We start from the raw sequence: 144,179 nt of genomic DNA, 5'->3' as shown, positions 1-144,179 counted from the left end.
CTAGATTTGCTGTACTGGAAGCAGTATTTTGGTTGATTGGTCTGAGAATTGGACCTCTATCCTCTTGTTTTTTGGATCTGCTGCCTCCAAGCTTGAGGTGTTTCTGCTTCTCTCTCTCTGTCATGGAAGGAGCAGCCCATACTCTTAGAGTGACTTTCTACTATATTTGCTTTTCCTTATTAAAAAATTCTCATTTATTCAATTCCGTCTGTTTTCAGTCTTTGAGTCATGCTATCCCTTCTTGTTTTCTACTTTATATGGAATTTATTCTACGGAAATGTGCTGAAGATGATGTATCTGCTCAGTTTGCCATTTTAGGCCACTTTTTGTTGTTTCGGTGATTTTGACTCATGGCAGCTCCACGTGTGGCAGGGTAGAACTGTGCTCCACAGGGTTTTCAATGGCTGCGATATTTTGGAAGTAGATAGCCAGGTCTTTCTTCCACCTTTGGTGGAATTCGATCTACCAACTTTCATTAGTATCAAGTGCTTAACTGTTTGTACCACCCAGGGACTCCTTTTCAACGATTAGTCCTAGTAAATTAATGTTGTCATTACCGAGGATGATACCTATTAGGCCTAGTAAGAGTCAATTCTTCCATCCATATTAGGATGTTCTTTTTTTTTTAATAATACATGTTGTAATATGCAAGCACTTGACCCCTTTTTTCTCTTTAATCTGGAAATCTTAAACATATAGTATTCTTTATTTCCCTGTTTTCCCAAATAAAAGTCTCAATCAAAGTTTTCTTTCTTCCTTTCTAAGCCAGTGAATTTAAATTGGGTATTTTAAGAAAGCAATGGCCAGTTATACCAAGACACTTTTAAGAGAGTCTGACTTTGGTTATAAAGAGATTTAATGCAAGCCTCTCGTTTAACTTAGAGGCCTGAGTCATCCCTGTAATGACATGTTTCCCTGAACCGTGACAGGGCATCCTTTGCCACTCAACCTCTACTTTCCATCAGGTGACTAAAGGACCAGCACCAAACAAAAGCAAAGGTAAAATATACTTTTTGTTCTGCTTGAAAAATTCTAAGGACTGTTTTTAGAAATATGCTTTCTTAGGGGCATTAGAGGAAAACAAATTTTGGCTAACTTCTTGGAGTCCCGCAATTTCTTTTCTAGCATAAATTGCTTGACTGCATTTACTTGCCAAATGTCCTACCTTTCAAAATGTGAACTTGTTTTTAGGAACCTAACATGTTAAAAAATACGTTTTTCACTGATAGTTATAAGTTGATTTTCAGTTAATTTTCTAAATATAAATTTGTATTTGAAAATGAGTCTACTTTAATGACGACTCAAGCCTTGCTTCATTTCTTCTCTTCATGTGCAATCTCCTGAAAAGCAGCTTCTTGCAATATGTTGGATTATCATAACCTAATACTTGCCTGGTAATAACTTCAAAGTATATTTCCCAAAGCAGGCTAATAAACTAACTGTAATTAAGCAGTCGAACATATGGCTTTGTGCGCGAGGCACATGTTTTAAATTTTTCATAACTGATGGCAGTGAAGGATTCCTCAGACTAATTTTGTGGACATCAATAACTTCCATTAGACTATAAGCGTATTTCTTTATTTGATCAAGATTTTTGCATAATGTGTTTTAAAAGATGTGTTCTATAGTTATTATACCGCTACGGGCAGTACTAGAGGACTGTTATTTGGAAAAAGTATTGCAATTTTAAGGAGACATATGACATTTAAAAAGGGTTCAGAGAATAGCTGTTTATTGGCCATAAAAATAAGCTTTAAAATACCTTTCCACATAATAATAAAGGGACTGAACATATAGAGATAGTAATCAACAGGCACTTCAAAACAGAAAATCTCTTAGGAATTGGGAAGACAATATCTATCTGTCTATCTATCTATCTATCTATCTATCTATCTACCTATCACCTATCTACCCATCTATCCACCTATCCATCTATCCATCTACCTACCTACCTACCTATCTGGAAAGAGTAAGAGAGAGAGAGGGAAAGAAATTTAGAATTTTTCCAGAAAATTAAGAACAAGTGCTTAAATATATGAAAAAGATAAATCTTAAATAATTTAATCTATTGAAGGAGAAAATTTTAAAGCCAAGACAACTTCCTAATAATGGGGAAAAAAGCTTGTCTCCTTCAAAGATGAAGTGAAAAATTTGAGAAATTATTAATTGAATAAGATACTTTAGGCAATCAAACTTGATATCTCTAAGTCCATTTGTTAGCTATTGAGTAACTGATTTTGATCTAAACCAAAAGAACCAAACCTGATGCCATCAAGTCAATTTCAACTCATAACAACCCTATAGGACAGAGTAGAACTGCCTCATAGGGTTTCCAAGGCTGAACTCTTTGTGGAAGCAGACTGCCACATCATTCTCCTGTGGAGCAGCTGGTGGGTTTGAACCACCAACCCTTTAGTTAGCAGCTGAGTGCTTAGCCACTGCACCACCAGGGCTCCTGACTCTGATCTGTAGACTCTTTTTTCTCCCCTAAACACCTCACATTAAAACTAAGCCAAAAAAGAAGCCTCACAGGACAAAACTTTTATCTCTTCATTGGCATATTTTGACTCCAATTATTGTAATGTTTGATTCTCTATTTTCCTGTTTACACAAAACCTCCCTTCCAATGTTTCTCATGTGTTTTCTCTTTCACAGTAGCCTGTGACCCTCATACAGTTCAGTCAAGTAGATTAGAATGACCCAGGGTTGAGCTATTTGTTTCAGGGCTTTCTGAATTCCCAGAATAAATGTAACATTAACACCATTATTACTTGAGATATATATCTTACGGCTATAACACTATGTTATTTAGAAATATCCAGGAAAGCATAGTTACATGATCTATTTCAGTCTTCTTTGCAAATTAGATTTCATTTTGAAGGTGGCAGGAAGATCTCTTGTTGAAGTATTCAAATTTTTTAATCAATGTAAGTACAGTCATAAGCAAAGAGTTGAAAAGGTGTTTGTCTTAGGCCAGGTTCCTTAGAGGAACAAAACCAGGGAAGTATACACACCCACCCACCCACCAACACACACACATATATATAAACAGGTAAAATAGAGAGAGAGATTTAGTTCAAGGAAATGGCTCATTCACTCAGTTGTGGAGTCTGGCAGGTCCCAAATCACTGGGTCAGGTGTCAGGCTGGAGGCTTCTCCTGACTCACATGGTTGCAGGGGCTGAGGAACCAAAACTGGCAGGTCAGACTGCAGGCTTCTGGCTCACAGGCTGCAGGAGCACTGAATCCCAAAATCTGCAGATCGGGTGGTAGGCTGCTGGCTTACATCCTAAGAACCAGAGGTGAGAGAATGACGAGTCGAATGCAGGATCCAGAGAGAGAGAGCTTTGCCAAAACATCCATATATATTGGATGCAGGCCACACTCCAAGGAAACTCTCCTTTCAGCTGATTGGCCGATCACATCAGGTCATAAAATGTAGGATGATTACATAATATCTGCCAAACCACTGAGAATCATGGCCCAGCCAAATTGACACATAGTCTTAACCATCACACTGTTAAATGGAGGAAGTTAAGAAAACTATAAAAAAGAAATAATCAGTGGTAAAAATTCATGTGCAGAGACACAGGATTCATACCCTTTATGATTTTTTTTTTTTTTTGAGAGTCATAATATGTAGTGTATTCCTTAGCAAGTAAACTTCTGTGTGAACCTGATTCTCTCTTGGAAAGAGCTTTAGCAAATTCAGTAATTAAAATTTTATTTACACTTAGGCCGTCATCTATATTTACTTGTTAATTGAAATCTTAGTCTCCTTAGCTTAGCACATTCCTTGAGTTTTTCTATGCACGATAGGATTGCAGATCCTGTGAATTTCTAACGGGAACTATTTGCAGTTGTTTTCTTCATAGAAAAAAGCTTCTCACTTAAAGTTCCCATGTTCATAGTAGACCCAAATAAATGAAGCCCATTTCTCTTTTATCGTGTGTATTAAAAAAAAAAAAAAATCCTATTATTCAGGGAACAATATTCCATAGATATATTGGGTGTTACAAAGATTGACTCTTGTCCTAGGGTGGGATTGTTTGTCCCTTTGTCATAGGCATTTCTGGCCAACCTTTATCACATTCTTAGTCCAACTAAGTGATGGGAAAATCATTGAATCTCCTTATTGTATTAGGAGATCCTCTCAAGGGTTACATTTGGCAATTAAAATCTATTTCAAATATTACCAAATTATATGGTTTGTACCATGGTTTTGGGGGACATCTAGGTGAATTTGCATCGCATAATTCATAAAGGAAATGTTCTGTATCCTACTTAGATGAGTAGCGTCTGGGGTCTTAAAAGCTTGTGAGTGGCCATCTAAGATACATTTATTAGTCCCATCATGTTCAGAGCAAAACAGATTGAAGAAGATCAAAGACACAAGGGAAATACTAGTCCAAAGGACTAATGGACCTTATGAACCACAGTCTCCACCAGCCTGAGCCCAGAAGAACTAGATGGTGCCCTGCTACCACCACAGACTGCTCTGACAGGGATCATAATAGATAGTCCCCGACAGAGCGGGACAAAAATGTAGAACAAGATTCAAATTCACAAAAAAAAGACCAGACTTATTGATCTGACAGAGACTGGAGGAGCCCCCAAGATTGTGGCACCCAGACACCCTGCTAACTCAGAACTGAAGAAACTCTCGAAGTCCACCTTTCAGCCAAAGATTAGGCAGGTCTATAAAACAAACAATAATACTCTTCAGGAACATGCTTCTTAGTTCAACCAAGTATACGAGACCAAATGAGCAGCGCCTAGCCAGAAGCAAATACAAGAAGGCAGGAAGGGACAGGAAAACTGGACAAATGAAAACGGAGAACCCAGGGTGGAAAGCAAAAGAAGAGTGCTGACTTATTGTGGGGATTGCAACCAATGTCACAAAACAATTTGGGTATAAATTTTTTTGAATGAAAAACTAATTTGCACTGTAAACTTTCACCTAAAACACAATAAAAAAATTAAATGATTTGTGAGAATAATTTACCTTAACTAGTAAAGAATATCTGCCTTAAGCATTGTGTTCTTTTAAGATCTATATATATCAGATCAAATCGACAAGAGCAACTTGAAGGATTAGATAGGAAATTTAGGGAACAGTAAGTTTATGTAGGAGTCCTGATGGTGCAGTGGTAAAGAGCTCAGCTACTAACCAAAATGTTGGCAATTTGAATCCACCAGTTGCTCTTTGGAACCCTATGGGGCAGTTCTACTCTGTCCTATAGGGTTGCTGTAGGTTAGAATCAACTCTACGGCTATGGATTTGGTGGGTTTTGAGTTTATTTTAATAGGGTAGGAACAACTCAGAAAAGGAAGGTAAGAATGGTTGTATGACTTGAAGAATGTAATCAATGTCACTGAATTGTACATGTAGAAACATGTACATGAATTGGTGTATGTTCTGATGTGTATATTCTTAACAACAATGACACAAATTATAATAAAAAATGATATGGTTTGTGTAATTAGACTACATGCAATCAGCAGTCTTGAAAAAGTCTTGAACAGACATTAAGATTTAATTGTGTTTATTGCACACTTATGGCTAGCATATGTTATTATAATTAATGCAGAAACTCAATTTTCTCTACTAATATCCAAATTGGAAACCCTGGTGGCATAGTGGTTAAGAGGTCATGTGCAAACCAAGAGGGCAGCAGTTCAAATTTTGCTCCTTGGAAACCCTATGGGGCAGTTCAACTCCGCCCTGCAGGGACGCTATGAGTAAATTGACTTGATGGCAACAGCTTTGGTGTTTTGGTTTTAATACCCAAATGTAGCACAGTTCTCATATAATGTGAATGGGCAACTGAAGTAGAGTTCTCTAATGATCTTTTTAAAAACTCATGCAAACTAATGATTAGTTGATATTTGGTGCTTCAAAAAATTATTATTAGTTTTTGGTTTATTAAATAGAAACAAAGCATAATTCACTGGGTACACATTAACTACTTGCTTTTGAAACCTGGAGGAAATCAGGCTGACGTACATTTAACTGCAGCATCTGGAGCTTCACCATTTGCTCGGTTGGTGAACCTGAAGTGGAAGCCTACTGCCTTTGAAGGAGATTTGGGATACCTATGTAGCTAGTCATACAAAATCCAAACCTTAGAAGTGAAGGAAAGTACAGGAAAACACAATTTCACCAGCTCTTTCTTTGTGTGCTACGTCTGTTTAGATTGCTTAATTTTGACAGGCTTGACAGTTTACAGTCAAGTTTACCGAAGGTTGATAGGGATATTTCAGGTTGAAGCTGTTTAAAGGTATTTGCTTCATGATTGTGGACTAAGTGGGTATGTAAGATTGGTTGTCAACCCTGGCTATACATTAGAATCACCTGGGAAGCTTTTTAAATAGTGCTGATGCATAGGGATTAGGGTGTGGTGATTTGTTGCAAAGAATTGGCTTATGTGTAGGGCGTTGGCTAGGCAAGTCCAAGATCTGTAGGACAGGCCATAAGGAAGGGCAGGCTGGAAATTCTTGGTCAGGAGATGACATTGCATTCCACAGGTGGAATTTCTTCCTCAAGGAAACCTCAGTTCCACTCTGAGATCCTTTCAACTGATGGAATCAGGCCCTCCCAATTATTGAGGACTATCTCCTTTACTTAATGTTGCCTGCATGTAGATGTTAACCACATCTAAAAATACCTTCACAGTAACATCTAGATTAATGTTTGATTGAATAACTGGGTACTACAGCCTAGCCAGGTGCCCTGGTGACACAGTGGTTAAGAGCTTTTGGCTGTTAACCAAAAGGTCAGTAATTTGAACCCACTAGCCACTCCTTGGAAACCCTATGGGGCAGTTCTACTCTGTTCTATAGGGTGGCTATGAGTTGGAATCGGCTTGACAGCAAGGGTTTGGTTCTAGTTTTGGTATAGCTCCAGTGGTGCAATGGTTCAGTAGTTGGCTGCTAACAAAAAGGTCAGGGGTTTGAACACATTAGCTGCTCCACAGGATACTACATGAAGATTACAGTCTAGAAAGCCCTATGGGGCAGCTCTACTCTGTCACGTGGGGTTGACTCAAAGACACACAATGGCAATATAGCCTAGCCATGTTGACACATAGAACCATTGCACATATATAGAAGCATTTCTTTGGTAAGTATTTTGATTATGAATACTGCTTGTACCCAGGGAAATATTCATTAGCTCTCCAATCAATTCAACTCATTTCAACAAGCACTTATAGTATGCTAACTGCACTTAAAGCACTATATTGTTCACAACAAGATAAAAACATGAGTAAATTCCCCTTACTTTTAGCGAGTTCATAGTCTAACAGAGGGTGCATGCCATAAAGTGTGGCTGGCCAAACCACAAGGCATTCTGGGATCTCAGAATCTTGGCCAGTGAGAGAAGGAAGTGAGAACTGGACACAGAGAGGTTCAAGAGAGATGACCTGATGAGAAACAAGAATAAATCAAGCATCTGAAACTGACACTGGAATGAACAGCCAGGAAATTCAAGGTGCAGTGTCCAAAGGGCATTGCAAACTCAGTGTCATAATTCTCTAGTAATACCACAAGTGGATGCCTTTAACAAACAGACATTTATTCTCTCACAGTCTAAGAGACTAGAAGCCCAAATTCAGGGCACCAGCTCCAGGGGAAGGCTTTCTCTCTCTGTTGGCTCTCGGGGAAGGTCCTTGTCATCACTCTTCCCCTGGTCTAGGAGCTTCTAAGCACAGGGAACCTAGGTCCAAAGGACACATTCTGCTCCTATCTCTTTTTGCTTGGTAGTAATGAGGTACTTCTCTTTTCTGCTTGCTTCTCTTTTTATACGTCAAAGGAGATTGACTGAAGATACAACTTTATCTTATAGATTGAGTCCTGTCTCATTAACATCACAGAGATTAGAATTTATAACACACAGGAAAATCACATCAGATCACAAAATGGTAGATAACCACACAATACTGGGAATCATGGCCTAGCCAAGTTGACATATTTTGGGGGGATACAATTCAATCCGTAGCACTCAGGCATGAATCAATTAAATACCAGAAGGTTTGACCATAGTGGTGAGATGTTCAAACAGCAATCTAATTCAGATGAATTCTCATTCAGGTGAGAAAAATCTGTTTTATATGAAAATGTCAGCCAGAGGGCTACCAGGTTGCACAGGTGTGCAGGTAGGGATGGTGGGCAAGATTCCATTCCATATTCATACAATAGAAAATTAGAATTTAAGTTCTAGTTCAAAATTATTATCTTCAAAAGCCGAGCTGAGAGCAGAGAACAGAAGTCAATACTATGCACATATAAAACACTATCATGTCTAATCATCATACCCTTAGCCTCACAAAAAGACAGGCTTATGATAAGAAGGTAAGGCAAGCTAACACAATAAAAATAAAAATAGAATGGGTGAGACAATGAAGCTTTATCTAGTGTGCTGATAATGGTAACTGGCTGCAAAGTATAAGATCTTAACCTCTATAAAGGCTACCATCATATTGTACTGAGATGCTTTTATTCTGTGTTGTAAACACACGAGGGTAGTTGGACAGAACTTTAAAAAATGAATCAGCTTTGAAAAGGGATTTTCAAATGGAAAGTTTGAGGAAGAATAAAAAGCAATTAAAAATTAAAGAGTAACCACTGAAGAATAAAAGACAAGGTCAGAAGTTAGTCTTCGTCAAAAGGGTATAATTGGATGAAATACAATGAAATTGAAATGCTTAAAAAAAAATCCAAATAAAAACTATCTGAATTTGAACAGGTAGATTCCAACTTCCTGAGTTATTTAAAAAGTAGGTTGGCTAAATCACAGTCAAGGAAATAAGAACAACCAAAGCATCTTTTTCATATCCAAATCCTGCAAACAGTTTCATCTGTTGTAACTAGAGTTTTGCCATGTTTACAATCAGATAAGGCCTATTACTCTGCAGAACATTTTCCTTTGTAATAAATAATGTACTGATAATATGCACTCCAATTTGTGAGGCTTAATAACACTAATAAACTTCTTCAAACCTATAGTTAGTGTTCCTGCTAAGTTACTACTAAACCATTAGCCACAGTTAGTTTTTCTTTATCATAGATAATCAACCAACCTGTAATAATTAGCTGCTAATACCCACCTGTCAGAATACACCCCTAACTTAAAGCTCCAGCTGGTGGTGTTCAATTCCAAAAAGGAAACAAAGACAAAACAAACCACTTTCTTATTCCCTGAAGAAGGCTTTTTCTTGCCAGATTACAGAAATGTGTACCATTTTCTCAAGTAACGTTATAAAACATGATCTTTGTAACAAAAATCTAAACTTCTCTACGAAGCTGTGCCTCTATACCAAACCAAGCCCACTGTCATCAAGTTGATTCAATTCCAACTCATAGCGACCCTGTAGGACAGAGTAGAGCCGTCCAAAGTATGTGACATGAAGTCTCACCATCCTTGCTTCTAAGGCATATTCTAGATGTATTTCTTCCAAGACAGATTTGTTTGTTCTTTTGGCAGTCCATGGTACATTCAATATTCTTTGCTAATACCATAATTCACAGGCCTCAATTCTTCTTCTTCCTTCTTCCTCATCCATTGTATGTTCCATAATTAGTTTATCCATTCATCTGTTGATGGGCAATTAGGTTGTTTCCATCTTTGTGCATTGTGAATAATTCTGCAATGAATGTGGGTGTGCATATATGTCTATTTTTGTGATGACTCTTATTTCTCTAGGGTATAAGGGTATAGGAGTAGAATTATTGGATCATATGTTATTTCTATTTCTAGCTTTTTTAAAGAAGCACTGTATTGTTTTTCATAGTGGTTGTACCATTTTATGTTCCCACCAGTAATGTATAAGAGTTCCAATCTTACCACAACTTCTCCAACATTTGTTATTTCCTGTTTTTTTTTCTTTTATTCATGCCAGTAATGTTGGGGTGTGATGGTATCCCATAGTAGTTTTGATTTGCATTTCTGTAATGGGTAATGATGGTGAGCATTTCCTCATGTGTCTGTTAGCCACCTGAATGGCTTCTTTGGTGAACTGTCTGTTCATACCCTTCGCCTATTTTTCAATTGGATTGTCTTTTTGTTGTTGAATTGCTGAAGTATTTTATAGATTTTAGAGATTAAATATACCCTTATAGATTTTAGAGATTAGACACTTGTTGGATATGTCATAGACAAATTTTTTTTTTCCCAGTCTGTAGGTTCTCGTTTTACTTTTTTTGTAAAGTCTTTTGATGAGCGTGTTTGATTTTTAGGAACTCCTGGTTATCTAGATTATCTTCAGGTGTTTGTGTATTGCTAGTTATGGTTTATATTGTATTCATGCCATGTATTAGGGCCTCTAGCATTGTCCCTATTTTTTCTTCCATGGTCTTTATTGTTTTAGGTTTTATATTTAGGTCTTTGATCCATTCTGAGTTAGTTTTAGTGTACAGTATGAGATACGGGCCTTTCATTTTTTTACAGATGAACATCCAGTTTTGCCAGCACGATTTGTTGAAAAGACTGTCTTCTGGGGAAGCCAGCACAACCTGTACAAGGCAAGGTCATAATAGCTCCATAGAAACATCCAAACTCCCTGAGGAACTGAATTGCTGGGCTGAGGGCTGTGGGGACCATGACCTCGGGGAACATCTAGCTCAATTGGCATAACATAATTTATAAAAAATATGTTCTACATTATACTTTGGTGAGTAGTGTCTGGGGTCTTAAAAGCCTGTGAGTGGCCATCTAGGTTACTCCACTGGTCTCACCCCTTCAGGAGCAAGGAATAATGAAGAAAACTAAAAATACAAGGGAAAGATTAGTGCAAAATACTAATGGACCACATCTACCACAGCTTCCACCAGACTGAGCCCAGAACAATGAGATGGTGTCCAGCTACCACCATTGACTGCTCCGACAGGTATCACAATAGAGGGTCCCAGACAGAGCTGGAGAAAAATGCTGAACAAAATTCTAACTCAAAAGGAAAGACCAGACTTGCTGGCCTGACAGAGACTGGAGAAACCCTGAGAGCATGGCCCATGAACACCCTTTCAGCTCAGTAACAAGGTCCTCCTGAGGTTCACCCTTCAGCCAAAGACTGGACAGGCCTATGGAACAAAACAAGACTAAAGGGGCGCACTAGCCCTGGGGCAGGGACTGGAAAGCAGAAGGGAGTAGGAAAGCTGGTAATAGGGAACCTAGGGTTGAGAAGGGAGAGTGTTGACATGTAGCAGTGTGGTTAACCAATGTCATAGAACAATGTGTATACTAACCGTCTGATGAGTAACTAGTTTTTTCTGTAAACCTTCATCTAAAGTACAATGAAAAAAAAAAAAAAACTATCTTTTCCCCCATTTAACGAACATTGGTCCTTTGTCAAAGATCAGCTGACCGTAGGTTGATAGATTTACACCTGGGTTCTTTATTCTGTTCCATTGGTCTATGTGCCTGTCATTGTGTCACTATCAAGGTGTTTTGACTACTATGGTTGTATAGTAGGTTCTGAGATCAGATAGTGTGAAGTCTCCTACTTTGTTCTTTTTCTTTAATAATGCTTTGCTTATCTGGGGCCTCTTTCCTTTCCACATAAAGTTAATACTTAGTTTTTCCACCTGGTTAAAGAATCCTATTGGTATTTGGATCGAGATTGTGTTATATCTGTAGACCATTTTGGGGTAGGATTGACATTTTCACGATGATGAGTCTTCAAATCCATGAGTATGGTATGTTTTTTCATTTATGTAGGTCTCTTTTGATTTCTTGCAATAGTGTTTTGTAGTTTCATTTATATAGGTCTTTTACATCCCTGGTTAGATTCATTCCCAGGTATTTTATCTTTTTAGGGGCTATTATAAATGGTTGTTTTCCTGATTTCCTTTTTGAAGTTCTCTTTGTTGCTGTATAGGACTCCAACTGATTTTTGTATGTTGATCTTTTATCCTGCTACTCTGCTAAATCTTTCTATTAGTTCTAGCAGTTTTCTGGTGGACTCTTTCGGGTTCTCTATGTATAGGATCATAACATCTGCAAATAGGGGTAGTTTTACTTCTTCTTTTCCAGTTTGGATGGCCTTTCTTTTCTTTTTTTTTTTTTTTTTTTTTTGCCCTATTGCTCTAGCTAGGACTTCCAGAACAATATTAAACAGGAGTGGTGATAAACGGCATCCTCGTCTTATTCCCATTCTCAGGGGGAATGGTTTAATCTCTCTCTATTGAGAATAATTTTGGCTGTTGGTTTTGTATAGATGCCATTTATTATGTTAAGGAATTTCCCTTCTGTTCTTATTTTATTGAGAGTTTTTTATCAGGAAAGGGTGTTGGACTTTATCAAATGCTTAAGTTAAAATTTTGAAGATGGACATTGAAAGTGTTTAAGTAATTTTTCAAGGAGACCTAGTGGTGCAGTGGTTAAGCACTCAGTTGCTAACCAAAAGGTAAGTGGCTCAAACCCACTAGCTACTCCATGGCGGGAGGTAGATGTGGCAATCTGCTTCCGTAAAGATTACAGCCTTGGATATCCTATGGGACAATTTAACTCTGTCCTGGATGGTTGTTATGAGTAGAATTGAAACAATGGTACACAACAACAGGCAGTCCCCAGGTTACTAATGAATTTCATTCCAGAGTCTGTCGTTAAGTCAAATTTGTATGTAAGTTGGAACAGGTTCATATGGTTCTTATTTAACATCAGTTAGTCAAATGTTTGTTTTAGTGAATAGTACATATTCTGTCTTTCTATGCATATAAAACACTTAACAAACACTTCCAAACTATGCAATGTTTTCATGAGTGCCACAAAGTAGTGTGTGCGTTTGTTATTATGAACCATTGTATTTAACTCAAATTTTAATGTGATAGTCTTTATGGAAGACCATTCTTAAGTACAAGATGTCCATAAGTTGGACATTCATAACCCAGGGACTGCCCATAATCAATAAAGTCCCAATATAATGAACATAACTAATGTCACTGAATTGTATATGTAAAAAATGTTGTAACAGCAAGTATTTTGTTTTATATAGAGCTTTGAACTGTTTAAACTGGTTCTTTGTCGGTCATGACTATGGCCAACAAAGCAAAACCAGCACATATCCAAATTTTTTTCAATTTGGGTGCTCTGGACTGGTAACTGGAATGGGAAAAATTACAGGTCAAAGCCCTGGAATAGAAGACGCAGAAGAGGCGTTGTGACCCCTTTCAGGAACCTGATGTGTGACATTGGTTTATTGATAGGACTGCAGAGAGCTACACACATTCAAAGCAGTGTGGTAGGCTTTCATCTTTGAGCCAGGCACTGCTGCTTCCATCTCTGCTCAAAAACCAATGGACGAGAGATTTATTTGCTATATAGTGTGTGTCCTGTCCTTGTTTTCTAAGAGGGAGATTAGCTTTTCAGCAAGGCTTTGACCTGTAATTTTTCCTGTTCTGGTTACCAGTTCGGAGCACCCAAATTTTTTTAAAAATTAAAGAAACATAGGTCTGTGCCAGTTTTGCTTTGTTGGCTATGATTGAATTGGGAAGAACTGGCTCGAAGCCCTTGTTATATACATATATATATATATATTTAACACAATAAAAAAGAAAGTCACTTTATTTTTGCATTTCCTATTCAAAATATGCAAACTTTAACTTTATCATATGAATTTTCAAACATTCAAACATATTAAAAAAAAGAAAAAAAAATTTTTTTTAAGGAGATAAAAAAGCATATGTATTATGGTGCATGTGAGTTAAGATTAATATTCACTGCAAGTGACAGAAAGCCTAAAATAAGTGACTTAAGCATGACAGAAATTAAGTTCATACTCAGGTAAATGAAATCCTATAGAAGCAATCCAAGGATGGTATGCTGGCTCCACAGGAGAACGATGTGGCAGTCTGCTTCCTTAAAGGTCACAGCCCTGGAAACACTATGGAGCAGTTCTACTCTGTCCTGTAGGGTCACTATGAGTTAGAACTGACTCCATAGCAATGTTTTTTTTTTTTTTTAAGCAACTTTTCACAGCCACTAGATTGCTTCATAGATTAACGACTCTCATTAGAAAGCTGAAGATTTAAATCAACTTAAAGTTATTTTGTGCTCTGTCTTAGGCTAGGTTCTCCAGAGAAGCAAAATCAGTAAAGCGTATAAATGTAAATATAGAGAGATTTACATCAAGGAAGCAACTTACTCAGTTGTAGAGGCTGGAATGTCTCAAGTCCATGGATCAGGATAGAGGCTTCTTCTGATTCACGTAGCTGCAGAGGGCGGCGAACCCAACTTTGGCAGGTCAGAGAGTAGGGCTCCAGCTCACAGGCTGTGAAGATCCATGAATCCCAATATCAGCAGATAAACTGATATCTCAACTCCCAAGAACTGGAGGTCAGAGGAATAGGAGGCAGACTCAGGATCGAGAGCAAGCAAAAAGCCAGAATATCTGCTTATATTCAGATGTAGATCACACATCCAAGGAAAGTCCCTTTCAACTGATTGGCTTCTCAGAGAAGATTCCATCACGGGAGTGATCACATATAAACACAGAGAATCATGGCCCAGCCAACGTGACATACAATTTTAACCATCACAGGCTCACACATACCTACTATTGTGACGATGGCACAGGACTGGGTAACGTTTCCTTCTGTTATACATGGGGTCACCATGTGTTAGAACCAACACAATGGTACCTAATAACAACAACAATGTTTCTTTAAGGAGGTAACGAACAGGATGACAGTTTATTTAAAATATGGTTCATAGACTTTGTGTGCTTTTCCAAGAAAGATGTTGATCTTGGTTGCAAGAAATTTCAAGTACTAACAGAGGTGTAATACTTTTCGATAAAGACTAAGTATATACTCTTACATAAAGAAAATTGTCTTTTGGATTGTATTTCTTGAAAATGCTTCCGTTCTTGCTTCATAAAAAATGTAGCCTTTCACATCGAATAATAGTGAATTTTGGATTAGCACCAGTAACACTGAATAGCTGTTTCCAGAAGCTTACAAAATTTAAGTTGTTCTTAAGAACGTGGGAAGGGAGCAGTTTTATACAATCAAGATACCACAGTAATTCTAGAATTTGTTCAGATGGAGGGACAACAATGTTCTTTCATAAAGACAGGAAATAGAGCTATGATAAAATTCAGTAGGTAAGGCTGAAGTATGGGGTTTAAAGAGATTTTCAGATGGATTATACTGCGTATTAATAGGCACTGAGATTTTAAGAAGAAAATTATGGGAAAAACTTAATTGAGAAACATTTATCCATTAATTTTTTTTTCCTTCCTTCTGGCACTTAGATCCAGTTTGCAAAACATTGGTATTTCAAGAGAGAAGAATTTGAGAACCATCACTAACAATCAGATTAAGGTAGTAACATCCATCAGAGAGAGAGAGAGAGAGAAAAAAAAAGGGATGTCCATTATTGGTTGTTCTTCTAGTAAGTTTTTATTAGAACCAAAAACCCAAAATCCATTGCCGTCAAGTTGATTCCAACTCATAGCGACCCTATAGGACAGAGTAGAACTGTCCTATAAGGCTTCCAAAGAGCAGCTGGTGGATTCAAACTGTCGACCTTTTGGTTAGCAGCCAAATGCTTAAATACTATGCCACCAGGGCTCCATGATTAACAACTAGTTCTGAAGAATCGAGGACAAAGCTTTGAACCCTGTGGCCCTGTTTTGTTTTCCATTCTGATAAATATTTATGCATACTTTTTTTTATTGGCAACAGTGATCAGTTCGATCAGTTTTTTCCTTGAAGGATTGGAAACAAAAGATTATAATTAATGGGTTTCTTGGGAAATCGTGATTTTCATGATACCTTCATGATAAACCTTTATGGATTTAGGGGCAGACGTGTGCCATCTTAAAAGTTTTGAAACAAAATGCCAATATCATGAAAAAATAAACAAAAGAGTTGTAGACTTGGAAAATCAAATCCCTCTGTTAATACATTAATATTAAGAGAGAGATGCCTAGAGTATTCCCTATAATCTTAAAGATGAGTATGGAACACTGCAACGTTTGAGGGAGCACGGTCCATAAGACCAACCTTACTTTTGTCAATAATCGCCAAGTCCAAGGGTCCCCCAAACCACTGTTAATTTGATAATTTGCTAGAAGGATTCCCAGAACTCACTAAAAGCTGTTATGCTTACGGTTATGGTTTATTGCAGCTAAATCAGCCAAGGGAAGGACACAGGGCAGAGTCCAGAGAAGTTCTAGATGTGGAGCATCCAGAGTCCCCTCTCCATGAAGCTGTGGACAGAATTAGTTCCCTGGCAGCGATGTGTGATGATACGCACGGAATACTGCCAACAAGAGACGCTCACCTGAGCCTTGGTGTCAGAGTTTTCACTGGAACTTCATCATCTAGTCATTGCTGACTGCCCATCTGAAGGCTAAGCTGGTATCATGTACCCTAAAGCTCCCTTCTTAAATTCTTAGGCTACCAGGTGTGACCCAAGTCACCTCAGACAAAAAGACATAGCATTGCTTTGTTAATTCGTTGATTTGTTTTTACAGCAACATGTAAAAAAAAAAATCGGCAAAGTGTTGCTTATGAAAATACCTCGGTGAGGGGCATGTGGCTAAGCAAACAAATGTAGAAGCCATATGTTATTTGCATAAAAATACAGTAAATGAATATCACTTAGAATGGGGGCCAAACATATGAGGTTCTTAATAAACATTTCCTGAACTCAGCTATGAATGAACACTAAGTGCCACTGAGGTTGCACAGGTGTCAATGTCCTTCAGCCAAAGACCACCAGGAACACAGCTGTATTTAAACATGTCGGGCATATTACTTGTTACATCGATGGAGAACACACACTATGGTGGAACTGTGGGATTTCTCAGTAACAGTGTGTTAAAAATAGCTTACTATAGGATTTTGAGAGAAGCCCTGGTCATGCAGTGGTTAAACACTTGGCTACGAGTAGGTTGATGGTTCGAATCCACCAGCTGCTCCATGGGAGGAAGATGTAGCAGTCTGCTTCCGTAGTGATTACAGCCTTGGAAACCTTGTGGGGCAATTCTTTCTGACAGAATCAACTCAGTGGCAATGGGTTTGGGTTTTGGGGGTTTCACTATAGAATTTGGGCTTTGGGGGGATTATTTGGTCTAAGAAAGTGGGGGCCTGCTCTAAATTAGATGCTATCAGAAAGCAGGGTGATTATGTGATTCGATAAAGAACTAGCAGCCACTCATTAGCAAGAGAGAGGATGTTTGGTATTTATCATGGTCTCAGGGTGACTTTGTGTGAGGTTGGTAAACTGTGAGATTGTTTATGTCTAGTAGGAAAATGGAGCCCTGGTGGCATAGTGGTTAAAACTTGGCTGCTAACCAAAAGGTTGGCAGTTCAAATCTACCAGCCGCTCCTCGGAAACATTATGGGGCAGCTCTACTCTGTCCTGTAGGGTTGCTATGAGTGGGAAATGACTCAACAGGACCTAACAACAACAGAAGAACAACATGGCCTATGAGTGCCAGGCCAGCTTCTGAAGGGCAAGGACTACTCTCTCTCTTTTTTTTTTTTTTTTAGTTTCTCACAAGCAACAAAGATTTTGTGGGGAAGGTACGAGAGGGGGACTAGGAATAAGTAGGGCGTAGAAACTTCTTTGCTGACTTATATATTCACAGGTGACCTGCCTGCCTCCACCAGGGGAACCCCCCTACCCACCTAACCATCTCCTTCACCACCAGGACAAGGTATTGAGGTGAGGCCCTGGGCCTGTTTGAAACAAGGTAGTGCCCACCTTGGTTGCTTTTTGTCACATTCCCTTCTCAGTGGGGCCAGAAGGTCAGAATAGGTGAGGCCAAGGTCAATGTTGTTGCCGCCAAGTCAATTCCAACTCATGGTGATCCCATGGGTGCAGAGTAGAACTGCTCAATAGGGTTTTCAAGGCTGTGATCTTTGGGAAGCAGATCTCTAGGTCTTTCTTCTCAGGCGCCTCTAGGTGAGTTTGAACCGTCAACCTTTTGGTTAGTACTGGAGCACTTAACTGTTTGCACTGCCCAGGGACTCCCCAAGGTAAACACAGCAGCAGCTAAGCCTTTTTCACTGTGCTCTTCCTTCTACCTGGAGAGGAGTCTGAGGAGAAAGCTACCTCCCTTTACTCTTTGGCTTTCACAGACGTGTGTCATTTTGCTGGCAAACTTTTGTCCAAACCAAAAATCAAACCAGTTGATTTTTTAATTTTTGATTCTGACTCCTAGCTCCCCTATAGGACAGAGTGGAACAGTACCCCAGGGTTTCCAAGGAGTGGCTGGTGGATTCAAACTGCTGACCTTTTGGTTAGCAGATGAGCCCTTAACCATTACGCCACCAGAAGAGTCCTTCAAAGTGTTCTCACAGAAGTTTCCCTGTTGAGGGAAGGGAACTGGTCCTTCATACATGCTCTCAGAACAAACCTTACTCCTAAGAAGAGAAAACTGGGTGACAAAATTTAGGGGACAAGCCCAGGTTAAACACCTTACTCCTCCCCACTCCCAGTATCTTCCCAACTCATTCTAAAACTTACCAAGTAGGTGGTTGTTATGGATTGAATCGTGTCCCCCCAAAACGTGTGTCAACTTGGCTAGGCCATGATTCCCAGTATTGTGTGATTGCCCACCATTTTGTTATCTCATGTAGTTTTCCTGTGTGTTGTAAATCCTACCTCTATGATGTTAATGAGGCAGGATTATAGGCAGTCATATTAATGAGCCAGGACTCAATCAACCTACAAGATTAGATTGTATTTTGAGTCAATCTCTTTTGAGATATAAAAGACAGAAGTGATCAGAGAGACATGGGGACCTGATGCCACCAAGAAAGAAGCACTGGGGGCATAGCATATCCTTTGGACCTGGGGTCCCTGCTCTGAGAAGATCTTCGACCAGGATGAGAGTGATGACAAGGACCTTCCCCCAGAGCCCACAGAGAGAAAGCCTTCCCCTGGAGCTGTACCCTGAATTCAGACTTCTAGCCTCCTAGACTGTGAAAGAGTAAATTTCTCTTTGTTAAAACCATCCACTTGTGGTATTTCTGTTACAGCAGCACTAAATAACTAAGACAGTGGTGCAAATGGGTAACGTGCTTGGTTGCCAACTGAAATGTTAGAGGTTCGAGAGTCCACTCGGAGGTGCCTCAGAAGTCCTGACAATCTACGTCCAAAAAAACTAACCACTGAAAACCCTATGGCGCACAGTTCTACTCTGACACACAAGGGGTCACCAAGAGTCAGAATCAACTTCTCAGTAACTGGTTAGAGAGCTGTTAAAAGTGCAAACCTTCCTGGAAGGATTACCAGAGGGGTGAGGGGGGAAGGTGCTCTGATGACTCACTGTGAAGTGTGGGTAATTACACACATGGCTATGCTACAACAACTAGTCAAGATCCAGGTAGAGCTGAGCAGTGGGGATTTTGATGGTGTGTGTGGGGTGAGGAAAAGGGGTTCAGGAGAAATGCTGGAGGTACTTTTGGAAGGGCAGGTCTGGAGAAGTTCCCTGGTGAAGGAAGGAAGGGAGGAGAAGCAGCCAACCAGATTGCATGGGGTAGCGCGGCTTTGAGGAGGCCGAAGAAGTGTCTGGGAGGCGCGGAGTGAAGGCCCTGGCAGCAAGCCGAGGAGTTTAACCTGGAGAGCGAAGGGCGGGTGGTGGTGGTGGGGAGCGGGGGGGGAGGGGCAGCGGCAGTGGCCTGACTGCCTGGGAAGCAGAAACACAGGATACAGCAAACACAAGACCGTAGGCGTGAACTTGACTTATTTATTTCGCCAGTATTTACTGTGCCCCGCTCATTATTTATCAGCAGCTATGCCTGCCACCTGGCATGTAACATGCACCTCCAGGTAACCAGAATAGGAGAATAATAATGTCCCTGGGTCAGAGAATAGAATCACTTGGTAACTGTGTAATAAAGGAAGACTTTCTGTGGTAGTGACGGGCCGGCATGGCCAAAGGGGAAACATTCATCAGTGGAAAGCTATGTTTTGATTAAAACAAAAAGCAGAGAGTATCCCGCTAGAATAGATTTTTGTGCACGTGCATGACTTTCTCTAACAAGGACTGAGATTTAGGTTTAAAGAAAAGCCCCCCCCCATTAATCCATCCATATGCAAATTCATTTTTCTTACCCTGAGGCAGAGTATAATTGATAAAGATTAGGAGCAGATTTGAGGACCGTTATTTTACACTCATAAAATTAGATTTCATTGAAAACACTCTTCTCTTCAAACCATAATGTATACCTTCAGTATAATATATTTCATGTCGTTGTTATTTGTTGCTGTTGAGACAATTCTGACGGTGACTCCATGTGTGCAGAGAACTGCTCCATAGGGTTTTTTCCAAGGTTGTGACCTTTTGGCAGCAGGTTGCCAGGCCTGTCTCTCAAGGTGCTTCTGGGTGGGTTCAAACCGCCAACCTTTCAGCTAGTAGTTGAGGGCTTAGCCGTTTGCAGTACCCAGGGACGCCTTATTTTATGTTACTAAGTGGGATTATTTTACTCATCTTTGTGTTGCGGAGGATAAAGGTATTTACTGAATGAATGAATAAAGAAAATACCTCTATCCATAGCTCTTAAAAACTAATATTTAGCATGTATCCATTTAGTTAGGACTCGTTAAATATTTTTAATAAGGTTTTCTAAATTCTTTAAAATTTTTATTTACCTCAGTGTCTTAGACTCGGGAAGCGCTATCAAGTTAGGCTGGTGACACCTGGTGGTGAGGCATCGTAATTACATATTATAGATAACTGCTCGAGGACATAATCACAACCCACAGAGTGCATGGCAAGAGCCTGTTTCCCTCAGAGTTTCTGGTTGTAAGCAACTGAGACAAAACTTTACTGACTTGAGCAGAAAAGTGCTGTCCCACGAGGACAATGCTGCCACTTAACATTAGCACCGGGGACACCAGGTTCTGAATGTCCCCACAGGCACTGCTGCTCCTGCGCCCTGGAATTACTGTCACTACTGACTCCAACACCAATCTTTTTAATTCCCAAGACCCCTATTCAAAGTCTGGAGTGGGTTGCATAGAACTGGCTTGGCCCAGGTCACGTGCCAGCACCCTAGCTTCAAGGAAGGCTGAGAAAGTACTTGGACGTTTTGACTTATTTGATGAAATATGGCTCATTGTCGACCCTATTTGTGACACAGTAAAACTGTTCCATAGGGTTTTCTTGGCTGTATACTTTATGGAAGCAGATTTCTACAACTTTTCTTCTGAGGTACCACTGGGTGGGTTTGAACCACCAACCTTTTGGAATCGACTCGAGGACACAAGGCAACAACAATGAAATCTGGACTCTGCCTTCCATCAAGACTCACATGGTGGAGAAGTCACTACAGATGGAGGGGTCTGTGTGCTGGGCACTCAGCCAAAGGACAAAGGTTTTTGATATACCCTATCCTCGCTGTGCTAGGCATAAGCAGAATGCATTTCACTTTACTGATACGGTCCAGGTCCAGTTGTCATCGAGTCGATTCTGACTCATGGCGATCCCATGTGTGTCAGAGTAGAACTATGCTCCGTAGGGTTTTCGATAGCTGATTTTTCAGAAGCAGATCATCAGGCCTTTTTCCTAGGCACCTCTGGGTGGACTCGAACCTCCAATCTTTCTGTTAACAGCCACGTTAACAATTTGCACCAGCCAAGGACAATGATACAGAAGACATCAAATGTTTTATGCCATTAAACCTACTTGGGTGAGCTTATAAAAAATATTTTACAGTAGTTTGACAGATAACTAGAAAGGAAACTTGACAAAGTAGTCACGGCTCTCTTCCTTCTCTTACCTTCCGAGCTCCTACCTGTCTTCTTGGCTCAATTCGGGTGTCCCATCTTCTCTGCAGGATTTCTTGACCACTTTCTCTTCCTACCTACACCCTGCCCCCAGGAGAAGTAATTGCTTTAATAAATTGTTCCATAGTATTTGTTATGCATTTTGATCATAACAATTTCCCATTACCTTGCCTTCTATCCAATGTGACCTCAGACAAGCCTCTTCATCTTGCTAAGCCTCAGCTTCCTTATTTGTAAATTGGAGATGTAATTTTAATGGTCTTACACAGTTATTACCAGACTAAATGAGATAAATGCTTATGAAGGACTTCAGCACAGTACTTGGGAATTATGAAATTTTTGAAATGATAGTGCATATTATTTTACCTTTTGATTTAACCAGGAGCACTTTGGGGGCAAGGACCACGTCTTATTCCTTTTGTATTCCTGGGCACAAGAACTAGATCTCCATGAATGTTTGTTGAATTACATTGGTTGCCCCCAAATAGAAGCTAGGTCAGTTCTTTTGCTTCCATGCCTTGATTGGTAAGTAAAATATAATTTATAAAATATAAATGTATAATAATACCTATTCAATATTGGAGTCTTTGTCCTCAAAATTATCACTAACAGAAAATTAAATCTCTCCACAGGTCTTCCAGAGTGCGTTAAAGCAGAAGATAACATACAATTCTTATCTTACCATGAAAATATTACCGGAAGGACAAGTAAGGTTTTGTGTGGTTCAGCCAGTCCATTTCTCCTTATGGCTGCTCATCTTCTTTATTCTGAAATCTATCTCTTCTCTAAAACCTGCTCGGCTTCCAATTTACCAAAGGAAACCTTTTATAGCTGCTTGGAACGCCCCAACAGATCAGTGCTTAATAAAATACAATATAAGACTAAATCTGAAAATGTTTCAGGTGGTTGGAAGCCCACTGGCCAAGGCCAGGGGGCAAAATGTCACTATATTCTATGTCAACAGACTGGGATACTATCCATGGTATACATCGCAGGGCGTTCCCATTAATGGAGGTCTGCCTCAGAACATAAGTTTGCAAGTACACCTGGAAAAAGCTGACCAAGACATTAATTATTACATCCCTGCTGAAGATTTCAGCGGACTTGCTGTGATAGACTGGGAATATTGGAGACCCCAGTGGGCCCGGAACTGGAACGCAAAAAATGTTTACAGACAGAAGTCAAGAAAGCTTATTTCTGAAACGCAAGAGAATGTATCAGCTACTGATATTGAGTATTTAGCCAAAGCAACCTTTGAAGAAAGTGCAAAAGCTTTCATGAAGGAAACCATCAAATTGGGGATCAAGAGTCGACCCAAGGGCCTTTGGGGTTATTATTTATATCCTGATTGCCACAATTATAATGTTTATGCCCCAAACTACACTGGGTCATGCCCAGAAGAGGAAGTTCTGAGGAACAATGAGCTTTCTTGGCTCTGGAACAGCAGTGCTGCTTTATATCCTTCTATTGGGGTCAGGAAATCCCTTGGGGACAGTGAAAACATTCTGCACTTCTCACAATTTCGGGTGCACGAATCCATGAGGGTCTCCGCCATGACATCCCATGATTATACCCTGCCTGTATTTGTCTACACCAGGCTGGGCTACAGAGACCAACCTTTATTTTTTCTTTCTAAGGTAAGAATTCTTTGCCTGATGGAGGGGGTTTCCACTCTATCCCAAAAGTGATATTCCTTTGTTAATTATGCTAGTTGAAGAATTCCCAATTAATAGTCTGTTACATGGGGACATAATTCCACGTAGACTCTTCATTTATGCAATCCCAATTCTGATTATCTCATTTATTATTATTCCTTTAAGGAAGCAAGTAAGGAGGGAAGGGGTTGAAGTACAAAATAGAAAATGGCTACACTTTCTGCTCCCCAACTTTGTGTTCCCTGACAATTGACCGCTTTTAGAGACTTTCAAAATGATGGCGGAGGACAGGTTAGAAAGTCAGAGAGCACGTTCTGAGACAGAGTAGTTTGCATTTGCTCCTATGTGTGGAAGTGGAATTGAAGACATTTCTGCATCTGGTCTTACCATATCAAATATCATTTTTTTTTAAATAAAAAATAGAGTGTTTTCCTTCTAATGCATAATATCAGCTTGGGGAAAAGGTATAAGGGAAGGAGAAGTTACAAATCTGCTAAAAGTAGGTGGTTGGCTTAATCTAGGTCACCTGGGCCTCTATGACCACAACTAATGGAAAGTTGGTGGTAATGATGTAATTTAATGCTTACATTACTAGTAGGTGATTTTGTAACCCCAGGTTAAAACTTACAAATAAAGTTTTATTTTGTCTGATAATTCTTAGTCAAGTCAATGCTGCCACAGCCCTCACACAAAGCATGAGAGTTGTTTTTAAGAAGTGGACTTTCAGACACATTTTCTCTCCCTTCCTGCCTCTTCAATACTCTAACCACTTAGAAGGGAACTTCTTGGGAAAGGAGTTGATATCTAGTGTTTGGACGTGGATAATTATGGGTAAACCGTTCTACGTCCAGAAGACTTGAGAACTGTAAGCCTTCCCATGTATAACGTGGTGGTGTTTTAAGGTATTACTGGACACAAAAGGTTTAATGCTCTTCAGTTGAGGCATTCCTTCTTTTTTCCATCATTACAAATTTCATCTCCTCAGCGCATGTTAACATACAAAGATGTTCTGAGCATTAGGCCTCCTACGGAGCAGGCTCAGGAAACACGAAGGTGAGGGATCTACCCTGCACGATGGTATCCGTGGAACATGCATGGCGTGGAGCTTACTCATCAGGGGGAGAAATGGCACCCATGTATCAGCTCTGTTTTTATAGAGTATGGTAAATGCTATGCCTTTACACTGTTAATAAAACGAGTAGGCGGGAAATACCTCTATTGTAAACTGATACAACACCCAGAAAAACCAGCAACAAGAAATTCTGTGGAGAATGACAGGAAATCAATACTTTCTAGAAGATTAAAAGAGGTTATCTAAATCTTTCCAAGGTATTCTTGACTCGGAAATTGGAAGTTAAATACCACCTTCTAGGAAACTGCTTCTCTTCTATATTTGGCTCAAACAAGTTCTTTTCTTTAGTGATAAGAAATTTACATTTGGAAGAAATAACAAACTCTAAGGGACAAGGCATTCATTTCAAAAGATCACACTACTGGTACGTTCTGCACATTGGGCAAAAGTAGGGTAAGCTTCCGTCTTTAGGAGCTATAGCCTCAGAAATGCTTCTGTTCCCTCTGAGGAAAGAACGAACAACACTTGGGGTCTTATCTAGAGTGAATTCCTGTGTCAGTCCCAAGATGTCATTCTGTACCCTCTTCCATTCTGAATGGTAAGCTCTTTCCACATCTTTTAAATGATCAGTGTATCCACCGTCATACTCTATCCTCCATAGAAATCTGCCCACAAATGTTTAAAAACCTGGAATTCATTCATACTAAACTCTGACTAGTAATGGCATCCATTTCTGACTTTCCCAAAGATATCTGCATCTTAGAATTAATTCATACTACCCTCACTACGGAAACCCTGGTGGCGTAGTGGTTAAGTGCTACGGCTTCTAACCAAAGGGTTGGCAGTTCAAATCCACCAGGCACTCCTTGGAAACTCTTTGGAGCAGTTCTGCTCTGTCCTGTAGGGTAGCTATGAGTCAGAATCAACTCAACAGCACTGGGTTTTTTGGACCCTCACTACCTAGTCCGGTCCTGCAACCACTTGAGAGAGAGAATGTATGTGTGTGTGTACAGTATACAGTTAGGACTAGGAGAAAAAAAATTACCAATAAGCAGCAAATATCTTAACCTGCCTGGACCTGAGTGTATTAATCTATGAAATGGGGTAGAGAACTACCTGCCCTAATTACCTAGCCCTGGTTTGCAATGGTTTAAATGCTCCTCTGCTAACCAAAAGGTCGCGATTCAAGCCCACCAGCAGCTCTGTGGGAGAAAAGACCTGGTGCTCCCATAAAGATTTCAGCCTAGGAAACCCTGTGGGGCATTTCTATCCTGACATTTAGGGTCGCTAACAATGATTATCAGGATGGAGCAGGACTAGGCAGTGTTTTGTTCTGTGGTACATAGGGTCGGTACGAGTCAGAACCAACTGGGCAGCACGTAACAACGACAACAAGAAGTCGGAATCAAGTCAACAGCACACAACAATTTACTTAGCCAGAGTATATGTGAAAATCAAGTGAAAAAATACAAATGAAAATTTGAAGCACTACAGAAATTTATGAGGTCTGAGTATGGTTTTTTAAAGGGTATCAGAGCCTTAAAGGAGCACAGGTGGTGCAGTGGGTAAGAGTTTGGCTGCTAACCAAAAGGTCGGTGGTGTGAACCCACCAGCTACTCCGAGGGAGGAAGATGTGGCAGTCAGCTTCTATAAAGATTTACAGCCTTGGAAATGCTATGGGGCAGTTCTACTCTGTCCTAGAGGGTAGCTAAGATTTGGAATCAACTCAACAGCGATGGGTTTTATCAAAGCCTTAAACCTGGAATACCCAAGAACGGACTCTCAGGCAGCAGCCGTAGCTCCCGGGGATGATTTGGAACGAGTGCTATCTCATCTTACACAGAAGATTGCCCACACCACCTAGAAACACACCCAAGATAGAACCCGACTATGCTTTAAAAAAAATCATGAAAGGCATTTTCTTGGCTGAAGATTTAAAGATGGTTATCCTTGTAGTTAACTAAGGCTCCCTGTGGTGTCACGGAGGCAGCTGGTTAGTGAGGCTCCAGCTCCCTCAGTGGGCAGTTTCGTGATAAGCACTGTGCTGAGCTCCAGGGACTCTGCCTAGAGTGTGGAGAGTGAGTCCTCAGGGTGTCCCTGCGCTCTTACTTCTGAAAGCTTGGTTCAAGCCTCAGGATTTGGGGTAGGCAGACATCACACTGGGACCTAGGAGGTTTCTCTACAGCTGCTTTGTTTCTTCATTTCCCTTTCCCTGTGACACTACCCATGTGGGTCATGCTCTCAGGTGGTCCCGGTTCACTCTCAATGGCATCTCAGCTGCAGCCTTCCCTCACTAGCAGTGCCCTTGCTTTTCTGACCCAATAAACAACTGGACCAACAAGGAACATCATGATAAACAGAGAAAATACTGAAGTTGTCAAGGATCTCATTTCACTTGGATCCATAATCAAGCCCATGTAAGCAGTAGTCAAGAAATCAAACGACACACTGTATTGGGCAAATCTGATACAAGCGATCTCTTTAAAGTGTTAAAAAGCAAAGCTGTCACTTTGAGGTCTAAGGTGCACCCAACCCAAGCCATGGTATTTTCAATTGCCTCATATGCATGCAAAAACTGGAAAATGAATAAGGAAGACCAAAGAAGAATTGATGCCTTTGAATTAGGGTGTTGGTGAAGAATATTGACTGCCAGAAGAACAAACAAATTTGTCTTGGAAGAAGTACAGCCAGAATGCTCCTTAGAAGCAAGGGTGGTGAGTCTTCATCTCACATGCTTTGGACAGGTTATCAGGAGGATTCAGTCCCTGGAGAAGGAAATTATGCTTGGTAATTAAAGGGCCAGCAGAAAATAGGAAGACCCTCAAGGAGATGGATCGACACAGTGGTTGCAGCTGTAGGCTCAAACGTAACAACGATTTTGAGGGTGGTGCACGGCTGGACAGTGTTTCGTTCTTTTGTACATAGGGTGGCTATGAGTCAAAACTGACTCGACAGTACTTAACAATGACAAACACAGCTGTTCTGTAACACAGTCAGCCGCTGCTTTCTGCTAGGTGACAGCTAATTTGGTAGAGAAATTTACTTAATATCTGCTCCTGTCTTTCTACCTCCAGTCAACATGTAAAATGACTTATTTGAATCAGTTCCAATGAATTCCGTTTAATAATGGCATTGCGGGGTCACTGGTAGTTCAATGGTAGAATTCTTACCTTCCATGTAGGAGACCTCAGTTTGATTCCTGGTCAATGCACCTGTCAGTGGAAGCTTTTGTACTGCTCTGATGCCGAACAGGTTTCAGCTGAGCTTCCAGACTAAGACTAGGAAGAAAGACCCGGCAATCTACTTCTGAAAATCAGCCAAAGCAAACCAAATGGATCACAACAGTCCAATCCCCAACTGATCATGGGGATGGCAAAGGACTGGATAGCATTTCATTACATTGTGTATGGCGTTACCATGAGCCAGAGGCCTGACTTGATGGCAGCTAACAACAATTATGATAGTAAAGGACACATTGAGAAGAAACTAACATTCCCTCCTGATATCTACCTCAGAAGGTGTGGCTTCACCACAAATATCTTTAGCTTCCCTCCTTATTAAATATGGGTCAATAATCTATACATACAAAAAGTAAATGCTACGTCTCCCTCCCCTCTGTGATGACAAAGCCTTAACCCAAAGAAATTTGTGGGAGGCCGTTGGGGGTTTTTGACCCCTTGGATCACGCCACGTGAATGTCACCTTAATGTATTCAGGGAAGCTTCAGAGTGAGTGCAGCAAGGAGCTTTGCTCCATTAGGTCTTTTTCAATTCAGCCCAGAGAGGCCTTGGACATGGACTCAGCAGTCTGCAGCCTGGGTGCTGCAGGGACAGCTCCTGGCCTGTCCCTTCTTCACCACACCATGGATCATTTTCAAAGCCTTTCACTTTTTTTTTTTTTTTTTTCACTTACGCTGTCTCATGTGAGCCTCACAGAGCCTCCTCCCCTTCCTTCATGTCAGCTCTCATCTACTCTCACGGGACACGGAAGTGAGCGTCTACCCAAAAGGGAAATTAGTTTAAATCCAAATCTCTTCCCTTTTGAAAATTACCAGAAATGGCCCAGAAAAACACTTGAAAAAGTGAGATTGTAGTGCCTTTGAGTGGACTATAAAAGTGTCAGATAAAGAGCTTTATCTATCAAGTATTAATATAAAGTGTCCAAGGTAAAATACAGCTTAGAGTTCTGCTTTTCTTTCCTACCAAGTCACCCAATTATATTTCCCAGTGTATAACTGATGGAGATTTATCCTTGGAGCAAAGGGTGAATGTTTAGACTCCTAAGGAGTGGGGGGATATATTATAATTTAACAAACTAGGAAATCAACTGCATACATTCAGCTTTTAATTTCCCTCTGAATAAACCCTATAGCACAGAGTAGAGCTGTCCCATAGGGTTTCCTAGGCTGTAATCTTTGAATATACCATGGGCTGGCAGAAGAACAAACAAATCTGTCTTGGAAGAAGTACAGCCAGAATGCTCCTTAGAAGTGAGAGGAGCAAGACTTTGTCTCACGTACTATGGACATGTTATTAGGAGGGACCAGTCCCTGGAGAAGGACATCATGCTTGGTAAAGCAGATGGTCAGGGAAAAAGAGGAAGACCCTCGAAGAGATGGCTGCAACAATGGGCTCAAACATAGCAATGATTGTGAGGATGGCGCAGGACCAAGCAGTGTTTCATTCCGTTGTACATAGGTCGATGGTACCTGACAACAACAATCTTTGCAGGAGAAGATCACCAGGTCTTTTCGTGGCAGAATGGTAGATGGGTTCAAACTGCTGGCCCTTCAGTTAGCAGCCGAGTGTTTAACCATAGCTCTATGTTAATCTTTAAACAGTAAAAACTGTAATCCTTCATGATTACAAAACCAAAGCTCCTCGTATTGAAATCTAGTTTTCATTTATCTTAACCATTCATACTGTTGGAAATCCTGGCGGCCTTACCACGACCGGATGAGACATAAATAAAGCCCATCAATATGAGTCCTTTGAAATTAAACACAAACCATTTCAGGGACCAGATAGAAATGTTGGACGAAGTCAGAGCTGCAGGTCCTTTACACTGAGCTCCTTCGCCTGGCCTTGGAATCCCAAAGACACATCTGTCTGAGTCACTGTTGTTAGGTGCCATCGAGTCAGTCCCGATTCATAGCAACCCTATGTACAACAGAAGGAAACACTGTCTGGTCTTGTGCCATTCTCACAATCATTGTTTTGTTTGAGCCCATTGTTGCAGCCATCTTGTCTAGAGTCTTCCTCTGTTTTGCTGACCCTCTACCTTACCAAGCATGATGACCCTCTCCAGGGACTGATCCCTCCTGACAAGTTCAAAGTATGTGAGACAAAGTCTTGTTATCCTTACTTCTAAGGAGCACTCTCGCTGTACTTCTTCCAAGATAGACTTGTTCTTCCGCAATTCACGGTATAGTCAATATTCTTTGCCAACACCATAATTCAAATGCATCAGTTCTTCTTCAGTCTTCATTATTCATCGTCTAGCGTTCACATGCATACGAGGTGATTGAAAATATCAGGGACACTTTAGTCCTCAAAGCGACATCTTTGCTTTTCATCATTTTAAAGAGGTCTTTAAAGAGGTCTGAGTCACTGCAGAGACAAAATTCCACAGGGAAATGTTACAAAATGAAAAGGGAACCGGGCTAAGAGGAATGCGAGGCATTTGAAGAGGGAAAACTTTGGCATTCTGTTTCTGCATCATATACATATAACTGATTTGTGTGTAGGTATATACCACCAAATCAAATTTAATCAAACTTTTGGTGATGATTTACAATACAACATCCTACTTGCCAAAATGTAAGTTTTCCTTTAAAAAATACTTAACATGTTTTTTGCATATGATTATAGATGATGATTTTTGAGCCTTGGCTTATTCAACATTCATGTTATTACTAGGAAGTGGATCACAGCTTCTCTGTGGAGTAGATGAGCTCTGGCCCAGTTCTACTATATTGAAGGCAGCCGCTACTCCCTGGAGGGTTGTTTTCTATTCAAATTGACGATGAACTCTACTCTCTTAACTCTAGCAAGACCTTATCAGCACCATAGGAGAAAGTGCGGCCTTGGGAGCTGCAGGCATTGTGATTTGGGGAGACCTGAATTTAACTTCATCTGAGGTAAGTCGGCACCTTGAAGGTATATCTATTTTTTTTTTTTTAAAGGTTTGCTGTCTTCCCGTAGAGCTCACTCTCATTGCAGTCCTGGTAGCCTCAACGATAAACCAGCTTTAGAATGAAAACCCAGATCAGTGCCTGGTACATAGAAGGGATTCAATAAGTATTAATTTTGTTCAGATAATAATCATAATACTGACATTTGTTGACCATTCACTTTATGGTGGGATTATGCTAAGTGTTTTGGGGGGGATTTCCTCACTTACTGGTCATAATAACCCTATGAAGTAACAGCTATCATCCTCGTTGGTAGATTAGGCAATGGAGAGAATACCCAGGAAGATGGCTAGTTAGGCTAGTTAGCGGTGAAGCTGGCATTAGCCACAGGCAGTTTGACTCTACCCGCACATTTAACCACACATGCAATGAGTTGTATCTTATTTTGAGAAGTAGAAGCAGATGGTAACTTTTCAACCTCCTCTGAGGAGAAATCAGCTGAAAATCAATTGTTGGTGTTGTTAGGTGCCGTCGAGTCGGTTCTGACTCATAGCGACCCTATGCACAACAGAAAGAAAATTAGTAGTATTTACAAAAAGATTTATATATCTCTTCAGACATCTCCCAGCCCAGCTATTCTTTACTCCAAGAACTCTTCCTAGATTTCTCCCATCCAAATTAATCACGATTTCCTGTTTTTCCATATGTCATTTGCGTACATCTCTGTGGTTTAACACATTTTGCTTGGAATTATAAGACGTATATCCTTAATAGTTTTTGTTAATTGGATTTTTTGAAAGTTCATGATAATCTGATATTTGTCATAGAATTTCACAGGCTCAATTTGTTGCTGTGGAGATACCGGCAGTCCCCAGGTTAGGAACGAGATCTGCTCCTGTCTTAAGTCGAATTTGTGAGTCCAACAGAGGCATACGGTTCTTGTTTAGCCTTCCTTTAGCTCAAGGAAAGGCTTGAAGCCTTTTCAGTGATTTAAAAGCTGCACTTGCAGCAAGTGAAGGTGATTGCGATGAAGAATTTGTGCCACTAGCGGTTGTTTCAGTCATTTCGAATTGAGGGCAAATTTACATAACATTAAAAGGCAAGTTTGACTTGTCTGTAAGTCGGATGTTCATAACCTGGGGCCTTACTGCATAGCTCACGAAACTATTTATGAGCATTGTCAGGTTAAAGTGGGGCCCAGTTGGTGCAACGGTGAAACACTTGGCTGCTAACCAAACCCACCAGCAGCTCCACAGGAGGGAAGGCCTGGCGATCTGCTCCCATAAAAATTACAGCTTAGGAAACCCTATGGGGCAGTTCTACTCTGTCCTATAGGGTTGCTATGAGTACAGAATCGACTCAACAGCACACAAAAACAACAACATATCAGGTTAAAATCTTCTCTGTCCGTGTATGAGAATTAGGTAGAAACTGAGAAGATCAATTCCTGTCTTTCCACTCCAGTCCACATAGCTCATGAGAAGACCTTCATCAGGGAGCCTACTGGCCTCTGTTAAGATAAAAAAAACAGTTGTCTTTGAGTGGATTCTGACTTATGGTGACCTCATGTGTGTCAGAGTAGAACTATGCTCCATATGGTTTTCAATGGCTGACTTTGCAGAAGCAGATTGCCAGGCCTTTCTTTTGAGGCACCTCTTGGTGTACTCGAACCTCCAACCTTTCCATTAGCAGCCAAGAGCGTAAACTGTTTGCACCACCCGAGAACTCCAATGGCCCCTGTTAGGAATGCGTACTAGGAAGCCTCCCACCGCAAATGACCTAGACAGCCTTCCAGGCATTCCTGCCTTTCAATTCTACACAAGATCCAGATGGTTTCATATTGGTGATTTGACAGTAAATCTGTGGAATGTGAAAACTCAGGTTCTGACTCCACCATGAAAGGCACCACATATCTGAAAGGTGGCTGGAGGACAGCAGGTAAATCCTGGCTCTTAACTTCATTTCTAATTTGGGGTTTTGTCCTCTCCCCTTCATACCCATTAACATAGGGCCTGGAAGGATTAAAAATGGCATATATTGGAAGAAGGCAAGATCTCATGCTGGATCTGGGGCCCATTTGATTTGCAAGTTCAATGACTGAGCTGACTAACGTTCTCCACCTCCTGTCCCTCAGATCTCCCACCCTTTCTGATCTGAGACCCCTGTGCTGTAGCTTCCAGGAGCCTAAGCCTTCACTAACTAGAACCAAGCCATCCACTGTCAATCAAGTCCAAAGAACTGCTTGTGGGCCTAAAAGCTGTAATCTTGTGTGTTTCTACATTTCCAGGGCAACTGTACGAAGGTGAAGCAGTTTGTGAGCTCTGATTTAGGGTACTACATAGTCAACGTGACCGGAGCCGCTGAGGTGTGCAGCCGACACCTGTGTGGGAACAACGGCAGGTGCGTTCGGAGGAGGTGGAAAGCTCCCGATTACCTTCACCTGAACCCTGCAAGCTACCACATCAGAGCCTCCGAGGACGGAGACATTACTGTGACAGGAGCAGCATCTGATACAGACCTGGAAGTCATGGCGGAGAAATTTTCCTGTCATTGTTATCAGGGCTACGAAGGTGCTGATTGCAGGGCGATGAAGGCGCCTGATGGCAGGGCCGGGGCTTCCCCTGTCTCTGGCTCACTAATAAGCCTGCGTCTGCTGGTTCTGACCTGTTATTGGAGCACTCAGCTGTGAGATAATTGAGTCTGAAGGGAAGCGAGTCTTCTGTAGTTACTTAGGGAAGAGATGAAAATTATGAGAAGTTTTTCACTCATGAATCCACTGAGAGGTATTATAGGTAGACATTATGTATGTCACTGAACAGAAACAAACCTTTCACTTATTCAGCTCCAAGCTGGCTAAGAAACCAGATGCGGGAGTCAAAACAATGCACTCTTCTTTCTTACTGGAATGTTTAAGTTCTGTTCCAACCTGTTGTTAGTTGCTGTCCAGTCCACTCTGACTCATGGCGATTCCATGTACAACAGAATGAAACGTTGCCTGGTCCTACACCACTCTGGGTATGCTCTAGTCCATTGTTGTGACCACTGTGCCTTTTGAGTGCCTTCCAACCTAAGGGGCTCATCTTCAGCACTAGCACAATATTCTGTGAGATCTGTTGGGTTTTCATTGGCTATAGTGACCCTATAGGACAGAGTAGAATTGCCCCACAGAGTTTCCAAGGAGTGGCTGGTAGATCTGAACTGCCGACCTCTTGGTTAGCAGCCATAGCACTTAACCACTACACCACCAGGGTGTCCTGAATTGTACAAATAAATGTTAAATTATTAATTTCAAAGACCAGTTTTCTAGCTAGCAACTTGCATAATTATGGATAGATTAATTATCTAACAAAAAAACAAACCCATTGCCATCGAGTCAATTCTGGCTCATAGAGGCTCTATAGGCCAGAGTAGAACTGCCCCATAGGGTTTCCAAGGAGTGCCCGGTGGATTCAAACTGTCAACCTTTTGATTAGCAGCCATGGCTCTTAACTAGTATGCCACCAGGATTTCCATCTGACTAAGGGGTCAACTCAGAAATCACAGAGGGCCAGATGAGGAGGTCCTGTTTCAGCCTTAGGTTCAAGCCAGGCCTCTGCTCTCAGCCCAACCAGGCTCACTGCGTATAGAACCTGTTCCTGACATGGCTTCTCAAGAGGGGGCAGGAACTGAGGCAAGGGGAGCTGTTCCCAACTTGTTGCAAATGCAGTTATTCTAATATGGCGCCTTTCCCACGTGTCATGAGTCCTTCCTTCACAGATTCTGGTAATATGTGAGGGCCTTAAGATAATATGCATGCTTGCCTGGGCTGACACCTCTTTAGAATCTGGCAGAAGCTGGGGCAATGGCTAATAAAAATGGCTTGGTGTCTTTTGTAAGCAAAAATCCTTATTAAAAAATATTTAATAAATGACATTTAAGGGACCCAGAAGTGCTCTCAGGAAGGGGGTCCTAGCAAGAAATATTAGCTTTGCATCAATCTTAAATAGTAGCTTTAGAGTCCATTTGAATACATTTTGAAGCTATCCACCTGGCTGTATAATACTAGGAAAGTCACTTATATTATTCATTTTCTTGTCTGAAAAATTGGGACTATAATTCACACTTCAGTGAATTGTTCTTAGGAGTAAATGGCATAACACATCCCTGGCTCTTAATAACATGTTGCTGATCCTCACCCACCTTCCCTTGATCACTAAATAAAGGAAAAGCTTAGGATAAAAGCTTAAGTCTTGGGCAATTTCCTCCTTCCGATGCTATGTCCCATTTATAATCACTTACACATTGTGTTGTTCCCTTGAGAGGTATGTGCTGTTGACAGGATTTTCTTCCTTTGGAGACAATTTGCTTGAAAGCTAAACTCGAGAGAGGTGTGCTGCTATTACAGAAGGGATGATAGTTGATTTCACTTCCTCTTCACCTCTTTCATCTTTCTAGAAAATGTTTGTAATCTAGGTGTGCTCTTTGCTTCACTCTGGGTCCCTGCTTGCCAGGTGACCGATACTTTCAGAGGTAACTGACATTGTTAATGTCTACTTTCTAAATGTAAAAACCAAAATGAAAATGAAATATTTTATAATACTATGAATGAGTATTGTAAAAGGAGATCAGTATTCTTCTGGTTGATCTACAATTATTTTTCTTCCTCTGCATATGAAAAGAGCAGAGACATAGTCCATATCAATCGTTTATGCGATAGGCCTCTTTAGTATAGGCCTGTTTAGGATCCACTCTTATTTTCAAGTCTTGATGTTGTTCCAAATTTAACAGACTTACAGAAATAATTAATTTCTATATCTAGGTTATATGAGTGTTATTTTTTGTGTATGTGCATGCCTGGGAATGAACAGGGGACAGGGCAGCCCTAAATTGAGAAATGTTCTGTGCTGGAAAGCGCCCTGGGTGGTGCAGTGAAGCATTCACCTGCTAACCAAAAGGCTGGCAGTTTGAATCTACCCAGGGTGCCTCAGAAGAAAGGCCTGGCCATCTACTTCTGAAAAATCAGCTACTGAAAACACTGTGGAGCACAGTTCTGTTCTGACGCGCACGGGGTCTCCATGAGGTTGAAATTACTCTATAGCAACTGGTTGGTTTGATTTTTTTTTGTTTTGCCTTTTTTGTTGTTGTTGTTTTTTAAATTCTGAGCTGGAGAACTATTTGTCATTGAAAGAGTCATAAGATCCTTTCAAATGTGTTTTTTTATCCTTTTTCTTGAAAGTCTGATTTAACCTTTATACCACTGAACACATCATCAATTCTCTGATTTTATTTCAAGTAACTTTGAATAGGGAGATAGAACTTCTCATGACTCAGAATGTGTATTTTCTAAAATGATTTATAAGTGTGACCTTCATTATTAAAATGTGTGTAGGGGTTGGAAAAACTGGATAATTGACTTGGGTGATATATCAAGCATCTACTTTTGTCCCCTTACGTAACAGACCGTTCCGGTCAACATGATGTGTTATTTTCTCAAAGTAGAAATTCTTACCTAATGGCATCACATCAGCAGAGGCTTTCTGCTTCTATTTTTTCCTAAATAAAGTCATGGATGTTATTCACCAGCACTTTGAGTTGATTCTTCCAGCCAATAAGATATTAATATATCCCTAATCCACTACAGAAAATTTGTCTCATTTATTATTAAAAAGATTGCAATAAGTGGACCAAATGAACTGGTTTCAGTGCTTTCCATATTTAAGATCAAAGTGTTAGTTTATTTGTGGGTTTACTCTGAGGAGTTAAAATGTTCATTTCCCATAATGCTTTTAGTTCCAAAGGAGGTTTCATTTGTGCAAACAAAAACGGGGTGGCAGAGCCATAGCTGGTTGCTGGTTCTGAAGGGAATCTGTCCTACAACTGCTGCAGAATATAAGTCAAAAAACCCTTCTGCTATGTTTGGTACAGGAGTGTGACTTACTAACTCATCCTGGTAGACCATGCATTTTATGTTACATGCTTAAGAGTAGGTTTGTACTGCTTCTGAGGAATTAAATAAGAAAAAAAAAAAAAAAAGCTACATCAGAGGATATTTGCTTAATGTGAAAGAAAATAATAAAGTAGAAAGACAAGAACAAAAAGACATTAGACATAAAACCAAAAGGAAAATGGCAGACATAAATCCAACTATATCAATAATAACATTAAATGTGACTAGATTAAAAAATTCGGTCAAAAGGCAGATGTCATCAGACTGGATAAAAAAAAAGAAAAAGAAAAAACAAGGTCCATATGGTTTGCAAGAGGGATTTTTGATTAAAAAATACAAATAGATTGTAAGTAAAAGGATAAACCCCTTGCCGTCAAATCAATTCCGACTCATAGTGACCCTATAGAACAGAGTAGAACTGCCCCAGAGGGTTTCCAAGGAGCAGCTGGTGGATTTGAACTGTTGACCTTTTTGGTTAACAGTCAAGCTCTTTAACCACTGCACCACCAGGGCTCCAAGTAAAAGGACTCTGTTGCTATCATGCAGCAGCAGCCACGACAAAGCTGGAGTGGCTATATTAACATAATATTGAGAGAAAATAGGCTTTAAAACAAAAAATGTTACTAGAGATAAAGGGAGACATTTGTAATGATAAGTGTCAGTGTCAAAGGATATATCATGAAAATATAATAATTATAAACATATACACACCAACAGTGCACTAAAGTACGCGAAGCAAAACAGACAAATATGGAGAAACTGAACTCAACAATAATAGTTGGAGACTTCAGTATCCCACACTCAAAAATGGGTGGAACAACTAGGCAGAAGCTCAACAAAGAAACAAGATTTGAACAACAGCCCTGGTGTCACACTGGTTGAGCACTACAACTGCTAATAAAAAAATCAGTGTTCAACTTCACCAGCCACTCCTTGGAAACCCTATGGGACAGTTCTACCCCGTCCTATAGGTTCACTATGAGTTGGAAATGACTTGATGGCAACAGGTTTGTTTTTTTTTTATAAACCAACTAGACCTGGCAACTAGAACACTCCACCTAATGAAAGTAGAATATACATTCTTCTCAAGTGCACAAGAAACATTACCCAGGAGAGACCATACGCTAGACTATAAAACAAACTTGAATAAATTTAAAATGATAGAAATAATATAAAAGTATAGTATCTGATACAATCAAATGAAATTATAAATTGGTAACAGGAAGAAATTTGGAAAAGTAAAAAACGTTGAAATTAAAACAAAAAACAAACCCATTGTTGTTGATGGTGACTCATAGCAACCTCATAGGACGGAGCAGAATTGCCCATAGAGTCTCCAAAGAGTAGCTGGTGGATTTGAACTGCCAACCTTTTGGTTAGCAGCCAAGCAGTTAATCAGTGCGCCACCAAGGCTCCATGCTGAAAACACTCTTAAATAACCAATGGGTCAAAAAGAAATCAAACAAGAAATAGAAAATACTTTGAGATAAGTGAGCTAATGACAAGCATTGATGAGAAATCAGGACCCTCTACACTGAAAATAGGAATATAAAATGGTGCAGGCACTTGGGAAACAGTCTAGTAGTTTCTCACACAGTTAAAGAGTTACCGTATGTCTCAGCAACTCCACTCCTAAGTATACACACAAGAAAAATGGAAATACGTGTTTATACAAAAGCAGCATTATTCACAGTCAACAAAAGGTGGAAGCAACCCAGGTGTCCACCAAGCAATGAACGGATAAACAAAATGTGGTATACCCACACGGAGGAATAGTAGTCACAGCATATATGAATGTGGATGAACCTTGAAAACATTACGCTAAGTCAAAGAAGCCAGTTGCAAAAAAATCACATACTGTATGATTCCATTTATATGAAATGCCCAGAATAGGCAATCCATAGAGACAGAGAGTGGATTAGTGGTTGCTGAGGGCTTGGTGGGATGTGGGCATAAAGAGGGGACAGATAGCTAGAGTTCAGGGTCCCTTTTTATGGTGATGAAAATGTTCTAAAATTGGCTATGGTGATAGTTGCACATATCTGTGAATATGCTTAAAAATCATTAAATTTTACACTTTGAATGGATGAATTTTATGGTACGTAAATTGTATCTCAATAAAGCTGTTAAAAAAGAAAAAGAAAGAAACCAATACCTAAGCTTCACCTCTGGAATTTCTGATTTAATAGATCTGGAGTGGGGCAAGGGAATTGGTATGTGTGTTGTTGTTTTTTTAATATTTTATTGCATTTTTGGTGAAAGATTACACAGCTAATTAGGTTACATATTGTTCAGAGACACTGGTTACATTTTTCACAATGTGTCAGCATTCTCATTATTTTCATTGTGGTTGTTCTGTTTTAGTTAATCTGGCTTTGCTGCCACCACCCCTTACCTTCTTCTCATCTTTGCTTTAGGGTAAATGTTGACCGTTTGGTCTCATGAAAGGAGTTCCGTACTCACTGGTGATACTGTTTATTTTATGAGCCAATCTGTTATTTAACTGAAAGGTGATCTCCAGGAGTGGTTTCAGTTCCTTGACATGTTTTCGATTTTTTGTTTGTTTAAAGTTCCCCCATGAATTCTAGGGTTAAGAAATACTGCTCTACAATTTCACTTTGCTGGGTAATCTAACTTACTGGCTACATTACATCATGAGTCATATAGCTTTAAATAGGCCATTATCAGGAAACAGGAAAGGGGCAGAAAAATAGCAAACCATATGCTTCCCGAAGTGGTTGATGCACCCTTAAAGTTTACTCTCGCCTGGAGCCTTGCTTGATCCTCAGAGTGTGTTCCTTAGACACCAGCACCGACATCATCAGGAAGCTTGTTAGAAATGCAGACTCTCGGGTCTGCTCCAGACCTCCCTGAATCAGAATCTGCAATGATTTGTCAGCACTTTAAAGTTTGAAAAGCTCTGGCCTAGAGGATCCTCCAGCAAACAGAACAATCATTCCTTCCCAAACTGGAGTGCTGCGTGCAACAGGACCTCAGAACTGCCCACAAGATTCTACCATTGCCAACAGGTGAACTGAGAGCTCCATACTTGTCACTGTCACCATAAAGGGTATGCTTGTTTCCTTTGACCTCAACTTTGGGACTGTTGTCTTGATGCCCACATTGCTCTTAAATTTATCATTGAGAGGGGAGTGTCCAGATGGCCACAGAAGGAGTTTTCAGTGAAGACTATCCCAGGTTCATAGTACATTTAGGCAATTTCTGTCAACTTAACACATGCATCCTCTTTCTCTGGAACTCTGTCCAGCTTCACTCCTAGGTCAGCTGTGTTCTCTATTCTTGAAAAAGTAAGTCCTATTCTGAATGAAGTTCAGGTACAATTTCAGAAGTCAAGAGAAACCACCTTTCCTAAAGTCACCTCACCCTGGAACCATTTGTGAGATCTCTCTCCCTGCTCAATTCTACATCAAAGATTCTTAACCATTTTTCTGCCACCAAAACCCTCTGTTGTTGAGTCGATTCCAGCTCATAGCTACCCTATAGGACAGAGTAGAACTGCCCCATAGGGTTTCCAAGGAGCCGATGGTGGATTTAAACTGCTGACTCTCTGGTTACTAGTCAAGCTCTTAAGCACTGCACCACCAGAGTGCCTTTTTTCTGCCACAGACACCTGTAAACTAAACTAAAAACAGTTGCTGTTGAATCAATTCCGACTCATGGTGACCCCACGTGCGCAGAGTAGGGTTTTCGAGGCTGTGAACTTTTGGAAGCAGATCACCAAGACCTTCTTCCATGGCACCTCAGGGCGGGGGTTGGTTCCCAACTGCCAACCTTCTGAAAAGTAGTTGAGCACTTAGTTTGTGCCATCCAGGGGACTCCTTACTGACACCCCTAGAATATGGTAAAAACCCTGGTGGCATAGTGGCTAAGAGCTAGAGCTGCTAACCAAAAGATAGGCAGTTTGAATCCACCGGGCGCTCCTTGGAAACTCTATGGGGGCAGTTCTACTCTGTCCTGTGGGGGGGCAGTTCTACTCTGTCCTATAGGGTCGCTGTGAGTCAGAATGGACTCCACCGCAACGGGTTTGGCTTGGTTTGTTTTTATGGCACTTTTTTAAAAAAGAAAAATGCACATCTTTGTGTATAATTTAAGAAAATCATGGACTCCCTGCAGCCCATGCAGTTGGAGATGTCATACCAGACTAAACAAGCCCTTTTTTTTTTTTTTTTTTGCGGGGGTGCGGGGCCAATTTGAACGAGTGACTGGGTAAAGAGCCCAATTTATCCACATCGCCTTCACTGATTCAGACCAACATCACGATAAGCCCCAATTTGAAGTTTGAATTTTTGAGTTGACTAATTACCTTGGAGCCTGTTTATAGCTGTGAGTGATATCACCCATAAATAACCACGTTACAAATAATGTAATATGAAAAATGCTGTAAATCTTTATGGAAGCAGACTGCCACGTTTTTCTCCCACGGAGAGACTGGTGGGTTTGAACCACGGACCTTTTGGTTAGCAGCCGAGTGTTTAACCACTACACCACCAGGGTTCCATGAAAAATGTACTTTGTATAAAAATTAAACTAAACGTTTTTTGATACTTCCCCCCCACCCCGCCAAACAAAACAAAACAAAACAAAAAACCATTAGGCTTTCACAGCTTCTTGGAGTCAGCATGAACTACAACTTTCATTGTTTTGTAATTTTATTTCATTGTTTAGGTGAGTCTGTGTGGATCCCATAACTCTTATTTTAATAAATTAGGATCATTTGTTTTCTTGTCATTGGCTTCTTCTTCATAAAAACAGAATCTACCTTCTGGGAAGTACAATGTGACTCCTTTTATTAAAATATGAAGCAGGTTTTTTTTTTTTTTTCCTTGTTCCTGCTCACAGCCCATTCTTTCCTTTCCTGCTTTCAATTCTTTGTCACCGTCTTTATCAGTATTTCGTTTTTATAGTGTAAAACTGTCCCTATTTCAGTCAATACAGGAAAGTCTCTCTTTATAGACAACAAGAATGGGCTCCCACCCAAGCATCTGGGCTATCTCTTGTTTATGCCACCACTTATTTTTTGAAGGACAAGGACCCTAATCTCTGTTGAGGAGGACTGGCATTTGACTGCATCAATGACACTATAGTTGCTATTATCAAATTAGAAAAACAAAGCAAAACAAAAGCCTTTGCCATAGAGTCAATTCCCACCAGTTGTTGTCAAGTCATTTCCGACTCATATCGAGTGTTACAGAGTAGAACTGCTCCATAGTCTTCTTGGTTGTAATCTCAATGGAAGGGGTCACCAGGCCTTTCTTCCAAGGTGCCACTGTACGAGTTTGAACTGCCAACCTTTAGGTCGGCAGTTGAGCACAAACCGTTTGCACTACCCAGGAACCTAATATCAAATGAGTTTTTCTAAAGGTTAATTTCAGTCAGTGCCACTCACCTGTTTATAATGCTACTTGCATACCAGAAAAAGTAAAAAATCTTTCTCTTATTGTCCACAGCCTCCATGATTTGATTCTAGCCTGTTTCCAGCCTTATCTTTCCTTCACTACTCCAATACTACACTATTTTCCTGGACTCTGGTAAAATGTTTCCCCGACCACACCATCCCCCATATGGCTTCCATCTTGGTCTGTTGAGATAAAAATTGTTAACTTCTTTTTTTTTCCCTGAAATATTTTTAATGGTTTAATTTGTATGCCATCTCTCTGACTTTGAACTTATTTAAAAATTTGTTTGCTTTTTTTTAAAAGAATAGATTCTTAGAAAACCATATTCTACCTTGTTCCATAGTTACTTGTATATGTGTCTTAGCAACCCAGCAATACTCTAAGTGTGGAAAGAATTTCTTTCACCTTGTTTGCCCCCAGATACTGCCCAAAGAGTTGCACTTCACCAAAGCTCTGATAAATATCTGTTTAATAATTCAACACACATTGTTAAGGATCTACTTTGTATATGCATTACTGTGAAGGTTACAGAGCTCTGGTGGAGTAGTGGTTAAAGCACTGAGCTGCTAATCCAGACGTCAGCAGTTCAAACCCACCAGCCACCCTGAGGGAGAAATACGTGGCAGTCTGCTTCCATAAAGATTCACAGCCTTGGAAACTCCATGGGGCTGTTCTACCCTGTCCTATGGGGTTGCTATGAGTTGGAATCGACTCGATAGCAATGGGTTTGTTTTTGGTGGCGCTTACAAAGCTTAATGTGATCTCATTTCTACGCTGAAGGAATCTGCCATTACAAGACACAGAGGTAATACAAAATAGACTACGGAAAGTTCTGTAAAAGAAGTAAATCAAAATGCTATGTGAGCAGAGGTGGGAGAGTAATTAAATGAAAAACACACACACACACATTTAGGAATTGATTTATAGGAAATGAAATGGAAAACCCAGGGCAGCTCATGCTGTTCTTTGTATCTAAATGGTTACATGGTTGTCTTTTTTGTTATGATGATTAAAGCATCGCATATTATATTGTCATTCCTTTTGGATATTCTCAATATTTGGCTATATCCTCTGAAAGAAGAGATAGTGGACAGGCTCATGACAGTTACATAGAGAAATATATAGCCATAGAATATACTCAGTATATTTATATATCTATATAAAGAGCCCTGGTGGCACAGTGGTTAAGAGCTATGGCTGCTAACCAAAAGGTCAGTAGTTCAAATTCACCAGCCACTCCTTGGAAATCCAATGGGGCAGCCGTAGCCTGTCCTCTAGGGTCAGAATTGACTTAATGGCAATGGTTTTTTGTTTTTTCTTTTTTGTATATCTATATATATCACCTCAAATGTTAGAACATCTATCTGCCTACAAGTATAATTCTGTGCTTTATAATCATATGCTGTATAATCACATTTTTTAGTGTAGAATTATATAATCATTTATGCCATAAGTCTGCCCATAGGTCTCATCCTAAATATTTTGATTTTTTTATTATCAGCCTTGGTCCTTGATGGCAATGTCCAGTTCTAATCTATTGTTTGTATTTGTGTACCATCTAGTATGGTGATAGCTAACGTTCTCTAAATATTTGTTGAATTCAAATGAAGTGATAAGCATCAGCAAATCACTGACCACAAGGTGTTTCTTGCTTTGTGTGGTGTGTTGTGAATTAAATTGTGTCCCCTCAAAATATGTGTTGAAGTCCTGGTCCCTGTACCTGTGGATGTGATCCTGTTTGGAAATATGATTTTTCTTTTTTTTGTTAATGAGGTCAGACCAGAGTACAGCGGGTCCTAAACCTAATCACTTCTGTGTTATAGAAAGAGCAGAATAGATACAAAGACACACACAGGGTGAAGATAGGTGCCATGTAAGTATTATCTGTAAGCAAGGCTCACCAAAGATTGCAGGCAATTACCAGAAATTAGGGGAGAAGCCCACAGAAGGAATCAACACGGCCAAGTCCCTGATTGGGACTTTTAGCCTCTCGAACTGTAAGAAAATTAATTTCTGTTCTTTAAAGCCATCCACTTTGTGGTGTTTCTGTTACAGTAGCACTAGTAACTAAGACATGATGACCCCCCCCCAAAAAAAAAAACCCACTGCCATCGAGTCAATTCCAACTTATAGTGACCCTATAGGACAGAGTAGAACTACCCCGTAGAGTTTCCAAGGAGCACTTGGCAGATTCAAACTGCCTACCTTTTGGTTAGCAGCTGTAGCACTTAACCACTACTCCACTAGGGTTTCCAGACATGATGACAGGCCATTAAATCATTTATTGTTTAATAAAGGAGTCCTAGTAGTGCAATAGTTAAGTGTTTACCTGCTAACCGAAAGGTCAGCGGTTTGAACCCACCAGCTACTCCAAGGGAGAAAGATGTGGCAGCCTACTCTTGTAAAGATTATAGCCTTGGAAACCCTGTGGGGGTACTTCTGTTCTATACAGTGGCTATGAGTCAGAATTGACTCGATAGCAATGGGTTTATTGTTTAATAAATTGTGACTTCTCAGAAAGTAGCATAGACATGGCATGAACTTTTAAAATGTCCAACAGGAAGATATTAGGGGACATAGGTAGTAATCTCCAAGTGATGTGAGCAAATAGTTCAACCATATGTCTTGCGGTTGACTTACATTTTCAAACCTAGGGAATCAGCACTTCGATGTAACTGCACTTAGAAAGGATCCTTGCCATTTACCAAGGCATTTCTGAAACCTTCTCTACAAGAAGGTCCTCATTCTGAGAACAAAATCTGGGTTAAAATGAAGCACACATATATAAGTTTTGTTTAAGAAAAGCAACAATCAAAACATCATGGAGATAAACTACCTTTCACACTGAACAAACCTCGGCCATTGGACACTGTTCTGACCTATACTGTTTGTGCTGGTGGTAGAAATGTGCACTGCCATGGGCAGTGACCAGTTCTAGCAGCCCTGGTCCCAAGCCAGATAAATTCCATGTAACTTCATAGAAGGTTCTAGAAATCCACGGCCTGTGTAAAGTATTTCTTCAAATTTGAGGAAACGTGTGTATTGAACTGATTTCTCAGCCTGATTCTTACCTGACAAGATAAAATCTTATTTTACAAGAGGATTAACAAAGACATTTATCATAGTAGAGACTATGGCTCCTCTAAGATGTTAACAAGAGTCAGTTTCAGGGAATATTTTCCAGTTATTCCAGAAATATAAGAAAGATGTCCTTTATTAGTTACAGTTGTTGTTAGGTGCCGGCGAGTCGGTTCCGGCTCATAGCAACCCTATGTACAACAGAACAAAACACTGCCTGGTTGTCCTCCATCCTCACGATCGTTGTTATGCTTGAACCCTTTGTTGCAGCCACTGTGTCAATCTGTTTCATTGAAGGTCTTCCTCTTTTTTGCTGACCCTCTACTTTACCAAGTATGATTTCCTTCTCTAGGAACTGATCCCTCCTGATAACATATCCAAAGTACGTGAGACGAAGTTTCACCAACCTCTCTTCTAAGCAGCATTCTGGCTGTACTTCTTCCAAGACAGATTTGTTCACGCTTTTGGCATTCCATGGTATATTCAATATTCTTTGCCAACACCACAATTCAAAGGTGTCAGTTCTTCTTCCGTCTTCCTCATTCATTGTCCAGCTTTCGCACGCATATGAGGTGATTGAAAACACCATGGCTTGGGTCCTCAAAGTGACACCTTGGCTTTTTTTTTTTTTAAACACTTTAAAGAGGTCCTTCATAACTGGCAAATCATGGTTCAAGGCTAAATTCTGGGTCCTTTAACCAATACCAAGTGTCCTCCTTTCAATCCATTACCTCTTTTCATAGACTCCAAAGATCGATACGTACAGTTACTTGGGTTTCAACTCATTGAAAACAATGGCATTTCCCAATAACTTTGGCACCTTCAGGCCTGACTATGAGAATCCAGGAAGAGGGGAGGGAGAGGACCAAACAAATTATCCATGAGTAAATCATCAGCGACTAGTTCAGGGTACACTGAATTATCTGACTGGGTGGGTCCCTTGTGTTATCTAGTTTAATAATTAACCTCAGATAAATAATAAGAAATTTCCACACTAAAATAATATGCTGTGTTTGAAAATTTCACTATTCTTTCCTTTCTTTGACCCTTGACAGTGCTCTGTACAGATCCCCTAAGGTTACTTTTACTGTTTTTTGTGCATCACTTTCCCTAGATTCAGAGTGTTCCCTCTCTCCGACCCCCCAATGAATGTGGTTTTGCCTCTCCATTGCCTTCGAGTAGATTACAACTCATAGCGACCCTATAGGACAGAGTAGAACAGCCCCATAGGGTTTCCAAGACTGTAAATCTTTACAGAGGCAGACAGTCACACCTTTCTCCCATGGAGCAGCTGGTGGGTTCAAACTGCCAACCTTTCCTTTAGCAGATGAGTGCTTAACCACCGTGCCACCAGGGCTCCTGGTTTTGCCTCCAACAGCCCTTAATTTGATCCTCTTATTTTATGATCAGAATAAGGAGCGTTGGTGATGAAATAGTTAAGCGCTTGGCTGCTAACCAAAAGATGGTGGTTTGGACCCACCAGCAGCTCTATGAGAGAAAAGATCTGGTGATCTGCTCCCGTAAATATTACAGCCTAGGAAACCCTCTGGGGCGGTTCTACACTGTCCTATTGGGTCACTATGAGTTGGAATCAACTCAATGGTACACAACAACATGATCAGAATAAACCTTCCTGCCCTCTGCAGGACTTTACATGGGGTTGCACCCTTCCTTGGCTCCTTCCCCTTCTCTGTGCTGTTCCTCCCATTCTCCTAGGAGAAACATTCTTAATAAAGCTCTCACACATGAAACCTCACCTTAGTGTCTGCTACTGGAGAATCTGACCTAAGTCTCATTTAATCTCCAAGCATTTAGAGACAAACTACCTAGGAGCTTACCTTTAACACGGAAACAAACATGGACAAGTCAAAAGACAAATTAAAAAAACGGAATTGGAACTTGCGCCAAAATGTTAATGCCTCTAATATGTAAAGAGCTCTTAAGCAAATCATTTCAAAAGGCCCAAACCTAACAAGGGAAAACGACATGAACAGACAAATCACAGCAAAGAAAATATGAATGACTCAACTTCTCAAAATAAAGGATATAATGATTAAAATGACAATGAGATACAACTTTACATTACTCGGATTTTGCATAGATTTACTAGGTATGCTAATACAGTGTTAGCTTGGGTCTGGGGAAATAAGCACTTTGGAAGAAATGTCGACTGATACAACCTTTGTGAAGAGCCAGCATTATCTATTTAAAATGGATATGCTTTGGCAAAGCAATTCCTGTTTAAGGAGTATCATACACATAGGTATGCCAAGATATATGTAAAGAAGATTCAGGACAAAATTATTTCACAATCAAAAACATGGAAATAACCTGAGTGTCCATTCATAAAGAACAAGTTAAATACATGATGATACGTTTGTACAATGGAACACTGTGCAGTTACTAAAAAGTATGAAGTAATTTACTAATAAAGAACTATTTCTGATATATTATTAAATAAAGAAAGCAAATTATAGAATAGTTTGTGCAGTAGAATATCATGTATTTTAAAAACAAATACAAATTGTACGTTTGCCTGTGTTTTATCGACTATGCAAAGTCATTTGACTCTGTGGATCATAACAAATTATGGATAACATTGGAAAGAGTCGGAATTCCAGAACACTTACTTTTGCTCATGAGGAACCTGTACATAGATCAAAGAGGCAGTCATTCCAACAAAACAAGGGATACTGTGTGCTTTAAAGTTAGGAAAGGTGTGCGTCAGGGCTGTATTCTTTCACCATACCTATTCAATCTGTATGTTGAGCAAATAATATGAGAAGCTGGACTATATGAAGAAGAATGAATCATCAGGACTGGAGGAAGACTCACTGACAACTTGGTTATGCAGATGACACAACCTTGCTTCCTGAAAGTGGAGAGGACTTGAAGCACTTACTGATGAAGATCAAAGACCACAGCCTTCAGTATGGAATATACCTCAACAAAAAGAAAACAAAAATCCTCACAGCTGGACCAATGAGCAACATCATGATAAACTGAGAAAAGATTGATGTTGTCAAGGATTTCATGTCACTTGGACCTACAATCAACACCCATGGCAGCAGCAGTCAAGAAATCAAACAAAGTATTACATTGGGCAAATCTGCTGCAAAGGACCTCTTTAAAGTGTTAAAAAAAAGCAAAGATGTCGTCTTGACTACTAGGGTGCACCTGACCCGAGCCATGGTGTTTTCAGTCTTCTCATAGACATGCGAAAGCTGGACAATGAATAAGGAACACTGAAGAAGAACTGACGCCTTTGAATTGTAGTGAAGAGTATTGAATATACCATGGACTGCCAAAAAAATGAAGAAATCTGTCTCGAAAGAAGTACAACCAGAATGCTCCTTAGAAGCGAGGATGGCAAAACTTTGTCTCACATACTTTGAGCATGTTATCAGGAAGGATAAGTCCCTGGAGAAGGACATCATGCTTTGTAAAGCAGAGGGTCAGCAAAAAAGAGGAAGACCCTCAACGGCAGTGTTTTGTTCTATTGTACATAGGGTCGCTGTCATGGATTGAATTATGTCCCCCCAAAAATGTGTGTATCAATATGGCTGGGGCATGATTCCCAGTATTGCGTGGTTGTTCTCCATTTTGTGATTGTAATTTTATGTTAAAGAGGGTTAGGGTGAGATTATAACACCCTTGCTAAGGTCACATCCCTGATCCAATGTAAACAGAGTTTCCCTGGGGCATGGCCTGCACCACATTCCATCTTACAAGAGATCAAAGGAAAGGGAAGCAAGCAGAGAGTTGGAGACCTCGTACCACCAAGAAAGCAATGCCAGGAGCAGAGCTTGTCCTTTGGACCCAGAGTTCCTTTTCAGAGAAGCTCCTAGTCTGGGGGAAGATTGATAAGAAGGCCCACAGAAAGAGAAAGCCTTTCCCTGGAGCTGACACTCAGAATTTGGACTTTTAGCCTACTTTACTGTGAAGAAATAGATTTCTCTTTGTTAAAGCCACCCACTTGTGGTATTTCTGTTAGAGCAGCACTGGATAACTAAGACAGTCTCTCTGAGTCAGAACTGACTCCACAGACCTAACAACAACAACAATGCGCTATACTGAAAGAATATCATAAGACGCTGATTTCAGTGGTTGCTTCTAGAAGGGGAGCTAAGGTGGGGAGACCAGGCAGGTGAGGGAAACTTAAACACTTTACTATAGACCTTATTGTACTGTTTGATTCTTAACCTGTGTGTTTATTATTTTATCGAAAATTATGGGGTAAAAAGAGGAGAAGGGAAGCACTCAGTGAAGGACCTAATATTGCCCTTTCCATATTCTCCTTACCCATGTCTTCCTTGCCTCAGCTCTACCCATTCTGTGTTCTGCACTACAGCACTGACACCAGATTGAAAGGAGAGCCCTGGAATTATTTGTGAACCCACCCTCTCCTTTATCATCCACTTCCAATCCATCACCTAGTTTTAGCCAGTTCTATGCATTTCCACAGATTCACCCCATTTCAAACTACGCCCACGCTACCTGGGGGATAGGGCACCCATTTTTACCTTCCATACACCAAATCCTTTCTCTCCTCAGCAGCCTGAGATAAAAAGAAACTGAGTAGTATCTATAAAATACGGACAATGCTTGTACATATCTCATAGAATTATTATTGGGATTAAATTTATAGAGTGGTACACAGTAAATGATATTTGAAAAAGAGAGAAGGGTGGAAGGAAAGAGAAAGGCTAAGGAAAGGAGGGGGAGGGGAGGGGAGGGTAGGATAGAATACGAGAGGAGAACGGAGGAGAGGAGATTTCAGTGATTATTCAACTCAATTTTAAGATTTAGAACTGAGAGTACTGTCATGGACTGAATTGTGTCCCTCCAAAATATGTGTCAATTTGGTTAGGCCATGATTCCCAGTATAGTGTAGTTGTCCTCCATTTTGTGATTTTCCTATGTGTTATAAATCATAATCTCTGCCTGTGGTTAAAGAGGATTAGGGTGGGACGTAACACCCTTGCTCAGGTCACATTCCTGATCCAATGTTAAGGGAGTTTCCCTGGGGCATGGCCTATATCAATTTTTATCTTACAAGAGATAAAAGGAAAGGGAAGCAAGCAGAGAGTTGGGGACCTCATGCCACCAAGAAAGCAGTGTCAGAAGCAGGGCACATCCTTTGGACCTGGGGTTCCTGTGTCGAGAAGCTCCTAGTCCAGCGGAGGACTGATGACAAGGACCTTCTTCCAGACTTGACACAGAGAAAGCCTTCCCCTGGAGCTTACACCCTGAATTTGGACTTCTAGCCTACTAGGCTGTGAGAAAATAAATTTCTCTTTGTTAAAGCCATCCACTTGTGGCATTTCTGTTGTAGCAGAACTAGATGACTAAGACAAGTACATTCAAGTTAGTGCCTTATGTTTTGTTTTATCGTTGTGTTTTATAGACAAAATTGTAGGCTTGGGACTAATGAGCCAAGACTTCAACCTCTTTTTCATTGTGCTTTTCTGAGTAAGTTATATAACAGGGCTGTACTTTAATTTATTACTGTTGGCAAAGTTAGAAGGTAGTAGACTCCATAAATAATTCAAATTTATTTCTGATTTAGGTAAAGTGTTAACTTTTAGTTTGAAACATTTCTTCCTCTAAATTCTTAGATCACCTGATGTGGAAAGATAGCAGCTATGAACATAGCATTTCCATTTTTGTAATCAAAAGTGAACAAACTAAGGCCGAACATAACATAATTGTCATGCTAGCACCTCTAATTATTTGGAATAAATGCACAAAAACGATCGCTGAGAAAATAATAATAAATTAGGTAATCATTCCAGTAAAGTTATCTAAAAACAAAATAGGCAGATGATTTAAAGGAGGTAGCACTGGACTGAAGTCTAACTAGGTGCACGCCTGTGAAGATATTAATCCCCCCTTCCGTTTTTTAAGTGAGGTTGGTTAAATAACAAAGTATGACGGTTAATTATACAGAAAGATCTCTGTCATCTACATTCTGGGCCAAACAGTTAAAATATTCAGTCTGTCTACCAGTTGGAAATGGGTGGTGAAAGGCTGGCTGTAAGGAAAGGTAATAATAACTGAAATAATTTTAATCATGACAATACAAGTTATGAAGTGTTCTCACATATATATTATCTCATGCAATCTTCTCAAATAATATTCGATTATTATGAATTGAATTGTGTCCCCCAAAATGTGTATCAGCTTGGCTAGGCCATGATTCCCAGTGTCATGTGATTGCTCACCACTTTGTGATCCGACATGATTTTCCTATGTGTTGGAAATCCTACCTCTATGACGTTAATAAGGCAGGGTTAGAGGCAGTTATGTTAATGAGGCAGGACTCAATCTGTAGGATTAAGTTGTATATTGAGTCAATCTCATTTGAGACATAAAAGAGAGACTCAAGCAGAGAAGAGAGAGATCTCCTACCACCAAAAGAGAAGTGCTGGGAGTGGAGTGCATCCTTTGGACCTCAGGATCCTGCACTGAGAAGCTCCTAGACTGGGGGAAGATTGATGACAAGGACCTTCCCCCAGAGCCAACCAGACTGAAAGCCTTCTCCTGGACCTGGTGCCCTGAATTTGGACTTCTAGCCTCCTAACTATGCGAGGATAAACTTCTGTCTTTCATCTCAGAAAATGTCCTGCACTTGTCTCCCATTTTCATCCCTAGAATAATAGTGACTTATCCAGTAGGGAACAATAGAAAGAGCAGGGTTTCCAGGTTAGCTAGGACTGGCTAGTTTTGGGATGGTGGACGAGGGTGTTAATTTTTTCTGATACTTATTTCCTCATTTGGAAAATGAGGATGATAATTCTTATTCCAAATTGTCGCTGTGATGTTTAAGTGCTGTAATGAATTGTTTAATCCACTGAAAATCCTTAGATGATTGTCTGTTGTTGTTTGATGTCATCTGATGCTGATTGTCTCATTTTAGAGATTTGGTTGAAATTGCTTTCCTGTAAATACTTTCTCTTGATGAAATTTTAATGAAAGGCTTGCTGTGTTCATTTTAATATTTAACATTATAATAAAAAAGATAAAATAACAACAAATATTACATATTTGGTTAAAGTAGTTTGGGCCCATTAAATATTAATACAGCTTGGATTTTTTTAAACTGTAGCTATTTTATGTTAAGAATTAGATCAAATACCGAACTGTACATAACTAAATACACCAGTATCTTTTGTCCTCCATAAACTTCATTAAAGAGCTAAAGTATTAATTAGATGCAACTTGAGGGGAGACTCACTGGCCTATAATTATATTGACAACTGAACATGTGCCTTTTGAAGTCTTTTTTAACTCTTTTAAGTTACCTTATTAGCTGTTCTGGTAGTTATAATTTTTCTTTTTAAGCAAAAGAGAAAGATTTATAAAGTTCTTACCATGACCCCCAACCTCGTTTCTCGTAGAAGTTTTCAAAGGTGAACAGCGCAATCCTCCGATTGAATATTCCTGTGGGGCATTTTCACAGTAGATTGCTCAGATGTCCTCAGGCAGGATTCCTGCTCTTCTTGTGTCTTCTTCTCAGTTGGTGAGTCTCAGGGACACTCCCATCCTGTCGTCAACTGACCAGGTTCTTTATCCCCAGTCACTCTAACACTGAGTTCCTATCTCTTGTGCCTCAAGTGAGAATCACAGGCCACTCCCATCCTCCTCTATTCTTGGTGAGAAGACAAATAACACCTGCCTGGTCTTCTCATCCACATGGATAAATGTGCTGATGTTTTTCTGGCATAGTGCAGAGGGGCAGAGATAACTGGGAATATTACTACATCTTTATAACGGCATTTAAAGGGTTAAAGTTGTAATTAATTTTTCTTTTTGGACAGTATCTGTCAGACTTTGGTTTTATATACACCATGTGCTAGATGTTTATTTTAATAACGACAGCAACAATAATAATGGTTATTACTGATTGCTCATATTTTGCAGCTTGCCACCATCGTATAGTGGTTAGTACTCTACGTTGTGGCCACAGCAACCTTGGTTCGAATCCAAGTCACAGCATTATGAAAGCAATGGCATGGCAGTGGGCCTACCTTTGGAGCTCTGGTCATGCAGTGGTTAAGAACTATGGCTGCTAACCCAAAAATCAGCAGTTTGAATCCACTAGCCGCTCCTTGGAAACCTTGTGGGGCAGGTCTACTCTATCCTATAGGGTCGGTACGAGTAATGAGTTTGGTTTTTGCTTGCTAATAGTGAAAAGAAGTTGGTTTGAGTTTGATACTGAGAACTAATCTTGTTAACTTCTTGGATTTTTGATAAGTTTCTCCTCTTTGTGAAATAGAAGCAGAACCAGGAGAAATTTGGCCAGACAAATGTACGATTGGAGCCCTGTTGGTGCAGTGGTTAAGAGCTTGGCTGCTAACCAAAAAGTCAGCAGTTCGAATCCACCAGTTGCTCTTGGAAAACCTATGGAGCAGTTCTACTATGTCCTATAGGGTCACTATATGGCAATGGGTTTAACAGGTTAATGTATGACCACCAAACACTGTAAAAATATCTGGATTCTATATTCATAATTTGTTTTGTTGCCGTTTGTCTTAAATGTTGCTTACTTATTCTACTAACCCAACTTAAAAGACTGTAAACTTTCTAGATAAGTCACTTTTTACAAGCCAGAAAACTACTTTGATAGGGCTGAGGGGAAGCATCGTGAGTATGGAGCCCTGATGGTACAGTGGTTAGCCATTTGGCTGCTAACCAAAAGGCCGGCAGTTTGAATCCACCAGCTGCTCCCTGGAAACCCTATTGGGCAGTTCTGCTCTGTCCTATAGGGTCGCTGTGAGTCAGAATCCACTAGACCGCAATGGGTTTGTTTGTTTATTTTATTTTATTTTTTTTGAGGGAAGGCATTTTGAAGTTTGAGTTTGAATATGTTGTTTTCATAGTGGACTCCCCCACAATGCTGCAAAGAGGCAGTGAAATTAATGAAACACACACCAAAGCTTGAGTCAGTTTGACCTGTTGATGGAGTCATGACTCCACAAACACTTCCTCATAAGGTTATCTCTAAGAGCACAGGCTGGTGATGGGCGCTACCACTAAGATACAGAACCATCATCAACTGGCCCCACTGCAGTGAGAATTTGCTGCATACAACACTTTCTTAATGACTCACCTATGTAGATTTAAACATTTTTGAATTTCTTCCCATTAATCAGTTGCCATCCAGTAGATTCTGACTCATAGTGACCCTGTTGTTGTTAGGTGCCGTTGAGTCGGTTCCAACTTATAGTGACTCAATGCGCAACAGAATGAAACATTGCCCGGTCCTGCTCCATTCTCACAATTGTTGCTATGCTTGAACTCACTGTTGCAGCCACTGTGTCAGTCCATCTCATTGAAGGTCTTCCTCTTTTTCACCAACCCTCTACTTTACTGAGCATGATGTCCCCCAGGGACTGATCCTTCCTGATAACATGTCCCAAGTATGCCTTGGCATCCTTGCTTCTAAGGAGCATTCTGGTTGTACTTCTTCCAAGACAGATTTGTTGGTTCTTTTGGCAGTCCATGGTATATTCAATGTTCTTCTCTAATACCACAATTCAAAGCCATCAATTCTTCTTCAGTGTTCCTTATTCATTGTCCAGCTTTTGGATGCATATGAGGCTATTGAAAACACCATGGCTTGAGTTAGGTGAACCTTAGTCCTCAAGGTGACATCAACACTTCAAAGAGATCTTTTGCAGCTGATTTGCCCAATGCAATGCGTCTTTCGATTTCTTGACTGCTGCTTCCATGGGTGTTGACTGTCGGTCCAAGTAAAATGAAATCCTTGACAACATCAATCTCCTCTCCATTTGTCATGATGTTGCTTATTGGCCCAGTCGTGAGGATTTTTGTTTTCTTTATGTTGTGTTGTAATCCATACTGAAGCCTGTAGTCTTTGATCTTCGTCAGTAAGTGCTTCAAGTCCTCTTCACCTTCAGCAAGCAAGGTTGTGTTATCTGTATAACGCAGGTTGTTAATGAGTCTTCCTCTAATCCTGATGAGTCATTCTTCTTCATATAATCCTGTTTCTGGGATTATTTGCTCAGCATACAAATTGAATAGGTATGGTGAAAGGATACAACCCTGGCACACACCTTTCCTGATTTTAAACCATGCAGTATCCCGTTGTTCTGTTTAACAACTGCCTCGTGACCCATGTACAGATTTCTCGTGAGCACAAGTAGGTGGTCTGGAATTCCCATTTTCTGAAATGTTATCCATAATTTAGTATGATCCACAGAGTCAAACGCCTTTGCATAGTCGGTAAAACACAGGTAAACATCTTTCTGGTATTCTCTGCTTTCAGCCAGGATCCATCTGACGGCAGCAATGATGTCCCTGGTTCCACATCCTCTTCTAAATCCAGCTGGAATTTCTGGAAGTTCCCTATCAATATACTGCTGCAACCACTTTTGAATGATCTTCAGCAAAATTTTGCTTGCATGTATGTTAATGGTATTGTTTGATAATTTCCGCATTCAGTTGGATCACCTTTCTTGGGAATAAGCTTAAATATGGATCTCTTCCAGTTGGTTAGCAAGGTAGCTGTCTTCCAAATTTCTTGGTGTAGGTGAGTGAGCACTTCCAGCACTGCATCCATCTGTTGAAACATCTCAGTTGGTATTCTGTCAATTCCCAGAGCCTTGTTTTTTGCCAACGCCTTCAGTGCAGCTTGGACTTCTTCCTTCAGTACCGTTGGTTGCTGATCATATGTTACCTTCTGAAAATGTTGAACGCCGACCAATTCTTGTTGGTATAGCAATTCTGTATATTTCTTCCATTTTCTTTTGATGTTTCCTACTTCATTTAATATTTTTCCTGTAGAATCCTTCAGTATTGCAATTCGAGGCTTGTATTTTTTCTTCAATTCTTTCAGCTTGAGAAATGCTGAGTGTTCTTCCCTTTTGGTTTTCTGTCTCCAGGTCTCTGCCCATGTCATCATAACACTTTACTTTGTCTTCTCGAGCCACCCTTTGAAATCTTCTGTTCAGCTCTTTTACTTCATCAGTTTTGTTTTCCTTTTGCTTTAGCTACTGACATTCAACAGCAGGTTTCAGAGTCTCTTCTGACATACATTTAGGTCTTTTCTTTCTCTTCTGTCTTTTCAATGACCTCTTGCTTTCTTCATGTATGATGCCCTTGATGTCATTCCACAACTTCTCTGGTCTTTGGTCATTAGTGTTCAATGCATCAAATCTGTTCCTGAGATGGCCTCCAAATTCAAGTGGGATATACTCAAGATTGTGCTTTGGGTCTCGTGGACTTGTTCTAATTTTCTTCAGTTTCAACTTGAACTTGCATATGAGCAGTTGATGATCTGTTCCACAGGTGACCCTTGGCCTTGTTCTGACTGATGATGTTGAGCTTTTCCATTGTCTCTTTCCACATATGTAGTTGATTTGATTCCTTTGTATTCCGTCTGGCAAGGTCTGTGTACATAGTCATCATTTGGTGAAAAACTATATTTGCAATGAAGAAGTCGTTGGTCTTGCAAAATTCAATCATGCGATCTCCAGCATCGTTTCTATCACCAAGGCTATATTTTCCAACTACCAACCCTTCTTCTTTGTTTCCAACTTTCATATTCCAACCACCAGTAATTCTCAGTGCATGCTGATTGCATGTTTGATCAATTTCAGGCTGCATAAGCTGGTAAAAATCTTCAATTTCTTCATCTTTGGCCTTAGTGGTTGGTGCATGAATTTGAATGATAGTTGTATTAACTGGCCTTCCTTGTAAGTGTGTGGATATTATTGTATCACTGACAGCATTGTACTTCAAGATAGATCTTGAAATGTTCTTTTTGACAGTGAATGCAACACCATTCCTCTTCAAGTTGTCATTCCCAGCATAGTAGCCCACATGATTGTCTGATTCAAAATGACCAATGCCCATCCATTTCAGCCCACTTGTACCTAGGATATCGATGTTTATGCATTTCATATCATTTTTGACAATTTCTAATTTTCCTAGATTCATACTTCGTACATTTCAGGTTCCTATTATTAATGGATATTTGCAGCTATTTCTTTTCATTTTGAGTCATGCCACATCAGCAAATGAAGGTCCCCAAAGCTTGACTCCATCCAAGTCATTAAGGTCGACTCTACTTTGAGGAGGCAGCTCTTCCCCATTCGTATTTTGAGTGCCTTCCAACCTGAGGGGCTCATCTTCTGGCACTATATCAGACAATATTCTGCTGATATTCCTAAGGTTTTCACTGGCTAATTCTTTTCAGAAGTAGACTGCCGGGTCCTTCTTTCTAGTCTGTATTAGTATGGAGGCTGAGCTGAGACCTGTCCACCATGGGTGACCCTGCTGATATTTGAATACCGGTACCATAGCTCCCAGCATCATGGCAACACACAAGCCTGCACAGTAGGACAAACTGACAGATGTATGGGGGATAGCAACCCTAGGAAAACTCAAATGCTAGCAGACAAGTTGTATGAATCATTAAATGGTCTTGGATTTTGCCTTTTGTTTTTGTGCTTTTCACTGTCTTCCAATAATAAAAAAAAAAAAATTTTTTTTTTTTTTCATACAGAAGAGTGTGGGTACAAGGAGAAATATTTAAAAAAAGCAATAGCGGGAACAATTTACATTTATTGAGTACTTACTATGTGCTAGGCATTTGTGCTAAGTGTGTTATGTATATTATTTCATTAAAATTTCATAGCAATCCTATGAGATGGTTGCTATTATTATGCCCATTTTACAGATAAGAAACAAAACACAACCAAAGTACTGTGAAGTTAGGTAGTTTGAGCAAGGACACATTGCTACTGAATTGAAAAACCCGATTCCAGACCTACTGATCTTAATCTAGGGAAGCAAGTTTTTGTCCCAATACCTTAGATATTTTGCATATGTTACGTTAAGGAATTCTCGGACAAGATAGGAATTCTCTCCTGCTTGCTGATGAAACTGAAGAAATCAAGTAATTTTCCTAAGGCAACTTAATTAAAAAGTGTCTTCTCTGGTATGTCAGGCTCCAAGGCATTTTTCTATAAAAATGTCTTTTAACTTGGAGCAATAGAAGAAGAAGGAGTGTCAGGATAGGAGGAGGATATGGAATGTGTGGCTAATTAACCCCATGAATAACTGTCTCCTTTGCCATGAGGCCAGAAGAATTGTACGGTGCCCGACTACCAGTACTGAGAATTCTGATCAAAGATTCCATTGAAGAATCCCGATCAAAAGGGAGAAATACAGAAAGGACTTTCAAATTCTCATGGACTCTGGAATTTCTGGAGCCACAGAGGGTGAATAAACCCCTGAAACTATTGCCCTGAGATAATCCTTAAACCTTAAACCAAAAATATCCCCTTTAGTCATCTTAAAACCAAATAATTTACCTTAACTAGTAAAAAAAAGGTTTGTCTTGAGCATTATGCTCTTTTAAGAACTATCTATATGGGATCAACTTGACAACAGTGACTCAAAAGTTTAGATAGGAACCTTAGAGGCCAGTGAATTTACATTAATGGAGGAGGAACAAGTCAGAAAAGGAGGGTGGGAATGGTTGCACAACTTGAAGAATGAAATCAATGTCACTAAATTTTACATGTAGAAACTGTTGAATGGTATATATTTTGCTGCGTATATCCTCAACGGCAACAACAAAATAAATAAAATTTAGGAAGAAAAATGGTTTGACCATTTTTAGTCATGCAGTGCTGATATAACAGAAATACCACAAGCAGATCACTTTACCAAAGAAAAATTTATTTTATCACAGTCTAGTTTTTAGTAGACTAGAAGTCCAAATTCAGGGCATCAGCTCCAGGGGAAGCCTTTCTCTGTCTGTCGGCTGTGGAGGAAGGTCCTTTTCCTCAATCTTCCCCTGGACTAGGAGCTTCTCTGCACAGGGACCCCGGGTCTAAAGGACATGCTCTGCTCCCAGTACTGCTTTCTTGGTGGTATGAGGTCTCCAACTCTCTGCTTGCTTCCCTTTCCTTCTATACCTTCTAAGATAAAAGGTGGTGCAGGCCACACTCCAGGGAAACTCCGTTTACATTGGATCAGGGATGTGATCTCAGTAAAAAAAAATTCTCAGTAAGGGTGTTAAAATCCCGTCCTAATTCTCTTTAACATAAAATTACAAAATGGAGGACAACCACACAATACTGGGAATCATGGCCTAACCAAGTTGGCACATGTTTTTAGGGGACACAACTCAATCCATGACACCATCCCACAGTAAAAAAATACATTTTACATTCTGAATCAGTAAAAACCCAGAACCTAGTAATGTATAAATAAATAGAATATATATAAAAAATAGAAAAGGCTCATAAAATAACTCACCCTGGTGCTCTGGTACTTTTCTATCCCATCCCATCCTATCCTATCCATCCCATCTCATCCCATCCTATCCCATCCCATTCTATTTCATTCAATTGTAGTCTATTTCACTCATTTTTTAGAAGTGCTCATTATAACCCACTAAATTGATTTTATGGCCTAGTAACAGGTTGTGAGGTGTAGCTGGGTGGCACAAACGGTTAAGTGTTTGACTAGCCAGAAGGTTGGTGGTCTGAACCCACCCAGGGTCACCTGGGAATACAGGTCTGGAAATCTACTCCCAAAAGATCACAGCCTTGAAAACCCTGTGGAGCAGTTCTACTTTGCACACATGGGGTCACCATGAGTCAGGGCCAACTTGACGGCTACTACAACAACAAAAAATAGGTTGTGATCAGCAATTTGGAAAAAAAAACAAACAAACGCTAAGAGTATGCCCACTCACTATCTCTGTTTCTTAGATAACTGTATTCACAGTTACCCTCCATTTGTACCTAAAGAGCATAAGACTTCCGAGGTCATAGGATCTATTTAGCTGATGCTCTGAATTGCTCTTTCTAATTAGGTATTGGTCAGAACGTCTCAGTGTGGAGGGGTTGACTTAACCCCCTATTTCCTCTACCTAGAAGCACATGATGTCTGTTGTGGCAGAACACCAGCAGCATCCCAATCTATTAGTAGAGCAAAGGAGCGATTTTGTTGCAAATAAATTTTAACTAAGTTTCTACAATGTGAAATTAATTTTGCTTGATATGACTCTTCCTCTTTCCATCTCCCCTTTTTCATTGACCATATTCTTAAAAGAAGGCTTGTCGTTCTACTTAGTATCATTTGCAGTGGCGCTGGCTCTAAGCCATAGCTACCTTAGGCATAATACAATGAAACGTTGCCCAGTCCTGTATCGTCTTCATGATTGTTGGTATGCTTGAGTCCACTGTTGTGACTATTGTGTCAATTCATCTCATAGAGGGTTTCCAAATTTTTTAATTTGGGTGAATCGGAACCATAACCAAAATCGGAAAAATTATGAGTTGAAGCCCTGTTAGGAACTTGTAAAAATTTGGGTTTGTTCCAATTTCGCTTCATCAGCTGTGACTGAACCATTTCAAAGTTGTTCAAAGCCCTGGTTTGATCCCATTGTTGCAACCACTGTGTCAATCATCTTGTTGAGAGTCTTCCTCTTTTTTGCTGACCCTCTACATTATCAAGCATGATGTCCTTCTCCAGGGATTGATCCCCCCTGCCAATGTTTCTGAAGTGAGATGAAGTCTCACCATCCTTGTTTCTAAGGTACTTTTTAGTTTTTAGTAAGTTTTTAAACCACTTAAAATTCTGACAAGACTTTTGAACTAGTTCTCTAATCTAGGGGAAAAAAAATTCATCCTGCATTTAAGAGCTCCATTTAGAGATTTGATATCTTTACAGGATCCAGATATCTAAAGTAAAAAAAAAAAAAAATTTTTTTTTTTTTTTAAGTAGTTAGGGGAATTTGCCCCATAGGGTTTCCCAGGCTGTAATCTTTACGAGAGCAGATCACCACCTAGCCGCTCTGCTGGGAAAATATCTGGTGATCTGCTTCCACAAAAATTAGAGCAAAGAAAACCCAAGGGGGAAGTTCTGTTCTCTCACATGGGGTTACTATGAGTTGAAATCTACTCAACAACACCTAACAACAACATGGTGTTCTCTTTAGGGTAATTACTTTTTTCAGGGATGGAGATAAATGGAAAATTTGCTGAGGGAAAGAAACATATTCCTGGGAAGAATGGGATCATTTTCATTGTACCTTTACAGAGCAGTCTACTAGTAATCTTGTTAAAAGAGAAAGGTTCTAGTTTCCTCCTTAAAGGACCCAAGCCCATTGCCATCAAGTCGATTCCACTCATAGCGACCCTCTAGGGCAGAGTAGAACTGCCCCATAGGGTTGCTAAGAAACAGCTGGTGGATTTGAACTGCCAACCTTTTGGTTAGCAGCCTATATTTTAACCACTGTACCACCAGGGCACCCCTTAAATGACAGAACATATGAATAGGTTGTCTCCTTATAAATAATTTTTGCAAATGCTATATTAAAAAAAATTTTGCCATCTAGTGGATTTCAACTTATAGCAACCTTATAGGACAGAGTAGAACTGCCCCATACCATTTCCAAGAAGTGGCTGGTGGATTTGAACTGCTGACCTTTTGGTTAGCAACTGAGCTCTTAACCACTGCGCCACCAGGGCTCCAAATGATGCATAGGTGAATTCCTTATCCTAGGCTCAGGCCATTTTAATAGCCCACAAAATAAGCCATAACTATTCAATTTGTGACAATCAGAACTGACAACACAATCTTAGGTATCAATGACTATAAAAAAGCCAAACTTCACACACTGGTTTTATTATTAAGCTAAGCCAGAACCAATCCTTTTAGTGGAAGACATGAAGTAGTAATTATTATTATTATTATTATTATTATTATTATTATTATTATTATTATTATTATTATTATTATTATTAACTTTAAACATGACAGTATATTCCTGCAAGGTTTGATGGAGCAGTGTGTCAAAGGGCACTCACCTTTGACCCCTGGTAGGAGATTTCAGGTGATTCAAGCAACCTTTGACTTATTACCTCTGATAGAAGTGAGTATGGCCTCCTCCTTCATCAACCCCCCTTCAGAAGAAAAAGAAAAAACAGAGAAAGTGATAAGATTTCGCAATCCTGTGAAAAGTGGTTTTCAATATTTGGCAGACCACTAAAAAGTAGCCTTTCAAGAAAGAACAATCAAGACTAAGAGGGTAGACTGGGGATTTATTTTTATCCAACAGGCTTTGCTAAAGCACTGTTTGGTGCTGTGTTTTGCTCACCAAGGAAGGCAAAAAGAAAAATGCAGCATTTGCCTCTCTGCAGGCTCAAGGACAATTTGGGAAGACAAGAAAAATGTTAGTTATTATAGAACTTGTATCATATAAAAGAGGAAATAATTTTATTGAATCGAACACAGGAGTAGGTCCTCTATCTTCTTAAAATTGAATTAAACTCCCTGCACTTAAAGCTGAGAAATTGATAAAGCATAAATCTTTGATGCAGAAGTGCAGTGTAACAATATATTCTATATTTCTTTTTTTTCAGTTATAGATGAAGCAACTTGCAAAAATTCCTAAAATATGAAGTAAGAAAGTAATATTTAAGTGTGAAGTAATCTTTATATCTCTTTATCCATTAAAGTGGCTACATTGCAACTTGCAAAAAATATTCCTAAAACATGAAGCAAGAAGAATAATATTTAAATGTGATATGATCATTATACCTCTTTATTTATCTACCTCTCTTCTGTGCTTATATCTTGCACCAAATATTGGGCACACCAAAGTGTTCAAGAAGAAATCAGTGATTCCCATAGCCGTTACTCCTTGTAACGGGGGTGTTAAGGTTCAAGCGTATCTCCTTTGGGAGCGTTGTTGCATCCAGTGGAGCCTTCCAGGCAATGTTCACCTTCCTTTTGATTCCATGTTGCATGACTGTCAATTTCAGAACACCACCTCTAATCTCAAATGTTACTTTTCTCTGGGGCGAGAATGCCCCTATAGAACTTTGTCCTGAAATGTAAAATGTGCCACTAGATCTGAGCCTCTTTTCTTTAGCAGGACGGCCCCAAGAAACATCATAGGGCAAAATCTTAGAATCTTTTATGCTAGTAGGCTTGGCTACTATCCTTATATTGGTGAAAAAACAGGCAAAATTGTGAATGGAGGCATTTTCCAGATGGCAGACTTAACAAAGCATTTGACCAAAGCTGAGGAAGACATTTCCTATTACACGCAAAGGAGCCATGTGGGCTTGGCTGTCATCGACTGGGAAATGTGATGGCCCATCTGGGCAAGAAGCTGGAAACCTAAAGATGTCTACAAGAAGACATACATTGAGTTGATTCAGCAACAAAATATTCAACTGGATATCCGAGAGGCCACCAAGATAGCTGAAACAGATTTTGAAAAGACAGCAAGGAGTTTCATGCAAGAGACTTTAAAACTGGGAAAGCGACTTCGGCCAAATCTCTTACAAGGTTATTATCTTTTTCCTAACTGTTACAACAAGCTATATAAAATGCCTGGTTACAATGGAAGTTGCTCTGATAGAGAAAAGAGTAGAAACGATAGGCTTGAATGGTTGTGGAAGGAAAGCACTGCCCTTTTCCCATCCATTTATTTGCAGACTGACCTAAAGTCTTCTGTCCTCACTGCACTCTTTGTCTGGAACTTGTTCCGGAAGCCATTCGGATGTCTAAAGTAGGTGATGCTCAAAGTCCACTTCCAGTTTTTGTATATGCCCGCCCAGTTTTTGCTGATGCATCTTTGAAATACCTTTCTCGGGTAAGTAAATCAAGGGATGGGGGCCATGAAATAGTGTCCACAAATGATGACACTAGTTTTGAAGGGAGCAAAATTTAGCTTTTAATATCATTTTGGAATGTGCAGAGGGGTAGATCTACCTCGCTACAGGAAAGGAAAATAAGAATATGTTTGTTTTTAATGTAATCACATAAAATTTAAGCAACTGTGAAAAATTAGGTAGCAGAGACAATACATTAGCTTTTTTTTTTTTTTTTTTCTTTTTTCCCCTCTTCATGGTCCTGCTGTCATCAACAGAAGCCAGGAACACAGTAATATAAAGTGTGAGTTTCTTGTACTGGGACAGGGGCTGTGTAAAACCCAGGAATAAACAGTGGGGAAATAATGTTATTCTTGGAGCAACATGCTTGCTTTGGTGTTACTGTCCTGTGTATAACACTTTCATTTTATTTCTACCTGCTAACTCTTGGTATCACATTTGCCAGGAGGACCTTGTGAATACACCTGGTGAAAGCATTGCTCTGGGTGTCTCTGGAATTATAATGTGGGAAAGCCTCAATTTAACCAGAAGTAGGGTAAGCTGAATGGATAGAAAATGATAAAAGCATTTCTACCTTCAATGCTTTCGAGAATTGCTATCGTTGGTACAAATGGTCAACTGCTAAGTTTGAGTCCTCCCGGAGGTGTCTCAGAAGAAAGGCCTAGTGAACTACTTCGAGAAAAATCAGCCATTGAGAACCCTATGGAGCACGGTTCTACTCTGACACACATAGGAATTCTATGAGTTGGAATAGACTTGATGGCTTTTGTTTCTTTTAACGGTATTGACTAAGTACCGTGCTTGACATATAGTAGTAGATACTCAATTAATATTGATTGAATCAAAATATCTTGCATTTCTGTGGTAATGTCTTAAGGAAGAGAATATTGTGCTTGCTTTCCAGAGAGGAAACAGAAATTCAGTGAGATTAATTTAAATTCTCTGTCCAGCAAGAAGCAAAAATGAGACAACAATCTCAGTCTCAATCTCTGACAAAGCATTTGTTGGTTTTTCTACTACACCATGCTGGATCTCTTCTCAAGAATCTCCAACTAGTCAATGTGTATTCTGTCATTCACTCATTCAGTCAATGCATGTTTATCGAACATCTAAGTTATTCATTCATTTGGTCATTCAGTGACCGTTCATCGCAGGGGTAATCGAACTATAGCCCATGGGGCAGATCTGCCCACCACCTGTTTTGTATAGCTTGTGTGCTAAGAATGGTTTTTGCATTTTTAAACTGTTGAAAAAACAAAAGAATAGTGTTTCATAATGTGTGAAAAATTATGCCAAATTTAAACTTCAGTTTCTATCAATAAAGTTTTATTGGAACATAGCCATGCTCATTCATTTAGGTATTTGTTTATGGCTGCTTTTGTACTACAAAGACACCAGAGACTGTATGGTGCATAAAGCCTAAAATATTTACAGTCTGGCCCTTTCAGAAAATGTTTGCCACTTCTGGTTTATTGAACTCTTATTTTGACTAAGTGCCAGGTAATTGACTGTTGTTGTTCTTGTTAGGTGCCATTGAGTTGGTTCCAACTCAGAGCGACCCTATGTACAACAGAATGAAACATTGCCTGGTCCTGTGCCATTCTCACAATTGTTGTTATGTGTGAGCCCATTGTTGCAGACACTGTGTCAATCCATTTCATCGAGGGTCTTCCTCTTTTCTGTGTGGGAAATATATCAGTGAACAAGAAAAAATCCTCGTGAAGCTACAGTCTCGTAATTGGAAATGCAATATATGTGGATATAATATGCCAGGTAGTAATGAGTGTAGTGAAGAATAATGAAGCAATGTAGGCAAGATGGAGAGTGAGGGGATGGTGCTATTTTTGATGGTGTAGTCACAGAAGGCCTCTCTGATGATGTGCTGTTTAGCACAGATCTGAAGGATGTAAGGGAGAAAGTCTTTTAGGCACCTGGAGACTGTAAATACGATGTCCTTGAGGCTGGAATGTGCTTGGCATTTTCAAGAAAGAGTGAGAAGGTCAGTGTGACTGGATGCAGTAAGCAAGGGAAAGAGTGGTAAGAAGTGTGGTCAGTGAGATAGCAGGGGGTCAGATACAAGGCTTTGAATGCCATAATGTGGCTTATACTCTGAGCTGAGAAACCACTAGAGGGTTTTGTGTAGAAGAGTGGCTGTTTCTGACTAAAATTTTAGAAAAATCACTTAAGAGAGTTGAGAATAGATTGTAGGAGGGTAAGAGTAGGAGCAAGGAGAGGAGACTGTTGGTGATGGCTTGGGCCACACAGGGTTATTGGTGGTAGTGCTGGCAAGTATTTGGATTTTTAACATAGAACTGAGGGATAGAATGTAGGGTGGGATAGGTGGTGTGGTTAAGATGACTCCAAGTCTTTTGGCTAAAAGATGCTGCCGTTAGGAGAGGAAAGACTAGGAAAGTGGTTTTGGTGGGGGCTGGGCAGTGAGTGGAATGGTGGCAATCAGGGTTTAGGTTTCGAAAATATTACTAAATACAACTAACTTGTTCAAAGATTCCCTAAGGGAAAAGAAAAGAACCACTCCCCTTTCCCCCCTACAACATATGTTTTGTAAGTATCTCTTCTAGATAAAATTTTAAACAAACTCTTTTTATTACAGAAAAATGTATATTTTGTTCTGTATGGTATGAATTATACTCATTCTTTCCTGATGCATTTCATTAGCTCAAAAGGCCTTTCATTCTTATGACCTAATCCTTTTCTCTCTTCCTTTATTTTCACCCTTGTTTAATTCTCCTTATCAGGTCTTCTTTCTCATCTCTTCAAATCTTCTTGAGTTGGTACAACAGTACAGCTGTTACATGGACAGCACTGAACTGGAGCTGAACTTTTTCTTCTCTGATGGATATTGAAACAGTAGTGACTCACGTGCCATGGACAATGTCTAATGAAGCTCACATCCCAGGGTTCTATCACAGGACCTATGGAGAATAGACTTTCTACTCTAAGACCAGAAGAGACCTTGGGAAGGATCATATTCATCTCTTGTCCTTCAGATAAAACAGCCATATTCTTACTTCACTAAAAAGAAAAACAAACCCGTATCTATTGAGTCAAAGCCAACTCATAGTGAGTCTGCAAGACAGGGTAGAACTGTCCCATAGGGTTTCCAACGCTGTAATCTTCAAAAAAAAAAAAAAAAATATATATATATATATTTTTTAATCTTTATGGAAGCAGTCTACCTCAACTTTCTCCCTTAAAGCAGGCTGGTGGGTTCAAACCACCACTTTAGTGTTAGCAGCCGAGTGCTTAACCAGTGCACCACCAGGGCTCCTTCCCTTAAAAGTACTTAACAGCAATCAAGTTTGTGAAATTCTTTCAAGGTAATCTGAGCCCTTCCTGCCTATTTGATATAACTCTATCCTTTGGTTTGATCACCAATAAAAAGAAATAACAGAAAATGTAAGTACAGAGAAAGGTATATATTCTTTAGTAAAACCTTTTGTATCAGAAAACTGTTACTTAACAAAAAATCCTCCCAAATGTACTCCTAATTTTCTTTGTTTTCCCAAATCCATAAACTTCCTTCTCAAGGATCCTATTAGTTCTATGATGGAATCATTTATAAATTTTTTATACTACTTCCTTTTTTTTTTTTCTTTTTGAACTGAGAACTCTGCCCTTACTCTTGTGAGGAATGAGTTACAGATTTCCCAGTGACTAGAATGATGTAAAGTATTATATACGTGTCATGCTTGTTTTTTAATGGCGCTTTAATCTTAGATTCACATTCTTCTACTGTGACTCCAAGGTCATCTCCAGTGTTATTCACACAGAGGCAGTGCTTCTCCAATTTTCATTTTGACTATTTTCTACTTGGAATTGTCCCATGTAGGACACTGTTCAATAGATTTCTGCTATTTTTCCAAATTTGTGATCATTTTGAATGCTAGTTCTATCATTAGTTTCTCTTTTTTTTTCTATGCCATTTGTAATCAGTAGAGTTATGGATTACTGTTTTGTTATGTTTCCTCTGATTCGTTGATGACTTGAAAAACCAGTTGTTGCAGGTTTACTTGCAATTACTGGAACTGAACTAAAATAATTGCTTATAAACATAAGCAAATCATTTCCTTCCATCCCATTCCATTATATCCAGAAGTGTGCTGGAGTCAGCTCCTATTGGTCCCAGCTCGAAATACTTGATTGTTAAAATTTCAGGAATTTTGTGAGCCAATTTTTAAACATTGTTGTTGTTAGGTGCCATCGAGTCAGTTCCGACTCATAGCGACCCTATGCACAATAGAACGAAACACTGCCTGGTCCTGCACTATCCTTACAATCGTTGTTATGCTTGAGCTCATTGTTGCAGCCACTGTGTCAATCACCTCGCTGAGGGTCTTCCTCTTTTCCACTGACCCTGTACTCTGACAAGCATGATGTACTTCTCCAGGGACTGATCCCTCCTGACAACATGTCCAAAGTATGTAAGACGCAGTCTCGCCATCCTTGCTCCTAAGGAGCATTCCGGTTGTACTTCTTCTAAGAGAAATTTGTTCGTTCTTTTGGCAGTCCATGGTATATTGAATATTCTTCGCCAACACCAGAATTCAAAGGCATCAACTCTTCTTCGGTCTTCCTTATTCATTGTCCAGCTTTCACATGCATATGATGTGATTGAGAATACCATGGCTTGGGTCAGGTGCCCCTTAGTCTTCAGGATGACATCTTTGCTCTTCAACGCTTTGGAGAGGTCCTTTGCAGGAGATTTACCCAATGCAATGCGTCTTTTGATTTCTTGACTGCTGCTTCCATGGCTGTAGATTGTGGATCCAAGTAAAGTGAAATCCTTGACAATTTCAATCTTTTCTCCGTTTATCATGACGTTGCTCATTGGTCCAGTTGTGAAGATTTTTGTTTTCTTTATGTTGAGGTATAATCCATACTGAAGGCTGTGGTCTTCATTAGTAAGTGCTTCAAGTCCTCTTCACTTTCAGCAAGTAAGGTTGTGTCATCTGCATAATGCAGGTTGTTAATGAGTCTTCCTCTAATCCTGATGTCCCATTCTTCTTCATATAGTCCAGCTTCTTGTATTATTTGTTCAGCATACAGACTAAATAGGTATGGTGAAAGAATACAACCCTGACACACACCTTTCCTGACATTAATCCAATCAGTATCCCCTTGTTCTGTCTGAACAACTGCCTCTTGATCTATGTAAAGGTTCCTCATGAGCACAATTAAGCGTTCTGGAATTCCCATTCCTTGTAGTGTTATCCATAGTTTGTTATGATCCACACAGGCAAATGCCTTTGCATAATCAATAAAACACAGGTAAACATCCTTCTGGTATTCTCTGCTTTCAGCCAGGAGCCATCTGACATCAGCAATGATATGCCTGGTTCCACATTCTCTTCTGAAACCGGCCTGAATTTCTGGCAGTTCCCTGTCGATATATACTGCTGCAGCTGTTTTTGAATGATCTTCAGCAGAATTTTGCTTGCTTGTGATATTAATGATATTGTTCTATAATTTCCACATTCAGTTGGATCACCTTTCTTGGGAATAGGCATAAATATGGATCTCTTCCAATCAGTTGGCCAGGAAGCTGTCTTCCATATTTCTTGGCATAGACGAATGAGCACTTCCAGGACTGCATCTGTTTGTTGAAACATCTCGATTGATATTCCATCAATTCCTGGAGCCTTGTTTTTCACCAATGCCTTCAGAGCAGCTTGGACTTCTTCCTTCAGTATCATCGATTCCTGATCATATGCCACCTCTTGAAATGGTTGAATATCAACTAATTCTTTTTGGTATAATGACTTTGTGTATTATTTCCATCTCCTTTTGATGCTTCCTGCATCATTTAATATTTTCCCCATGGAATCCTTCACTATTGCAACTCAAGGCTTAAATTTTTTCTTCAGTTCTTTCAGCTTGAGAAACACCGAGCGTGTCCTTCCCTTTTGGTTTTCCGTCCCCGGCTCTTTGCAAATGTCATTATAATACTTTGTTTGGTCTTCTTGAGAGACACTTTGAAATCTTCTGCTCAGTTCTTTTACTTCATGAGTTCTTCCTTTTGCTTTAGCTGCTCGACGCTCAAGAGCAAGTTTTAGAGTCTCCTCTGACATCCATCTTGGTCTTTTCTTTCTTTCCTGTCTTTTCAGTGACCTCTTGCTTTCTTCATGGATGATGTCCTTGATGTCATTCCACAACTCATATGGTCTTCGGTCACTAGCATTCAATGCATCGCATCTATTCTTGAGATAGTCTCTAAATTCAGGTGGGATATATTCAAGGTCATATTTTGGCTCTCGTGGACATGCTCTGATTTTCTTCAGTTTCACCTTGAACTTGCATATGAGCAATTGACGGTCTGTTCCACAGTCGGCCCCTAGCCTTGTTCTGACTGATGATATTGAGCTTTTCCATCGTCTCTTTCCACAGATGTAGTCAATTTGATTTCTGTGTGTTTCATCTGGTGAGGTCCATGTGTATAGTTGCCGTTTAAGTTGGTGAATGAAGGTATTTGCAATGAAGAAGTCATTGGTCTTGCAAAATTCTATCATTTGATCTCCAGCATTGTTTCTATCACCAAGGCCATATTTTCCAACTACTGACCCTTCTTCTTTGTTTCCAACTTTTGTGTTCCAATCAGCAGTAATTATCAATGCATCTTGATTGCATGTTCAATCAATTTCAGACTGTAGCAGCTGATAAAAATCTTCTATTTCTTCATCTTTGGCCCTAGTGGTTGGTGCATAAATTTGAATAATGGTCCTATTAACTGGTCTTCCTTGTAGGCGTATGGATATTATCTTATCACTGACAGCATTGTACTTCAGGATAGATCTTGAAACATTCTTTTTGACGATGAATGCAACACCATTCCTCTACGAGTTGTCATTCCCAGCATAGTAGACTATATGATTGATTCAAAATGGCCAATACCAGTCCATTTCAGCTTACTAATGCCTAAAAAAAAAAAAAAATGCCTAGGATATCGATATTTAGGCATTCCATTTCATTTTTGATGATTTCCAATTTTCCAGGATTCATATTTCATACATTCCAGGTTCCGATTATTAATGGATGTTTGCAGCTGTTTCTTCTCATTTTGAGTTGTGCCCCATCAGTAAATGAAGGTCCCGAAAGCTTTACTCCAACCACATCATTAAGGTCGACTCTACTTTGAGAAGGCAACTCTTCCCCAGTCATCTTCTGAGTACCTTCCAACCTGGGGGGCTCATCTTCCAGCACTATATCAGACAATGTTCTGCTGCTATTCATAAGGTTTTCACTGGCTAGTGCTTTTCAGAAGCAGACTGCCGGGTCCTTCTTCCTCGTCTGTGTTAGTCTGGAAGTTCAGCTGAAACCTGTCCTCCATGGGTGACCCTGCTGGTATCTGTCGTAGCTTCCAGCATCACAGCAACACACAAGCCCCTACAGTATGACAAACTGACAGACATAAGCAAATCATTTCCTTCCATCCCATTCCATTATATCCAGAAGCGTGCTGGAGTCAGCTCCTATTGGTCCCAGCTCGAAATACTTGATTGTTAAAATTTCAGGAATTTTGTGAGCCAATTTTTAAACATAGCTATTATAAAACATTGAGTTATAAAAACTTCATACATTATACTTAAATTAATACATTATATTAAACACAAAGTAATACATACTCAAAATATATCACTTAATTATTTTATTCCAGTTTACTATATCTATGCTTTTGTGGTTATTTACATCTAATGTACCTGTATAGGGAAAATACTGTATAATGGTGTGCTACTCCACACCATACTGCCATATTGGATAATGGTGGTTTACTCATTTCCCAATTCTTTTTTTTTTTTAAATAATTTTTATTGAGCTTTAAGTGAACATTTACAAATCAAGTCAGTCTGTCACATATAAGCTTATATACATCTTACTCCCTACTCCCACTTACTCTCCCCCTAATGAGTCAGCCCTTCCAATCTCTCCTCTCGTGACAATTTTGCCAGTTTCTAACCCTCTCTACCCTCCTGTCTCCCCTCTAGACAGGAGATGTCAACATAGTCTCAAGTATCCACCTGATACAAGTAGCTCACTCTTCATCACCATCTCTCTCCAACCCATTGTCCAGTCCCTTCCACGTCTGATGGGTTGTCTTCAGGAATGGTTCCTATCCTGGGCCAACAGAAGGTTTGGGGACCATGACCGCCAGGATTCCTCTAGTCTCAGTCAGTCCATTAAGTCTGGTCTTTTTATGAGAATTTGGGGTCTGCATCCCACTGATCTCCTGCTCCCTCAGGGGTTCTCTGTTGTGCTCCCTGTTGGGGCAGTCATTGGTTGTGGCCGGGCACCATCTAGTTCTTCTGGTCTCAGGATGATGTAAGTCTCTGGTTTATGTGGCCCTTTCTGTCTCTCGGGCTCATAGTTGTCGTGTGACCTTGGTGTTCTTCATTCTCCTTTGATCCAGGTGGGTTGAGACCAATTGATGCATCTTAGATGGCCGCTTCTTAGCATTTAAGACCCCAGACAGCACATTTCAAAGTGGGATGCAGAATGTTTTCATAATAGTATTATTTTGCCAATTGACGTAGAAGTCCCCTTAAGCCATAGTCCCCAAACCCCTGCCCTTGCTCCGCTGACCTTTGAAGCATTCAGTTTATCCCGGAAACTTCTTTGCTTTTGGTCCAGTCCAGTTGAGCTGACCTTCCGTGTTTTGAATATTGTCCTTCCCTTCACCTAAAGTAGTTCTTATCTACTAACTAATCAGTAAATAACCCTCTCCCACCCTCCCTCCCTCCCCGCCTTGTAACCACAAAAGTATGTGTTCTTCTCAGTTTATACTATTTCTCGAGATCTCATAATAGTGGTCTTATACAATATTTGTCCTTTTGCCTCTGACTAATTTCATTCAGCATAATGCCTTCCAGGTTCCTCCATGTTATGAAATGTTTCACAGATTCATCACTGTTCTTTATCGATGCGTAGTATTCCATTGTGTGAATATACCACAATTTATTTAACATTCTTCCGTTGATGGACACCTTGGTTGCTTCCAGCTTCTTGCTATTGTAAACAGAGCTGCAATAACCAATAAACATGGGTGTGCACATACCTGTTTGTGTGAAGGCTCTTGTATCTCTAGGGTATATTCCGAGGAGTGGGATTTCTGGGTTGTATGGTAGTTCTATTTCTAACTGTTTAAGATAACGCCAGATAGATTTCCAAAGTGGTTGTACCATTTTACATTCCCACCAGCAGTGTATAAGAGTTCCAATCTCTCCGCAGCCTCTCCAACATTTATTATTTTGTGTTTTTTGGATTAATGCCAGCCTTGTTGGAGTAAGATGGAATCTCATCGTAGTTTTAATTTGCATTTCTCTAATGGCTAATGATCGAGAGCATTTTCTCATGTAGCTGTTAGCTGCCTGAATATCTTCTTTAGTGAAATGTGTGTTCATATCCTTTGCCCACTTCTTGATTGGGTTGTTTGTCTTTTTGTGGTTGAGCTTTAACAGAATCATATAGATTTTAGAGATCAGGCACTGGTCGGAGATGTCATAACTGAAAATTCTTTGCCAATCTGTAGGTGGTCTTTTTACTCTTTTGGTGAAGTCTTTAGATGAGCATAGGTGTTTGATTTTTAGGAGCTCCCAGTTATCTGGTTTCTCTTCGTCATTTTTGGTAATGTTTTGTATTCTGTTTATGCCTTGAATTAGGGCTCCTAACGTTGTCCCTGTTTTTTCTTCCATGATCTTTATCGTTTTAGTCTTTATGTTTAGGTCTTTGATCCACTTGGAGTTAGTTTTTGTGCATGGTGTGAGGTATGGGTCCTGTTTCATTTTTTTGCAAATGGATATCCAGTTATGCCAGCACCATTTGTTAAAAAGACTATCTTTTCCCCAATTAACTGACTCTGAGCCTTTGTCAAATATCAGCTGCTCATATGTGGATGGATTTATATCTGGGTTCTCAATTCTGTTCCATTGGTCTATGTGCCTGTTGTTGTACCAATACCAGGCTGTTTTGACTACTGTGGCTGTATAATAGGTTCTGAAATCAGGTAGAGTGAGGCCTCCCACTTTCTTCTTCTTTTTCAGTAATGCTTTGCTTATCCGAGGCTTCTTTCCCTTCCATATGAAGTTGGTGATTTGTTTCTCTATCCCCTTGAAAAATGACATTGGAATTTGGATCGGAAGTGCATTGTATGTATAGATGGCTTTTGGTAGAACAGACATGTTTACTATGTTAAGTCTTCCTATCCATGAGCAAGGTATATTTTTCCACTTAAGTATATCCTTTTGAATTTCTTGTAGTAGAGCTTTGTAGTTTTCTTTGTATAGGTCTTTTACATCCTTGGTAAGATTTATTCCTAAGTATTTCATCTTCTTGAGGGCTACTGTGAATGGTATTGATTTGGTGATTTCCTCTTCGATGTTCTTTTTGTTGATGTAGAGGAATCCAAGTGATTTTTGTATGTTTATCTTATAACCTGAGACTCTGCCAAACTCTTCTATTAGTTTCAGTAGTTTTCTGGTGGATTCGTTGGGGTTTTCTGTGTATAAGATCATGTCATCTGCAAATAGAGATAATTTTACTTCCTCTTTGCCAATCTGGATGCCCTTTATTTCTTTGTCTAGCCTAATTGCTCTGGCTAGGATTTCTAGCACAATGTTGAATAAGAGTGGTGATAAAGGGCATCCTTGTCTGGTTCCCGTTTTCAAGGGAAATGCTTTCAGGTTCTCTCCATTTAGAGTGATGTTGGCTGTTTTTTTTTTGCCAATTTGGGTGCCCTTTATTTCTTTGTCTAGCCTAATTGCTCTGGCTAGGACTTCTAGCACAATGTTGAATAAGAGTGGTGATAAAGGGCATCCTTGTCTGGTGTCCGTTTTCAAGGGAAATGCTTTCAGGTTCTCTCCATTTAGAGTGATATTGGCTGTTGGCTTTGCAGATGCCCTTTATTATGTTGAGGAATTTTCCTTCAGTTCCTATTTTGGTGAGAGTTTTTATCATAAATGGGTGTTGGACTTTGTCAAATGCCTTTTCTGCATCAATTGATAAGATCATGTGGTTTTTGTCTTTTGTTTTATTTATATGGTGGATTACATTAATGGTTTTTCTAACATTAAACCAGCCTTGCACACCTGGTATAAATCCCACTTGGTCGTGGTGGATTATTTTTTTGATATGTTGTTGAATTCTATTGGCTAGAATTTTGTTGAGGATTTTTGCATCTATGTTCATGAGGGACATAGGTCTCTAATTTTCTTTTTTTGTGATGTCTTTACCTGGTTTTGGTATCAGGGATATAGTGGCTTCATAGAATGAATTAGGTAGTATTCCATCATTTTCTGTTCTTTGAAATACCTTTAGTAGTAGTGGTGTTAACTCTTCTCTGAAAGTTTGGTAGAACTCTGCATTAAAGCCGTCGGGCCAGGGCTTTTTTTTGTTGGGAGTTTTTTGATTACCCTCTCAATCTCTTTTTTTGTTATGGGTCTATTTAGTTGTTCTACTTCTGATTGTGTTAGTTTAGGTAGGTAGTGTTTTTCTAGGAATTCATCCATTTCTTCTAGGTTTCCAAATTTGTTAGAGTACAGTTTTTCGTAATAATCTGATATGATTCTTTTAATTTCAGTTGGGTCTGTTGTGATATGGCCCATCTCGTTTCTTATTCGGGTTATTTGTTTCCTTTCCTGTATTTCTTTAGTCATTCTGGCCAATGGTTTATCAATTTTGTTAATTTTTTCAAAGAACCAGCTTTTGGTTTTGTTAATTCTTTCAATTGTTTTCCTGTTCTCTAATTCATTTAGTTCATCTCTAATTTTTATTATTTGTTTTCTTCTGGTGCCTGACGGATTCTTTTGTTGCTCGCTTTCTATTTGTTCAAGTTGTAGGGACAGTTCTCTGATTTTGGCTCTTTCTTCTTTTTGTATGTTTGCATTTATCGATATAAATTGACCTCTGAGCACTGCTTTTGTTGTGTCCCAGAGGTTTTGATAGGAAGTGTTTTTATTCTCGTTGCATTCTGTGAATTTCTTTATTCTCTCCTTAATGTCTTCTCTAACCCAGTCGTTTTTCAGGAGGGTATTGTTCAGTTCCCAAGTATTTGATATCTTTTCCCTAATTTTTCTGTTATTGATTTCCACTTTTATGGCCTTGTGGTCTGAGAAGATGCTTTGTAATATTTCGATGTTTTGGATTCTGCAAAGGTTTGTTTTATGATCTAATATGTGGTCTATTCTGGAGAATGTTCCATGTTCGCTAGGAAAAAAAGTATACTTTGCAGCAGTTGGGTGGAGTGTTCTGTATAAGTCAATGAGGTTAAGTTGGTTGATTGTAGCAATTAGGTCTTCCGTGTCTCTATTGAGCTTCTTACTGAATGTCCTGTCCTTCTCCGAAAGTGGTGTGTTGAAGTCTCCTACTATAATTGTGGAGGTGTCTGTCTCACTTTTCAGTTCTGTTAAAATTTGTTTTATGTATCTTGCAGCCCTGTCATTGGGTACATAAATATTTAATATGGTTATATCTTCAAGGTCCCTTTAATCATTGTGTAGTGTCCTTCTTTATCCTTTGTGGTGGATTTAACTGTAAAGTCTGTTTTGTCAGAAATTAATATTGCTACTCCTGCTCTTTTTTGCTTATTGTTTCCTTGATATATTTTTTCCATCCTTTGAGTTTTAATTTGTTTGTGTCTCTAAGTCTAAGGTGTGTCTCTTGTAGGCAGCATATAGACGGATCGTGTTTCTTTATCCAGTCTGAAACTCTCTGTCTCTTTATTGGTGCGTTTAGTCCATTTACATTCAGCGTAATTATAGATAAGTATGTGTTTAGTGCTGTCATTTTGATGCCTTTTTATGTGTGTTGTTGACAATTTCATTTTTCCACATACTTTTTTGTGCTGAGACTTTTTCTTTGTAAATTGTGTGTTCCTCATTTTCATAGTATTTGACTTTATGTTTGCTGAGTCGTTATGTTTTTCTTGGTTTTTATTTTGAGTTATGGAGTTGTTATGCCTCTTTGTGGTTACATTAATATTTACCCCTATTTTTCCAAGTAAAACCCTAACTTGTAATGTTCTATATTGCCTTGTATCCCTCTCCATATGGCAGTTCTATGCCACCTGTATTTAGTCCCTCTTTTTGATTATTGTGACTTTTTACATATTGACTTCAATGATTCCCTGTTTTGAGCTTTTTTTTTTTTTAATTAATCTTAGTTTGTTTTTGTGATTTCCCTATTTCAGTTGGCATCAGGATGTTCTGTTCTGTGACCTTGTGTTGTGCTGGTATGTGATATTATTGGTTTTCTGACCAAACAATTTCCTTTAGTATTTCTTGTAGCTTTGGTTTGGTTTTCGCAAATTCTCTAAGCTTACAAAAAAAAAAAAATTTTTGTGTTTATCTATAAATGTCTTAATTTCATCTTCATATTTCAGAGAGAGTTTTGTTGGATATATGATCCTTGGCTGGCAGTTTTTCTCCTTCAGTGCTCTGTATATATCATCCCATTGCCTTCTTGACTGCATGGTTTCTGCTGAGTAGTCTGAACTTATTCTTATTGATTCTCCCTTGAAGGAGACCTTTCTTTTATCCCTGGCTGCTTTTAAAATTTTCTCTTTATCTTTGGTTTTGGCAAGTTTGATGATAATATATCTTGGTGATTTTCTTTTTGGATCAATCTTAAATGGGGTTCGATGAGCATCTTGGATAGATATCCTTTCGTCTTGCATGAGGTCAGGGAAGTTTTCTGTCAGCAGATCTTCAACTATTCTCTCTTTGTTTTCTGTCCTCCCTCCCTGTTCTGGGACTCCAATCACATGCAAGTTATTCTTCTTGATAGAGTCCCACATGATTCTTAGGGTTTCTTCATTTTTTTAAATTCTTTTATCTGATTTTTTTCAGCTATATTGGTGTCAATTCCCTGGTCCTCCAGGTTTTCCACTCTGCATTCTAATTGCTCGAGTCTGCTCCTCTGACTTCCTATTACGTTGTCTAATTTTGTAATTTTATTGTTAATCTTTTGGATTTCTGAATGCTGTCTCTCTATGGATTCTTGCAACTTATTAATTTTTCCACTATGGTCTTGAATAATCTTTTTGAGTTCTTCAACTGCTTTATCAGTGTGTTCCTTGGCTTTTTCTGTAGCTTGCCTTATTTCATTTCTGAGGTCATCCCTGATGTCTTGAAGCATTCTGTAAATTAGTTTTTTATATTCTGCATCTGGCAATTCCAGGGTTGTATCTTCATTTGGGAAAGATTTTGATTCTTTAGTTTGGGGGGTTGTAGAAGCAATCATGATCTGCTTCTTTATGTGGTTTGATATCGACTGCTGTCTCCGAGCCATCACTAAGATATTATAGTGATTTATTCTATATTTGCTCACTGAGTCTTATCTTGTTTTGTTTTCTTTCAATATACGTAGGTGGGCTACTAGATTGCGCAGTCTTGATTGTTGTAGCCCTTGACTCACTTATGTCCTATTACCAGCTGGTTTGGGCTGTTACCAGATATATAAGCCTAAGAGTCCATTCACTATTCTTGAGTAGAATCTGATTTTGGGTCATCAAGTGTGTGGTGCACACTGTCACCTATCCACCTAGAGAAATAGTGGTGATAGTCGTGTGCACCAGATTCTAGTAGCAACAGGGGTTCACACTCTAGGGAGGGCAGGATGCTGACAGGCTTCCCCCAAGTGTCAGTGAGGTAGGTGTGTCTCTATTCCTAAAGCACTTGGTGGGTGGGCTCTGCAGCTGTACCTTAGGCCCCCAGTGCAAATATCTCTACAGATTGGTAGGTGTCACCCTCCTTAGACCCCTAAGGCAGGAGGCTAGGTGGTCTGGGGGGAGCTTCAGCCCTCATTTCCCTGTTGTGGGTCAGTGAGGGCTCTGTTGAATACGCAGAGATATCAGACCTGGGAAACTTGTATTTCCAGTAATCCGCTAAAACAATTACAGCCAGATCCCTATCAGAAATGCCTTTGCATTATAATAGCCACCTTGTTCCCTGTAGGGATGAAAGCCCAAGACTGTGGATCACATATGCTTGGCTGGAGCTGGTTCTGTGTTTTTAAAAAAGAAAGAAAAACTGCAGCGCCGTTCACTTTCTCACTTAGGAAATTCCAATGTTAATGAAGCCGCCTGGGAAGGGGAGGGGAGGGTTCAGATAAATAGGAGAGAGTAGCACCCCGGAATGTAGACAAAGTTACTGATCTTGCTTGGGATGACTGTTTTATCTGAGATTCCCGAGGGGCGCGTTGACTGTGTGCACTGGCTGGGTAGAGATTGCCCCCGAGGGTCAGGCCTGCTTCCTGTGCTTGCGCTGTCTCAGAAGCTGTGGTTAGTTCCTCTGTTCCCAGTCCAAAGCCCAGTGCCAAGGTTCCCCAGCTGGGACGCCGCACTCTCTGCTCCAAAACCAGTCGCTGCCTCCCGGTGACTTCTCCTCCTGTCAGCCGCATCGCTGCGCTGCCTGTGTGCACTGGCTGTGCTTCCCCCGAGGTCAGTTCAGGGGGCTAGGGCTGCGCCCCCTGTTTGCGCAGTCTCAGGATGCCGCGCTCTGCTCCCCTGCAGCCTGTCCAAAGCCCAGCGCCAAGGTTTCCTGACTGGGACGCTGGCTCCAGGCTCCAAAAACAGTCGCTGCTTCCCCGTGGTTGTTCGTTCTCAGTCTCTGTCACTCAGGTCAACTCTTTAGATCTGTGTTTGATGGTCAGGGTTCGTAGATTGTCATATATGTGATCGATTCACTTGTTTTTCCGAGTCTTTGTTGCAAGAGGGATCCGAGGTAGCTTCTACCTAGTCAGCCATCTTGGCCCCTCATTTCCCAATTCTTTATTCAGTGATGTCAGGTAGGCTTTGACCACATGGTAGGAATATTTACCTGCCATGGAAATCGGCAGATGCTGTAAATGAGGCCTTATCATTTGAAAAGTCAGTTGCTAGCTCTTTCCAGAGACTGTGTTTTGTGTGTAGGCTAATGACTCTCAAACGATTCTTGTCCATTTGCTCCCTTTTTGTCTAACTCTTGCATCAGTGGAGTTAAGGAAGCAATGTCTTCTGAACCTGGTATAAATTCTCATATGTTCTTGGTACTGTTAAAGATTATTGACAAAGTCTGTGTGTTCATGGAACTTATGTTAAAGTTGGAGGGGTAGGAACAATACACATACAAGAAGCAATAGCATGTTGAGCCCCTCTCAGGCTCGAAATCTCTCCCCCTTCTTCCATCTTGTCTTTCTAACCCTACTGGGAAAGGTTCTCTGCTTTTAAAGAGTCGATTGGATTGAATTTACCCAGATAATTCAGAATAATCTCCCCTTCTCAAGGTCCGTAACCTTAATTATATCTGTAAAGTCTTTTTTGCCACATCAGGTAACATATCCACAGGCTCAGGGGAATTAGGGTGTGGGCATCTTTGGGGATGTTTTTTGCCTACCACAGATGGCCTCATCTCAAGGAAGGTAACAAGAAATAGGCTGAAGCTGAAGCTGACAAGATTTCTTGGCTTTTGCTGCTGACCTACCACCACCACTTCCTTTGGTCTGCTGAAGTACTAGCATAGCCAGCTCAATCGATAGAACTGTCAATCATGAAAGAGAATGACTATCACTGATGTTTTTAAAAGGCTGGTGCCCAAGTTTTAGGATACGCCAGTCTCAAGATGAATCATTTCAGTTACTCACCATTCATACTTTGCTAAATAAGTGTATTTGTAAAAAGGCTATCATAATTCACCCATAACCTGAACTATATATAACATTGAATATTAAAGTATACTCGGTTGAACCTGTTTAGTGGTCTTGAGCTAGCAATTTAGAAACCTCTCTTTCAGTTGCTGTTTAAACTTGCCTAACAAATGTAACATTTATTTACCCTTTATTGAGGGCTAACTGATGATATTCTTTGTCCCCTGTTAAGCAATTACATATAAATCAGATTTTGTTTTTCATCTTTACAACATTCCAGTGAGGTAGGTGCTATAATTAACCTTAATCTTTATATAGATGAAGCTGAAGCATAGTCAAGTCAATTAATTTCCCCAAGGTCATCCAGAGAGGAAACTAAGACTTAGAAAGCTTGAGAGATCCCCAAGCTCACACAATTAGACATTGACATTGTAACCATTGTACCATTCTGCCTTTCCTGATTAGTTTATGAATTATTGAGGGAGACCAAGGCAAGAGTATCTTAAGCTTCAACTGGTGGGTCATTCATTCATTCAATGGCTTGGAATGGCATGCTACACTTTTTTACAAATCTTGCAAAGAACAGTTGCACTAATCCTGCTTGTTAAGGGGGAAGAGATTAAAATATCTTCTACCTCTTCATCTGTTTTAACTCATGCTTTCTTAAAAATTGCTTATTGCATTGAATTAATTCCCACATGCACTAACTTGTCCCTTGGTATACTGACTTATAATTTCACAGCAATGTTGCATGAACCTAGCCAATTACATGGAGACCACACTGAATCCTTACATAATCAACATCACTTTAGCAGCCAAAATGTGTAGCAAAGCGCTTTGCCAGGGACAAGGAATACGTACAAGGAAACACTGGCATTCCAGTGACTATCTTCACCTGAGCCCAGTGAATTTTGCTATTCAAACTGGGAAAGGTGGAAAGTACGCAGTAAGTGGGAAACTCACACATGAATACCTGCAGCAATTTTCTGAAAAATTTTATTGCAGCTGTTATGCTGGCTTCAATTGTGAGAGAAATGATATACAAACCATTCATGATATCGACGTGTGCATGGGTGAAGACATTTGTATAGACACTTTTCTGAATGCAGAGCCTGGTGACTATCCTTCCAGCGGGAAAGAAGAGCCTTCTCTAGCTTTTACCAACATTCCATCTACCACAACACTTGCCACAGAGCCTCAGTGGGTGTCTCAATTCCAACTGTTCAGAGAAAGCCATCTCCACCAATGCCCAAGAAGACTGTCAGGGTGTTAATGGGAAAAACCTTCAAAACAAGAAAAAATTAACCTATTCAAGTATAAGTTCAGTGTTTGTTAAATTTCCTATCCACATACTTTGTGTGTTGACATCTTTTAAATTTTTATATTTAATAATTTTGTTTTTATAGGCAAGTAATAATACCTACGTACTTGAAGTTTTATATTTGACATGTGAATCAAAACCCATAGTCAAAAAAGCATTTTGACTTTGTTTGAGCAAAGATTATTTTCCCTTGATCAGTTTGAGCTTGGAATTACTGATGGATAAAGAACCTTGACTATAATCTTTAATTTTCAAAATTGTAGTTGGGAAGTAAATCCCTTATTAAGACATTTTGCTTTTGAAAATTAAAACAGGAACTTGATTATTAATATAGCACAGAATTTGTTTTGTAAGGCGATACTCAGTTTTGTGTTTTCTGATTGCTGTAATCCTATAGCAAATATTTAAAATGCTGTGAATGTATGTATAGAACTAAAAGCCACTTGTTATATTTCTGAATTTATCAAAGACTATAACACTTGGAGCCCTAGTTTTCTTCCGAGAGAAGTGAAGGTTTACATAAAATCAATTTACTGTGAATGAATGTCTTTATAAGTAGTTTGTAATTTGTAATAAAAATGTCAAGAAAATATTAAGGTGAAAAACCCTATCTGTTTAAAATGGAAAATCATAAGTGCCCTAATCTACCTCAAGCATAGAACTATAATTTTAGCTCTTTTAGTAACTTGTGCCAGCTGTGTTTTATAAAAAGGTAATCTTTTAAAAATGATTATCCTGTCAACTTTTGTACATGGCTTTAGTATATCTTCAAAATTTACGTATATAAAGTATTCTAATTTTCTTTTCATTCTTGATTCTCGAATTTAATCTCGCTAAAATGCCTTATTTCATCTAAGCAGCTTCATAGACAAAAATCAACATAGATCCAATCCCCAAGATGTGAGGATTAATCAAATCCCCACTTGCCCACTTTTCAATCATCCCTGACACCAGGCACCCACACAGCCCTTTCTCTCTCTGACCCTAGCCATCTGGAGCTAGGTCAGATCTCACAAGTTAAAAGGACACTGTCCTTCAGGCTGCCAAATAGGCACACACCAGCTGCAAGCTTGGCAGTTCACATGACACCTTACACATTTGATCTGCTGGTTGCCAATTAAAGATTTTTCCACTACCCCTTCAGATGGCAGCGACCAACTTGGGGGCCTCTCCTGGACTTCCTCACTTTCACCTGCTGGGTCTCATTATTCCTTTGGGTTTGATAATTCTCTGGAATGACTTACAGAGCTCACAGGAAACATTATACTTACAATTACAGATTTATTATAGTGAAAGGCTACATATCTGGATCAGCATTGTAAAAATGGTGCGTGGGCAGGGTCTGACCTCTAGCTTCACAAGGGAGAGGGTGAATCAATATCAACAGCCCAAGGCTGATTCTCATGATGCAGAGGTCAGACATACCTCCTCTCTCTGCCATCTTTGCTAATTCTGACACCAACCATCCCTCCCATGGCACTCTCTACTTCTGTGCTGAGTTCAACAATTCATTGCAATGGCCACCCAAAACTCACAGACCATACTCATGATTATGGGGTTTATTAGGAAAGTAACAGTTACAATCCAGGTTCAGGAACACTCAGGATACAGCTCTCCCATTGGGACAGCCTCTTCCCAGCCACGCTCGGAGGCACACCTCTCCTTGGCCCTTGGCCTCTGCCCAAAGGCATTCAACTTTCTCTCTCCATGGGCTAGGAAGCCCACCATGCCATCTCTTGCTGCCAGGTCTCTGCTGCTGCTTCTTGCTGCCTTCAGTGTTATAGCTCTCTCTCTCTCTGTCTTCTGGTTCTGGGAGCTTCTCAGTGCAGAGATCCTGGGTCCAAATGATGTGCTGTCTCCTGGCTGTTCCTCCTTGGTGATGGTGGAATCTTCTCTCTCCCACTCTGGGATGGCTCATTTCAAGCCCAGCAGGACGGCAAAACAGATCAATCCCCTTGTTGGGCCACAATTACCCTATCACAGAGTCCCACCCAGTCACTTGGGTGGGAGTTACAAGACCATGGCTAGAAAGGCCACACGAAAGTGATCCATCACACTGCAGGCCACTCCCTGGCTTTTCTAGCCATGGTTCTTTCATATTTAGAGGATAACTTCCCTCCCAATCATTTTACCAGTCCAAAACAGTCATTAATGATCAGCCTTTCTGCAGGGCGAAGAGTCCTAAGGGTGAAGTTACTCAGGGAGTAGCCCTTCAGATCTGTCTCAGGTGTCCATCTGAATCTGGTCAGGTTCTCCAAAAATTATCTAGCCTTTGTGGTGTCTGATAAATTTTAACTGAGAGGAGATTATTCCTTAGCTCTGAGCCTCACAAGATATCAGCATAGCAAAACCTTTAAGGGACTTTAGGTTCACCCACTGTACTCGAGTCCAGCAATGCCTTTCCCTTTAGCCCACTCTTTTGCATTTATAGCTTCTATAATCACATTTTTTTTATAATCACAGTTTTTACAATCACAGTTAACCCTGTTAACAATCAACATTCACAACTGAATCATATAATCCTATCAGCATCTTCCCATATCCTCTCTTTCCCAGACCCACCAGGAAAAGAATCTATTCAGTGGGGATCCTCCCTTGTGCCCCTCATTTTGAGTGTCAACACACCCATGAAAGCATGTAAGCCACCCACTTCATGCCTTTATCTGCGCCCCCCCCCTCCATTTTAGATAGCTAATGTTTAAATTGCCTGTCCCTATTAAACTGGTACTCTAAGAAGACAAGCATGTTTCTTGGTCTTGAAGAATCTTCTGTTCCAGTTGGAACTTTAAGCATCTGCATCCGTTAAGCAAAGTCCAGTTCAGAGCAAGCCATCAAATTGCAATCTACATCAGTTTACAGTGTCAAACACCTTTCTCTTCATTCAATTAGGTTCTGGTCAACTCATCCCTAGCCATCTAAGCTAGGTCACAATGGGTAGCAGCCTTAGGCTCGAGAGTTCCCATATACCTCGTGGTGCTTCAGACAGCCCCTTCACACTCTCATTCCTAGCCCGCTTGGGCTGGGTAAACAGGCTCTACCCATAAATTCAGGAGTCCACACAACTCCTTTTACTTCTGACTAGCCAGCCCTTCCTCTCTGTCTCTCATCCTTAGCCCTTGAGGGCTAGGTCAACCAGTGCCAATGGAACATGTCCAAACTCAGCCCATTTCTTCATTACTGAGCTTTCCCCACTGCCATTAATTGAGTGGACCCAGGTGGTTATCACAAGCTAGCAGACCAAGCCATCTGTTCACCAGCTCCCTTAACTTCCAGTCCTAAAAAGGGGTTCCTTCTGATGGGCACTGACTTTTCCTGCCTTAATGTTTCCAATAGCAACCCATTTGCTCAAAATTCAAAAAGCAAAACACTTTTTTTTTTCCCAAACAGCCTGTGTTTCCCTCAGACAAATCCTAGCTCCCCTTTTAGCATATCCAATCAAGTATTGGCTGAAAGCAGAGTTATACACTCTTGGTAATCTATAATACCCAATGTCTTGGTTATCTAGTGCTGCTATAACACAAATACTTCGAGTGATGGCTTTAACAAAGAGAAATCTATTCTCTCACAGTCCAGAAGGCTGGAAGTCCAAATTCAGAGCACCAGCTCCAGGGGAAGGCTTTCTGTCTGTATCAGCTCTAGGGGAAGGTCCTTGTCATCCATCTTCCTCTGGCAGAGGGGCTTCTCAGCTCAGGTCCAAAGGATGCACTATGCTCCCAGTGCTTCTTTCTTGGTGGTATGAGGTCCCCATGACTTCTGCTCGCTTCTCTCTTTTATGTCTCAAAATAGGTTGGTTTAAGATACAACCTAATCTCGTAGATTAAGTCCTGCATTATTACCATAAATGCAGCTAATCCCACCTCATTAACATCATAGAGGTAAGATTTACAACCCACAGGAAAATCATATCAGATGAAAAAATGCTGGACAATCACACAATACTGGATTTCCTGGACCAGCCAAGTTGACGCATATTTTAGGGGGACACGTTCAATCCAAAATACCCAGTATTCATTTCTATCATACATTTAGGTCTGCTTTACAACACTAGGTAGTAGAAACATTCAATATCCATAGTACGTTCAAATAAACACATAATCTTAAACATATAACCCTTTTTAAAACATTCTAATTTTTCCTTCTCCACACCTTAACTATCTTCCCATTCATATGCTTATGGCCTTGAGTCTCTGGCTGGGTAGAACCAGTAGACCCTGGCTCCCTTTCAATCATCCTGCTTATGTGACCTGGCTTTTGTGCAGACCACTGTGGGGGGAGGGGGCTCTCCCCTTAGCTGCAACATAACTTTCCCTTTGGCCATTCCAAACAACAACAACCAAAGCAACCATCCAAGAATCCATAGTTTTATTTCTCAAGCCCCTTTGTTCTTTCTCTTACAAAACTCCATTCTTCCATGAGTCTGGAACCATTGCAAAGAATCCCATTCCTGATGCCAACTATAAAAAAGTCGTGGGGATAGGGTATGACCTCCTCTAACTTCACAAGGGGGCTGCTGAATAAAGATCAACTGCCCAAGTCTGGTTCTTATGAGGTGGAGGTCAGACATGCCTCCTCTCTCCGCCCTCTTTGCTAATTCTGACACCAACCATCCCTCCGACGACACTCTCTACTTCTGTGTGGGTTCAGTAATTCATTGAAATGCCCACACAGAACTCACAGACCATACTTACAATTATGGTTTTATTAGGAAAGTAACATATTATGATTCAGGCTCAGGAACACTCAGGATAGAGTTCTTCCACTGGACAGCCTCTTCTCAGCTGTGCTCACAGGCACACCTCTCCCTGGCCCTTAGCCTCTGCCCAAAGGCATTGAGCTTTCTTTCTCCAAGGGCTGGGAAGCCCACCAGGCTGTCTCCTACTGCCAGGTCGCTGATGCTGCTTCTTGCTGCCTTCAATGTTATGGCTCTCTCTCTCTTTGTCTTCTGGTTCCAGGAACCTCTTAGTGCAGAGATCCCAGGTCCAAATGATGGGCTGACTACTGGCTGTTCTTCCTTGGTGATGGTGGAATCTTCTCTCTCCCACTCTGGGATGGCTCATTTCAAGCCCAGCAGGATGGCAAACTAGATCAATCCCCTTTGTAGGACACAATTACCCCATCACAGAGTCCCACCCAGTCACTTGAGTGGGAGTTACAAGACCATGCCTAGAAAGGCTACACAAAAGTGATCCATCACACCACAAGCATAAAGAAGAGATAGATCCAGCACAACCAGATGGTGTTCAGCTACCACCACCAACTGCTCTGACAGTGATCATAATAGAGGATCCCAGACAGAGCTGGAGATAAATGTAGAACAAAATTCTAACTCAGAAAAAAAGACCAGACTTATTGATCTGAGAGAGACTGGAGAAACCCTAAGAGTATGACCCCCGGACACACTTTTAACTCAATACTGAAGTCACTCCTAAGGTTCAGTGTTTAGCCAAAGATTAAACAAGCCCATAAAACAAAATGAGAGTAAATGGTCACATCGGCCAGGGGGCAAGGACGAGAAGGCAGGAAAAGACAGAAAAGCTGGTAATGGGGAACCCAAGGTCGAGAAGAGGAGAGTGTTGACATATCATGGAGTTGGCCACCAACATCACTAAACAATATGTGTATTAATTTTTTAATGAGAACTAATTTGCTTTGTTAGCCTTGATCTAAAGCTTCGTTAAAAAGAAGAAGAAGAAGAAGAAGAGATGGATAAGGTGAGGTCTGGGTGGGTTCCTATGTGATGATTCTGTGTCCCAAAAAGGGTAGGCTGTACCCTCCCGCATGTATCAATGTCTTTAGTCAACCAGGAAGATTCTGTATGAGCTTCTGTGTCCAGAGCCTTTGTTGTCTTCATTACATAGTCATGATTGAGGTCTCACTGAGTATGCTTGATTGATTAGTCATGCCCCCTTCAGTTCCTGAGGTTAGCTGACCAGGTGGTCTTTGGGCCTGATCAGCTCCTCATTCATTTGCAGAAATCCTCAAGTGTTGCCTGGAGACTTTAGATAATAAAGGCACCTAGATTATTCAGGAAGTGCCAAGGGTCATCTCTCAGGGACCAAGAACAAAGGCCAAATTGTGTTCTTTGTCTCACAGTTCACCCTCTGGTCTTTGGCTATGGTTTCTCTTATATGTCCAACATTTGGGTGATTACTCCTCACCTCTTTAATCTACCACTATTTGCTTGGTATTTAGGTCCATTTCTTCCTCAGGCCAGTTACTTATTACATCCTGAGGAGGCTTTAACTCAATTTTCCAATACAGTTGACCAACATCATCAATTTTCAACAATGTCAGGGTTATACCATAAGCTGAAAAATTAGAGTCAAAAGATACCGATACATTACAGGAGTCCCAATCAGTCATTAGTCCTTAGCGTTAGTTCATGAACATATCATATGACAAAATCTCCTCTCAGGCCAGTGCTCAGTTAAAGACTGAAATAATGTTGCAGTGGCTATTGAGTATAATTGCTATTGATTGAGAATAAATTTGATAAGGCTCTAATTTAGTTGGTTAGTTACTATGGATAAATGCATTTTCTCTTTGGCAGAAGGCTATTTATTAAAAAAAAAAAATTTCTTTTGAAATTATTTTAAATTTTGGAAATCCTCCCTGCCACCCCCTCTGCTTCTTTGGGTGCATATTGACATGTAATTATCTTATTTCTAAATTCTTGCCTGCAAAAGTCTAAGGTAATGGAAAGGCAGAAGTGTTTTTCTCTTTATTAATATTTTCTTTCTCACCATGAGTTCTTTTATAGTGAATTTATTACATGTTAGCCAAAATAAACAGTATACCATTTTAAAGCATGCTTTTTAAACTAATTAACCTCTAAATGAAACATCTATCATTGAAGGTCATTTTTGGAAAGTCCCCTTTGAATTAGTACCCCTAGTAAATGGTCATTTCCATTGAACTTGACAAACACTGCGATCTTGTATGAATTCTCAATCCTAGGATCAGGATTCTTATTTCAGGACTGAACAGCTTGCCTATTAGTATTCCCTAGCTTAGAGTACTGTTGTTGTTATTGTTGGGTGTTGTTGAGTTGATTCTGACTCGTAGAGACCCCACATAACAATGTAGAACTGCCTCATAGGGTTTTCTAGACTGTAATCTTTATGGGAGCAGATAGCCAAGCCTTTCTCTGGTGGAGCTGCTGGGTGGGTTCAAACCACCAGCCTTTCATTTAGTAGCTGAGTGCTTAACCATTGCACTTAGGACTCACATTATCTGCTTCACTTGCAAAAGTGTTAGGATTGCTTAACACAATCTTTCTGCACATGATATTGAAAATCTAATGATACTGAAATTTGGTATGGGGTGGTCAAGAATTTGAAATTGAAAATCCATCAATAAAACTCATCAATAGAATTTAAGAAACTGGATATTTTTCTTTTCTCCTCTGCTTGTAATCAGAGAGAGGCAAGAGAAAAGAAAATAAAAAGAAGGGGAAGATGCGGGGAAAGAACTGGAATCCTATGCTTTCTCTGATTTCCTTGAGGATTCTCATTTGCACAGGACTGAAAAGAACATCTGATGCAGACGCAGCTAGCTTTCAACTCCATGCTAAAGCCTAGAGTGACTGTATTGAATGCCCTACCTCATTTGACCCTCACAAATGTTATTACCTCCTCCTTCTTCTCCTTTTATCTCAGGTTTCCCTTTTAGAAACAAAAAGAGGTAAAGCCACAAAGTGGTGCTAACTGTTTGGGATATGCCAAATCCACAGTCGACTATGTATTCTCAGATTATGGTACAATTAATGTCATTAAGATTTTAAAGTAAACTGTGGCATTGGATTTCCTGTGAGGAGAAAAAAAAAGTTTTATTTGTCACCGATCTTATTTCTTTTGTTTAAACTTTGTTTAGTATCTGAATTGAGACAGAGTTACAAGAGCAATAAAAAATGATTCAAATCATTCTATACATTTTAAAACTCCAATCCTTTTTTAATTGAAACAGTTTAATTGTCTGTTATATTATGCTTGCTTAGAATCTTTTATTCTTACAAAGCTATTACTGCTCCTGGTAAAATAATTCAAAGTTACTCAAGCCCCCTTCCCTCTTCCTTCTACCAGTGATAATGTCTGGTTACATTTTCTTATATATAATTCCAGAAGTTTCTTAGGATTATGGAAGCAAGCCTAAGTAAGGTTATGTTGTCTATAATTTTCTATAACTTGCTCTTCCCATATGACAATATATTTTGAGTGTCTGTCTATATATCTTTAGAATGACCACACTGTTCTACACTTTACTACTGTAGGATAATTTTTTAGGAAGTTCCTTCTTGATGGACATTTAATTTTCTGGAGATGTTTCTCCCCCTCTAGTAACAATGTGGAAACACCGGTGGCATAGTGGTTAAGAGCTATGGCTGCTAACCAAAAGGTCAACAGTTAGAATCTACCAGGTGCTCCTCGGAAACCCTTTGGGGGCAGTTCTACTCGGTCCTATAGGATTGCTATGAGTCAGAATCAACTAGATGGCAACAAATTTTTTTTTTTTTTTTTTAGTAACAATGTTGTAGTTACCACCTGGGTATATGTATGTCTTAACTTTTGCCAGGATGAAATGGATTTGCTGATGCGAATGGTATGTACATTTCATTGCAAAATTATCTGCCAAAAAGTTTGTTCCAATTAATAATCTCACTAATAGTGAATGAGAGGGCCTATTTTCTTCACCAACAGTGGGCATTATCAAATTCTGTAATTATTACTCCACTAATAAGTGAAAATGGCATCTTGTTTTTAACTTGGGTCTTAAACAGTGAAGTTGACATTTTTCCCATAGTTTTTTAAGGGTATTTTTTTCTTGCTAAGATTTTTTTTTTTTTATTAAAGAAGAGTAAACTCTATTTTTGATTCTCATTTATGCCCAAATTCTGTTTCTAGGAAACCATTGTCATTTCTGAAAGTTGAGATATACCTTTTCAGATATGAAAAGATATGAAAACAGAAAACCAAAAGCTATCTTTAAAAAGAACATTTTATTTCTTTGTCTATGTATGTCTCAAAAGGAGCCCTGGTGGCACAGTGGTTAAGCGTTCAGCTGCTAAGTGAAAAGTCAGCAATTTGAACCCACCAGCCACTCCCCAGGAGAAAAATTTTGCAATCTGCTTCCTTGAAGATTACAGTCTTGGAAACCACGTGGGGCAGTTTTACTCTGTCCTGTAGGGTCACTATGAGTTGGAATTGACTTGATGGCAATGGAAGTATTTCTCATGTAACGTTCAACCATGATTATCATTATAGTTTTAAAGCATTCAGTCTCAAAGAGATGCTAATTCATCTATCCAATGAACCTCATTGTTTATATGCAGTCATAAAGCCAGTGGACCCCATTGTGTCAGAGTAGAACAGTGCTCCATAGGGTTTTCAATGGCTGACTTTGGAAGTAGATTGCCAGGCCTTTCTTCAGAGGAGCCTTTAGGTGTACTCATACCTCCAAGGTTTTGATTAGCAGCCTAGCACCTTAAGCATATGCACCACCCAGGGATACCATATGAAGTCATAGATACAAAGTTTTGGCAAATAACTCCTTCGTAGGAAATATCATTTAGATGAAACTGTAAAACAAAGTCCATACACTAGTGATTTCTCATGGGAAGCCTAATACTTGGCAGTAGGGCACAGAGGAAAGAGTAAGCCAATCTCAGTGTAGCCATTTGCAAGCTACTGTCTTTGGAAACCCTGGTGGCGTAGTGGTTAAGTGCTACGGCTACTAACCAAAGGATTGGCAGTTTGAATCCACCAGGTGCTCCTTGGAAACTCTATGGGGCAGTTCTACTCTGTCGTATAGGGTTACTATGAGTTGGAATCGACTTGATGGCACTTTGTTTGTTTTTTTTTTTTTTTGGTCTTTGGGCGACTTACTTACCTTCTCTGAGTTTGTTTCCTCAACTCTAGAAGGCCAACTATTGAGAGGACTAGGGAAAACAAACAAAAATCACCTAGCCCAGTGCTTGCATAAGAATGATAGGTGCTCAATAAACAGCAATCATTATTTATTTGTAGCCTTGGTATTCTTTCTAGAGTTTTTCCTCTACTAGATAATTTAAGTTTTATATTTGGGTCTAAAACTGGTTTTACATTTTTTATTTTGAGCAGTAGGATATTAAGTAATAATATGTTTATAATTGCTCTTTACTTGGAAGGCATTACTATTGTTTAATTTGACTGAAAACTGCAAATTATGTAATTCTAGCACCATGTGCTATTTGTCATACAAATATAAGGGGGTCTCTATCTGATATACTACATCTATAATTAGACTCCGTACATTTAAAAAACATTTTGTTAATACAACTTTTTCACTTATTTGGTTTCTAAACACTTCAATGTGGAATGCGGGAACATATTTAATAATAAACCTCAGATTAGTAGGTAGCACATACGATTTTCGTTGGAATATATTACTTTTTCCACCCCAATCTGCTAACCCTAAATAACCAATATAGGAATGAGGATGGGCTTGGGCAAATATACAATTAAGTAATCTTTAGGGACAAAGCATTATGAATGATTTTATTTTTTTCTCTGCTAGGTTTTATTTAAAGATGAGTGGTAAAAGACTTCTGGAGTTCATATTTATACTGTGTTTATCATTTTGTAAAAGGAAAAATCATCAAGACTTTGTATGTCCTTGTCTTAGTCATCTAGTGCTGCTGTAACAAAAATACCACAAGTGGGTGCCTTTAATGAAGAGAAGTTTATTCTCTCACAGTCCAGTAGGCTAAAAGTCCAAATTCAGGGCACTGGCTCCAGGGAAAGGCTTTCTCTCTCCATCGGCTCTGGAGGAAGGTCCTTGTCATCAGTCTTCCCTTGGTGTGGGATCATCTCAGGGCAGAAACCTCAGGTCCATTGGAAGCACTCTGCTCCCAGCACTGCCTTCTTGGTGGTATGCGTCCCCCGTCTCTTTGCTTGCTTCTGTCTTTAATATCTCAAAAGAGATTGGCTTAAAACACTACCTATTCTTATAGACCTAATAAATATAACTGCCGCTAATCCATTTTATTACATCATAGTGATAAGGTTTACAGCACATTGGGAAATCACAGAAAATGGTGGACAATCACATAAAACGATGGACAATCACATGATACTGAAAATCATGGCCCAGCTAAGTAGAGAGATATTTTTGGGGGACACAGTTCAATCCATGACAGTATTATAGAAATGTTTTCAAGAGTTGAACAGCTAAAAATAAATATAGTTTTGTTGAAAACCTAAGTCCTTGAATGGTGAGAGTAGACTTCTGTAATTAGTTTTAGTGATGTCTTGTTCCCAAGTGATGTTGGGGACTAGTCTGGTTGTAGTTGATTTCTACTTTATAATTTTCACAAATAAGAAGCACTTCCGTTTATGATTCTACACTTAATTATATATTTTACATACAACTTCTCACTTTTTTTTTTTCAGATGAGGAAACTGAGCCTTAGATTAAGTCGCTTGTCCAGGGTCACACAGCTAATAAATGATAGAGCAGAAGGAAGACCTAGGTAGACTTCATTCCTAAGCCTGTGCATTTCATCATTACTCATTACTGACCACACAATGTTGTGAGATGAAGTAACATCACTGGCATTTAGGAGCTTAGAACTAGTTCCTATTCTTTCCCCCCAGGCTCCAAAAGAGCATCTGACCATGGGTGTCTGTCACCTAGTGAGAACTTTCCTGAGTGCTAGGTCATAGGGGACAGATGATCAAACCCAACCCAACCCACTCCTGTCCAGTCTATTCCGACTCATAGCAACCCTATAGGACAGAGTAGAAGTTCTTTATAGGGTTTCCAAGCGGCTGGTAAATTTCAACTGCCGACCTTTAGGTTAGCAGCTGAGTTCTTAACCACTGCTCCGCTAGGGCTCCACAGATGATCCAAAACAAACCAAACCTGTTGCCATTGAGTCGATTCTGACTCATAGAGACCCCTATAGGGCCGAGTAGAACTGCCCCACGGGGTTTCCAAGCGGAGGCTGGTGGATTCCATCTTCCGACCTTTTGGTTAGCAGCTGAGCTCTTAACCGATGGTCAAGGGGCACTTAACTTCATGTACAATTTCAAAATGCAGCTTTTCTGGATTATTGGAGAAACAGACAATCAGAGAAAGAGGAAGCTTAAGGAGGATAATAGAAGTTCACGTCGTTTCGTCTTAAAATTTCCTGGGTTTCATTCAAGACACACTATGATGAACTACACATGTGCACAGCAGGGGGCAGCAGGCTAATAGTGCCAAGTCCCCTGTGCCTCTTCAACAATAAAGTCTCTATGTTCTTGAAGGTTTTTGGCTTCAGCAAACAGAAGTGACAACTAGTCACATGTCAGCACATCATGTCACCAGAAGAAAGGCGGTCAGCTTATCTCTCAGGTTAAAAAAAAAAAAAGTGAGTATTACTATTCTAAAAACAGAATATATGAATGCTATTGATGGTTTATGACTATTTTGGAAGTCCTGTGTCTTTGAAAGATCATTTAAAAAATTCAGCTGATTTGTAAAACTGGTTTATAAGTGACCGTTTTTCAAGTATTAATGACATTTTGTGGGTATTTTGTCAGTGAAGGGAAAGGTGGGGTAAAAAGGAAGTAATCAAACCCTACTACCTGTGAAAAAGTATGGTGTGTGTGTGTGTGAAATAGAGATAATAGAGATAGAGAAAGGAGGTGGAGAGAGAGTTCTAACAAAGATTTGAAATCATCAAGAGGATGAAACCACCATCCCTGGATATAAAGTACAGTAACTCTCCTAGGTGCTATGGGAAGAACAGGAGGGTTATAAAGATGGCCCTACCTTCAAGATAGTTATAACTTCATGCTATTATTCTTAACCGTTTTTGCACTGTGGAATCTTTTGGAGAAGCTGATGAAAGCTATAATTTATTGTCTTGGAGATATTTATATAAGATTAAAAACAAAATTATGTATATAACTTACTTCATTGCATTGGATCAAAATAATTTTGTTTTTTGACCAACTTTTGCATGTAAAGTTAATTTCAGGCAATTTTCTACAATATAGGAATAAGGAAAAAGGAAATCCAAAGTGTGCAAATAAAATAAAAAATAAAGTTTGGTCTTGCTAAAATAGAAATTTCCATGAGAAGGCAGCTATCTCTTAGCTTTGCATGAGAAGCTGAAATTATGGAATGCTCTTTGACATGGAAATACATGCACTCTCCTATAGACCTTTTGTTTTGATGTTTATACATGCTGAAAGGCTGGGCTCACAACGGTCTGGAGCAGCAAACAGAATTAGTTCGTGACCACACATGACACAATGGGCTTCTGACAAGGAAAACCAGGATATTTCAAGACTGCCTGAACTGAATTTATGTCATTTAATTTCTGTTGGCTTCACATCACTGGGTTTCATCTTTTACAAGTGGATGCTGTTGATGTCAGCAAGAAGAGCATTAGGAACCAATGTTTCAGTTTTAAGGTTGTCTGAGCAGAAGTGCTTTCAAAAGAGTTATGCTGAGTTTTTAAGTTGTCTGCAGATTTCCACACCATGGTTCTGTAAAAGCAAAAAAGTTCATATTCTGCTTTCATTTCATGAGTGGACATGTTGAAAACGCAATGATTCGAGGCTCTGGCTCTAACAAAGTTGACATATTGCTGTAGACAAGTAAGACTCTAGAAAGCAATAGGTCATAGAGATTCCAATGCAGGAAGCTCTATAACCCATGGATTTCTAGAGTCTGTATACCTCCTGCTCTAAAGCAGCGAGACTCTAAGATGTGTTACCATGAGTCACAGGGGTTACCTCTGTGAACAAAGTGCCCAAAGAGGTTTACTTGGAGAAGAAACATTTCAGCATTTCAAAGATGTTGGTGGACTTTTAAGTTTCAAAAAGGACTTTTTAAACAGAAATTCATCTTTGAAGGCATCAGCAGGCTGCATCAAGAAGCTTCCAATTCCTCCATTACATGCCTCAAAATATTATTTTAAAAAATTCAAATATCACTGGTTAGAAAATCTATAATATCAGATATCAGCCCAAGACTAGAACACAGGACAGACCAACCAGATATCAACCCAGATAGGCAAATTACAAAAATAAAAAAATGCTCAAAACAGGGAAACAGGGATGTCATTATGCAAAAGATGACAACATTAAAACAATAAAGAGGGACTAAATAATGTAGTCACAGATCTTTCATATGGAGAGAAAGTCAAGGCAATATAAAGAAATAAAAGTCAGGTTTAAACTTAGAAAAATAGAGGTAGATATTAAGGTAACCACAATCCCACACATCAAAATAAAATACAAGAAAAACATAAAGACTCAGCAAAAACAAAATCAACAACAACAAATAAGAAGAAAAGACAATATATAAAGATAAACTACTCAGCACAAAAAATTAAGTGAAAAAACAAAAACACACACACACAAACACAAAGACATAAAAGTGACAGCACTAAACTCATACCTATCCATAATTACGCTGAATGCAAATGGACTAAATGCACCAATAAAGAGACAGAGAGTGGCAGAATGAATTAAAAAACATAAGTCTACATGTTTCCTACAAGAGACACACTTTAGACTTAAAGACACAAACAAACTAAAACTCAAAGGATGGAAAAAATATATCAAGGAAATAACAATAAAAAAAAAAAGCAGGACTGGCAGTATTAATTTCTGACAAAATAGACTTTAAAGTTAAATCTACCACAAAGGATAATGAAGGACACTATATAATCATTAAAGGGACAATATGCCAGGAGGATTTAACCATGTAAATACTTAAGCACCCAGTGACAGGGCTTCAAGATATGTAAAACAAACTCTAAAGCTCCACAATAATAGTAGCAGACTTTAACACACCACTTTCGGTGAAGGACAGAACATCCAGAAAGAAGCTCAATAAAGACACAGAAGATCTAAATGCCACAGCCAACCAACTTGACCTCATAGACTTATATAGAGCACTCCACCCAACAGCAGCCAAGTATACTTTCTTTTCCAATGCACATGGAACCATATATTAGGCCATAAAGCAAGGCTTAACAGAATCCAAAACATCAAAAATATTACAAAGCATCTTCTCTGACCATAAAGCCATAAAAGCAGAAATCAATAACAGAAAAAGCAGGGAGAAGAAATCAAACACTTGGAAACTGAACAATACTCTGCTCAAAAATCACTGGGTTATAGAAGAAATTAAGGGTGGAATAAAGAAATTCATAGAATCCAATGAGAATAAAAACACTTCTTATCAGAACTTTTGGGACATAGCAAAAGCAGTGCTCAGAGGTCAGTTTATAGCAATAAATGCGCACACATCCAAAAAGAAGAAAGGGCCCAGATCAAAGAATTACCCTTACAACTTGAATGAATGGAAAGAGAGCAACAAAAGAAGCCCTCAGGCACCAGAAAGAAAGCAAACAGTAAAAATTAGAGCAGAATTAAATGAAATAGAGAACAGAAAAACAATTGAAAGAGTTAACAAAACCAAAAGCTTGTTCGTTGAAAAAACTAACAAATTTGATGAACTGCTGGCCAAACTGACAAGAGAAAAACAGAAGAGGAAGCAAATAACCCAAATAAGAAATGATGGGTGATATCACAACAGACCCAACTGAAATTAACAGAATCATATCAGATTACTACAAAAAACTGTACTCTAACAAATTTGAAAACCTAGAAAAATGGATGAATTTCTAGAAACACATTACCTACCTAAACTAACACAGAGAAAGAACAACTAAATAAACCCATAACAAAAGAAGAGGTTGAAAAGGTAATTTAAAAACTCCCAACAAAAAAAAGCCCTGGCCCTGACAGCTTCACTGGAAAGTTCTACCAAACTTTCAGAGAAGAATTAACACCACTACTACTAAAGGTATTTCAGAGCGTAGAAAAGGGCAGAATACTCCCAAACTCATTCCATGAAGCCAGCATATCCCTGATACCAAAACCATGTAAAGACACTGCAAAAAAGAAAATTACAGACCTATGTCCCTCATGAACTTAAATGCAAAAATCTTCAACAAAATTCTAGCCAACAGAGTTCAACAACATATTAAAAAAATAATTCACCATGACCAAGTGAGATTCATATCAGGTATGTGGGAATGGTTCAACATTAGAAAAACAATCCATGTAGTACATCATATAAGTAAAATAAATGATAAGAACCACATGATCTTATCAATTGATGCAGAAAAGACATTTGGCAGAGTCCAAAACCCATTCATGATAAAAACTCTCAGCAAAATAGGAATAGAAGGAAAATTCCTCAACATAATAAAGTGCGTTTATTCAAAGACAACAACAAACATCATCCTAATTGGAGAAAGTCTGAAAACATTCCCCTTGAGAACAGAACCAGACAAGGATGCCCTTTATCACCACTCTTATTCAACATTGTGCTGGAGGTCCTAACCAGAGCAATTAGGCTCGATAAAGAAATAAAGGGCATCCAGATTAGTAAGGAAGAAGTAAAAGTATCTCTATTTGCAGATGACAAGATCTTACACACAGAAAACCCTAAAGATTCCTCAAGAAAACTACTGAAACTAATAGAAGAGTTCAGCAGAGTATCAGGATACAAGATAAACATACAAAAATCAGTTGGATTCCTCTATACCAACAAAGAGAGCATTGCAGAAGAAATCACTAAATCAATACCATTTACAGTAGCCCCAAGAGGATAAAACACTTAGGAATAAATCTAACCAGAGATGTAAAAGACCTATACAAAGAAAACTACAAGACACTACTGCAAAAAACCAATAGAGACCTAAAACTAACCAAAACCAAACCCAGTGCCGTCGAGTCGATTCTGACTCATAGCGACCCTATAGGACAAAGAAGAAGTGCCCCATAGAGTTTCCAAGGAGCACCTGGCAGATTCGAACTGCTGACCTTTTGGTTAGCAGCCACAGCACTTAACCACTACGCCACCAGGTTTTCCAATAGAGACCTACATAAGTGGAAAAACATATCTTGCTCATGGATAGGAAGACTCAACGTTATAAAAATGTCTGTTCTACCAACAGCAATCTATGGGTGCAATGCAATTCCTATCCAAATTCCAACTACTTTTTTAATAGGATAGAGAAACAAATCACCAACTTCATGTGGAAGGGAAAGGGGCCCCTGATAAGTAAAGCATTACTGAAAAACAACAAAGTGGGAGGCCTCACTCTATCTGATTTTAGAACCTATTATACTGTCACAGTAGCCAAAAAGAGCCTGGTACTGGTACAACAACAGATACATAGACCAATGGAACAGAATTGAGAATTGAGACATAAATCCATCCACATATGAGCAGTTGATATTTGACAAAGGCCGAAAGTCCGTTAAATGGGGAAAAGACAGCCTCTTTAATAAATGGTGCTGGCATAAGTGGATACCCATCCGCAAAAAAATGAAACAAGACCCATACCTCACACCATGCACAAAAACAAACTCAAAATGGATCAGAGACCTAAATATAAAATCTAAAACAATAAAGATCATGGGAAAAAAATAGGGGCAATGCTAGGAGCCCTCATACATGGCATAAACAGTACCCAAAACACTACTGACAATGCACAAAGACCAGAAGAGAAACTAGATAACTGGGAGCTCCTAAAAATCAAACAACTGTGCTCCTCCAAAGACTTCACCAAAAGAGTAAAAAGATTATCTACAGGCTGGGAAAAAGGTTTTAGCTGTGACATTTCTGACCAGCATCTGATCTTTAAAATCTACATGATACTACAAAAAGTCAACAACAAAAAGACAAATAACCCAATTAAAAAATGGGCAAAGGATATGAACAGGGTCTTCACCAAAGAAGACATTTGGGCAGCTAACAAATACATGAGGAAATGCTTATGAGCCATAGAGACATGCAAATCAAAACTACAGTGAGATACCGTCTCACTCCAACAAGGCTGGCATTAATCCAAAAAACACAAAATAAGAAGTGTTGGAGAGGTTGTGGAGAGACTGGAACGCTTATACACTGCTGGTGGGAATGTGAAATGGTACGACCACTTTGGAAATCGATTTGGCACTTCCTTAAAAAGCTAGAAATAGAACTACCAAAGGATCCAGCAATCCCACTACTTGGAATACATCCTAGAGAAATAAAAGCCTTTACAGAAACAGATATATGCACACCCGTGTTCATTACAGCACTGTTTACAATACCAAAAAGACAGAAGCAACCAAGGTGTCCATTAACAGACGAATGGATCAATAAATTAGGGTATATTCACACAGTGGAATAGTACGCATCGATAAAGAAAAAGATGGATCCGTGAAACATTTCATAACATGGAGGAACCTGGGAGCCATTATGCTGAGTGAAATTAGTTAGTTGCAAAAGGACAAATATTGTATGAGACCACTATTATAAGAATTCAAGAAATATTTTAAACACAGAAAAAAATATTCTTTGATGGTTACGAGGGGGAGGGATGGCAGGAGGGAGAGGGGCATTCACTAGATAGTAGATAAGAACTATTTTAGGCGAAGGGAAAGACAACACACAATACAGGGGAGGTCAGCACAAATGGAGTAAACCAAAAGCAAAGAAGTTTCCTGAATAAACTGAACACTTCAAAGACCAGTGTAGCAGGGGCGGGGTGTTTGGGGACCATGGTTTCAGGAGTCATCTAGGTCAACTGGCATAATAAAATCTGTTAAGAAAACATTCTGCATCCCACTTTGGTGAGTGGTGTCTGGGGTCTTAAATGCTAGCAAGCTGCCATCTAAGATGCATCAATTTGTCTCAACCCACCTGGGGCAAAGGAGAATGAAGAACACCAAGTACACAAGGTAATTATGAGCCCAAGACACAAGGGCACATAAATCAGAGACTGTATTAGCCTGAGACCAGAAGAGCCAGACGGTGCCTGGCTGCAACTGATGACTGCCTTGACAGAGAACACAACTGAGAATCCTTGATGGAGCAGAACAGTGGGGTGCAGACCTCAAATTCTTGTAAAAAGACCAGACTTAAGGGTCTGTCTGAGATTAGAAGGATCCCAGAGGTCATGGTCCCCAGACCTTCTGTTAGCCCAAGACTGGAACCAATCCCAAAGGCAATTCTTCAGACAGGGATTGTTGTTAGGTGCCGTTGAGTCGGTTCCGACTCATAGCAACCCTATGCACAACAGAACGAAACACTGCCCTGTCCTGCGCCATCCTTACAATCATCGTTATGCTTGAGCTCATTGTTGCAGCCACTGTGTCAATCACCTCTCTGAGGGTCTTCCTCTTTTCTGCTGACCTTGTACTCTGCCAAGCATGATGTCCTTTTCCAGGGACTGATCCCTCCTGAAAACATGTCCAAAGTATGTAAGACGCAGTTTCGCCATCCTTGCCTCTAAGGAGCATTCTGGCTGCACTTCTTCCAAGACAGATTTGTTCGTTCTTTTGGCAGTCCATGGCATATTCAATATTCTTCGCCAACACCACAATTCAAAAGCGTCAGCTCTTCTTTGGTCTTCCTTATTCATCGTCCAGCTTTCACATGCATATGATGTGATTGAAAATACCATGGCTTGGGTCAGGCGCACCTTAGTCTTCAGGGTGACATCTTTGCTCTTCAACACTTTGAAAAGGTCCTTTGTAGCAGATTTGCCCAATGCAATGCGTCTTTTGATTTCTTGACTGCTGCTTCCATGGCTGTTGATTGTGGATACAAGCAAAATGAAATCCTTGACAATTTCAATCTTTTCTCCATTTATCATGATGTTGCTCTTTGGTCCAGTTGTGACCATTTTTGTTTTCTTTATGTTGAGGTGTAATCCATACTGAAGGCTGTGGTCTTTGATCTTCATTAGTAAGTGCTTCAAGTCCTCTACACTTTCAGTAAGCGAGGTTGTGTCATCTGCATAACGCAGGTTGTTAACGAGTCTTCCTCCAATCCTGATGCCCCGTTCTTCTTCATATAGTCCAGCTTCTCAGGTTGTTTGTTCAGCATACAGATTAAATAGGTATGGTGAAAGAATACAACGCTGACACACACCTTTCCTGACTTTAAACCAGTCACAATCCCCTTGTTCTGTCCGAACAACTGCCTCTTGGTCTATGTAAAGGTTCCTCATGAGCACAATTAAGTCTTCTGGAATTCCCATTCTTCGGAGTGTTATCCATAGTTTGTTACAATCCACATAGTCAAATGCCTTTGCATAATGAATAAAACACAGGTAAACATCCTTCTGGTATTCTCTGCTTTTAGCCAGGAGCCATCTGACATCAACGATATCCCTGGTTCCACATCCTCTTCTGAAACCGGCCCAAATTTCTGGCAGTTCCCTGTCGATAGATACTGCTGCAGCTGTTTTTGAATGACCTTCAGCAGAATTTTGCTTGCGTGTGATATTAACGATATTGTTCTATAATTTCCACATTCGGTTGAATCACGTTTCTTGGGAATAGGCATAAATATGGATCTCTTCCAATCAATTGGCCAGGAAGCTTGTTCCATATATCTTGGCATAAACGAGTGAGCACCTCCAGCGCTGCTTCTGTTTGTTGAAACATCTCAACTGATATTCCATCAATTCCTGGAGCCTTGTTTTTCGCCAATGCCTTCAGAGCAGCTTGGACTTCTTCCTTCAGTATCATAGGTTCCTGATCATATGCCACCTCTTGAAATAGTTGAAATCGACTAATTCATCTTAGTATAATGACTCTGTGTAGTCTTTCCATCTTCTTTTGATGCTTCCTGCATCATTTAATATTTTCCCCATAGAATCCTTCACTATTGCAACTTGAGGCTTGAATTTTTTCTTCAGTTCTTTCAGCTTGAGAAACACCGAGCGTGTTCTTCCCTTTTGGTTTTCCATCTCCGGCTCTTTGCACATGTCATTATAATACTTCATTTTGTCTTCTCGAGAGGCCCTTTGAAATCTTCTGTTCAGTTCTTTTATTTCATGAATTCTTACTTTTGCTTTAGCTGCTCGACATGCAAGAGCAAGTTTCAGAGTCTCCTCCTATATCCACCTTGGTCTTTTCTTTCTTTCTTGTCTTTTCATTGACCTCTTGCTTTCTTCATGGATGATGTCCTTGATGTCATTCCACAGCTCATCTGGTCTGCAGTCACTAGTGTTAAATGCGTCAAATCTATTCTTCAGACGGTCTGTAAATTCAGGTGGGATATACTCAAGGTCATGTTTTGGCTCTTGTGGACTTGCTTTGATTTTCTTCAGTTTCAGCTTGAACTTGCATATGAGCAATTGATGGTCTGTTCCACAGTCGGCCCCTGGCCTTGTTCTGACTGATGATATTGAGCTTTTCCATCGTCTCTTTCCACAGATGTAGTCAATTTGATTTCTGTGTGTTCTATCTGGTGAGGTCCATGTGTATAGTTGCCGTTTATGTTGGTGAAAGAAGGTATTTGCAATGAAGAAGTCGTTGGTCTTGCAAAATTCTATCATTTGATCTCCGGCATTGTTTCTATCACCAAGGCCATATTTTCCAACTACTGACCCTTCTTCTTTGTTCCCAACTTTTGGATTCCAATTGCCAGGAATTATCAATGCATCTTGATTGTATGTTCGATCAATTTCAGACTGTAGCAGCTGATAAAAATCTTCTATTTCTTCATCTTTGGCCCTAGTGGTTGGTGCATAAATTTGAATATTAGTCGTATTAACTGGTCTTCCTTGCAGACGTATGGATATTATCCTATCACTGACAGCGTTGTACTTCAGGATAGATCTTGAAACGTTCTTTTTGACGATGAATGCAACACCATTCCTCTTCAAGTTGTCATTCCCAGCATAGTAGGCTATATGATTGTCCAATTCAAAATGGCCAATACCAGTTCATTTCAGCTCACTAATGCCTAGGATATCGATGTTTATGTATTCCACTTCCTTTTTGGCGATTTCCAATTTTCCTAGATTCATACTTCGTACATTCCAGGTTCTGATTATTAATGGATGTTTGCAGCTGTTTCTTCTCATTTTGAGTCATGCCCCATCAGCAAATGAAGGTCCCGAAAGCTTTACTCCATCCATGTCATTAAGTTCGACTCTACTTTGAGGAGGCAGCTCTTCCCCAGTCATCTTTTGAGTGCCTTCCAACCTGGGGGATTCATCTTCCAGCACTGTATCAGACAATGTTCCGCTGCTATTCATAAGGTTTTCACTGGCTAATGTTTTTCAGAAATAGACTGCCGGGTGCTTCTTCCTAGTCTGTCTTATTCTGGAAGCTCAGCTGAAGCCTGTCCTCCATGGGTGACCCTGCTGGTATCTGAATACTGGTGGCATAGCTTCCAGCATCCCAGCAACACACAAGCCCCCACAGTATGACAAACCGACAGACATGTGGGGGACTGGATTATAAGACAAAAAATGGTACTGGTGAGGCATGAGCTTCTTGGCTCAAGTAGACATATGAGACTATGTGGGCAGCTCCTGTCTGGAGGGGAGATGAGAAGGCAGAGGGGGACAGAAGCTGGCTGAATGGACACAGGAAATACAGGGTGGAGAGAGGAAGAGTGCTGTCTCATTAGGTGGAGAGCAAGTAGGAGTACATAGGAAAGTGTAAATTTTTATATGAGAGGCTGACTTGATTTGTAAACTTTCACTTAAAGCACAATAAAAAAAAGTTAAAAAAAATTCAACCATCACGGAATGGATCATTTCATTTTTTAGAGGTGCCCCTTTAACTTGCCACCTTGGCTCCAAACCGCACACTAACTTGACCATTTTTGGTCTGCAAGGCTGTTACCAAAGTTGCCTTGTTGCTATTTTAAGACTAAGTTGATGTTTCAGGACAGATTAAGTTTTTGTGAAGTCTTGCCTTTTCAAGTCCATCCATCTTTGCAAGAAAACAATCTCCACTGATTTATTTTTGGAACAACAATAAGATTCTCCTTCAGTATTTTGAAATTTGTGTTCCTTCCATCGGTATGAATGTCATACAAAAAGCAGTGGGCTTTGGTGTTCTATCACACACAGTAATAAGCAAAGCCAAAGAATATTTGACATTCGGTCTTCATTGTTTTATTTGACATTTTCCAACACAAGCCAAGCCTGAAGTAAAACAAGATAGATGCTCATCATCATAATGGCAGGACACGTATTCTTTAATTCCTATCAGTGTGAAACTGTTCTGACATGTCATGACAACACTGGTGAGTGTGTAGTGTCTGTCTACAGTAATCTCCCATGATTCATGTGAAAATCACGTGTTCACCAAGATGATTTGGAAAAATCAAAGAAAAAAAATTACTGTTGTGTGTGTGTATGTACGGATTTGAGTTTCCAAGGAGCGCCTGGCGGATTTGAACTGCCGACCCTTTGGTTAGCATCTGTAGCACTTAACCACTCAGGCGCTCCTTGGAAACTCTATGGGGCAGTTCTACTCTATCCTATAGGGTTGCTATGAGTCGGAATCGACTCGAAGGCACTGGGTTTTTTTGGGGGGGGCGGTTTATGTATATGCATTTTTATCTACACATGTGTGTGCGTGTGTGTGTGCTGTGCATGTCTACGTGCCTGATTCACAGACCCCCTTCCATGGGCTTCAGTTAAGAGCCTTGCTGTAATGGAATGGATAACAGCTTCAATCAAACCCATGATCCAATGTGATGACAAAGACCAATATGAATCCAATGATGGGATGCATCACTTTCCTGGGAGCCTTAGAGAAGGGTTCACAAGGATCCAGTAAGATAATATCTGAGCTGCAATTTGAAGACTGAGGAGAAGTTTATTAGCTTGAGAAGAGGAGGAAGAGCATTCCAACCAGAAGCTAAAATTTGCGAGTCATCGGGCAGAGCAGGAAGGGAGGTGCCATAATCTGGGCACTGTGGGAAGTCTGGAAACCAAGAGTTATGCTGGAAATGTTCAGCTCTCAAGACAGAAATAACTAGGTTTGAATCCTAACTCTGCTATTTATCTATGGGATCCTGGGTAAGGTACTTAAACGCTTTTTGCCTTGGTTTCCTCATTTATAATATGAGGGTGGCAGATGGGATCAGCTTGTGTTGGTTCAGAATAGACAGAACTTCTTTAACATCTTCTTGTCACAGCAAGTACATAAACATCTTATAAAAATGAATGTAGCCTCCCTTTCCTTTGTTTAGGGTTGGAAAAAAACCCGCTGCCGTCGAGTCAGTTCTGACCCATAGAGACCCTGTAGGACAGAGTAGAGCTGCCCTAGAGGGTTTCCAAGGATGTAAATCTTTAGAGAAGCAGAATGCCACGTCTTTCTCCCACCGAACATCCAGTGGATTTGAAGTGCCAACCTTTCAGTTAGCATCCGAGAGCTTAATGACTGTGCTGCCAAGGTTCCTTCTTGTTTAGGGCAAACAGCAATATCAATAATAACAGGAATAATTCTAGCAGATCAACTATAATAAATCTCTACTCTGTGCTAAGTTTTATATTAAGTGCTTTACATGCATGATTGTATTTCATCCTTGTAACTCCTGAGGTAGAAGCTGTCAGGTCAATGATGAAGAAACTGAGACTTAATGGCTAAGTGGCTGTTATGGGTTGAATTGTATTTCCCCAAAATATGTGTTTTAAATCCTAACCTGTATGCCTGTGGTTAAAATTCCATTTGGGAATGGCTTGCCTTTGTTATGTTAATGAGGCAGGACTAGTATAGGGTGCATTTTCAGTCAATCTTTTTTGAGCCGAGTTGGGGTAAGCTAGATGCCAAGACACTGGAGGTCTTCAAGGAACCAGGAAGCAGAAGCTGAGAAGAGACAAGTGCCTTCCTCTAGAACCAACAGAGAGAGAAAGCCTTCCCCTATAGCCAGCACCCTGAACTCAGACTTCTAGCCTCCTCAACTGTGAGAAAATAAATTTCTGTTTGTTAAAGTCACCCATTTGTGGTATTTCTCTTACAGTAGCACTAGATAACTAAGACAGTGGCATAGGTAAAATCAACAGATAGCAGTGAGAGAGCCAGGACTTAAACTGATTTCTTTCCTCCACTTTCTGTATTAAACTTCCTTGGGTGGTTGGTCTTCATCAGTTGTGTTCCATGAGCCTGTATTTCTCCTCTGCCCAGACCCTCTGACTGATGCCCACTTGGATGGTATGCTCAGATTGGATTGGCTTCTTTCCATGAGGCTACTTCTCAGATCGTCCCTCTGGCTTCACATACTTCCGTCTGTGTGTACGTGACACATATCCCCACTTGACCTGGATTTGAGGATATTATAGTGTTTCCACCACCTGTCTGTCAGTTTGCTGTGCTGTAGTGGCTGGCGTATTATTACGATGCTGGAAGCTACACCACTGATATTTCAAATAACAGTAGGGTCACCTATGGTGGATTGGATTCAGCAGAGCTTCCAGACTAAGACAGACTAGGAAGAAAGATCTGACAATCTACTTCTGAAAATTAGCCAATGAAAACCATATGGATTACGACAGAATATTGTCTGTTAATAGTTCTGGAAGTTAAGCCCCCTAGGCTGGAAGGCACTAAACAGTAATTTCAACAATGGACTCAAACATACCAATGATCATGAAGTTAGTGCGGGACTGGGCGATGTTTCCGTCTGTAGTACAGAGGTAGCCATGAGTCAGAACCTACTCCAGGGCAACTAACAACAACATTGTTTCAGCTGGGGCCCACGGGTATAGGCTCCTCTTTGCTCAGGTGAGGGAATTTTATGTACTAATGAACTATTGTCAGGCCCAAATAAAATACATTCTCCTGGAATGTCCTAGAGATTAGTCTCCCCGTTACTTCTGAGGAGCCCTGGTGGTGCAGTGATTAAAGTGGTCAGCTGCTAACCAAAAGGTTTGCAGTTCGAACCCACCAGCTGCTCCATGAGAGAAGAAAGATGGGGCAGTCTGCTTCTGTAAAGATTACAGCCTTGGAAGCCCTATGGGGCAGTTCTACTCTGTCCTAGAGGGTTGCTAGGAGTTGGAATCGACTTGATGGCAGTGGGTTTTGTTTTGCTTGCTTACCTCTGGGTGGTGTGAAACTGTGTTAAGCATAAGTTGGGGCTGCCCTGGGTCTCCCTCGTAAGATCAGGGAATGAGCAAGGGGAGGGCAGAGAAAGAGAGAGAGAGAAAGAAACACCAAGCAACAAAACAGATTTTTTAAAAAGGTGTTCATGTAGTGGAGGCAAGGTACTTCTTTGGAGTATATATGTCTGGGGTGCCTTTTCATTCCTTTTGAGGAACTGTGTCAGGTTATAATCAATAGAAGACCCCATGCAGCCTCAGGAAAATGACTCCCGCTGGATCTACCTTGATTTAATTGTTGTTTATATATGTGAATTTCCTTCTTTACATTTTTCCCTGTGAAACTGCTTCATGCATTCATCAAAGCTCAAGGTTATAGAAAGAAAAGTATCTTAGTTGATTTCTGCCATTTTTTTTATTGATTTAGGTGGATTCTGTGAAGTAACATGGTGAAGAAAAAAAAAAGAATAGAAGTGGAAGATTAGGCTTTGGGCTTGCCTAAATTTTGACTTCCTACCCACCACTGTCAGGCAGATTTGGGCTGAGGGTGCAGTAACCCACAGCCCTGTTAACCCCTTACACTGCTTTCCAATTTAGATTCTAAACCAGTGTCTATGTTCCCAGCCGCAGTTGATACGTAATCTTCCCTCTTGCTTAATGTAGTTACACTGAAAGTCATAGAGATGGACCTTCTGGGTGGCATCATCTGCTTCTGTTAGTGTCCCTCACGCACATTTTAATTATACAATATATTTTGAGTTAGACTGTTGTTTCTTCAGAGGCATATTTGCAGATATAAATTAGTGGGTGATTTCTTCCAGCCAACTGACGTAAGAGAAGCTTTTGCCTGAAAACTCTCTCTACAGTTTACTTTCTTTACCATAAAAAATATTTATATACAATCTCACATATATTAGCTATTCTATAGGAAACCCTCTAACTGAGAATAAAGAAATTACTCTATTTTTATGTGAATCATTTTGAACACAGAAAGGAAGGCAGTGCTAATAGCTACTTGTTTTATGGTTGCAACTGAAGCAAGAACTGACCACACTGCAATTTTATCTCAGTACATTTCTACCTTGAGGAAATTGTTTCTAAAGCCAAGACATGAGAGAATTTTATGAGCTGCCATGTTTCCAGTGAACATGCACAGCCATGCTGTCAACAACTTATGTTTCCTCTGCCCAAGACCAGGCAGGTTCCCAGGAGCTTTTAATGAGTCCTCACAAACTCTCCTGTGAAGTGGGACATTTTTCATCTGCCTCTAAGTGCGAGGTAAAACATTTATTTGACTGTTTAAGGTCACAGAGAGCAGACGGAGACAGGAACTGAACTGGTGTGGAACCAACCCCTGTTAGTTCAACAAAGAGCCAAGGAGGTACACACAGATGGGTGCAGTAGGTCTTTTTCACAGCAATGATATTATAATTCAGGGGGGCAGAGATACTAAATGTATACCTCTTGCCTTTCGCAGACTGAGAAGGTATCTGAGAATGGGGTACGATGAGGATAGGGCAGAGTTGTGGGAGACGAAGAAGAAAGCAGGGGCCAAAGGTCTAAGTTTTAAGATAAGGGGCGAGGAGAGAGGCACTGGAGCTGAATTGGACATGGAGGGGATGGGGGTAGTAGATAAGAAAATCAAGAATGGATCTAGGAAGAGTGGTTGGGGGACATAAGGAGTTTGGAGCAGGTGGGCATGTGGCTCAAGGTCACCCAGACTATGGTGCTTAGTGACTGTGATAGAAAGGGTAGTGGTGGAAAATTATCTGCAAAAATCTTAGACCCAAATTCTTTCTCTGATATAGGTTTGTTTCGTCTACCATAAGGGTTTTGCTGTTTTGTCTGTAGAAATGTTTGCAGCTTTCCTGGGGGTATGACAGCACTTATGACTACCAGGTTCCTCTTCCCAAGACCAGGTTTAATTTCCTTGCACCAACTTGGTCTTCTCTTTAGCTGGGCCTAGATCTTACTCTTATAATTCCCCCATACTTTCTGCCTTCCCCTACTGTTAAGTCAATCTCTTTTAAGATATAAAAGAGATTAAATAAGAGGAGGATGGTCAATATGGTGCCTTAGGTACTGTAATGACACCCTGACAACAAAGACTGAAGAAACTAAGGAAAACAGATACAAAGCTTATCTCAGATCCCAGAACATTAAACAGAGAGTTCAAGAAACAGACTGAGCACTGAAGGGAAGGAGAGGCAAAATGAGGCCAGCAGAAAACAGATTTGCAAATTGACTGGGCCTTGCCTGCCAGTGTGGTGCAGCATACCCATTTTGGGACAGCATCAAACAACAACCCTAAGTGAGGAACCCAGGAAAGCAATTGCAAAGAGAGCATAGGTGGTGGCAGAGATTCTGGGCAAACAACTCTGAAAAGAAACAACAAAGTGGGCAGGACGCGACCAGGGAAGGGGCACTCCTGAGAGGGGGGTGCATGGGAGTGGCATAGCTTTGAAACCAGGGAACCATGTAAAAGTGCCTCTAGAGCAAGTAAAATAGACTGAGTCATTGGAGCCTGAGAGAAAAAGAAAGTGTAGATAGGGAGTGCGCATTTGGGGAGCAGTAAAGAAGGGGAATAGAGGGGTGAGTGAGAACTCCAGCCACTCTGGTAAGTGCAAGAAGAGAGGGAGCTAGGAATTAGTGCAGGAACTGCTTGTTGGTGGAGATACCTGGCCATTTATATGGGAGCCACCCAGTGAAAAGTCAACCCACAGAATAAGAATTACAGTTCCCCCACCAAAACCAACCCAGTACAGTCACCCCACCTGCCATCTGTATTAGCATGTTCTCTGAGGTGCAGGCAGATGAAGCCAAGGAGCACAAGCTCAATCATGCCTACTGCTCCCTCCCTGAGACACTGGAGGCTCTAGCAGATGTGTGGAAACCTGGTCAAACCCACCACCCCCTCTTTGAGGTGTGGGAGGGCCTATAAAACACCTGTAAGCCCAGTTACACCCATTACCCCTCTTTGAGGCTCAGGTGGCTTAGGTGTAAGCCCAGCTATGCTCACTATCACTCCCTGAGGACTAAGTGTGTAAGACTGGTGATGCCTACCACTCCTCCCTGAACTGCAGGTAGCCTGAGATAATGATCCCCTAAATCTTGCCACGCCCCCCACTTTTCCCTGAGGAGTAGACCATCTGTGCTAACCAGAGCAGGCTTCGCTTCACCCCTCACCCCATCATGGAAGTACAGGCCTCTGCCCCTCCCACTCACAGATGCTTCTCAGCTGAGCAGGACTCTGCACCCCACCCAGCCAACACCCCTATCTATTGTGTGAGATTTCATACCCTGTCCTGCCAACTCCCCCCAGCGGAGCAGGACTCCATGATCAGATGTGCCACCCCTCCCCCCAGCTGAGTGAGATTCTGTATCCTTCCCAGCTTCCCCTCCTTGGCTGAGTGGGACTCCATGCCCTACCCTGCTGATTCCACCCTGGCCATGTGAGCCTCTGCACCTTATCCTCCCCACCCCCCCCATGCCCCATCCTGTGCTTCAGAAGTAAAACTAACTACTCTTGGCAACTCAGAGGGAACATATTATTCCTCAAGAACTACGGAAGGACCCTGATCACTCGACATCTGCTACCTCACGTTGGGAAAAGAATTTGTTCAAGCACCCAAAAAGCAATCCTCTAAGAGAAATCATACTTGCCTAACAACATAGGAGCAGAGTGTGTGTGACCCACCATATCTGCCAGTGAGAAGAAAATACACCTTGCCAACCAACAGCCCCAAACCACACAAAACCAGATAACTTGCAGCTGCATAGTCATACACTGACAAATACTATAAAACAACACCAATTAAAACAATGTAAAGGAAGATAAACATTATCAAAAGAAAGAAGCTAAGCTGATAAGTAATTCAGAAGTCTCATATATAGGATCCTCAAAGAGATAAAGGAAAACACAAACAAACCCTAGAAGAATTCAGGAAAACAATACAAGAACAAAAGGCAAAATAAATAGACAATTAGAAGCCATACAAAACAACTAGAAATCCAGAAAAATAACAATAAAATATTAGAAATGGATAACTCGATGGAAGGGCATAGAAGTAGAATTGAATCAATAGAAGGAAGAATCAGCAAAATCAGGGAAAAAGTCCCTTGATACTAATTTGAGGAACAATCAGAAAAAAGAATGAAGAAAAGCAAAGAAAGCCTATGAGTTATGTGGACATTATCAAGAGAAATAATTTATATGTAATAGGAATTCCAGAACAGAGGGTGACAAATAAATACAGAGAATTTTTGAAGATTTATTGGCAGAAAACTTCCCTAACATCATGAAAAATGAGAAGGTTTCCATCCAAGAAGCTCAATGAACCTCGTACTGGATAGCCACCAAAAGAAAGTCACCAAGACATATCATAATCAAACCTTCCAAAACCAAAGACAAAGCAAGAATTCTGAGAGCAGCTCTTGAAAAATGAAATATCACTTACAAATGGGCACCAATAAGACTATATGCTGATTTTTTGGCAGAAACAATGCCAGCAAGAAGGCAATGGAATAACATATATAAAACCCTGAAAGGAAAGATTTGCCAACAAACTATCATATATCTAGCAAAAATGTCTTTCAGATATGATGGTGAAACTAGGACGTTCCCAGATAAACAGAAATTAAGGGAATTTGTAAAAGCCAGATCAACCTTACAAGAAATACTAAAGGGTGTTGTACAGACAGAAAACCAATAACATCAGACAACAACCTGAGATTAAGCATGTGACAACATCACCAGATACCAATCCAGAAAGGAACTCTCAAAAGTAAAATAAAGCTGCAGAACTGAAAACAGGGAACCAGAGGTGTCAATCTGTGAATGATGACAATTTTTTTAAAAAAGGGGGAATAAATGATGTAGTTATAGAATTTCCATATGGAAAGGAAAGATATCTAGATAGAAAAGACTGCTTTAAACTTAGGAAGATAAATGTAAATTTCAGAGTAACCACAAAATAATTTTAAAAATCTACTCATCAAAATAAAGAAAAAGAATATAAAAAAACTCAGTAACACAAAATCAACAATGGAGGATACAAAAAGAAAATTCATAAACAAAAAGAAACCAACACAGAAAATTAAGTGGAATAAGAAATCATTAACATCACAAAAATAGCACAACAAAGTGGTAACAATAAATTCATACATATTGTCATGGATTGAATTGTGTCCCCCCAAAATATGTGTCAACTTGGTTAGGCCATGATTCCTGGTATTGTGTGGTTGTCCTCCATTTTGTGATTTTCCTAAGTGTTATAAATCATAATCTCTACCTGTGGTTAAAGAGGATTAGGGTAGGATGTAACACCCTTACTAAGGTCACATCCCTGATCCAATGTAAAGGTAGTTTTCCTGGGGTGTGGCCTGTACTACCTTTTATCTTACAAGAGATAAAAGGAAAGGGAAGTAAGCAGAGAGTTGGGGACCTCATACCACCAAGAAAGCAGTGCTGGGAGCAGAGCTTGTCCTTTGGACCTGGGTTCCCTGAGCAGAGAAGCTCCTAGTCTGTGGGAAGATTGATAAGAAGGCCGACAGAGAGAGAAAGCCTTCCCCTGGAGCTGACATCCTGAATTTGGACTTGTAGCCTACTTTACTATGAGGAAATAAACTTCTTTTTGTTAAAGCCATCCACTTGTGGTATTTCTGTTATAGCAGCACTAGGTAATTAAGACACCTGCCAATAATCGTATTGAATGTAAATGGTTTAAATGCGCCAATAAGAGACAGAGAGTGGCAGAATGGATTAAAAAGCAAATAAGCAAACAAACATGACCTGTCAATATGTTGCTTACAAGAGATACACTTTAGACAAAAAGGCATAAATAGATTAAAAATCAAAGGATGGAAAAAAATGTATCAAGCAAACAGTAACCAAAAGAAAGCAGAAGTGGAAGTAATAATATGTGACAAAATAAACTTTAAGTCAAAATCTATTATAAGAGACAAAAAAGGCCATTATATAATAATTAAAGGGTCAATTCACCAAGAGGTCATAATCAGGATAAATATTTACACACCCAATGACAGAGCTCCAAAATGCACAAAATAAACTCTAACAGACTGAGAAGAGAAATATACAGTTCTACAATAACAGCAGGAGGCTTTAACACACCACTTTAAATGATGAACAGAACAACTAGAAAGAAACTCAACAAAGATACAGAAGATCTAAATAACACAATCAACAAACTCGTCCTCATAGACATATACAGAACACCCATCAGCAGCACAATACACATTCTTCTTCAATGCACATGGATCATTCTCCAGAACAGAAAATATTGTAAGCTACAAAGCAAACAATAAATTAAAAAACACCAAAATAATACAACGCATTGTCTCTGATCATAATTTTATAAAACTAGAAATCAATAACAGAAAGGATAAGAGAAAAAATTAAATACATTGAAACTGAATAATGTCTTGCTTGAAAACTATTGGATAAAAGAAGAAATCAAAAATGAATTTGAAAAAATTCTTAGAACCAAATGAAAATGAAAACACAACATACCCAAACCGTTGGAACACAGCAAAAGCAGTACTTACAGGAAAATTTATGGCAATAAATGCACACATCAAAAAAGGGTCAAAATCAATGGCTTAATGCTACGACTCAAATGAATACAACAACAGCAGCAAAAGAGGCTCATAGTCATCAGAAGAAAGGAAATAATAAAGATCAGAGCAGAAATAAATGAAACAGAAAACAGAAAAACATAGAATCAACAAGACTAGAAGTTGGTTCTTTAAGAGGATCAATAAAATTGACAAACCACTAGCCAAAGTGGTGAAGGGAAAAAATGAGAAGACACAAATAACTAAAATAAAAAATGAGATGGGTGACATTACAACAGAACCAACTGAGATAAAAAGGAGCATAACAGAATATTATGAAAAATTGGATTTGAACAAATTTGGAAACCTAGAAGAAATGGAAAAAAAATTAGAAACACACCGCATACCTAAACTGGTAGATACAGAGGTAGAAAATCTGAACAGACCCATAACAAAAGAAGAAATTGAAGAGGTCATTAAAAACAAAACAAACAAACAACAAACAAAAACTTCCAAGAAAAAAAAAAGCCCCAGCCCAGATGGCTTCACTGGAGAAATCTACCAAACATTCAGAAAACCTAAACCCAGTGCCGTCGAGTTGATTTTGACTCATAGCGGCCCTATAGGACAGAGTAGAACTGCCCCATAGAGTTTCCAAGGAGCTCCTGGTGGATTTGAACTGCCGATCCTTTGGTTAGCAGCCGTAGCACTTAACCACTACAAGACCAGGGTTTATTCAGAGAACAGTTGACACCAATTCTACTCAAACTATCCCAGAACATAGAAAAAAGGAAAGAATACTCTAATTCATTTTACGAAGCCAGCATAACTCTGATACCAAAGCCAAGCAAAGACATCACCAAAAAGGGAAATTACAAATATCCCACATGAATATAGACACAAAAATTCTCAACAAAATTCTAGCCAACAGAATTCAACAGCTTATCAAAAAAATAATATATCATAGTCAAGTGGTATTTATACTAGGGATGCAAGGATGGTTCCACATTAGAAAATCAATCAATGTAATTCACCACATAAATAAAAGAATTGCACGATCATCTCAATTGAAACAGAAAAGGCATTTGATAAAATCCAAAACCCTTTCCTGATTAAAAAAATCTCAGCAAAATAGGCGTAGAAAGGAAATTCGTCAACATAATTAAGGACATATATGCAAAACTAACAGCCAACTTTACTCTCAAGGGAGAAAGATTGAGAGCATGCCCATTGAGAATGGGAACAAGACAAGGATGCCCTTTATCACCACTCTTACTCAGTATTGTACTAGAAGTCCTAGCTAGAGTAGTAACACAAGAAAGGGAACTAAAGGGTACCTAAGTTGGAAAGGGAAACCATGGTGGCATAGTGGTTAAGAGCTATGGCTCCTAACCAAAATGTCGGCTGTTTGAATCCACCAGGTGCTCCTTGGAAATCCTACGGGGCAGTTCTACTCTGTCCTAGAGGGTCATTATGAGTTGAAACTGACTCAATGGCAACCGGTTTTTTTGGGGGGGGGCGGGGGGGGTAAATCAGAAAGGAAGAAATAAAACTATCCTTATTCTCAGATGACATAATCCTATACATAGAAAATCCCAGAGGCTCCACAAGAAAGTTACTGGAGCTAAAAGAACTGTTCAGCAAAGTGATCAGGGTACAAGATCAACACACAAAAATCAGTTGGGTTTCTCTACACTAACAAGGAGGAGTCCGAAAAGGAAATTAAAAAAAAAATTTATAATAGCCTACAAAAGGATAAAATACATAGGAATAAACCTAACCAGGGATGTAAAAGACTTATACAAGGAAAACTGCAAATCACTACTGCAAGGAACTAAAAGAGATCTACATAAGTGGAAAAACATCCCATGCCCATGGATTGAAAGACTTAACATTGTGAAAATGTCAATAGTACACAGAGTGATCTATAAATGTATTACAATCCTGATCCAAATCCCAGCAACACTCTTTAATGAAATGAAGAAAATTAATCCCCAAGTTTATATGGAAAGAGGCCCTGAATAGCTAAAGCAATATTGAAGAAGAACAAAGTAGGAGGACTCACACTTTCAAATCTCAGAACTTACTATACAGCTACAGTAATCAAAACAATCTGGAACTGGTACAAAGATAGACACATAGACCAACAGAATAGAATTGAGAACCCGGAAGTAAATCCATCCATCTACCAGCAACTGATCTTTGACAAATTGTCAAAGTCCATTCAATGGGGAAGAAACAGTCTCTTTAGCAAATGGTGCTGGCAAAACTAAATATCCATTTGCAGAAATACGAAGCAGGCTCCATACCTCACACCATGCACAAAAACTAACTCAAAATTGATCAAAGATCTAAATGTTAAAGCTGAAACTATAAAGAACCTGGAAAGTAACATAGGGTCAAAACAAGAGGACCTAACTTTCTGCACAAAAGGCTTATCAAACAAAACTAAAAATGCATGAATGACAGAAGATAAATTAGATAACTGAGACTTCCTAAAAATTAAATACTTATGCTCATCCAAAGACCTTATCAAGAGAGTAAAAAGAGAACCTACAGAGTGGAAAAAAATTTTTAGCAATGATGTATCTGATAAGGGTCGAATCTCTAAAATACATAGAAAACTTTTCCAACTCAACAACAAAAAGGCAAACAATCCAATCAAAAAATGAGCAAAAGACATGAACAGACACTTCACTAAAGAGGACATTCAGGCAGCCAACAAATACATGAAAAGATGCTCCCCATCACTAGCCATCAGTGAAATGCAAAAAAAAAAACTATAATGAGATACCATCTCATCTCTGCAAAAATGGCAATGAACAACAAAAACAAACAGAAAACAACAAACCCTAGTGAGGTTGTGGGGGAATTGGAGCTCTCATACATTGCTGATGCAATTGTAAAATGGTACAACCACTATGGAAAACAGTATGGCACTTCCTCAAAAAGCTAGAAATAGAAATACCTTATAATTCAGCAATTCCCCTCCTAGGTATGCATCCTAGAGATGTAAAAGCAGTGACACAAATGGGCGTATGCACACCTATGTTCATTACAACATTATTCACAATAGCAAAAAGACGGAAACAACCTAAGTGCCTATCAACAGATGTATGGGTAAACAAATTGTGGTACATACACAGAATACTATACAACTATAAAGAATAAAGCTTGACAATGAATAAGGAAGACCGAAGAAGAGTTGACACCTTTGAATTGTGGTGTTGGCGAAGAATATTGAATATACCATGGACTGCCAAAAGAATGAACAAATCTGTCTTGGAAGAAGTGGGGCCAGAATGCTCCTTAGAAGCAAGGATGGCGAGACTGTGTCTTATATACTTTGGACATGTTGTCAGGAGGGATCAGTCCCTGGAGAAGGACATCATGCTTGGCAGAGTACAGGGTCAGTGGAAAAGAGGAAGACCCTCAACGAGGTGGATTGACACAGTGGCTACAACAATGAGCTCAAGCATAACAACGACTGTAAGGATGGCTCAGAACAGGGCAGTGTTTCGTTCTGCTGTGCATAGGGTCGCTATGAGTCGGAACTTACTCGATGGCACCTAACTAATAAAGAATAACGAGGAGCCTGTGAAACATAAAACAGATGCACCTGGAGTGAAATAAGCCAATCACAAAAAAGACAAATATTGTATGGTCCCGCAATTATAATAAGTCAAGAATAGATATATATGCAGAAAGCGAAGTTCTTTGAGGGTTATCAGGAATGGAAGGGAGAGGAAGAGGGAATCACTTTCTAGATAGTAGACACTTGTTACTTTTGGTGATGGGAAAGGTAATCTCAAATATGAGTGAATGTGAAGTCAGCACAACTTGACCAAGGTAAATGAAGACACTAAGAAGTATACAAGTAAAAGGGACAATTTTGGTAAATGCTATAACAAACAATTTTGCAACAAAAGAAGGAAAAAATAAAAAATGTGCATGGTTACAAAGTAGATATGGCTGCATATATGTGCATAGGAAGAAGATTGAAGAATTGACCCCTTTGAATTATGGTGTTGACAAGAATATCGAATATACCATGGACTGCCAGAACAATGAACAAATCTGTTTTGGAGGAAGTAAAACCAGCATGCTCCTTAGAAGCAAGGATGGCAAGACTTTGTCTCATATACTTTGGACATGGTATCAGGAGGGATCATTCCCTGAAAAAGGACATCATGCTTGGTGAACTCAAGTGTCAGTGAGAAAGAAGATCCTCAACGAGATAGATTGACACAGTGGCTACAACAATGGGCTCAAGCATAACAACAATTGTGAGGATGGAGCAGGACTAGGTAGCATTTCGTTCTGCTGTACACAGGTTCGCTATTAGAACTAACTCAACGGCACCTAACAACAGCAGCATGTGTACAGGAAGGCATAGATAAGTAAAGGCACGTGCATGTATAGCTGTATCTGTAGGCAGATGTATATATACGTTTGTGTATACTGCATATGTAACAGACCACATAAGGGGCACAGCTACAGAGGCTTCCTAGACATATCCCAATGTTTTGATTATCTAGTGCCTCTATAACAGAAATACCACAAGTGGATGGCTTCAACAAACAGAAGTTTATTCTCTCACAGTCTAGTAGGCTAGAAGTCCAAATTCAGGGCATTGGCTCTAGGGGAAGGCTTGCTCTCTCTGTCGGCTCTGGAGCAAGGTCCTTGTCATCAATTTCCCCTAGACTAGAAGCTTCTCAGCATAGGGACCCTGGGTCCAAAGGACACGCTCTTCTCCTGACACTAGTTTCTTGACGGTGTGAGGTTCTCCTATCTCACTACTTGCTTCTCTCTTCTATATCTCGAAAGAGATTGTCTCGAGACAAAATCCAATCTTGTAGATTGAGTCCTGCCTCATTAACATAACTGCCGATAACCCCATCTCATCAACAACATAGAGATAGGATTTAAAGTACATAGGAAAAACACATCAGATGATGAAATGGTGGACAATCACAAAATACTGGGAAACGTGGCCTAGCCAAATTGATACACACATTTCTGGGGGACAGAATTCAATCTGTGACATGAAATAACTTACGAGATTGGTTTACTGTGTTAAAGGGCTTAGGGCCACAGTTTCTGGGGACAACACAGTCAATTGGCATAACATAGTTCACAAAGGTAAAGTTCTACATCCTAGTTTGGTGAGTAGTGTCTGGGATCTTAAAAGCTTACAAGCAGCCATCTAAGGTACAACTATTGATCTCTACTCACCTGGAGCAAAAGAGAATGAAAGAAACCAGCGACTCAAAAAAGAAATTATTCTACAGGACAAATAGCCCACATGAACCATGGCCTCATCCAGCCTGAGACCAAAAGAACTAGATGGTGCCCAGCTACCACTACTGACCATTCTGACCGGGGACACAATAGGTGGTCCCAGATAGAAAGGGAGAAAATGTAGAATAAAATTCAAATTACTAAAAAAGGCCAAATTACTGGACTGATAGACACACACTGGAGGAAACTCCAGGACTATTGCCCTAAGATACCCTTTGAACTTGGAATTGAAGCTATTTCTGCAGGTCACCTTTCAGCCAACTAATAGATGGGTTTATAAAATAAACGATATCACCCGTGAGTAATGTGTTCCCTGACAATTAACTATATGAGACCAAAGCCAACATTTACCCAAAAGCAAAGATGAGAAGGCAAGGAGGGGAAGGGAACCTAGATCACTGGAAACAGAACAGAGTGGAAATAGTGAGAAGGCAGACACATTGTGAAAATTTTAACCAATGGCACAGACAATTTGTATAAAAATTGTTAAAGGGGGAACCTAAGTTACTGTGTAAACTTTCACCTAAAACATAATAAAATATTATTTTTTTAAAAAGAGAAATTAAACAAGAAAGGGAGAGAAAAAGAGATTGGGTAAAAGTGATGCCAAACCACGTGAAGATTGCCCAGGAGCAGAAGCTCAGAGACACGGACTTCCAGAGCCAACAGAAAGAGAAAGCCTTCCCCTAGAACTAGCACCCTGAATTCAGAATTCTAGACTCCTAAACTGTGAGAAAATTTCTGTTTGTTAAAGCCACCCACTTGTGCTATTTCTGTTATAGTAGCACCTCGTAATTTAGACACCTATTTCACCCAAACCATCACTCCCAGATCTGTCCATGAAGCCTCTTTAGCCTGCCCTAGCCTTTACCTGCACACTTGCCTGTATTGCTAACCTGCTTCTACTTCCTAACTCTTCTTGCCCTTTTGTCCCTGGAACATCCATTCTGAAGTGCTTTTCTCTGCATCTCTTTCTCTCTTGCCTTTAACTCCACCCAACATTGCCATTGCCTGTGGCTCCTTAAATGAATTTCCCCATTCTCCATGTGGAAGCCAGGTTAAACCATGCCCTTCTTTGGTGGATTCAACATGTGGGGTATGTGTGATGGAGTTGCTACCAAACTCTTATTACAATGTCCCCTACTCCCCCAGTGCTATAAAACAGTTGTAACAGATCTCACATTCCAGAAACATTATATATAATGCAACCTCCTACCAAAAGTGTCTACCACCACAGGTCTGTCAGTTTGTTGTACTGTGGTGGCTTGCGTGTTGCTGTGATACTGGAAACTTTGTCACTGGTATTTCAAATATCAACAAGGTCACACTTGGTGGACGAGTTTCTCCGGAGCTTCCAGACTAAGACAGACTTGGAGGAAGGACCTGGCAGTCTACTTCTTAAAAAAAACTGGCCAGCAAAAATCTTATGAACAGTAGCAGACGATTGTCTAATGTAGTGCCAGGAGATGAGCCCTCCAGGTTGAAAGGTACACAAAAGACAACTGAGGAAGAGCCGTCTCCTCAAAGCAGAGCTGACCTTAATGACATGGATGGAGTCAAAGCTGCCAGGACCTTCATTTGCTGATGTGGCATGACTCAAAATGAGAAGAAATAGCTGAAAACATCCATTAATAATAGGAATGTGGAATGTACAAAGTATGAATCTAGGAAAATTTGAAGCCATCTGTCAAGGACTGAATTATGTCCCCCCCCAAAATATGTGTATCAATTTGGCTGGGCCATGATTCCCAGTATTCTGTGGTTGCCCTCCACTTTGTGATTATAATTTTATCTTAAAGATGATTAGGGTGGGACTGTAACACCCTTACAAGGTCACATCCCTGATCGGATGTAAACGGAGTTTCCCTGAAGTGTGGCCTGCACCACCTTTTATCTCTCAAAAGACAAAAGGAAAGGGAAGCTAGCAGAGAGCTGGGAACTTCATACCACCAACAAAGCAGCACGGGGAGCAAATTACATCCTTTGGACCTGAGGTTCCTGCATGGAGATGCTCCTAGACCAAGGGAAGCCTGATGACAAGGATCTTCCTTCAGAGCTGACAGAGAGAGAAAGCCTTCCCTTGTAGCCGGTGCCCCGAATTTGGATTTCTAGGCCACTGTATTGTGAAAGAATAAACTTCTTTTTGTTAAAGCCATCCGTTTGTGGTATTTCTGTTATAACAGGACTAGATGACTAAGACACCATCAAAAATGAAAAGGAACACAAAAAATATTGATTTTTTTTATGCATTAGTGAGCTGAAATGGAGTGGTGTTGGCCATTTTGAATCAGACCATCATATAATCTATTATGCCAGGAATGACAAATTGAGAGAAATGGCATCACATTCATCATTGGAAAGAACATTTCAAGATCTATCCCGAAGCACAACATTGTCAGTGACAGGATAATATCCATACACCTACAAGGAGGACCAGTTAATATGACTATTATTCAAATTTACACACCAACCACTTGGGCCAAAGATGAAGAAATTGAAGATTTTTACCAACTTCTGCAGTCTGAAATTTATCAAACATTCAACAAAGATGCACTGATAATTAGTGATAATTGGAATGCCAAAGTTGGAAAAAACAAATAAGAAGGAAAAGTAGTTGAAAAATATGGCTTTGGTGACAGAAACAATGCAGGAGATCAGATGATAGAATTTTACAAGACTAACAACTTCTTCATTACAAATACTTTTTCCAACAACAAAAATGGTGACTACACACGTGGATCTTGCCAGATGGGAATCACAGAAATCGAATCAACTACATCTGTGGAATGAGATGATGGAGAAGTTCAGTATCATAAGTCAGAATAAGACCAGGGGCTGACTGTTGAACAGACCATCAATTGCAAGCTCAAGTTGAAGATCAAGAAAATTAGAACAAGTCCATGAGAGCCAAAGTACGATGTTGAGTATATGCCACCTGAATTCAGAGATTATCTCAAGAACAGATTTGACTCATTAAACATTAATGACTGAAGACCAGATAAGTTGATGAATGACATCAAGGCCGTCATACACGAGGAAAGCAAGTGGTCATTAAAAAGACAGAAAAGAAAGAAAAGATCTAAATGGGTGTCAGAAGAGACTCTGAAACTTGCTCTTGAACGTTAAGTAGCTACAGCAAAAGTATGATATGATGAAGTGAAAAAGCTGAAGATTTCAAGGAGCTGCTCAAGAAAACAAAATAAAGTATTATAGTAAAATGTGTAAAGATCTGGAGATAGAAAACCAAAAGGGAAGAATACCCTCGGCATTCCTCAAGCTGAAAGAATTGAAAAGAAAATTCAAGCCTCTAGTTGCAATATTTAATGATTTTACAGGAAAATATTAAAAGATGCAGAAAGCATCAAAGGAAGGTGGAAGGAATACACACAGTCATTATACCAAAAAGAACTGGTCGACATTTAAACATGTTAGGAGGTATCATATGATCAAGAACCGATGGTACTGAAAGAAGAGGTCCAAGGTCGCTGAAGGCATTTGTAAAAAATAAGGCTCCAGAATTGATGGGATACTAGTTAAGATATTTCAACAAATGGATTCAGTGCCTGAAGTGCTCACTTGTCTATGCCAAAAAAATTTGGAAGACAGATACCTGGTTGACTGACTGGAAAAGATCCATATTTGTGCCTATTCCAATGAAAGGTAATCCAACAGAATGCAGAAATTATCAAACAATATCATTAATATCACGCACTAGTAAAATTTTGCTGAAGATAGTTCAAAAGTGGCTGCAGCAGTACATTGACAGGGAACTGCCAGAAGTTCAAGCCAGATTCAGAAGGGGAAGTGGAACCAGGGATATCATTGCTGATGTCAGATGGATCCTGACTAAAAACAGAGACTACCAGAAAGATGTTTACCTGTGTTTTATTGACCATGCAAAGGCATTCGACTGCGTGGATTGTAACAAATTATGAATAACATTACAAGAATGGAAATTTCAGAACACTTAATTGTGCTCATGAGGAACATCATAGATCAAGAAGCAGTCATTCGAACAGAACAAGGGGATATTATGTGGTTTAAAGTCAAGGAAAGTACGTTAGTTTTGTATCCTTTCACCGTAGCTATTCAATCTGTATGCTGGACAAATAATCCAAGAAGTTGGACTACATGAAGAATGTGGCACCAGAACTGGAGGAAGACTTATTAACAGTCTGCGTTATGCAGATGACAAGGCCTTGTTTGCTGAAAAGTGAAGAGAACTTGAAGTACTTACTGGGGAAGATCAAAGTGCACAGCCTTCGGTATGGATTGCACCTCAACATAAAAAAAAAAAAAAATACTCACAGCTGGGCCAAGAAGCAACATCATGATAAATGGAGAAAAGTTTGAAGTTGTAAAGGATTTCATTTTACTCGAATCCACAATCAGTGCCCATGAAAGCAGCAGTCAAGAAATAAAATGACACATTGCATTGGGCATATCTACTGGAAAAGATTTTTTTGAAATGTTATAAGCAAAGATATCACATAAGGACTAAGGTGCACCTGACCCAAGCCATGGTGTTTTTAATCGTCTCATATCCATGTGAAAGCTGGACAATGAATAATGAAGACCAAAGAAGAATTGATGCCTTTGAATTATGGTGTTGGCAAAGAATATTGAATATACCATGGACTGTCAGAAGAACAAACAAACCTTTCTTGGAAGAAGTATAGCCAGAATGCTAATTAGAAGCAAGGATGGTGAGACTTTGTCTCACATACTTTGGGCATGTTATCAGGAGTGACCAATCCCTGGAGAAGGACATCATGCTTGGTAAAATAGAGGGTCAGCAAAAAAGCAGAAGACCCTCAAGAAGATGGATTGACACAGTGGCTGTAGCAATGAACTGAATTGTAACAACAATAGTGAGGATGGCACAGGACTGCTTAGTGTTGTGTTCTGTTGTACATAGGGTCACTATGAATCCGGACCAACTTGACAGAACATAACAACAACTACCGAAAGTGTTCACCTCTCTTTTGTGCTAAAATAATGGTAACAGTAACAACAGTGAAAACCTAGCTAATATTCATTAAATATTTACCACGCCCCAGATCCTGTGTTAAGTATTTCACCTCATTTAATCTTCACAATACCTTATATGACTAGTACTATTATCAGCCACAGTTTAAAAGATGAGAGAAGCCAGGTGTAGAGAGCTTAAATAACTTGCCCAAATTTACAGTAAGTCAGTTTAAGCAAAGCATGATGCTGGGAAATAAACTCCACTTCCAATCTCTATCCCTCACCATCCTTTGTCATGTACAAACTGAATAGTCACTAAGCCATAGAAATTTAAACCCCAGTGAGATATCGCTAGGCATGCACTAACCCCAACCCAGTGCTGTTGAGTCGATTCTGACTCATAGCTAGAACGGCTAAAATACCAAGTGTTTGTGAGGGTGTGAAAGTCTCACACACTGCTGGCAGGAATTTTGCTTTTGCCATCTAAGATAGAATTACTGGTCTGTACTGAGAAAGGAGGAAACCGAAGACTCAAAGAAGAAAGTACTCTATAGTACTAATAGCCCACACAAACCACACCCTCATCTATCCTGAGATCAGAGGAAGTACATGGTGCCCAACTACTACTACCAACCTTTCTGAACAGGTACACAACAGAGAGAATGGGAGAAATATTTAGAACAAAACTCAAAGTCTTAAAAAAGGCCAGACTTACTGGACAGGTAGAGACTAGAGGAACCCCAGAGAATATCATCCTGAGTTACCTGTTAAACTTGGAACTGAAACCACTCTCAGAGATCACCTTTCAGCTAAATAACAGATTGGCTAATAAATAAATGGTATTACCAGTGAGTACTGAGAATTTTTAAGAAGTCATCTATGTGAGATCAAATGGTGAATATTTACCCTAAATTAAAGATGAGAAGGTAAGGGGGTGGGGGGCAGGGAAGCTAGATTAATGGAAACAGAACAGCCAAAATGGAAATAATGAGAATGGTGACACACTGTGAAAAATGTACCCAATATCTCTGAGCAATATGTTCAGTGAAATTGTTAAATGGGAACCTAATTTACTGTGTAAACTTCCACAGATATAAAGAAATTTCACTTCAGAAAATTCTGTGTGGATCTTTCTTATAAATATATACTTACCATACAGTCCAACCATTCCACAGCTAGATATTTACTGAAGAAAAATAAAAATGTATCTCCCTACAAAGGCTTATTGTGAATGTTCCTAGTAGCTTCTTTATGCATAATAGCCAAAGGCTGGAAACAACCCAAATGCTCCTTACCTGGTGAATGGATAAACAAGTTGTGGTACATCCATATAATGGAATACTATTTACCAATAAAAGGGAACAAATTACTGGTATGTATAACAACATGGATGAAAAGCAAAAGAGTTATGCTAAACAAAAGGAGGCTGACACAAAAGACTATAAAATGTCTGGTTTCTTTTATATGAAATTCTAGAAAATACCTAGCTATAGTGATAGAAAGCAGATTAATGCCTGCCAGGGACCAGTGATTAAAAAAAAAAAAAGATAGGGAGACGTAATTTACTATAGACAAGAGGAAACTGTTCTGTGTCTTGATCGTGGTGATGATTGCAAAGTGTAAACATTTAACAAAACTCATTGCTTTGTACATTTAAATCAGATGAATTTTATTGTATATAAAATATACCTCAATAAAGCTGGTTTGAAAAAGTAAAATATTAAACAATTCACTTAAAAAAGGAAGTCAAATAGTTCTAAACCCAGAGCTACAACCAACATATTTTCTGATTTTAGGGAAATCACTTAGTTTCTATGGCCACAATTTTTTTCCATTACATGGGGATATTAACGTACTTTTTATCCAGCACACTGATTATTAGAACGGAATAAGGTAATGAGTGTTGTTGTTAGGTGCCATCGAGTTTGTCCTAACTCATAGCAAGACTATGAACACAACAGAATGAAACATGGCTCGGTCCTGTACAACCCCCACAGTTGTTGTTATGCTGAGCCTATTGTCGCAGTCACTGGGTCAGTCCATCTTGATGAGGGTCTTCCTCTTTTTCACTGACCCTCTACTTAACCAAGCATGATGTCCTTCCCCAAGGACTAGTCCCTCCTGATAACACATCCAAAGTATGTGAGATGAAATCTTGCCATCTTTCCTTCTAATGTACTTCTCCCAAAACAGATTTGTTTGTTTTCTGGGACTCCATGGTATATTCAATATTCTTCGCCAACACCGTAATTCAAAGGCATCAATTCTTCTTCAGTTTTCCTTATTCATTGTCCAGCTTTCAACATGCGTATGTGGCCATTGAAAACACCATGGCTTGGGTCAGGTACACCTTAGTCCTTAAAGAGACATCTTTGTTTTTTAACACTTTAAAGAGATCTATTGCAGCAGGTTTGCAAAAAAAAAAAAAATGCATCACTTGATTTCTTGATGGCTGCTTCCATGGATGTTGATTTCGGATCCGAGTAGAATGAAATCCTTGACAGCTTCAATCTTTTCTCCATTTGTCATTATGTTGCTTATCGGGCCAGTTGTTTTTGTTTTCTTTATGTTGAGGTGAAATCTATACCAAAGGCTGTGGTCTTTGATCTTCCCTGGTAAGTGCTTCAAGTCCTCTTCACTTTCAGCAAGCAAGGTCGTGTCTAAGTACAGGTTCCTCATGAGCACAATTAAGTGTTCTGGAATTCCCATTCTTTGTAATGTTACTCACAATTTGCTATGATCCACACAGTTGGATACCTTTGTATAGTCAATGAAAACACAGGCAAACATCTTTCTGGTATTTTCTGCTTTCACTCAGGATCTATATGACACCAGCAGTGATATTCTTCATTCCACATCCTCTTCTTAACCCAGCTTGAATTTCTGGAAGTTGCCTGTCAGTGAACTTTGACAACCACTTTTGAATGATCTTCAGCAAAATTTTACTAGTGTGTGATATTAATGATATCGTTTGGTAATTTCCACATTGCGTTAGATCACCTTTCCTTGGAAGGGGCTCAAATATGGATCTCTTCCAGTCGGTTGGCCAGATACCTGTCTTCCAAATTTCTTGACATAGAGAAGTGAGCACTTCCAGGGGTGTATCCATTTATTGAAACATCTCAGTTGGTATTCCATCAATTCCTGGACCCTTGTTTTTTGATAATGCCTTCAGAGCAGCTTGGACCTCTTCCTTCAGTACCATCGGTTCTTGATCATATTTTACCTCCTGCTATGGTTGAACTGGTTGAATCTTCTTCCTAGTCTGTCTTAGCCTAGAAGCTCAGCTGAAACCTGTACACCAAGGATGACCTTACTGGTATTAGAAATATCAGTGACAAAGCTTCCACTATCACAGCAACATGCAAGCCACAACAGGATGACAAAGTGACAGGCATGTGGTGGCAGATAATGGGTACTAGATGATAGTACAGTTTGAAGAGTGGGGGAAAAAGTCACCTTTTGGCACAGGACACCAAGATCTCCCAGAGAGAGTCTTATTCCTCACTCCATGCTGTCGTGAGGAAGTCATCCCAAGATAAGCAACCCTTTGGTAACTGTCACTGATGACACCTGGAAAATTGACCATCCCAGCTGAAATTAATGCTACTCATTTGAAAATGTGACTGTGGCAACTCTAACTCTCAAGTCCATAAAATAAAGATATATATTAAAAGGGACCAAAATATGAATAAGCAATAGAGTTATATTTGTAACTCTAGCTAGCATGGATCATAGATTCAGGCAAATGTGGGTTTAAGATCTGGATACACATTTCTAAGCTATGGACACTAGATAATTGTTAATTCATGTCTACACCTCCATCTGTAAAATAGGGAAATAATGGTATCTGCCTTGCAGAATTGCCTTGCAGAATTTTGATGAGATTAAATATTAAGAATAAAAGAATTCAGTACAGTACCTGGAACTGAAGAATTGCTTTGTGACAATAATAATAATAAATTACTCCTGGCTAATTTATTATTATTGCTAACAATAAGTAGTTAATTGGCTAACTTATTATTGCTACAACTATGCAACAGATAATTCCTAATTAAAAAAAAAAAAACACATTTCAATCAAATTGATTCTGACTGGTAGTGACCCTATAGAACAGAACAGAACTGCCCCCTTGGGTTTCCAAGGAGCCGCTGCTGGATCCAAACCTCCAATATTTTGCTTAGCAGCCCTAGCTCTTAACCACTGAGCCATTAGGGCCCTATTCCTAATTTAGTTTGTGTAAAATTTCTACTTTACCCTAGGTAATATTTTTTTCAAGTCATATTTCCTGTATCTATCATACACTTTCCATTTGAAAATCACTGACTAATTTAAAATTGAAGAGATACATACTGTACGATCAGTAAGAGACCTGGAAGCCTCCATTAACTGTAAAAATGGCAAAACTATTCATTGTTCTCAGGTCTCTGTATCCGGAAGTGGGAACACTTGCCACCCTTCCTCTAAATGTTGATGGTAATGTCATCTACTTAAGGAATCTCCTCAGTTGCATTCTCATTCCTGAGACGACTACTGCCCTAGATGTTCATTCTTGTACTAGTGGGTTTGTTTCTTCTTCAGAGGTTATTTCTAATTTGATAGTTTAGCCACTGGCCCCCCTAGTTGCCTGAAAGCAATAAGGTACTCCACACAACGGGTTCCTTGTGGTTCTCTCACCAAAAAAAAAAAAAAAAAAAAACCCACTGCTGTCGATTCTGACTCATAAGAACCCTATAGGATAGAGTAGAATTGCCCTATAGGGTTTCCAAGGGTGTACTCTTTACAGAAACAGACCCCCACATCTTTCTCCTGCAGAGAGGCTGGGGGATTTAAAATGCTGACCTTTTGGTTAGCAGTTGAGCACTTTAACCACTGCACTACCAGGGCTCCTTGAATCTCTCACAGAGCCCATTTTTATGTCCCTGAGGAGCATCTGCGACCCTGGGTTATGCAAACTGCAAATGGTTAACATTTTTGGGTGCCAACTGAAAGGTTGGAGGATCAAGTGCACCCAGAGCTCTCTGGGAAGGAAGGCCTGGAAATCTACTTCCAAAAAAATCAGCCATTGAAAACCCTATACAGCAAGGTTCTACTCTGACACACATGGGGTCCCCATGAGTTAGGATCGACTTGATGGTGACTGGTAAAAAAGGGCCTCTGAAGAGCAATATTGGACCAAGGGATTGCCTTCAGTATTGGCCAATGTACTTCTATTCTGAAGCCTTTTGTTTTCTTTTTATTTTTCTGTCAAACTAAAATTGGAATATAATGGTGTGCATTCTGGAAAGAGATGGGAAAAAAAAAAACCCAAAAAAACTATGGCCTGTTAATAATCTAAACTCTTGGTGTTCCGTTGACCAGAAGAACCTGCAAGAAGGCAGAAGTGGAACAAAAGGAGAATCGGATCTCCCATAAGTTCACTTACCATGGTGTGGACCTCAACTAGCTACTGGACATGTTCTTGGAACAGCTGATGCAGCTGCCCAGTGCCTGGAGGCAGCGGTGGTAGAAGAGTCTTGCACTTGGCTGAGCAAGGCCGAGAAAGACGTGTGAAGACACACCTGCTTCACATGATCATCCTGCCCGAGTTGGTGGGCAGTAGCCCTGATGGCACAACTGAAAGTCTGGCAGTTCAGACCTACCCAGAGGTAACATGTAAGAAAAGCCTGGTGTTCTGCTTCCATAAAGAATACAACCAAAAAAAAAAAAACAAAAAAACCCATGGGGCCATTCTACTACGCCACATGGATTTGCTACCAGTTGGAATTAACTCGATGGCATCCAACAACAACTACAAGAACATGGGCAAGACCTCCAACTAGGTGGAGATAAAGCCTGAGACTGGCCATCACCTAGATGCCTGTCTAGCACGGCTGGCCTGGCTTCAGGGCCACCCACTCCTCTTGCTTCATTCCTCTCCAGTAGCCCTGCAGCCAATAAAGGCTCCAGCTCCTGAAAAAAAAAAAAAAAAAAGCTGAACTATTTTTAATTTTTCTGGTCATAGCAGTCCACAGAATATAGTTCCTACTGTGAGCTTTAATATTTAGAAAATTGAGGAAAAACCAACTCTGAAGGAAAGGTAATATTCATCAGATTAGTCTATGTTTGAGAAGGAAAGCAAACAAAAATAAGGATGATATATTTAAAAAAAAAAAAAAGACCAACTGATAAATTTATTTAATTACTTTGAAAATAAAACAAATTTTATCTAGAATAAAGTTAGTATACTAATAAATGTCCTCCTCAATCAGTAATTGTTTTATATGAAATTTAAGGATTCAGTTGGATCAACTCCAGCTTGCAACTCTATCAACTTAAAATCAATTATCCCTCAATTGATAATTGTTTCTATAGTTTTTTTCCCCCTTTTATAATAAATGTGTTGTTGAAGAATAGCATGCATAAAAGAAAGTGTACAGGTCATACATCCATAGATCACAATACATGTTTACATTAAAGCTAATTTGTACTCTTTACCTCCCATTCCAAAGGTAACTGACTTCTATCAACATAGATTCATTTGACTGTTTTACAAATTTATGTAAATAAAATCATGCCCTGTGTACTCTTGTGCCTGGCTTTTCTTCCTCACAGCATTATTTTTTGTGAGATTCATTTACTTTGTTGTGATACTAGTTTGTTCATTTTAATTGCTGTATAATAATCTATTATATAAATACATATTCCAGTTTACACAATAAAGTACTCCTGGGTCATACCCAGGTGAAATGTACAAAGGTTAAAAAATGTCCTTAGTAGCACAGCACTGTTGTTGTTGTATGTTGCTGAATCAATTCCTACTCATAGTGACCCTACAGGACACAGTGGAGCTGCCCTACAGGGTTTCCTATGCTGTCATCTTCAGGAGAGCAGATCATCAGGTTTTTTTCTCCTATGGAGCTGCTAAAAAAAACCCAAACCAAACCCGATGCCACCGGGCCAATTTCAACTCAGAGTGACCCTGTAGGACAGAGTAGAACTGCCCCACAGGGTTTCCAAGGAGAGACTGGCGGATTTGAACTGCTGAACGTTTGGTTAGCAGCCTAGCTCTTAACCACTGCCCACCAGTGCTCCATAGCAGCACTAATCCAACCTAAGTGCCCATCAACATATTTTCTCCCAATCTAGTTGCTTGTCCTTTTTCTCTTTTAATGGCTACTTCTTGAAGAATGAAGATTCTTAATCTTCATGGAGTCGAATTTACCGGTTCTTTTCTCTAAGGTTAGTTAGTGCTTTTTGTTTGCAGCTTAAGAAATCTTTGCCTAGACTAAGGTCATTAATATAGTCTCCCATGCTATTGTCTAGAAGCTTTATTGGTTTACCCTTCATCTTTAGACCTAATCAGCCTGGAATTTAGTTTTGGTCTATGGTGGCAGGTGTCCCAGTTAGTGTAAAGGCACCAGAAGGTTATAGTAAAGCAAGAAGAAAGAGTTTATTTGGCATATGTTCCAAGAGGCGAAAGTGGGAAATGGGCAAGCATGATGGCAGAGCTGTGTCTGCCCAAGTCCAAGAAATGGTACAGATTTGTCAACATCTATATAAAAAAAAAAAATCTATAGACATTAAAAATAGGTAAAATCCTTAAAAACTTTTCACAGATTGGCTAAAAACTACTGGAACACCATGATTCTACATTTTGAATTGTCTGTCTTAATAAATATTGCTACAAGCTTCAGTGATGACAGTCGGGGGGTCTTCACTGGTCCAACAAATCTTACTATTTATCAGGGTTTCCTATTTACTAACTGCTATAACTCTCTGGGGGGCGGGGGGAGGGGGCGGCAGTTCTACTCTGTCCTATAGGGTCGCTATGAGTCGGAATCGACTCGACGGCACTGGGGTGGGTTAATAAAGTTAATAGAAAAAGAAAAAAGTGGAAAATGTGTAGGTCTTTTGAGCTCTAGCTAAGTATTTGTGTGAAAGTTTTCCTAAAAGATGTTTTCCAAGATTGTTCTAGGTATTGTTTTTATGCCTCAGGACCCAGTTGTTGAGTCCTTGTCCTTCCAGCTGGGTCATATTCTTTAAACTCAAGGACAGGGAATAAAGGCCCCAATTTTAACTCCTAAGTCAGAAGTAAGGTCGAGATTTTTTTTTTTTCTATATGAATATCCAACTTAACCAGCACCATTTTTTTGCTCTGCAGTGTCACCTTATTCCACTGGTTTTAAATAACACTGACCAAATGGAGCAAAACCTCAGAAAAATGTATTTTCCCATCATCTATACATCTTTTTGTTTGGGAGACTATAGTAAAAGATTTCTCTAATTTTTTTTCTGCTAATGCAGAATATTAGATACATTTTAATGATCCTTAAACCAAGACCACCGCAAGATTCGATCATGATCTTGAATTATTGCCATTATCTTGAGAAAGCCACTTAAATTGGTTTTGTTTTGCTTTTTTTGAATTATTGTCAGGAAATGAAAGGGGTAATACTTAAAGTCAAATTTTCTTCCCTAGATAAAGTACATTTTTTGCTGACAAAGTCTAGGCTTCCATAAGAAAAAAAAACAAAGAGTTGTCACTGATTCACTTACATTGTCACTAGTGTCATGTAGTTCAAAGACACATAAGTTTCTTAGATTATTGAAATAATGTAAAATATTTTAAAAGTCCTGGCTTTCTAGGTTCAAAGAAATTGCACACTTGAATTAGATGTAGAGAGAGGCAGCCTGGTAGAGTGACAGGGATGAAAGACCACTGTACGGGGCTCAAGTCTCCTGAGTTCCTGGTCCTGCTCTGGTATTAATTCCTTCACTTTCTTCTTGCATAGGATTAAACTGGGCCAGACCAGTAGTTCTCAATTTTTTCTCTGCTGTGACTGTGTGACACGTGATGTTCATCGTCACCCTGTGACTGTGTGACACGTGATGTTCATCGTCACCCTGTGACTGTGTGACACGTGATGTTCATCGTCACCCTGTGACTGTGTGACACGTGATGTTCATTGTCATGTCATGTGCATGCTTCGGCCATGCTCTGAAGTTTGTTCTCTAGTTTCATCTCCAGCTTTCTCACCTACTCAAAGGAGCTTTCCTGGAGGCAAGAAAAGAAAAAGACCACCATGCAGCAATAAACTTTCATCCTCTCTAATTTAGTAAAAAAAAAAAATCAAATTATTTTTACAAAAAACCAGCTTTGGCCACTTTAAGCTGAGAACGCAGAAGAGCTTATAATTCTTCATGGATCCTTCTCATTTCTTTCATCTCATTTTTATCACATAAAACCCTAGAAATGATGAGTTTTCTTGCAGTACAAAGATGATGGAGTGTTGTTCTTTCCAGTAGTTCTAAGGAAACGGGTTGCTCCTTCTATTTAGTCTCAGTTTTTTCTACATGTGACCAAGGGCATGTATTTATTTGCCAGGGGCTTGAAGGTTAAAGATACATTTGTTAGTATACAACACAGTGAAATTAATTCACAACTTGTACCAATCATATTTCTTTGAACCTAGGTGCCATCAAGCACCACTATGAAAAAAAAAAGTGTGCTCCCAATTAAACTATGAATTATTATCAATACCCTATTTTTTTAATATTAAAATGCATGAAAAGTGTCTCAGAAACTACGAAATACAGTAATCACATTAGGTTTCTAAGCAAATGATTTGTCCCATCATTTCCAAGGGACAAAAGCGTAGATAGATGAGCATGGTAGTCCCCGTGTTCATCAGAACTATCTGGCAGTTTCTGAATCCCTCCCTGGGCTCTAAATGGACCAAGGAAAGTGAAGAGGACTTGAAGCATTTACTGATGAAGATCGAAGACTACAGCTTTCAGTATGGATTACACTTTAACATAAAAAACCCAAAAATCCTCACAACTGGACCAATGAGCAACATCATGATAAATGCAGAAAAGATTGAAGTTGTCAAGGATTCATTTTACTTGAATCCACAATCAACACTCATGAAAGGAGCAGTCCAGAAATCAAATGATGCATTGCACTGGGCAAATCTGATGCAAAAGACCCCTTTAAAGTGTTTAAAAGCAAAGATGTCAGTTTAAGGACAAAGGTTTGCCTGATCCAAGCCATGATGTTTTTCAGTCACCTCAGTTATCAACATGGTTAGGTTCCAAAGACTAGGTTGTTATACAGAATCAGCATTATGTGAAAACAGAAGATGAGTACACCAGATCACAAAATGAGAATGACTGCATGGTTCCATAACTTTCAAATTACAACATCACATAACTGCCAAACCACCGAGAATCATGGCCCAGCCAACTTGCCTCATAACCGTAATCATCACAGCGAGCATTACTCTTGCCTCACATCTTGGTGTTCATTACTGCCAGCTGTGTGTTGTTAATGTGCAAATTAGTCAGACAGTAGAATTTTTACTATTGTTGTAAATGTGAAATGTCAGATAAGAGATAGGTGATAAGTGAGGAGAAGGTTACATACATATTTGTTGTTTTTGTTTGGAGTCATTGAGCCTGTTCCGACTTATAGCTGCCCTATGCACAACAGAACAAAACACTGCCCAGTTCTGCACCATCCTCACAGTTATTTTTATGCTTGAGCTTATTGTTGAAGCCACTGTGTCAATCCATCTCATAGAGGTTCTTCCTGTTTTTCGCTGACCCTCTACTTTACCACGCATGTTGTCCTTCTCCTGATAATATGTCCCAAGTATGTGAGATGAAGTCTGGCCATCCTTACTTCTAAGGATCATTCTTGTTGTGCTTCTTCCAAGACATATTTGTTCATTCTTTGGGCAGTCCATGGTATATTCTATATTCTATATAAACTATATATATTGTTTACCAAAAAAGGAATCAGTCACACACTGTTTTGCCATTAGGTTTTATGTACTGTTGCATTTTAAGGGAAGAGTTCCGTATAAAACAGTTTATAGTTAGAGAATTAAAAACATAACTATAAACTAATGCCATACAATGATTGAAATAAAGGATCTCGAGGAGGCAGAACTTAAAAAAAAAAAAAAATCCCACATACATTTTTGATCCTCTCATATTGTCTGACATCACAGGAACTAGAAGCTTTAGGAAAGCAAGAAGGTGCATCTGGGAGTTTACTCTGGAATGTCCATGATTCCAGTCCTGACAGTCATTTTCTCTGTTACAAACTCCTCTTCTGTTTGCACGGGAACTTGTATTCTGTTTGCCCTGACACAAAGCTGTGCCCACATATCATAAATACATTAGATGTCTTTTTTTTTATTATTAAAATGAGTTTCTCACAGTTTTACTACAATAATTGTCAATAACATTTCTCCAGGAATTTTTAAAATGAGTTTAAAGAAATAATATTTGGAAGATTTATAGAGTAAGAAAGTCCCTAAGGATGATTAGTATAATTCCTTCTCTTATGGATGGAGAAACTAGATTCAAAGAGGCCAAACAATTTGTCCAAGTTTACACACCAAATGTGCAGCTCAGCCAGAGGAGAACCTTTTTTATTTTTATCTTATAACTCAGTGCAATTTCTATTTCACTTTTTTAAAATGATAATTGGAATTTTTTTAAAATTTTTTTAATAACTTTTATTAAGCTTCAAGTGAATGTTTACAAATCCAATCAGTCTGTCACATATAAGTTTACATACATCTCACTCCCTACTCCCACTTGCTCTCCCCCTCTTGAGTCAGCCCTTTCAGTCTCTCCTTTCTTGACAATTTTGCCGGCTTCCCTCTCTCTCTATCCTCCCATCCCCCCTCCAGACAAGAGTTGCCAACACAATCTCGAGTGTCCACCTGATATCACTAGCTCACTCTTCATCAGCGTCTCTCTCCCACCCGCTAACCAGTCCCTTTCATTTCTGATGAGTTGTCTTCGGGGATGGTTCCTGTCCTGTGTCAACTGAAGGTCTGGGGAGCATGGCCGCCGGGATTCCTCCAGTCTCAGTCAGACCATTAAGTTTGGTCTTTTTATGAGAATTTGGGGTCTGTATCCCACTGATCTCCTGCTCCCTCAGGGGTCCTCTGCTGTGCTCCCTGTCAGGGCAGTCATCGATTGTGGTCGGGCACCAACTAGTTCTTCTGGTCTCAGGATGATGTAGGTCTCTGGTTCATGTGGCCCTTTCTGTCTCTTGGGCTCTTAGATGTCGTGTGGCCTTGGTGTTCTTCATTTTCCTTTGCTCCAGGTGGGTTGAGACCAATTGCTGCATCTTAGATGGCTGATAATTGGAATTTTTAATGACCAAATTAAACACAGTACATGAATATTATTTCAAAAAATTGTTAATAAGCAATTTTAACTGGGCAAGTATTCAGCCTGATAAGTGCAAAGATTTGCAACATTTATTGAGCAAGTGAAAGTACCGTATTTTTATGGAAATAATGCATACCTTCTATGTTTGCTTTCCAATCAAGCCATCCCCTCTGCACAAGGTATTTTTGTAAGTGAACCATGCTAATTTTTTTTTTTGAACAGCAATATGTTAACAAAAAATTGGCGTAGTAGCAGTTACAAGAATACCTCGTGGGTGGGGACGCAGTTGGCAAACAAACATAGAAAGTGCAAGTTATTTGTGTGAAAGTACGGTAGTTAATTCTGAGCTCTTTTTTGTACCATGTACATGCTTATATAGTTTTAATCAAAATCCTGAGAAGAATACATTCAGTGGAGTTAGACAATTGTATTGCACTTCTGGAATCATCAGTCTTCTCACAGTTGTCTATTAGCTGTGGGACTTTATTGACACAGAAAGGCCTCAGATGACCTGAGCAAAGTTTCAGGCTGGCATGTTCACTGCTTCAGCTGCTATTAAGCAACAAAGATGCTTGCCTTTGAAGAGGGGTTGATTTTGAATATTAACTATAAAGACCATATAATGGAGAAAACATACGTATAACCTGGAGTAAAAGAGAATTTCTTATGTGCAAACAAAGTGAAAGTTGGCTTTGATTGACAGCATTTCCCATTTTGCCTTGACATTGATGATTTAACTGTCTTTTCTACTGGCTGCTTAAATCCTATCATGAAAGGGTTTTCCTATTGCTCTGAAAACAGGAAAAAAAGTTAAGTTAGTAAACCATATTCCCAACAGGTTTGAAATTAACAGGAAAAGCAGCTGTTGAAGTCAATTCTCTTTCTCCTCCAGGGTTGCTTTGAATAATGGGTTTCTTTCAGCATTTAAAACATGTTCGGATGTACTATAAGTCAATTGAAACATGTCTTACCTGGAACAATCCATTTCATAAAGCTAGGATAATTTTTTTATGTCAAATTTCTTTAATGAAATAAGTATTCACATATGGAAGAGAAGACATGACATGTTTTGAAGATAATCCATAAGACAGAGGAAAATTGGATGCATTATAGTTTTCTAATTTGTAGACATTTCTGGAGGCTATGTAAAGACATTATTCAGATGTTAGATTTCTATTTCCTGTTAATTTCCACCCTGGCTTAATTAAGTCAGCTGATAATACTAAATAACTGCTGTGGCTTCTGCAGAAATAAGATGACTGCTTAAGTCTAATTCTGAAAATGTATGCTGTGAACACAAGACATTGATTTGTAAACATCCCTTACTGGAGCAGAGACCTTTAAATTCATAAATGAAAAAGTATCTTGCTAATTCCATGAAAGTCATGACGGGAATTGTAATTAGATCCTGATTTATTCCTTTGCAGGGTTATTTCTGTGTTACCTAGGCATGCACCAAAAAGTCAACACAAATTCATAGTGATGCTCTTTTTATTGCCTGACCTATAGGCACATATGATACTAAAATATCTTTTATAGATTGCTATTTCTCTTTGATTTTTCTCAGCCTTTTTAAATGTTTGTTAGACATAATTCTTCTATGAGAAGGCATTTTGTAAACTATGTAGAACCTGTTGCCACTGAGTCAATTCTGACTCCTAGTCAATTCTCCTATAGGACAGAATAGAAACTGCCCCATAAGGTTTCCAAGGAGTGGCTGGTAGATTCTAACTGCTGACTGTTTGGTTAGCACCTGCGTTCTTAATCACTGGGTCACTAGGGCTCCAATCAGTATGCACTCACTCTTTTATTTGACATGTATATATGGAGTTTTGACATGGGTCAGGCACTATTCTAGACAGTGGGGATATGTCCATGACGAAAAGAGGCAAAGATTCCTACCTGTGGAGATTCTAGCAGGGATCTAAATAGTAAACTAAAATAGATAAGTGAGTGAAATAGATGCCAGATGCAATTAGGTGCCCTGGAAAACAGGAAAAGTCGAGGAGGGTAAGGGGTCTGGAAAAGATGTGGGGCAGTTTATAATTATAATGTGCTAGTCAGGATGGGTCTCATTGAGAAGTGATATTTGAGCAAAAATTGAAAGTTTTTTGAAAACATAAACACACTTTTAATTAAAAGAAAACTTTTTTTGAAAAATTAAGAGATTATCACAAAGTTTCTTGTACCCAATAATTTTTTAAATAAACCCTAGATGTATGGTTTAACAGTTTGTACATTTCTGTTTATTTCCTCTGTGTTTATGTTGCTTATGTGTTAAATTGTGTTTATTATTCTATAAATGTTTTCTTAATAATTTTTAGATTTTTCATTAAATGAAAGCAAAAGGAAATGTGGAAAAAATGATGCTGTGTTTTGAATTACAAAAGACACGCTAGATAATCCTTTTATTCCAGGTTTTTAAAAAATACTCCTTTTGTACATTGTGTATCTTTCATAGGCATTAAGAGAATGTAGCATATACTTTATATAGCTAACACTAGCAGTGATACTAAACATTTATGTCATTCTTCTCATATGCTAGTCAGATCTTGGGCTTAGTGTTTACCGTACATTATTATTTGAACGAAATTCTTACTATTGTCCTGTGAAGTAGTTCTTGTTACCTTCGGGTTCCAGGTAAGGAAACCTAGATTACAAAAGTTGGTAAGTGGCAGAACTAGAATTCGAATCCAGGTCTTCTTCAGTCTAAAACTTTGCTGTTTAACTTGTCACTATTTCCCAAACTATGTACAAAATACTTTTAAAATGCCAGAGAGTTTTGCATTTTACAGGCAAGAACATTTTTTCTTTTAAGAATTACCTATTTATTTTATAGCATTAAATTTATATTCTCGCCAGATCTCATGAGATGTAAGAGCGCTGATAAGAAAGAAAGGGGTCCTGACATTCGAAACGGCGATATCTGGGAAGATGTGGAGAAATCTAAACCCTAAAACCAAGTAGAATCACTCACCTCTTCTCCAACATGATTTGAAGAACTCCCTCCCACCCTGCTGGGCTGCTAAACATTTCCCTTAGGACATTTCTGTCTCGGTCACCAGAATACAAGTTTACAGTCCAAGGGATAAAGTGTAGACTTAGATTAGGAAAGACATCAGTTACAAACAGAAGTGACTAATTCATGTTTTTAAAAATCTGAGTTATTTCATTTACCCTTCAGTGAAATATGTATTTATCCAGAAACTACCATGGAGAAGCACTGTGTCAGATGTTGGTCTCTTGACTTTAAGGGCAGAGGGCACAGAAGGGCAGTCAGTAAATAGCCCAATCGTGTCCCGCCAGTATAAAACTGCACTTTTGACTGGTGCTTCCAAGGAATAATCAGCTGGCCTATGAACAGAAGGCTTAACTTATTCAGGGAGAGGCTTTCCTGCTGGGTTGGAGTTAACCAGGTGAGGAGGCAGGGGCAGACACTGCAGGTAGGCAGAATAGCGTGTGCACCTGGTGCTGTGGTGGTACAGCGAAGGCAAGTGGGAGGGACTTAGAAGGTGGCTAACGTGAGGGAAGTAGTGAGGAGGGAGGGGCAAGATGAGGCTAGCGTCTTTGTTTTCTTTTTTTGTAAGGAGTTTTGCCTTTTGTAATAATTCGTATTCCTTATTCAAATTTCAATGAAAAAACTTATATTACAAAATTGTGTTTTAATTGTATTTGTTTTTAAGGTGGCCTTTTTATTACAAGTAATACTAGTTTTCCTTTGACAGTGGCAATATTTTTACTTTAGAATCAACTTACTTAAAAACAGTGAGCTTTAATAGTTGTATGATAAACATAATTACAGATGTATATCGATTTAACAAAAACTGTGAAGGTGGTATGTGCATGACTCAAGTTTGAGAAACATACTAGGTCTCCATTCCCAGTACCATCTGAGTTGATTCCGACTCCTAGTGACCCTATAAGACAGAGTAGAACTGCCCCTTAGGGTTTCCAAGGCTGTAAATCTTTCTCCTGTGGTGGTTTCCAACTGCCAAACTTCAGTGATTGGCAAAGTCCTTGGGCCAAATTGGGCTCACCATCTGTTTTTGTATCTGCATTTTATAAATAAGGCATTACTGAAACACAGCTACAACCACTGATTTATGCATTGTCTATGGCTGATTTCCGCTAAAATGGCAGAGTTGAATAGTTGTGACAGAAACACTAAGGCCACAAAATCTAAAATATTAACTCTGACTCTTTACAGAACAAGCTTGCCAGCCTCTACACTAGGCCATTCTACTAAAACATTTCTAAAAAACATTTCTAAAAATAACCACTATAATCCTGATTTTATAAGGCGACGGTACATTAACAGCCAAACTTACCCTTGTGGTATTACGTTGTCCCTTTACAATATGCAGGACAGTTTACTGCCTTTACAGATTTGAAACATTCCAGGACATCTAAGGCTCGAGGCCTTGTGAGAACACTGGGCTATTAGGACAGCCTCTTTGTTTACTGTTTGACAGGTTGAATTCTGTGTTCTCCTCAGATTCTGTTTGATTAGAGACTCTGGCATAATAAAAGAAGCAGATGAATTACAGATGTCCTCAAGTTCCACTGAAGATTAGAGTAAAACCTGTGCTTCAAAGGATCCTGGTAAAGGAGGGAAGGCCAATAGATTTCAATCCTAAATGGGGATGATGCAGGAGACTGGGACTGAAGGAACAGAGAAGAGTCATTGCCCAATGAGCGGTGATAGAGCTGAACAGGGTCCCTTCAGCTGGAGTCCAAGGTTCCGCTGCACTCTGACTTCACTTTCCTTTTCAATTTAATACCTCCTGACTACGTCTTCCATGGAAGTCCCTGGGTGGTACAAACGGTTAATGTGCTTGGCTGCTCACTAGAAAGTTGCAGGTTCCAGTCCATCCAGAGGCACCTGGGAAGAAAGGCCCACCTGAGTTTTGACTTCTAATGTTAAAATAAGGCCTCCTTCCTCTTTCTATCTGTTTTTAGTTTGAGCAAAGGAGAGACAAAGGAAGAGACAGGCAAAGGAGACGAGGCTATAAGTACAAAAAAGAATAATTATAAGGATGGACCATGTTATTCAAATTGAGTGAAGAGTGGAGTAAGGATAAGAACTGGATGCTGCTAAACATCCTATGATACACAGGACGGCCCCCTACAACAACCATTTATCAGACCCAAAACGTCAATAGTACCGAGGTTGAGAAACCCTGGGGTAAATGCAAATATAGCTCTGTGATGTCCCCCTTTCAATGTAGATATAGCACGATTTTTGTTTACATCAACATTTGGCATTTATATTATGACTTCTACTTACCGTTGACCCAAGTAATGCACTAAGATTATATTTTCTTTTTCTGTAACTTTTGCTTTCCAAGAATGTAATCCTTGCCTTTTTTCCCCAGTGTAGTTTCTTTGTGGCTACCATTAAATCCCCCTATAATTTGGTGCTATCCAGGTTTTCAACAGCCAACATCGTTACTGCAATTTCTCTAGTTAGAGCCACCTGCCACAAACAGCCAGTTCTTGAGATGGGGGCGAGGTGGGTAGCAAGAGCTTTATTATATATATCAATATATAGAAGACAGAGGGGAATGGTTTCCTCCTAAACCTGTCTGTCTCAAGAAACTGGAGGCCAGCTGGGGTTTTATAGGGAAAAGGAGACATGGGTTTTAGGAACTTGCGGAATATTCATTCTCCTGTGTGGTTTTGGGGGTCATGTCTCAAACATGTCGATCTTTTCCTGCCATTATCCTATCAGCCCAGGTGGTGACTGGCTCCACCCTGGTGAGCATCATCCTGTTGAACAGGCTTAGATCGATATCACTTGTTTTTCCACGGTACCAGGGGAAACATTGGTTAACTTTTAACTTCTAGAGGAGCTAACAGCAAAATCATGCTTGGAGACAGGGACAGGCTAGGGAAGGGAAAAAAAAATGGCGCAGGTACTGAGCAAGATATGGCTGAGCACCCTGTTCCACAATGGTCTCAAACATACCAAATATCATGAATATGGCACAGCTTCCAGCAACGTTTCATTCTGTTATACAAAAGGTTGCCGTGAGTAGGCATTTACTTGATGGCACCTACCACCACCACCACCCTCCATGAGTGTCTCGATATAACTTCCACACTGTCAAACTTACTAATTAATCTGACATTACTTTTCGCCTAGAGAAACCACCTTCCCGGGACATTCTGTCTTAATGCTCCAAGTTAGACATTGAGTTGAATAGTTGTGACAGAAACACTAAGGCCACAAAGCCTAAAATATTAACTATCTGACTCCTTGCAGAAAATGTGTGCCAACCCCTACACTAGGCCATTCAACTAAAGTTTTTTTTTTAAAAATTGAATAATCACTATAATTATGATTTTATAAGGCAACGATACATTTAACAGCCAAACTTGCCTTTGTAGCATTACGTTGTCCCTTTACAATATTTAAGACAGTCTAGTGCCTTTACAGATTTGAAACATTCCAGGACACCTAAGGCTCGAGGCCTTGCATGGACAGGCTGTAAAAACGGGCTCAGAGAGGTTTCAAATGTGCAGAGGTCATTCAGAACTAGTATATGACGGAGCTGGACCTCAAACCCAGGCAGTCTGCCTCTTGCATTTCTTATCACGGGCTGGATGAGTTACCTATTGCCAAACCCAGTCACCACAACATTCAGTGCCTAGAGAAACAATCATTTACTGTTTCTCATGTGTCTGGGCTTGGCTGGAGCAGCTCATCGGAGGTAGATCTCCTCCGTCCGCCTCTCGTCCTTCTCCTGGGACCCACCCGCTAGCCCAGGCATGTTCTCCTGGGTAAGGCAGAAGGGTGGGAAAGAAAACCAACGGGGTAAATGCTTTTCAGCCTTTGATCATTGCATTCCTCTTATGTTTCATTGATCAAGGGGCAGGAAGCATTCAGTGCACCCATGGAGGGGAGTAAGGGGAGAAAATAAAACCCCAAAGTGAGTATTTATTAGCAATAACTGAATAACAACTAGTAAGATATATGCATGACATGCAGTTCCATCCAGATACCTAAGATTAATACTCAGAAATCAACTAACCTTGAGGCTTCTCAATTAGTTTCTTTTCTGCTGAAGAATAAGCAATTTCCTTGGTTTTAACCACAAATTCTTCCAGAAAATACACACGTGTCAAAATCATATTTTAAAAATATATCAGAATACTTTATTTCAATTTGATTTGTTTCTTGCTTTCTTTTCATTCTCTTTTGTAGTTCTTTAATGTGTCATGTGTATGTCATAGCATTTGACAAATTAAATGTTGTAGAAAATAACATTAAACCAATTTATATACGAACCTTAAAGCAGAGCGTTAAAGAATCCAGCTCTTAGACAGCTTACATCTATATTTGAATGATAAAAATACACTAATTAATTTCATTCTTAATTAATATTCCTGGGTTAAACCTCATCAGTACTTTTCAAATTTATAGCCAGGTGGATTTTTAAAAAGTACGCTACTGTAACGTGCTAATGTAACGATTCCTTAGGAACTACTGAATAATAAATATATTCAAGAAGAAAGCAAGGACATTTTAAAAGAAGAAAGACTTGCAAATTTCTGTTTGAAAAATTTAAGCAAATTACTTTAAGATATGCTTGTCTGTTAAAAAATGTAACCATTCAG

The 144,179-nt window shown here is 39.6% G+C and overlaps 2 protein-coding genes across 2 annotated transcripts; both read left to right on the top strand.

The window, feature by feature from the left end:
* Positions 1 to 22,424: 22,424 nt before the first annotated feature.
* Positions 22,425 to 33,290, top strand: LOC126081401 (hyaluronidase-4). Its single transcript, XM_049893140.1, has 3 exons — positions 22,425 to 23,378; positions 30,518 to 30,607; positions 32,889 to 33,290. The coding sequence occupies exons 1-3, from the start codon at positions 22,425 to 22,427 to the stop codon at positions 33,288 to 33,290; spliced, it is 1,446 nt and encodes a 481-aa protein (XP_049749097.1).
* Positions 33,291 to 61,949: 28,659 nt separating this feature from the next.
* On the top strand, positions 61,950 to 129,828 carry SPAM1 (sperm adhesion molecule 1). The gene is given in 7 exon segments (XM_049893537.1): positions 61,950 to 62,003; positions 62,741 to 62,966; positions 62,969 to 63,559; positions 63,562 to 63,674; positions 64,139 to 64,228; positions 81,065 to 81,522; positions 129,744 to 129,828. Coding segments are annotated over 7 exon segments (1,617 nt in total).
* The last annotated feature ends 14,351 nt before the right edge of the window (positions 129,829 to 144,179 follow it).

Source organism: Elephas maximus, chromosome 8 (assembly GCF_024166365.1).
Source record: "Elephas maximus indicus isolate mEleMax1 chromosome 8, mEleMax1 primary haplotype, whole genome shotgun sequence".
Taxonomy (NCBI): Eukaryota; Metazoa; Chordata; class Mammalia; order Proboscidea; family Elephantidae; genus Elephas; species Elephas maximus.
Note: the sequence above shows the minus strand (reverse complement) of the source record. Positions and strands in the feature narration are given on the sequence as shown.

Bases quoted from the DNA above. Each gene is read 5' to 3' on its own strand.
- LOC126081401 (XM_049893140.1), top strand. From the start codon at position 22,425: ATGAAAATATTACCGGAAGGACAAGTAAGGTTTTGTGTGGTTCAGCCA. The intron at 23,379-30,517 runs GTAAGAATTCTT...TCTTAACTCTAG, and splicing joins CTTTATTTTTTCTTTCTAAG to CAAGACCTTATCAGCACCAT. The intron at 30,608-32,888 runs GTAAGTCGGCAC...CTACATTTCCAG, and splicing joins TGAATTTAACTTCATCTGAG to GGCAACTGTACGAAGGTGAA.